This window comes from Chanodichthys erythropterus, chromosome 3, assembly GCF_024489055.1.
Source record: "Chanodichthys erythropterus isolate Z2021 chromosome 3, ASM2448905v1, whole genome shotgun sequence".
Lineage (NCBI taxonomy): Eukaryota > Metazoa > Chordata > Actinopteri > Cypriniformes > Xenocyprididae > Chanodichthys > Chanodichthys erythropterus.
Genome location: NC_090223.1, coordinates 17085621 through 17229799, shown reverse-complemented (window position 1 = coordinate 17229799; position 144179 = coordinate 17085621). Strand labels below are relative to the sequence as shown.

At 38.1% G+C, this 144179-nt stretch overlaps 6 protein-coding genes, 1 long non-coding RNA gene and 4 other non-coding genes across 17 annotated transcripts; 3 read left to right on the top strand and 8 right to left on the bottom strand.

Annotated features, from left to right (window-relative positions):
- Positions 1 to 4937: 4937 nt before the first annotated feature.
- On the bottom strand, positions 4938 to 8728 carry LOC137003796 (junctional adhesion molecule-like). Its single transcript, XM_067364079.1, has 5 exons — positions 8638 to 8728; positions 6963 to 7307; positions 6523 to 6879; positions 5467 to 5574; positions 4938 to 4975 (listed from the first exon to the last, which is right to left on the bottom strand). Exons 1-5 carry the CDS (start codon positions 8726 to 8728, stop codon positions 4938 to 4940), a joined length of 939 nt encoding a protein of 312 aa, XP_067220180.1.
- A 22058-nt stretch (positions 8729 to 30786) lies between these two features.
- Positions 30787 to 51936, top strand: LOC137017196 (fas-binding factor 1 homolog). 7 transcript variants are annotated; one of them, XM_067381195.1, is made up of 31 exons: positions 30787 to 31111; positions 31562 to 31589; positions 31664 to 31714; positions 31789 to 31864; positions 31970 to 32030; positions 34165 to 34215; positions 34305 to 34425; positions 34502 to 34567; positions 34667 to 34708; positions 34780 to 34899; positions 34977 to 35106; positions 36580 to 36725; positions 36989 to 37085; positions 37721 to 38110; positions 38191 to 38265; positions 38354 to 38415; positions 39702 to 39875; positions 42608 to 42699; positions 42796 to 42927; positions 43346 to 43446; positions 43522 to 43728; positions 45609 to 45716; positions 45794 to 45933; positions 47123 to 47241; positions 47595 to 47717; positions 47880 to 48065; positions 49372 to 49548; positions 49631 to 49768; positions 49899 to 49992; positions 50070 to 50173; positions 51834 to 51936. In XM_067381195.1, exons 1-31 carry the CDS (start codon positions 31109 to 31111, stop codon positions 51912 to 51914), a joined length of 3495 nt encoding a protein of 1164 aa, XP_067237296.1. In that variant the 5' UTR covers positions 30787 to 31108; the 3' UTR covers positions 51915 to 51936. The 7 variants fall into 7 exon arrangements, with proteins under 7 accessions (XP_067237296.1, XP_067237295.1, XP_067237294.1 ...); XM_067381194.1 differs by having other exon boundaries at positions 31768 to 31864; positions 34986 to 35106; XM_067381193.1 differs by having other exon boundaries at positions 31768 to 31864; positions 38357 to 38415.
- A 10-nt stretch (positions 51937 to 51946) lies between these two features.
- Positions 51947 to 56471, bottom strand: LOC137017198 (uncharacterized). Its single transcript, XR_010894574.1, has 9 exons — positions 56320 to 56471; positions 56175 to 56237; positions 55908 to 55940; positions 55593 to 55641; positions 53337 to 53369; positions 53048 to 53096; positions 52653 to 52685; positions 52348 to 52386; positions 51947 to 52032 (listed from the first exon to the last, which is right to left on the bottom strand). It is a non-coding gene; the product is annotated as an uncharacterized lncRNA (long non-coding RNA).
- Positions 52128 to 52196, bottom strand: LOC137018239 (small nucleolar RNA R38). The gene has a single exon (XR_010894867.1). It is a non-coding gene; the product is annotated as a small nucleolar RNA R38 (small nucleolar RNA).
- LOC137018238 (small nucleolar RNA R38) lies at positions 52855 to 52923 on the bottom strand. Its single transcript, XR_010894866.1, has one exon. It is a non-coding gene; the product is annotated as a small nucleolar RNA R38 (small nucleolar RNA).
- Positions 53444 to 53516, bottom strand: LOC137018241 (small nucleolar RNA SNORD49). The gene has a single exon (XR_010894869.1). It is a non-coding gene; the product is annotated as a small nucleolar RNA SNORD49 (small nucleolar RNA).
- Positions 56015 to 56087, bottom strand: LOC137018240 (small nucleolar RNA SNORD49). Its single transcript, XR_010894868.1, has one exon. It is a non-coding gene; the product is annotated as a small nucleolar RNA SNORD49 (small nucleolar RNA).
- Positions 56472 to 64344: 7873 nt separating the features above from the next.
- On the top strand, positions 64345 to 96111 carry LOC137017195 (sphingosine kinase 1). The gene is made up of 5 exons (XM_067381191.1): positions 64345 to 64877; positions 84149 to 84298; positions 88915 to 89009; positions 89092 to 89207; positions 95009 to 96111. Exons 1-5 carry the CDS (start codon positions 64418 to 64420, stop codon positions 95721 to 95723), a joined length of 1536 nt encoding a protein of 511 aa, XP_067237292.1. The 5' UTR covers positions 64345 to 64417; the 3' UTR covers positions 95724 to 96111.
- A 2208-nt stretch (positions 96112 to 98319) lies between these two features.
- On the bottom strand, positions 98320 to 118611 carry evplb (envoplakin b). The gene is made up of 22 exons (XM_067381190.1): positions 118494 to 118611; positions 114509 to 114608; positions 112017 to 112171; positions 111800 to 111923; positions 110364 to 110483; positions 110241 to 110282; positions 109981 to 110142; positions 107649 to 107756; positions 107427 to 107522; positions 107218 to 107328; positions 106982 to 107128; positions 105571 to 105725; positions 105390 to 105484; positions 104921 to 105093; positions 104602 to 104780; positions 104360 to 104498; positions 103078 to 103271; positions 102820 to 102970; positions 102607 to 102690; positions 102418 to 102522; positions 102227 to 102319; positions 98320 to 102050 (listed from the first exon to the last, which is right to left on the bottom strand). Exons 1-22 carry the CDS (start codon positions 118532 to 118534, stop codon positions 98580 to 98582), a joined length of 6045 nt encoding a protein of 2014 aa, XP_067237291.1. The 5' UTR covers positions 118535 to 118611; the 3' UTR covers positions 98320 to 98579.
- A 9013-nt stretch (positions 118612 to 127624) lies between these two features.
- LOC137009039 (galactosylceramide sulfotransferase) lies at positions 127625 to 131355 on the top strand. The gene is made up of 3 exons (XM_067370928.1): positions 127625 to 127731; positions 129370 to 129630; positions 130449 to 131355. The coding sequence occupies exons 1-3, from the start codon at positions 127625 to 127627 to the stop codon at positions 131353 to 131355; spliced, it is 1275 nt and encodes a 424-aa protein (XP_067227029.1).
- Positions 131356 to 133029: 1674 nt separating this feature from the next.
- Positions 133030 to 142706, bottom strand: LOC137009034 (cysteine protease atg4da-like). Its single transcript, XM_067370916.1, has 11 exons — positions 142587 to 142706; positions 141724 to 142013; positions 139918 to 140001; positions 139560 to 139733; positions 137822 to 138110; positions 136698 to 136759; positions 135333 to 135475; positions 135182 to 135260; positions 135032 to 135108; positions 134718 to 134837; positions 133030 to 133687 (listed from the first exon to the last, which is right to left on the bottom strand). Exons 2-11 carry the CDS (start codon positions 141914 to 141916, stop codon positions 133514 to 133516), a joined length of 1395 nt encoding a protein of 464 aa, XP_067227017.1. The 5' UTR covers positions 141917 to 142013; positions 142587 to 142706; the 3' UTR covers positions 133030 to 133513.
- Between the last annotated feature and the right edge of the window lie 1473 nt (positions 142707 to 144179).

Sequence of the window (144179 nt, the reverse complement as noted above, 5' to 3'; positions counted from 1 at the left end):
AGACGACGAACAAGACGACTCCATGTCTCTTGCGGCTTCCGAAGCGGAAGGATGGGCTGGCGAGCCGGAAGACCCCGCTCCACCGCCTCCCTTGGAACCCATCGAGCATGGCCAGGGCATGGATGCCGAGCTCTTCCGCATCCTGTCTAGAGCCGTTGAAGAGCTGGACCTCGAGTGGGCCCCTCCAGAGGAGCCGTCTCGCAGCCGCCTGGACGAATGGTTTCTGCCAGGCCGCCGCCAAGCACCTCGCCAGCGTTCAGCGCCCTTCTTTCCTGAGGTCCACGAAGAGCTGACGAAGTCGTGGCGCGCTCCTTACTCTGCCCGCCTCCACACTACGCACCGCTCCGCCCTCACCGCCGTCGACGGCGCCGAGGAGAAGGGATACGAGCGCTTGCCACCCCTAGATGAAGCGGTGGCTGCTCACCTCTGTCCTCCCGCGGCTGTGGGTTGGAAGACGAAGAGGGCCCTTCCTTCCAAGCCCTGTCGGACCACCTCTACTCTGGCTGGACGGGCTTACACCTCGGCGGGCCAAGCTGCCTCTGCGCTCCACACCATGGCCATATTTCAAGCATTCCAGGCCAAACTCCTCCGCTCTCTGGATGAGTCTGGAATCGTCGCGCCAGCCTTCAAAGATCTCCGCAGCGCCACGGATCTTGCCCTGCGAGCTACGAAGGCTACGGCCCAGGCCATCGGTCGTTCCATGGCCAGCCTGGTCGTGTTGGAGCGCCACCTGTGGCTCAACCTAACGGAGATCAAAGACCTAGACAAGACGGCCTTCTTAGACGCCCCGGTCTCGCCTTCTGGTCTCTTCGGGCCTGCAGTGGATGGCTTCACTGAGCGCTTTACTGCCGCGCAGAAATCGTCTCAGGCTATGAGGCATTTCTTGCCTAAGCGCTCCAGCTCCGCTTCTGCGTCTAGCCGCCCCAGGACTGCGCCGGCTCAGCAGAACAAACCAGCCCCACCTGCAACACAGGCAGCGCCGCCCCAGGAGCATCGCCAGCGCTCGCGCCCTGCGAAGCGCCCTCCCTTCCCGAGGCGCCAGGGACCCCGGCCCAGGATTGTGCTGGACCCGGTGCCTCCGAAGTCGTCCTGATTCGTCGGACAGGAAGAGGATGGGGGACCGTCCCGTTACGACCGGACCACCCCAAAAGCTCCCACGGGTAATTTCCCCTCCGCCTCGTTTATTTCCGGGCGTGGGAAACATACTCCAAGTGACAGCTGGGCCCACACCTGTTGCGCCCACTCCAAACGCCGTTTTCACGGCGGACAAATTTTTACCTCATCACAAAAAGAGCAAATTTCCTCTTCCACCCCTCGCGGTGTACGACCCTCTCAACGGCGGTCTGTCACCCAACATTATTCAACCCCTAGCCACTCGGGCCGAGGCCTGGCAGGCCATCCCCGATGTGTCAGAATGGGTCATGGGGATCGTAAACCAGGGCTACTCGCTCCAGTTTGCACGACGGCCCCCCGCTTCGCCGGGGTGCTTCAAACATCGGTCAATCCGGACGACGCTCATGTCCTCCGGGCCGAAGTCATGTCGTTGCTGGAAAAAGGAGCTGTGGAAATGGTTCCTCCGTCAGAGAGCGAGACAGGCTTTTACAGCCGCTACTTTCTGGTCCCCAAAAAGGATGGCGGTCTCAGACCCATCCTAGACCTCAGGCTTTTGAATCACTCCCTCATGAGACGGAAGTTCAAAATGCTGACGCTGAAGCAGATCCTCGCGCACATTTGCCCCGAGGACTGGTTCTGCTCGCTGGACCTGAAGGATGCGTATTTTCACATCCAGATAGCCCCCCGTCACAGACGATTCTTGAGATTCGCATACGAAGGGGTGGCATACCAATATACGGTCCTGCCCTTCGGGCTGTCTCTGGCTCCCCGCACTTTCACCAAGTGCATGGACGCGGCGCTTTCCCCTCTGAGACAGATGGGAATCCGGGTTCTGAATTACCTCGACGACTGGCTCATCTTAGCCCGTTCGCGAGACGAGCTGGAACGCCACAGATCCGTGCTCCTCAGCCATCTACAATGCCTGGGTCTCAGGGTCAACTTAGCCAAGAGCTCGCTATGCCCCACTCAACGAATTTCGTTTCTGGGAGCAGTTTTCGACTCGGTCCGTATGACGGCAGTAGTCTCGCCAGAGCGCGCCCTGGCAATTCAGCAGCTCACGGCATCTGTCACGAACAAAGCCTATCTCCCTCTGAAGTTTTTCCAGAGGCTGCTAGGGCTGATGGCTTCCGCCTCCCCGGTGCTGCAGCTAGGCCTTCTTCGGATGCGGCCTCTTCAGTACTGGTTGAAGTTCCGGGTTCCTCCCAGCGCATGGCGGCACGGCCGCCTATGTCTCAAGGTCAATCGGGCCTGTCTTCTAGCCCTGAAACCTTGGATGGATCCAGTATGGTTCCAACGCGGAGTCCCCTTACAGGCGGTCTCACGGAGGACGGTGCTCTCAACAGACGCCTCCAACTTGGGCTGGGGCGCTGTGTGCGAGGGCAGACCGGCCTTCGGCTCGTGGAGCCACGAGGAAAGCCATCTACACATCAACTGTCTAGAGATGCTAGCAGTGATGAAAGCCCTTCAGTTCTTTCAGGCTTACTTGACGGGACGTCATGTTCTAGTTCGGTCAGACAGTATGACGGTGGTGTCATACCTGAACCACCAAGGCGGTCTTTCGTCCAGCCGCTTATGCGCTCTGGCGAAACGACTGCTGGAATGGGCTCTTCCGAGGCTTCAGTCGCTCAGAGCGACTCATGTTCCTGGCAGGAACAATCTGGGTGCGGACATGTTGTCACGGAGCAACATCCCCTCCGACGAGTGGATGCTCCACCCCCAAGTGGTCCTCACGATCTGGGAGTTCTTCGGGAAGGCAGAGGTAGACCTCTTCGCCTCAGAAGACAACTCTCATTGCCCAACATTTTTCTCGAAGGAAGTAGATGCTCTGGCCCACACATGGCCCAGCACGCTCCTTTATGCTTTCCCTCCGATCGCACTGATCCCCCAGGTCATCAGGCGTATCAGAGAAGACCAGCACAGAGTCCTTCTGGTGGCCCCGCTCTGGAGGAACCAGGTTTGGTCCTCAGAGCTATTCAGGCTCTCTCTAAGAGCCCCGTGGCCGATTCCCCTGAGACGGGACCTCCTCTCTCAGGCAAACAGAACAATCTGGCACCCACAGCCGCAGCTCTGGGCTCTGCACCTCTGGTCCCTCGATGGGAGCCGACTAGCCTCCCCGAGGACGTCCTAAATACCATTTCTCAGGCTAGAGCCCCATCTACGAGGCGCCTCTACGACCAGAAGTGGTCAGTCTTTGTTGATTGGTGTTCAACACGCAACATAGACCCTGTGGAGAGTGACGTATCTTCCATACTGTCTTTCCTCCAAGAACGCTTGGAAATGGGGCGCTCCCCTTCCACGCTTAAGGTTTACGTAGCAGCCATTGCAGCGTTCCACGCTCCTATTGCTGGCCAATCGGTGGGACGAAACGGGCTCGTGATCCGTTTTTTGAGAGGTGCTAGGCGTTTGAATCCTCCTCGCCCTCTCACTATTCCCTCCTGGGACCTCTCGTTGGTCCTCAGGGCCTTGAAAGGAGCCCCATTTGAACCAATGGGTTCAGCCGACCTCAGGCCCCTAACACTAAAAACCGCTCTGCTACTAGCACTAGCATCGGTAAAGCGTGTTGGCGATTTGCAGGCCCTCTCTGTGAACCCTGCATGCCTCGAATTCGGGCCTGGTGACTCTAAGGTCGTTCTGAAACCTAGGCATGGCTACGTCCCTAAAGTGCTCTCAACTCCGTTTAGAGCTCAGGTCATCTCGCTCTCTGCTCTTCCTCCCTCGGCGGACGAACCAGAGCTGCAGCTACTCTGCCCAGTCAGGGCATTGAGGACCTACATAGACCGATCACAGTCTTTCAGACTGTCGGATCAGCTCTTTGTTTGTTTTGGCGGCCGCACCAAAGGGTCTCCGGTCTCGAAACAACGCATTTCCCGTTGGATAGTGGATGCTATTAACCTGTGCTACTCCTCACTGGGCACTAATTGCCCCATAGGAGTCAGGGCCCACTCCACTAGAGGAATGGCTTCCTCGTGGGCTTGGTCCAACGGAGTTTCCATCCAAGACATCTGTGAGGCGGCCGGCTGGTCTTCGCCGTCCACCTTTGTCAGGTTCTATCACCTCGATGTCCCGACCTTACAAGCTCGGGTCCTGTCGGTGTGATTAGCGGCTTCCAACAGGTCCCGCTTCACGCCACCATAGGAAGTATCTTCCTTCAGTGTAACCATGGGTTCGGTTAGGCTTTGCCTCCGCTTGTCCTTTTTGCCCCCCTCTGGGTGGCCAAATGCAAGCTATATCGTTCCCAGCCGTGGCACGGCGTGGTTGAATTCGTTCCCCATACGCAGTACGAGTGAAGTATCGAAAGGGAACGTACTCGGTTACTAACGTAACCTCGGTTCCCTGAGATACGGAACGAGTACTGCGTCACTTGCCGTGCCACGAGGCTGCGGCTCAGGGTCGTCGCTTCAGTCGATTGACACTGAAATCCTATGGCGAAACGCCTGCTTATATAGCCCTATACCCCGCCCATTTCGGCGGGAATATTCGCGCGCTTTGTCGCCATAGGCCGCGCAGCTATGCCGCGCCGCCATTGGTTCAACAACTTGTCTATGAGTGAACCAATGACGGTGCAGTTACACTGCGTTATTGAAAAAGGCTTCAGCAGCGGGGAAAAAGGGAGACCTTTCCCCATACGCAGTACTCGTTCCGTATCTCAGGGAACCGAGGTTACGTTAGTAACCGAGTACGTTTTATCTGTATCTTATGGTTTGTTTTATTCATTTTCTTTGTCAGTGTCGTTGCGGGTTTTGGTTCTTTTGCTGTTGTAAGCTGTAAGGACCTTTAGAAATAACTGAAATCATTGGGCAAAGTGATATTGAACTGTAATGTGGTCAAGACCTGCCTGGACCTACTTTAGCTCTGCGTTTCCCTGAAAATAACCGCACACCTTGAGAATGTTCGTCAACCAATCAGATTCAAGCATTTAACAGCAACATAGTATGAATAGTCTTAATTAATTTATCTTTATTTTATTTTTATTATCTTTATTTTGTCAGTGGTGTTTTTTCATGCTCTGGAAACAATTTCAGTGTAAGCATACTTGGCAATAAATTGAACTCTGATTCTATAAATCTAATTCTGATTCTGATTAAGTCAATAGATCAAACAAACTGAAATTAAAAAAAAAGAAAGAAAAGAAAAAGAAAAGAAATAAATACTCACCCTTAGAAATACCCCTGAGAATGAGAGCCACACACATCATAATGTTTGGAAGAAAGTTGAGACAAATGTAGATATATGGGGCTAGAGAGAAAAAAACAAAATGCATTACATTCAGATCTAAAGTATGATATAACTACAACTGCCATGTACTGATAAACCATAAACTCATTACAGCAAATAATATTCTCCAGTCATTACCTATCCAGTCATTTTTTAATCTGCAGTAAATGAGACACCACAGAAGCAGTGCAGATCCAGATGCAGTAATACAGAGAGCCAAGATCATTATGTGTAAACCAGAGAAACCTGTAAAACATGCATCAGTTATACTGAACACCAGACTGACTGTTACAGAAGCAATACTTGGTACTATGTATTATACCATGTAATATCTCAATGATCAACTTCATAACATTGTAATAATAAATAATTTTGTGCTTAAATGAACCCATATATATAAAATGGTAGTTAATGTTATCGCATTGGACAAAAATGTAAAGACTTGACTTTACTGATCCAATACATGATTCGACACGCCGATTCATAACGCTCCGAAGCTTCCTGAAGCACTGTTTTGAAATCGGCCATCACTAAATAAGTCATTATTATTATTATTATTATTATTATTATTTTGGTGCACTATTCTTGTCACTTTATAATATTAATATTGAACCACTGAACTCACATGAACTGATTTAAATATTTTTTTAGAACATTTATGGATCTTGAGAGAGGAAATGTCATTGCTGGCTATGCAGGCCTCACAGAGCCATCGGATTTCAACTAAAATATCTTAATTTGTGTTCTGAAGATGAACGAAGGTCTTACAGGTGTGGAACGACATGAGGGTGAGTAATAAATGACAGAATTTTCATTTTTGGGTGAACTAACCCTTTAACACTGAACTGACTTTAGCTGAACAACAGCTAGAATGCATTATTTTCCTGCTATCGCTGCTTTAAAAAAAAAATCTGTATTGTATTAAGCACTATATAAATAAAGGTGACTTGACTTGGAAATTGCACATATGGTAGGATATTATGTAAGGCTAAATAAATCTTTTGAAATATTGATGTTTTTGACAAATTCAACAAATTCAAGTTATTTTAATTATTTAAAATTGGCGACCGCCCATTGAGAATAATGCAGATGGAAATTCGATTAGGCTACACAAACTAATTGGAGTTGAGATGTGTTCACACAGACAGTGATATGGGTTAAAACATTTTTAAAGCTGTCCTCTTGTCGACCTACCGAGTAGCTCCAGTTGAGCAGTTGTATTTGCTGACAAATGTCCAGTCTTCACATGACACATGTAAACTCCTTTGTCCCCATGTCTGACTCTATTCAGTCTGAGAGAGAAGTTTCCTTTGGAGATTTCATCCGTGAAGAATTCAACTCTGTCTCTGTATCGCTTATCTGATGAATCTGGCTGAATTTTATTTCTCTGTAAGCGTAGAACCTGGATGTTTACATTTTCATCCATTTTCCTCCAGGAAACCTGTTGAATGTGTTCAGGTGGGATGTTAGATTCCAAAGAGCATTTCAGAGTGACGTCTTCACCCACAGATGCAGATATGGACTCGTCTGATCCTGATACCCTTAAATACTCTAAAAGAACAAACATCAACAATATCACAACAGAAAATAATTATAAAGTATATTTATAATACCTTCCAGTGAAAAATTCTTACCAACTTCTTTAATTTCAACAAATGTTTCACTAGCTTTCAGCTGACTGTAAACTTTACATCTGTAAACACCCTTATCTTCAGCTTTCACATTGTCCAGATGGAGGGAGAAGTTTCCATGTTTAATTTGATCAGTGAAGAAATGAGCTCTATCATGATAATCCTGCTGCTGGGCCTCTGGTCGACTGTTACCATACATAAACAGATGAACCAGAGTGTCTGAGTCTGTTCTTCTCCATTCCACCTCCAGATCCTCCTTTAGTAAGAGTTCATCAACATAACAGGGCAAAACCACTGAAGATCCTAGAGGAACAACCAGCGGACCAGAGGGACCTTTCACAATGAACCCTGAAACAATCATTCAAAAAAAGCAGAGGGAGATGACACAAAGTCTACATTTCTAAATCAGATATAGCCCAATTCAAATATATGTATAGCAGCAGTGGCGGATTAAAGGTCATTGCACACTGAGTCCGAAATTTTCATCAGTCAAAAAAATATTCGGATCACGTTCGATTTTCGGCGTTTTTCGCATCCGTGGCACGCATTTTGAGAGACGTTTTGACAATTCAGAGCCACCGTACGCGAACGCAAAAATCCAGAATGCCATCTGACAAGTTGATCCACGTCGTCTACAGCACAAAACAGCGGCACTGAATGACAGACAACTTGAGGAATACAAAGAGACAGAATATAAAGACAGATTGTGCCAGTAGTAAAGCATCAAACTGAGGCACTGACATCCTGAAGTAATCTTTGAAACGCTCGGATAATCCCGCAGCTCGTTGATGAGGTGAATTCTCCTTTCTCTCTATGCAATCTCGGGATTGAATGGACCCAATATTTCCTCTTTATTTTTCTCTTTTTAAGAAGAGAGGAGACAACTAATCGTGCTCACTGCTTGAAGACTTCATTTTGTATTGTTTTGCGATTTTTTCGCAATGCATTCATTATTACGCATCGGACTCAGTGTGCAAGGTCTCTGTGCGTGACGAATTTTTAGGATTGCGAATACGAAAAACGCATGCGAAAATTTCGGACTCAGTGTGCAAAGGCCTTTAGGCATGGGCGGCATGGGCAATGGTCTGGAGCGGCACAGTGCGCGCACGCATGAAAAAAAAAACAGAACTGGAAAACAAACTTTTAAAATTAAAATAACATGAATTTTTAAACTACACTTACTACATGGCTACAAGGGAATATTTAATTTTTTTTTCATTTAGGCCTAGATTTATATAGACATTATAAAATCATTATTATAACAATAAAATGACCTTGTGGCGAGGGGGGCGTGGTTCAGCGAGGTCTGCAACCGGAGAGAATAGCGGGAGACGCTTGGTAAGTGAGTGAGTTGGATACAAATCACGAACACCTGTTTCTCATTCCAGTGATTGGCGCGGAGACAGGTTAAAACGCCGTGAGAAGCAGGAGCGTGTGAGAGAGAGGGGAACTGTTGACTGAGTCGAGTCAAGGTTCGTGGAGTGAAGCCCTTGTGGATGGTGTAAACCAAACTTGGAGTGAAGCCCTTGTGGATAGCGTATGCCGAACCTGGAGTGAAGCCCTTTGTGGATTGTTTATTTTCGTTGTTGTGCGTTGCACAGTCCTTCTGTTGATATTCAATAAAGACTCAGTCAGCAGTTGTTCGTCGTCCCTGACCACTTCCTTCCCCACTACGAACTTAAGTCTACTACACTGGTGCCGAAACCCAGGAAGGAAGTCGGTGAGCACGTCGCCATGCAATCGTCGTCCTCCGCCACATTTGCAGACATCATCGCGTCCCTCGCGGTCCTGCACCGCGAACAACAACAGGCCCTGCTGGAGTTAAGAGGCGACCAGGAGCGGTGTTTCCAAGCCATTCTACAGACCCATCGTAAATAAGATGGGCCCACTGGATGATCCAGAGGTGTTCTTAGACCTCTTCGAGAGATCCACGGAGGCGTGTAAATGGCCGCGGGACCAGTGGTCGATGAGGCTGGTCCCGCTCCTCTCAGGAGAAGCACAGGTGGCAGCACAGCAGCTCCCCGTCCCGAACCTCCTGGTCTATGAAGACCTACGGCGGGCCATCGTCCAGCGGGTCGGTCGGACCCCGGAGCAGCACCGACAGTGCTTCCGCTCCCTCGACCTGGGTGAGTCCGGCCGGCCCTTCACGTTTGCCCAGCAGCTCCGGGACTCGTGCCGCAAATGGTTGCTGGCTGAGGGAAGCGACGTGGACTTGGTCGTCGATCGCGTGGTGCTGGAGCAATTCATCACTCGGCTCCCGAAGAAGACGGCCGAGTGGGTCCAGTGCCACCGCCCCACGTCGCTGGACTCAGCCATCCAACTGGCGGAGGATCATCTGGTGGCGTGCCAAGGGGGCGGCGAACCCCTTCCAGCTGCCTCTCTCTCTCCCTCTCTTTTGTCCCCCTCTCTCTCTAGACCTGTCCCTCTCCCTAGGTCTCGTCCGCCCGGCCCACCTCGTGTTCCGCCCCGAGGGGGGCGGGACTCCCTGCTGCCGGGACGGACCCCGCTCCTGCTTCTCCCCTCTCTCCGCGCCATGTATTCAGCCCACTCTCTGCCACTGGAGCGGCGGGCAGGTCTGAGCCGGCCTGTTGGCGGTGCGGGGATCCGGATCATTTTGTGGATAAATGTCCAGTTATGGAGGTCGGGACGGTGATCCGGGTCCCCGACGATCCTCAGGCCGCCCCTGGTCAGGCTGGCGGGTACCAAATACCTGTGAGTATCAAGGGGGGTACCTATCAGGCTTTGGTGAACTCGGGCTGTAACCAAACCTCTCTCCATCAAAGCCTGATTTCGTCTGGGGCATTGGATACAGGCCGCATGGTTGGGGTTCGGTGCGTGCACGGGGATGTGATAAGATATCCCGTAATGTCCGTCATAATTAAATTTAGGGGACAAAAGCATAGTGTTGAGGTGGCAGTTAACCCGCACCTCCGGCATCCGATAATTTTGGGGACGGATTGGCCCGCGTTTAAACAATTATTGGGATGTCTATGCTCGGATGCCTCTTGGGGGAAAAGAACGCGGGGTGAGCAAGCGCGAGTACAGGTGGGAGAGACTGATCAGAGACCGGAGAGTTCTGCTGCAGGGGATCTGAGTGAAGCCGGAAGACTAATTCTTCCGGAACGCGATGATTTTCCCCTGGAGCAGTCTCAGGATGAGACATTAAAAAATGCATTTGACAGGGTCTCGATGATTGATGGTCAGCCTCTCCAGCCTGGACGTCCGCTTGCTTACCCATATTTCGCGATTATAAAAGATAGGTTGTATCGAGTGACCCAAGACACTCAGACAAAAGAAGATACAACCCAGTTATTAGTGCCAAAGAGCCGCAGGGAAATGCTTTTCCACGCGGCTCATTCTAATCCAATGGCGGGGCATTTGGGACAGGCAGCGACACTAAATCGTCTCATGACCCGGTTTTTCTGGCCGGGCATTCACGAGAATGTACGCAGGTGGTGCGCGTCTTGTCGTGAATGCCAGTTGGTGAACCCACCGGCCACCCCAAAAGCGCCATTGCGCCCACTTCCTTTAATGCAGGTCCCCTTCGAGAGAATTGGTATGGACCTCATCGGGCCATTAGAACGATCAGCAAGGGGACATCGCTTTGCATTCGTCATTGTTGATTATGCAACACGATATCCTGAAGCAGTGGCTCTCCACAACATTTCTGCTAAAAGTGTTGCGGATGCACTGTTTCGCTTAATCTCCCGGGTGGGGATTCCAAAAGAAATCCTCACTGATCAAGGCACGGCGTTTATGTCACGCACGTTACGCAAACTGTACGAATTATTGGGCGTTAAATCGGTTCGTACCAGCGTCTTTCAACCACAAACGGACGGGCTGGTCGAACGTTTTAATCGCACGCTTAAATCCATGATTCGTAAGTTCGTGCAAGAGGACGCCAAAAATTGGGATAAGTGGTTAGAACCTCTGTTATTCGCAGTGCGAGAGGTCCCGCAAGCCTCCACGGGGTTTTCCCCCTTCGAGCTTCTCTTTGGGCGCCAGCCCCGTGGGGTGCTGGATGTCCTCAGGGAAACTTGGGAGGATGGACCATCTCAGGCCAAAAATGAAATTCAGTATGTGCTGGACTTGCGATCAAAACTCCACACTTTGGGGCGGCTATCAATGGAGAATTTGTTGCAGGCCCAGCACAGACAGAGCCAACTGTATAACAGACGGTCTAACCTACGTAAATTCGCACCGGGGGAAAAAGTCTTTGTATTGCTCCCTACTTCCAGTTCGAAATTACTTGCAAAGTGGCAAGGACCCTTTGAGGTCACACGGCAAGTCGGCGAGCTCGATTACGAGGTGGTACGGTCCGACAGGAGGGGGGCACGTCAAATCTATCACCTCAACCTGCTAAAAAAATTGAATGAGGCAGAATCAGTGATGCTGGCGACGGTGATTAGTGGGGAGGATGATCTCGGACCAGAGGCGAATGTAAAAACTCAATCTCTCGCTCTGGTCCCGGGGGGAGATCACCTCTCGCCCTCCCAGCTCACTGATTTGTCCAAATTGCAAAAGGAATTTGCAGACGTGTTCTCTCCCCTGCCGGGACGTACCAACCTCATTCAGCACCATGTCGAGACGGAGCCGGGCGTGGTTGTTCGCAGCCGGCCGTATAGGTTACCTGAACACAAAAAAAGGTATTTCAGGACGAATTAGAGGCAATGCTGAAAATGGGAGTAATAGAAGAGTCCAGCAGTAACTGGGCGAGCCCGATAGTTTTGGTTCCTAAGACCGACGGCTCGGTTCGTTTCTGCGTGGACTATCGCAGGGTGAATGCAGTGTCGAAATTCGACGCGTATCCAATGCCGCGGGAGGACGAATTGCTTGACCGGCTAGGTGCGGCTCGATTTTATTCGACACTGGACTTAACGAAAGGGTACTGGCAGATCCCCTTGTCGCCTTTATCCAAAGAAAAGACAGCTTTCACGATGCCGTTCGGATTACACCAATTTGTTACGCTTCCGTTCGGGCTGTTCGGGGCACCGGCCACCTTTCAGCGACTCATGGATAAAATTCTCCGGCCCCATGCTGCATATGCGGCTGCCTATCTAGATGATATTATTATCTATAGTAATGATTGGCAGTGGCATATGCAGCATGTGAGAGCCGTCCTGAGATCGCTGAGAGCGGCTGGGCTCACGGCCAACCCGAAGAAGTGTGCAATTGGGCGCATGGAAGTAAGGTATCTGGGCTTCCACTTGGGGCATGGGCAGGTGCGTCCCCAAATTGACAAGACAGCGATTGCGACCTGTCCGCGCCCCAAGACCAAAAAGGAGGTTAGACAGTTCCTCTGGCTGGCGGGATATTATAGAAGGTTTGTACCTAATTATTCGGCCCTCACCAGCTCGTTGACTGATCTAACTAAAAAGGATGCTCCAGATACGGTCCAGTGGACGGAGCTGTGCCAGCAGGCTTTCACCCAGGTAAAAGCTGCTCTATGTGGCGGGCCATTGCTTCACTCTCCTGACTTTTCTCTCCCTTTTCTGTTGCAGACTGACGCGTCGGACAGGGGGCTGGGTGCTGTCCTGTCCCAGGAGATAGAGGGTGAGGAGCGGCCGGTACTGTACATTAGCCGTAAGCTCTCGAAGAGAGAGGCTAAGTACAGTACCATAGAAAAAGAGTGTTTGGCAATCAGGTGGGCCGTCCTCACCCTCCGCTATTATCTCCTGGGACGGGAATTCACTCTCTGTTCGGACCACGCTCCCCTGCAGTGGCTCCACCGCATGAAGGATACCAATGCGCGGATCACTCGTTGGTATCTGGCTTTACAGCCTTTTAAGTTCAAGGTGGTCCACAGGCCGGGTGTTCGAATGGCTGTGGTCGATTTCCTCTCCTGAAATGGGGGGGGGGGGCCGCAGGCCGGACGGTACTAGGACTAAACTGAGCCTGAGGCTTAAATTAAAGGTGCCCTAGAATCAAAAATTTAATTTACCTTGGCATAGTTAAATAACAAGAGTTCAGTACATGGAAATGACATACAGTGAGTCTCAAACACCATTGTTTCCTCCTTCTTATATAAATCTCATTTGTTTAAAAGACCTCCGAAGAACGAATCTCAACATAACACCGACTGTTACATAACAGTCAGGATCATTAATATGCATGCCCCCAATATTTGCATATGCCAGCTCATGTTCAAGGCATCACACAAGAGCAGGCAGTATTAACGTCTGGATCTGTGCACAGCTGAATCATCAGACTAGGTAATCAAGCAAGTACAATAGCGAAAAAATGGCAGATGGAGCGATAACTGACATGATCCATGATATCATGATATTTTTAGTGATATTTGTAAATTGTCTTTATAAATGTTTCGTTAGCATGTTGCTAATGTACTGTTAAATGTGGTTAAAGTTACCATTGTTTCTTACTGTATTCACAGAGACAATAGAGCCGTCGCTATTTTCATTTTTAAACACTTGCAGTCTGTATAATTCATAAACACAACTTCATTCTTTATAAATCTCTCCAACAGTGTGTAATGTTAGCTTTAGCCACGGAGCACTATCAAACTCATTCAGAATCAAATGTAAACATCCAAATAAATACTATACTCACATGATCCTGTTACAGTACAGAATGCCCGGAGACAGGAATACACAAACAAGGATGTTTATTGATACCAACAGAGATGAGACAGCAGTGCAGGCGAATATAACGTGATGAATAGATGATGAATGGAATGCAGAGAGGTAATACTGTCCTTTGATGGTTACAGGAATGAAGCTCTTGGATGTCGCTGGAGAAACTGGACGAAGGAGACAGGTAACACTCACACACAGAAGGAATTCACACGAGGAGAACTGGAGACGCTGGAGACAGGTAGGTATATAGCTGGGAGTCCTTGGGATAAGCATTCAGTTAAGTGCAAACGAGACTGGATGAAGAGTGTGTGTGAGTGTGGGTCCTTTGTAGTGCTGGTGATTGCAGTGATGATGAGGTGCAGGTGGTGGTGATCAGTACTCGGGTGATTGAGTGCGCTGTGATTGGTGGATAGTGGAACCTGACGTGTCTGTGACAGTACCCCCCCTCCCACGGCCCGCTCCTGAGGGCCAAGGACCCTGGCATCGTGGTGGTCATCCTCTTCCACGTGGGGCAGGTCTGTCGGGATGGATGGCGTGGAATTCTTGAAGAAGATTGGGATCGAGGATGTCATTTCTGGGGACCCAAGAGCGCTCCTCGGGCCGTAGCCGTCCCAGTCCACCAGATATTCCAGTAGACCACCACGGCGCCGGGAGTCCAATATCTCACGAACCTCGTTGGCTGCACCATCGTTCAGGATGAGTGGAAGGGGGGGCTCGGCGGCTGCCACGTCAGGTTCTGTGGAAACAGATACAGAAGGGTGGTGAGGTTTTAAGAGTGACACATGGAATGTGGGGTAAATGGGATACTCAGGGGGTAGCTGAAGTTTGTAGGTGACCGGGTTGATCTGCTCCAGGATGGTGAATGGGCCAATGAACCTGGGACTCAGCTTCTTGCAGGGCAGACGCAGTCTGATGTCCCGGGTAGACAGCCAGACCTTCTGTCCCGGTTGGTAGGAGGGAGCATGGGAGCGACGAAGGTTGGCTGTCATCCTGCGTCTGCGCAGGGCTCTCTGCAGCTGGTGGTGTGCTGAGTCCCAGACCCTCTTGCTCTCTCAGAACCAGTAGTCAACCGCTGGAATGTTGGTTGGTTCCCTGTCCCAGGGGAACAGTGGGGGATGGTAACTGAGTACGCACTGGAATGGAGTGAGTCCACTGGAATGGAGATCGTTGATGTAGGGAGTTTTGTGCGGACTCGGCCCAACCCAGGTACTGGTTCCAAGAGTCCTGGTGGCCATGACAGATGGTATGGAGGAAGCGGCCGATCTCCTGGATCTTCCTCTCCGTCTGCCCGTTCGACTGAGGATGGTAGCCGGAGGAGAGACTGACGGTCACACCCATGAGGGATAGGAAGGCCTTCCATACTCGAGAGATGAATTGGGGTCCTCTGTCTGAGACAATGTCTTCGGGAATATCATAGCATCGGAATATGTGATTAAACATGAGTTCAGCAGTTTCCATGGTGGTAGGTAGACCTCTCAGGGGAATCAGACGGCATGATTTGGAGAAACGGTCTACGACTACCAGGATGCAGGTGTGACCATCGGAGGCAGGCAGGTCAGTGATGAAGTCCACTCCCAGGTGTGACCAGGGTCGATCAGGAACGGGCAGAGGATTGAGCTTGCCGACTGGAAGATGGTGCACTCCCTGCAGCCCTGCACGTACCTTCTGACATCCGTTGCCATGTTTGGCCACCAGAAGCACTCCTTCAGCAACAAGAGGGTCTCATTGACCCCCAGGTGGCCAGTGCCAAGTAACGTGTGGGCAGAGTGGATTAGTGGAGTGCGTCGTGTCCTGGTGATGTACTGCAAGCCTGCTGGACAACCCGGCGGAGCGTTGGTCGAGGCACTGGAGGAGATTCTCTTCTAAGGTCTCTTCTGACGAGGAGATAGGGCTCTCGAAGATAGATTCAGGGAGAATAGTTTCTGGTTCTTCATTACTTTCCTCTGGAGCATGGAGACGAGATAGGGAATCAGCCTTGTCATTTTTGGAGCCAGGACGGTAGGAGATAGAGAAGTCAAAGCTGGAGAAGAACATAGCCCAGCGTGCTTGTCGAGGATTCAGTCTTTTAGCAGCTCGTAGGTATTCCAAGTTCTTATGATTGGTAAGAACCAGGAATGGATGTTTGGCTCCCTCCAACCAATGTCTCCATTCTTCTAGGGCCAACTTTACTGCTAGAAGCTCACGGTCACCGATGTCGTAGTTGATCTTGCGGGAGAAGAAGGCGCATGGATGGAATCTACTTGGTGTCACCTGCTGCTGAGATAGGACCGCTCCCACTCCGGTGGTGGAGGCATCCACTTCCACGATGAAGGGAAAGTCCAGAACAGAGACTTGAGCTGGTTTCGGAGTAGGTTGGTGAGTGGGTGAACGATGGAGCTTTAATTCTTGATAAAACGGGGGTAGACGTTTGCGAAGCCTAGGAAGCGTTGGAGTTCTTTGATGGTAGATGGAGTGGGCCAGGACTTGATAGCTTCCACCTTCCCCTCGTCCATCCGGATGCCACTGTGATGGATGATGTAACCCAGGAAGTGTACATCCACCTCATGGATGTAATCCTGGAATACGGAGGGGGCAATGACCAGGCCATAAGGCATAACAAGATATTCATAATGGCCAGTAGTCCACTCACCCGTAGTCCATGAGATGGTGGGGTTGTGCTGCTCCAACCACGGGCGCCCTAGAACCACGTCAAAGGTGGACTCCTCCAGAACCAGCAGATGTATTTCCTCGAGATGTAATACACCAATCTGCAGTTGGAGGGGGCCCACACAGCGACTAACACTTCTTCGACTTAGGGGTTTGCCCGTGATGGAGTGGATCTGGTAGATGGCCGGAGAGGGCTAGGTTTTGAGCTTGAGTTGTCGACAGAGGGTGCCAAAGATGAAGTTTCCTGCTGACCCTGAATCGAGGAGCGCCACCCCTGGAATAGATACATCAGCAGCAGTAAGGTTTACAACAGTAGTGAGTGGTTTCATCTTTTTAATGGAGGGAATGATGGCACTCACCATTGGACGAGGAGGACGGATTGGGCATGCAGATATGACATGCCCAGGAGCACCACAATAGAGACACAGATTCAGGGTCAGCCTTCGTTGACGTTCAGTAGAACAAAGTCTTGAATGTTCTATTTGCATGGGTTCGCTGGCAGGTTCTGGAGGACTGACGGGTTCGGACCGACAGAGGAGGGTGTTCTTTGATACACGACTGCATACGAGAGCCGAAGCGGATGGATAGTTGAATGAAGCATTCGAGGCCCATGATATCCTCGTATGCAGCGAGATGCAACCGCACCCTAGGATCCAGACCTTGCCGGTAGGAGGTGATGAGCGCTTGTTCAGTCCATCCGCTAGACGCCAAGAGCGTTCTGAATTTCAAAGCATATTCATTGACAGACATGGAACCTTGCTTTAATTTATAAAGTTTCTCACCAATGGAGGAGTCTGTGAGAGGTTTGCCGAAAACTTCCCGGAAGTGGTAGACGAAGGAGTCGTAGGATTGAACTGCAGGTCCTTTCTGTGACCAAAGGGAGTCTGCCCACTGCAAAGCTTTGCTCTGGAGTTGAGAAATGATGAACGCTATTTTTGAGGTGTCGTTGGGATAGAGGTGCGGTTGCATCTCCAGGACCAGCGCACATTGCAGGAGGAAACCGCTGCAATCCTCCACCAATCCTGAGTAGGACGCTGGTCTGGCCATGGGACTGCCGTGAACGGCAGGTGAAGGATGGTGGATGGTGTTGACGGAAGCAACTGCTGGTGTTGGTGACGGTGGTTGAGGAGTGAGTGCTCGGCGCAAGGCATCCACAAGCTCTTGAAAGGGATCCGGTTGACTCATGTTGGTATCAGGCTGTTGGGGTCCGGTCTTCTGTTACAGTACAGAATGCCCGGAGACAGGAATACACAAACAAGGATGTTTATTGATACCAACAGAGATGAGACAGCAGTGCAGGTGAATATAATGTTATGAATAGATGATGAATGGAATGCAGAGAGTTATTACTGTTTTTTGAATGAAGCTCTTGGATGTCGCTGGAGAAACTGGACGAAGGAGACAGGGAACACTCACACACAGAAGGAATTCACACGAGGAGAACTGGAGACATGCAGCATGCAGCATGCATGACGAACATCTTGTAAAGATACATTTGAGGGTTATATTAGCTGTGTGAACTTTGTAAATGCACTGTATTAGAGTCGAGAGCTCGGGGGGCAGGGAGTGCGCGATTTAAAGGGGCCGCGTGCTGAGTCGGTGCATAGTTAATGATGCCCCAAAATAGGCAGTTAAACAAATTAATTTAAAAAAATCTATGGGGTATTTTGAGCTGAAACTTCACAGTCACAATCAGGGGACACCTTAGACTTATATTACATCTTGTAAAAACTGGTTCTAGGACACCTTTAAACCTACCAGTATATTATATGTATATTATATTCATTCATTACACACAGACTCATATATTTCAAAAGTTTATTTCTTTTAATTTTGATGATTATAACTGACAACTAAGGAAAATCCCAAATTCAGTATCTCAGAAAATTAGAATATTACTTAAGACCAATACAAAGAAAGGATTTTTAGAAATCTTGGCCAACTGAAAAAGAAAGAACATAAAAAGTATGAGCATGTACAGCACTCAATACTTAGTTGGGGCTCCTTTTGCCTGAATTACTGCAGCAATGCGGCGTGGCATGGAGTCGATCAGTCTGTGACACTGCTCAGGTGTTATGAGAGCCCAGGTTGCTCTGATAGTGGCCTTCAGCTCTTCTGTATTGTTGGGTCTGGCATATCGCATCTTCCTCTTCACAATACCCCATAGATTTTCTATGGAGTTAAGGTCAGGCGAGTTTGCTGGCCAATTAGGAACAGGGATACCATGGTCCGTAAACCAGGTACTGGTAGCTTTGGCACTGTGTGCAGGTGCCAAGTCCTGTTGGAAAATGAAATCTGCATCTCCATAAAGTTGGTTAGCAGCAGGAAGCATGAAGTGCTCTAAAACTTCCTGGTATACGGCTGCGTTGACCTTGGACCTCAGAAAATACACAGTGGACCAACACCATGGCACCCCAAACCATCACTGACTGTGGAAACTTTACACTGGACCTCAAGCAACGTGGATTGTGTGCTTCTCCTCTCTTCCTCCTGACTCTGGGACCCTGATTTCCAAAGGAAATGCAAAATTTACTTTCATCAGAGAACATAGAGACCACTCAGAGACCACTCAGCAGCAGTCCAGTCTTTTTTGTCTTTAGCCCAGGTGAGACGCTTCTGATGCAGTCTGTTGTTCAAGAGTGGCTTGACACAAGGACAGCTGAAACCCATGTCTTGCATATGTCTGTGCGTAGTGGTTCTTGAAGCACTGACTCCAGCTGCAGTCTACTCTTTGTGAATCTCCCCCACATTTTTGAATGGGTTTTGTTTCTCAATCCTCTCCAGGGTGCGGTTATCCCTATTGCTTGTACACTTTTTTCTACCACATCTTTTCCTTCCCTTTGCCTCCCTATTAATGTGCTTGGACACAGAGCTATGTGAACAGCCAGCCTCTTTGCAATGACCTTTTGTGTCTTGCCCTCCTTGTGCAAGGTGTCAGTGGTTGTCTTTTGGACAACTGTCAGCAGTCTTCCCCATTATTGTGTAGCCTACAGAACTAGACTAAGAGAACATTTAAAGGCCTTTGCAGGTGTTTTGAGTTAATTAAATTATTAGATTGTGGCACCAGGTGTCTTCAATATTGAACCTTTTCACAATATTCTAATTTTCTGAGATACTGAATTTGGGATTTTCCTTAGTTGTCAGATATAATCATCAAAATTTAAAGAAATAAACATTTGAAATATATCAGTCTGTGTGAAATGAATGAATATAATATACAAGTTTCACTTTTTGAATGGAATTAGTGAAATCAACTATGACCAGCCCCTGTATATATATGAAGAGTTCAGATGCAAAAGCCGCTAAACGCCATCTCTGTCAAAAATGAGATAATGACATTGAACGAATGCTTACGGCACGTAGTACACGTTCAACAAATCTCGCTCCTCGCTCCTCGTTACTGCCTGTTCCTGTTTCTCGACCCGTTGCTGCCTGTCCTGACCCTTGCCTGTTATACTGTTCTGTGAATGATATCCGCCTGTCCTGACCATTGCCTGTTTCCTGATTACGATTCTGCCTGTCCCTTACTGTTCTCGTCTGCTCCTGATTGACCCTGCCTGTACGACATTCTTTATAAAGCTTGCAAATGGATCTCTGGCTCAGTCCCGCTTCGTTACAGTCAGCCCATTCAGAAATATCGGTTTGTTGGCAAAAGCCTCTAGACGCCACTTCCCTTTGGCAGCAAAAGCCGCTATATTCCGAGAACCAATCAGAAGGCGCGAATCGAATCATATGATTCCGAGCGGTTTCAATATAGCGGCACGCTGAGATTTTTTTAGAGTCAGATTCAGATTGAGATTTTTAAAATAAAAGATGGAGTACGATGAAATAGATCAGCCTGTCCTACTAATATTGAATGGCAGAAGAAAACGTTATTTACCTCAAAACTCCGCCTGTCATAAGGCAAAATAGCCTACAGTGGAAATGGCTTGGTCGCAATTGTATCATGCACTCATAACAGTTCTTCATGCAGTGCCATTACATTGAAGGAATCGGATTTATTATACATCAAACAACAGCTCTATTTCTCCAAAGACAAAGTCAAACAAGATGCTATTCTTCTGTCTCATATGAAAGCTGTGCCATATAAAAGTGGAGAAAAGCCAAAAAGTGGAAGCTGAATAGAAGAGACGTGTTAGATCCCTGTGTAAAGAGGTTTGTCTACTGTTTAGTTTTTAAGTGATAAGTGCTCTCATCTTTTTCAGGGTTTTTAGTTGCATATTTAGTGATTTTTCAACTATTTACCATGTCTTGTCCCAAATAGGTGGATTTAGAGTTTTTTTCCATAAAAGCACAAGTGGATTTAGCTGGTTTTGACGCAAAAGAAAATCGAACTTGTTAAAAACCAATAAATTGTCTAGAGTGACATTTTTGAAAAAAGGTATTTTATTCACTAGCTAATAACCTTATCATTACCTTTAAAATGAAACTCCTGAACTTGATTGTAAAAGCCTGGTAAAAAATGCTCATTTTAAAGAAAAGAAGTCTGATGGATTTAGAGGGTTTTGCATCTGAACTCTTCATATATATATATATATATATATATATATATATATATATATATATATATATATATATATATATATATATATATCCTGCTAATTCAGATTAGAACAGTTGGTTTTAAAATAATCTATTTTATTTTAATTCAGGACTCCATAGACCAGGTTTTAGTAATCTGTACTTAATCTGTGTTTCAGAAAGCGATTTTTTTAAGACACGATTAACTATTCTAGATTAAGGCCTCTCCTGGCTTAATTTAAACCCTGTCCAGGAAACCGCCCCCTAGTGATTAGGCTTTATACAGTCTGTGGTTTAAACCAAACACAAAGCCACATCTTTGATGTAGGTAAAGAAATAAATCTCTTTTCCAGCACATTAGACTCAGTTGCTCCTTTGCGCTTAAAGAAGTTTAAGGTAATTAGTCCAACACCATGGTACAACGAGCACACTTCCCCTTAGGAAAGCAGCTAGATAAATGGAGTGCAGCTGGAAGAAGACAAACTAGAAGTTTTTTGTTTTTCGTGGAGAGAGAGAGAATGATTGTGTACAGAAAGGCCTTAAAAACTGCTAGATCTGCTTATTTCTCAAATTTTTTAGAAGAAAATAAACACAACCCTAGGTATTTATTTAATACAGTGGCTAAATTAACAAAAAATAAAGCTTCAACATCTGATGTTTCCAAACAGCACAGCAGTAATGACTTTATGAACTTCTTTGCTTGCAAGATTGATAATATCAAAAAGAAAATTATATCCATGCAACCGTCTACTACAGTATCACGTCAGACAGTGCACTGTAGTGTCCCTGAGGAAAAATTCAATTTATTCGCTGCTTTAGGAGAGGAAGAATTACTGACAAGCCACGCAATATCGCAGATGAATCGCCTTCGATAATGAGCGTGATATTGCGTGGCTTGTCAGTGATCTACGGCTCTGTCTATTAAATGCCGCTCCATTTGAAAGCAGGTGATGGCGATTTAGCGGTAATCAGGGAACCGGCTTTACTGACGAAATGCGCGTGACAATCTCATGCAATATATCGCCCAGCCCTACTCATTACATCAGAAGAAGAATGGCATCTACGCTAATATTAGTCTCTCTGTTTATCCCGAGGTTTACCGTAGTCAGTCGGATCCAGGCCATATCCAGATCAGATGGAGAACCTGTGCCTAGACACGATGACAACACAGCCCTGAAGTGTCAGCAGAGATTGAGTCAACTAGGTCATCCCCAGTGAAGGCACCAACACAACAGCCAGTGGCACAGATCCCAACAAACCGTCCCATACTGACGTGATGAATACAGTCTTCAACTAGATGGAACTGGACCAAATATTTTTGACTGTTGCAATCCCTATCGGACTTATGACCTGTAATGTTGCCTGAATCATAATCATGCACTTTTAGCTATTGGCCAGAGGAGAACCGACTCCCCAACTGAGCCTGGTTTCTCCCAAGGTTTTTTTTTTTTTCTAAATTCTTATCACTGTTTGTCATTTGATCTCATCTGATGGAGTTTGGGTTCCTTGCCATTGTCGCCTTTGGCTTGCTTAGTTGGGGACACTTGATATTCAACAATGTTTTTGATCTGCCTGCATTGACAACATTGTATACGAACAGAACTGAGCTGGACGATGACATCACTGTTTTCTCCCGTGCTGATATATAGATAAATTAACTAATTACTGATTTTTACCGAATTAATCAATACTGACTTGACTAACAAGATAATGAATTAACAGGTGAGGGGAATACAGACACACAGGGAAACATGAACTGAACAGGGGAAACTAATCTAGAGACACAGGGTGCTTCTTAATGTCCCTCCTCGTTTCCTCGCTCCTCCGTCCGCCATCCTATGACCCGGAAACCGATTGAGCTCAGCCATCTTGTAGAATATCTCAATTCTCAAATTGCACCATGAGGAAGTGAGGAACGAGGAGTGAGGAAGCTTCCTGAGGCCCTATGAGCAAGGATACACAGGTGTATCCTTTGCGGAAGTCCTTCTTGCCGAGAAACCTGATGCACGTATACATTCTCTTCCTTAGTCACATCTGTCAACAATAATTTAAATGTATTCTTTACTTTTGCAGTTTAAATAAACTTAGCATCTCACATATTTCAACAGGACAAATTGCATTATTAATATTTATTATGATTCTTTTTTTTAAATAACCAAACTTCAGCAACATGAGGGCAGATCCCTCAAGCGCAGCAGATGATGGTTTGAAGTGATGCTAGAGTGATCAAGAACATTCCAATATACAAATAAATTTCTGTTGATTCCTCCATCCTTGTTTTCTTTCCTTGCATCCTCCCCTCACATCCTACGGGGGTGGAGCTGAGACATGAGGAAAGGAAGCAAGGCAAGGAAACAAGGATGCACAAATAAGAAATGAGAAGCACCCATAGACAGAACTCAAACTGTTACAGTACCCCGCCCTCCCGCTATAAAACATCCAAGGGGTGGGTTGGGTAGGTGCCCTGGAGGCTGACAAGAGGTGGCTTAGGGCAAACAGGAGGTCACCAGGGCGGCGCGGGCAGTTCAGGGGACCATGGCGGTGCCGGCAGTTCAGCTGCCCAGGGAGGATCAGCCTCCGTGGCCTTGACCCGGGGGCTTTGCTTGGCCATTATGGCCACAGACGTATAGCAAACTTTTCTTGGGAGGAGCTGGACTGGAATGGGCTCTTGGACTGGAGGAGAATCTGGAATGAGCCTTTGGGTTGGAGACCTCTCTGGATTCTGGTCAGGAGCTGTAGTCCTTTCTGGACTCTGGTCAGGAGCTGGAGTCCCCTCTGGACTCTGGACGGGGACTGGAGCCATTACTGGACTCTGGTCAAGGGCTGGAGCTGTCGTGTGTGCAGCCCACATACACAAGATGAAAATAGCCATAATGGTTAGTGCTGCATTCTCTGGTGCTGACTCAAGAGCTGGGACAGGATCTTGGATCTCTCTTATGGGAATGGGCTCAGAAACTTCTCTCACAGGAAAAGGCCCAGGAAATTCTCTATCACAGGAACAGGCTCAGGTGTGGTGGCCAATTGGTTGAGGGCTTAGGCGTGGCGGCCATGACAACTGGAGTATCTGGCTTGGCGGTCATGATGGCTGGGCCACAGTCTCTCTAGTAGTAGAGTGTTGTTACCATGCCATAATTTTACACCAGACTGCTTCACAAAAGATTAACATGACGGCACATGCTAGTCGATGAATTGAATCAACTCCACAGCAACTACATAAATTTATCCACTAACCGTTCAGAAACGTCCAGATTCATTCTAAAAGGTTGTAACTTCTTCCTGAGTCTCTCCATCAGTGTCGACTCCGGTTTGAACAACGTAAGGCTGTACACCGTTACTGACAATCCTCATTTTGGCTGCGTGAGATTCTCCAGCTTTGTTGTTGAGCAACCAACGCAAGACCTGTTAAAGCCTCTTCTGGAAATGCTTGTTTTCATTTTGGGACACACACAAAAACTCAGTGTTTTTGCTCACACCTAAATAAGGGCAAATTTTACAAGCTATAATAAATTATCTATGGGCTATTTTGAGCTGAAACTTCACAGACACATTCTGGGGACACCAGAGATATTACAGATCTTGTGAAAGGGGCAGGTTCCCTTTAAATTGTACAGCTGAATGGTCTGCATCTCTCCCGGTCAACTTGCACTGAGCAAAAGCAGGCAGTCCCTTTTCAGTTATTTCCATTGCAAACATGACATTTACATGTACTGTAACTGGGTCATTCTACAGAAACGTCCACTTTTGGTATGACAAAATGTCTTTGAATGATTAGCGTCGCACACCTGTAGGTGATAGATAGGTGCATAGGAAAGAAGACTAATAAAGTCATAATGTGAAAAAACAAAAAAAAAGTGTCTTTCTTATTGTTTTGCAAGTTGATAGTGTGCGGGATTCATTTTTTTGTTTTTTCATGACAAAATGTCTTAAAATGTATTTATTTTTCTAACATTTACACTTAGACCACATTATTATATTACACTTTGACTTTATGAATACACATAAATGAAAGCTTAATGATTTTTAATTTTTTTTGTACATTTATTTAAAGACTGCGTGTCCCCTTTTTTGTCACTGGTGTTACCTTACTTCTCTGGCATTTTTAAACATTTTTATGAAATATTTTTTGCAGTTTTTTCAGCACATGCAGTCAGAGTTACAAAATAATAATGATAATGCAAAAATAAGGATTTTATGTGTTTTTTAATTTTACTCAGGTTAGTTAAAAGTGTGATTGAATGATGTTAATTCAATTGCACAACCATGTATTTGCTATAACAATGAAAATATTTGAAAAACAGCTATAAACAAGTAATGATGCAATCCTTTAAATCTTAATTCTTGAGTGTAGCAGAATTCAATGGATGTAAAATTATTATCATGTCACAAATGACACATTTTATTTAATGTGACAGACAAAAAACAGTAACACCAGTGACAAAATGAATCTCCAGTGATGTATACACAAGACCGAAGATCCTTATTCTTCGTTATTCTAACTAAAATTAAGACTATGGGACTATTTTTACATTTGGAGTACAATACAAGACTTATCACTGACACTTAGTGAAAGCAGTCAGTAAAAGATCATAAACAACATTTTAAAACTGTCTGTAAAATACGCTGTCTGTAAAGTCGCTGCACTGAATTTAGCCATATACCCTTAATTTAGCCATATCTGCCCAAAGGAGGATTAACAATGAGAAAGAAAAGTTATAATCACATAATGTTACTGATATTTTATGCAAAATAACTTAATGAATATCTTTAAATAAAGTTTATCTATAAACAGGTAACACCAGTGACAGTAACACCAGTGACAATTTCATAAAAAGGTAACACCAGTGACGGTAACACCAGTGACATTTTTCATGAAAAATGCATTTTACAAAATGGCTGCTGCAAGGTATCAATCCACATGTTGTCAATCATGATATATTCACTAAATTAAGTAATTTAATCCATTTGTATTATAGTTTTTCAAACTTCCCTAGCAATAAAGTAGGTCACACCAGTGACTTCAACTAAAAGCGTCATATTAAAATTACGATTTTCTACTTAAAATTTCTGAAAATTGAAAAGAGATAGTGGACTTTTCATTGGCCTTTCTTCATTGATCTTCAGGAAATAGAAAGAAGGAAGTCAAGTGATGTCATCGGTGTGATTATTTCAAAATAAGAGATTTTTGTTAAAGGTAACACCAGTGACACAACACTAGGGGACAACTACATTCATTATATATTTTATAATATTTATTTGGCATTTGTTTTTTGTTTTATGTCATTTACATTATACATTTGATAGTTATGCATACATTATTGTAGTTGAAATGGTAGAAAAACCTGTTTCTGACCTCAAAATAAAGCACTTTCCTTCTGTACATGACTGTGGGGACGAGCACTTCTGTGGCGCTTGGAATTTTTATAATTAATTAAAAAACAAATATTGCCACATTGATGGCTCAAGAAGGTTTAATTGTTCAAAATATCATATTGTTTCATATTAAAATATAAAAAAAAAAATTGTAATCCTAAAGTGTATTTCAAGTGTAATATTTCTGTAAAGTCTAGGGACAGAAAAGTGGACGTTTCTGTAGAATGACCCAAAAGTAGTTGCAGATCTTCTTTCACTTGCGTTTTAATGTGTAAACGTCGCACGGTAAAGAAGAGGAATTCAAAACAACAACTAGTCGAGTAGGCATACTGTGTTAAACTGTGTTAATTTTATTCTGTAACGTTAACTTGAAACTATAAACTCGGTCTGAAACTATGCAAAAATGGAGATTAAAAAAGGTGATTGCAAAGATCTAAGGGATAGAACTCTCCGAAAAGTTCAGCAGGCAGTAGCTAAATATATGAGATAATACAGCCAAAACAGAAATAACGTCAATGTGTGTGGGGGGGGGGGGGGGCAAGCTGAGACTAAAATTCCCATCTTCCCATAAAATGTTAAAAGCCGCTCTAGTAAATTTGCCATAAAACCAATATGTTTTACACTATCCCTTACACGGAAAAAAGAATAATATTGGTTACATAGCCTACCGTCAGACACCATCCGAGTGACCGCCACGAACATTAACGCAAGTAATCTCATTTTTTAATAAAACTGGTGCATCATGCTCCAATATCTGGTAGATTCGTCTCGGGTGCACGATCACAGTCGTCAGCGATAAATACAGGTAGACGGGTCCAAAGAGTTTTTCATCCAACCAATCATTGAAACAACATGCAGGTAGCCAAAACATGTAAGATCATATCGCATTTGAAGACGCAATAACGATCCGCCTTCATTGTTCGAAAGAGGAATTTGAAAATGCATTTGACTGGTCGACCTTTTTTTTTTTATGCAGTAGGCAAACATAAGAACATTGTCAAGGAATTGCATACAAATACGTTTAAAAAAAATTAAAAAAAAAAAAAAAAAAAAAAAGATTATACAATAAACAATGAAAAACAAAAGATGAGAAGACAAAGACACAAGAATGCATAGCCTGCACTATCAATAACACAGAGACATTGATATATATAGGGAAAGCTTTTAAATAGGCTACATGTATTTTCTTTAAACATTTCTTAATAATATATATTACAAATCTTAAGGATATTTTTGTTATTTATATAACAAAGATTTGAGAAGTGATATTAATTCAGTTTTTAAAAGGGGATAAAATGGAATATTATTTGCAAACTTTTGTTTATGAATAAAGAATTTGCCATATAAAATAAAGAAATTAACACTGTACTGCAGCGGTCTATTTTTATCATCAATATAATAAAAAAGCACATGAGCTGTCAATGTCCAAATATTTAGAAATATTAGAGTTGACAGGATATAGCTATTTTATGTAAAATTTTGAAATGTATTTCTTTAGCTGTATTTATTGGATATGCAGTATTTTCCTGGTAAAAGCTATGCCTTTTTCCAATCTATATCTTCTACCAAAGATCTCCAATAGAACTTTCCTCTTGGAATTTTTTTTTCTTGAATTGACCAATCTGGCGTACATGTCTGTTGGTAGGCTAAATTTCTTGTCCAAAAGATCAATGACTGGTCGAAACCTGAGAAGCTACTATAGCCGACACGTTACGTCACCGATGCTCAAGATTGAACTGTGTTTGAAATATCAATTATTGTTTCAACAAGAAAACGTCTTGATAACATTTATTTGATTTGCGAAATCAAAACTAAACTTAGTGATTCAACTTTGATCATGACATTGACTCATTCATGAAAATGTTGAAAAACCAGTTGTTAAGGCTACATGTGCACAAGACTTCATGGAACTAAGTAGGCCTTTGATATCAACATGCAGGCAAAAGGCAGCCTACGTATTTTGTTTGCACATGTTTTGAATGCCACAAAACCTGAATAAAGGCAAACCTATTTTTAGAAATCTTTTGGGTCATCAAAGTGTAGCGTATAGCACGCCTTTACTCATGAACATAGCCTATAGGCTACAATTCCTTTTTTTTTTTTATTCGCTTTGGTACTATTTTCACAAGTAAGGTGTACATTTTCAAAACTCTTAGTACTAATATCACAACAGATCATCAAAAGTGCACTTTTTTCAAACATTTCAGCATATTTTCAATTGTGTTAGTATAATGCACAAAATCAGAAAGTATCGTTTTCACTTCTCAAAATAACTGTTTCATCTATACAAATGTTTCATTCACAGTAACTGCCTTTCATAATGCTATTACTATCAAACTTTTGATTTGCATCTCTTCTCATTCAGTTTAATACATTTATATATTATTTAATCCAACTGGACTTAATGGTTAATCAATGAAACATTTGGTACACCTATAGATTTCTATAGACATTGATTCTGTATGCATATAGTTGCTATAGAACTTGTTTGCATTTTCCGATTTGGATAACTAAATGTAATGAATTCTTTTTACATTATATGCAATTTATATTAGACGATGACCACAATTGTCAGAGTGAGTGTGTGGGGTCATGGTAAACCCTGCGTTGTGAACCAAATGTCCCCACTGGTTCTAAATTTACTGGTATTACCATGCTTTTGGTTAGAACATTTGGTTCACAATGCAGGGTGTACCATGACTTTTTTTTTTTTTTTGGTCCCCATGAGGAAAATGGCTTATAAATCATACAAAATTATATTTTTATAAAATGTAAAAATGCAGAATGTTTTCTGTGATGGTAGGTTTAGAGTTAGGGGATATAATATATAGGCCTAGTTATGAGGGGGGGGGTGCGTGTTGAAATTTGTGAACAGAGCAGGATAGAGTGACTGTATAACTGACTGTAAGGACTGACTGTATAACTTCAGACTTATTAGAGGTATTACCATGGTATAGAGAGACTGCCTCATTACTGTAATTCACCCTTCATCTTATATGAATAGCTTATAAATCAAATGAAATTATATTTTATAAAATGTAAAAATGCAGAAAGTTTTCTGTGACGGGTACGTTTAGGGGTGGTTAGTGTAGGGGAGAGAATACAGTTTGTACAGTATAAAAACCATTACGCCTATGGAAAGTCCCCGTAAACCACATATACCAATGTAATGTCTATAAGATCAGTTATAGATTCAGTCATATGATACAGTGAGAACACTTACTGTATTGGCAGCAAACACTGCTCTACACAAAACCTCATTACTGTCATACTTTACACCTTTTGATGACACACTGAATAGATACTATTACAAACATTAAGGATTTTCTGTCAGTTATGTAATTTAAGTAATTTAAGTGTATTTTCTAATTGTGGCATCTGTAACCTGTGTAAATATTTCAGCAACAAGGGCGATTTGAAACATGTATCTTGCATTGTTTGCTATTGAATTAACTGATTGTTAAAAGTACTAAACTGAAAGAAGATCATACTGTTTCTGTGATTAAACCAAATGTTCTCATTATATTGCAATGATCTTGTGTTTGAAACAGTGATTATGTAAAATGAAACTTGTACAGCTAGAATGAAATCATGAGATCAAGTTTTGAAAGAATGACTAGCTGTGTTACAAGTGTTCAGGTATAACTGTAGAAGATCTATATTATTTTGTCTGTTTGTAGTTTAATTTTGTTTTCATGCATTGAGTTGTAGGCCTATAGCTTCTGACAGCTTATCTGCCCTTTCTAGTATTCAATCTGTGGAAACTTCATGCAGAAAAGATATCATATATCAGATATATCACTTGCTATTAATACTGTATGATAGAGGGCTGGATGTCTTTTTCCTTTGGGTTCCTGCTCATGTAGGGGTGGAAGGAAATGAGATTGTAGATACTCTGACAAAAGGATCAATAAAACATGAAATAGTTGATGTACAAGTACCATTATGTAGAGCAGAAATTAAAACCATTATTAAGGGACATGTAAACAAAATATGGCAAGAATATTGGGACATAGCTGATACTGGACGACATCTGTATAGTATACAAAAACAAGTAGGTATAGGCAGAGCAGGAATCCAAAAGAAGAAACGATAATTACACATCTTAGAATAGGTCATGCTGGTCTAAATTTTACATTACATAGAATAGGAAAACACCCCACTGGTCTTTGCAATCACTGCAACTCACAAGAGACAGTAAAACACATTTTAATGGATTGTAAAAGATATGAAGAAGAAAGAAGGGAATTAGAAATACAAGTTGGAAAACAAAACATGACATTAGAAAATCTTCTAGGGAAAACAATGCCTGGGAAAATATTCAGTCCTTTAATGGGGGGGGGGGGGTTCTCTCTCTCTTTTTTCTTTTCTTTCTTTTTTCATTAGTTTTAAGTGCTTCCTTTTTTGTCAAGCTGCTGCCCACACTCCAGTCCAGTAGGTGGCGGTAAATGCACCTTAAGTTGGTTTGCCATCCGCCAATAAAAATAAAAAGAAGAAGAAGAGTTGTAGGCCTACCCATTTTCTGGTTCGCACAGACTAGACTACACTACCCACAATGACCTATTGTAAACAGGAAGTGCGTCACGGAATTTCAAACCCGTAGAACTAATACTGAATGATCAGTGTTTCAGAATTACATAAATAATACTGTTTTGTTCATAAATCTTTCTCTAGAATTAAAGCGCTACTTTATGTGTCGTTTCTGGTAGCAGATATTCTCGATCTTTGACTCAGAGGAACTGATTCAACAACATAAAGCTCTTCCCGTCCGGAACACAGACAGGATTTTATTTTACACCTAAATCTCCTCAGATCTGGGTCCTAATAATCATCCAAACAGAACCAGAACCAGCAGCAAAAGCGGTTCTCCAGCGGGTCCAGAGCAGGATTTGAACGATGATCAGCTGATCTGCGTCTCAGCGCTCATGCTTTTGTTGAGGCTGTCCCGGTTTCCATTGGTAACGGGCACGCGCACAGATTTCACCATAAACACTCCGTTTCTCCTGCTGGGAAGCAGATATGGTAAACATCAGCTTTCTTACTTATATAAAACACAGTATACACAAAAGTAATAAATGCAATATAATACTACTACAGCAAAACGAAACAAACACGTGACGACGGTGGCGTAGTGGTTACAAATCTGGGCTCGTGACAGAGATTGAAGGTTCAAGCCTGGCGTTCATCTAATTACTGAACCAGTAATAAATTTAAAAAAAAAAAAAAGTGTGTAAATTAATAGTACTTAATATAATTATTTTGGGCAGCTTGTAAATAAACATTTAATGCTATGGTATTTAAAAAAAAATAATAATATGCAAAATATGTGTATAATAAATTGTATTGCAAATCAGTGTTGTAAAACAATTTATACAAGCCTGGACCATGTGATACTATTCTGTGGTTTAATACAGTATAATAATAAAATGATAGTAGTAGTTTAATAATATCCCTCATCTTCATCTTTTTCAGACCTCAAAGCAGAAGAAGGGTCTCAGAGGTGAGTTCAGTTTGTGTTTCTCTCTTGTGTTTGATTATTGTATGAGCTGTAATGAATTTTCATCTTTCTCTCAGGCTCTATAGATGACGTGTTAGGAGATCTGCTGGGCGATGATGATGATGAAGGTATCATTCACTGATCTAGTCACAGTATTTTCATGGTTTTACCTGTTTTAAAGGCGAGTGTGTTCGGTCCACAGGTCCGGTGAAGGTGCGCTCGCCTGCAGTCGTGTCCAGCAGACCCGCGGCCGTCCTCACGTCACGCAGCGGGAAGAGGTCTGTCTGATAATGGTTGAAAAACAGTCTGACTGATGAACTGAGACACAGATAGAGTACGTCAGCTGTCTAAATGTCTCATAAAGCGTCTCTCTTTGTGTTCAGATCACTGCTGGACGATGATTTCTTCAGTAAACTGGCAGAAGAGGCTGAGAGAGATGAGGAGGTGAGGCACGAGCTGCTGATCAAACACCTTTAATTATATATTCAACTCAATAAAGCACTTTAAAAACTACAGAGTAAACTAAAATGCGGTACAATTAAAAGAAACTGAGATAAAACAGGCTTAAAAATTAGGTAACGCTTTATTTTAGTGTCCTTGTTACACGTCACATGTAGTAATAACTATAAGTTATGCATAATTACATGAAAATAACCCTAAACCATACCCTATTCATAACCCTATAGTAAGTGTGTGTAGTTAATTATTATTACTCTGTACTTAAATGTATTATTACATTAACACAGACAACTTAAAATACAGTGTAACCAAATTTATTTAGTGCAGAATTCATTATTCAACGTGTTAATACATGCAATATAAAGAAATAATACAGGCAGCTCATTTCTAGATAAATCATTAAGATGAAAGTCCAGATTACCTGCAATAAACATCTGCTCAGTGTTTTATTTTTAAAGTGTTTATTACAATGTTGAATTAGTTTTTGTTTGTGTATTTTCCATTTTCGTGTTTTTGTTTTTTGGTCATTTCTAGAGTCGGGGAAAGTTACTTTTAAAAGTAATGTGCTGTAATATTGTGTTATTTCCTAAAACAGTAACTTATTATGTTAGTTTCTGAAACACGCCTTTGATTACACGAGATATTATACATTTCAGGAAGTTGTACTGTGTCATTCAACATACCTTTGAATGTTCATTCATGTTTATTCTGTAACTAGTATTCACGAGGAAGAGATGACCAAAATGGTTTGGTACGAATATGTGTACTGCTACACCCATAGTTACGATATTGTGCTATTCTTAGTTACTTTTAATAGAAATGAATGCGTAAACAATATTGTTTAATTTTTATTTCGGTTTGGGTTATTTTAGTACTTCAAGTTTAACTAAACGAAAATTAGAAATTTTGCCTTGGAAACAAGAATAAAATAAGTTTGTTAAAAATATTTAAGATTAAGGGTAACAAACATTTTTTTTTTTTGGTTTTAGTATTAAATCTAAACTTTTAGTTTCAATTTTTAGTGATTCTGTTGTGTGTTTTTGTCATTTTTATCAGATTTTTTTTATATGTTAATAAATGTTTTTATATAGTTTCAATATTAAAGTTAAAGTATTAAATGTTAAAGTATTTTCCATTTTAAAGTTTTAGTGATTTTGTTGTTGTTTTTTTTGGCATTTTTATTAGATTTGGTTTTTAATATGTCTAGTGTCGGGTAAAAGTTACATTTATAAAGTAATGCGTTTCTTACAATATCCCGTTGCTCCCTAAAAAGAGTAACTAATTACGTTACTTAGTTTCTTTTTATGGAAAGTAATGCATAACTATTTCTATTAATTTTTATTTTAGTACTTCAAATTAAACTAAACGAAAATGAGAAATTTTGCCTCGGAAACTAAAATAAAATAAATTTGTTACAAATATTTAATTAATATTTATTAATATTTAGGTAATGTATGAACAATTTTTTTAATGTTTTTTTATGGTTTATATCAAAGTACTTTCCATTTTCAATTTAAAGTTTTAGTGATTTTGTTGTGTTTTTGTCATTGCATTAGATTATGTTTTTATATGTCTATATTGTTAGTTTTATTTTTTTTTATTTTAGTTTTAGTTATATGAGTACTACAAGTTTAACTAATAGTTTAATAAGAAATATTGCTCTGGAAACTAAAATAAAATAATAAAAAAAAGAAATACTAAATAAAAAATACAGTTTATTTTATTTCAAGCAATGAACGTTTTTTATGGTTTTAATATTAAAGTCAACATTGTAATTAAAAATTTAAATATTTTCCATTTTCATTTTAAAGATTTAGTGATTTTGTTGTGTGTTATTGTCAGAATCTAATAAAATGTTTTTTTATATGTCTATCATTTTATTTATTTTGATTTGTTTTAGTTATTTTTGTACTTTTAAGTTAAACTAAACAATAATGAGAAATGTTGCTTTGGAAACTAAAAAAAAATAAGTTTGTTAAATTATTTCAGTTGAAGTGATTTTTTTAAGGTTTTAGCATTAGTTAATAACCCTGCGTCAGAGCACCTAAACTCTACCGTCTCATCTATAAAGACTCTTGATTACTTCTACTTGACGTTTATGTGTAAATTTGTGTCTCAGGGCTCTGATGTTTCTGAGGCCGATCCTGCCGCTCTGCTGGACAGCATGAAGGTAAACCAAGCTGCTGCTTCCTGATTGGCTGAAATATGAGCTGTGACGTCATCAAACGTATGGCATCATTCCGGTTTTGTTCATTCCAGGACATAGATGACATGGATGCGGATCTGTTCGGCTCGAAGAGGAAGCCGAGTTCAGCTCCAGTTCAGAGGAAAGAAGCTAAAGGAGGAGCGTCTAAAGCAGGAGATCAGAGCAAAACCACAGGTGCATTTCTCTACTGTGAGATTTTAACTTTGACTCTTAAAGCACCATTTATAAAGTGTTTAATGTGTTTTCACAGAAGAGAAAAAGCCCAGTTCTGCTCCGGCCTCCACAGCGAGAGCTTACAAGAAGTTCAGCTTTCTGGGTAAGAGCAAAACCATGATTTCTGTCTGACAGCGTCAAAAGGTTTCATGAGGGTTTGATTTTCTCCATTTGCTCCACTTTCATGCTGCTTGTGGTTCAGATGATGAAGGTGGGGGTGTTGATCCTCCTCCTCCTGATGAAGGTATCACAACAACGCTTTTACACACACCTCTGTGAGATAAACCACTGAAACCTGTTCTTCATGTTTCACAGATAACGTGGACGATTCGCTGGATGATCTGTTGGGCGATCTGGAACACAAACCAAAGACGACGAAGAAAACCGAGCGGCCGCGCTCTTCCTCACCTGCCGTTCCTCAGAAAACTGAGACAGGTGAGAGCGGTGACGTCTCGCACATCGGAGCGTCACATGACTGACTGTGACCGCTGACATCTCTTTCTGTTCCTCAGCGTCTCCAGCAGCTGCCGTGAGGAAGAGGGACGATCTGACGTTTGATGATGAAGATGATCTGATGGACGCTCTGGGCTTCGGAGAAACAAGCAAAACACAAGGAAACGGACTGACACTGAAAAAAGAGAGGTGAATCCTGCGAGTTAATAAAGACACTGGGGACAATCTTAAAACATCAACCCTGTTAGATTTAGCAAATAATAATAAAACATTCATTCATTAATCAATATTAAATAATTTTCTGTTGTATATAATAGGGTCATTTAATAATAAGTGCTGCTTTTTCCATTCCTTCAATAAATTCCTAAATGTTTAGATTATATATAAAGGAAATGTATTTAATACTAATAATAATACAACTACTACTACCACTACTACCAATAATAATAATATTGTTAATATTAATCACTATTAATTATGTTTCTGTTATATATATAATCCAAAGAATCAGAAAATTAAACATTATTATTATGATCATCATTATATTATTAATTATTATTTACTTAATTTTTTTTTTTGTATTTTTACAAATCTGTTAGATTTTATATAAGACAAAGATTGTCATGAATATTTGTGTATATATTCAGTTTGAAGGCAAAATCATTATATATTAATTTATCTTGAGATGGCATAATTCAATTCATTAACATTTAAAGACAACGTTTGTCTTATATAATGTTTACAATCTTACAAAAATGTACTTAAGAAATACAAAAAAGGCAGTGATTATTGAATGAACCTGAAATGGTTTCTGATTGTTTAGATTATATATAATATAAAAGTATATACTGCTACTACTTCTAATGATAAGACATTATTTACTTACTCTATGGTATTATTCATAGAAAAATCTGATATGTATGTCGTATTTTACTTTTTATGACATAATTTCAACATTTTATATCATAATTATAACTTTTTAATCTCATAATTTTGACTTATTGTTTGACTTTTATTTGATTTTTATCACATAATTATCAATTTCGACTGTCATAACTTCAAAGTAGTGTCATAATTTTGACTTACGTCAGTTTCCACTATCTCATAAGTAAGACTTTAATAATTTAATTTCAATTTAATGTCAATTTGACTCGTAATTGACCTTTCATGTCATAATTTTGATGTTTTATCTCATAATTATAACTTTTTAATCTCATAATTTTGATTTAGTATGTCAACTTTAAATTTCGAATTGGTATGTCATAATTATGACCATTAAAGACATAATTTTGACTTATTATCTCATAATTATGACTACTTATGTCATAATTTTATGCCATTATGATTCAATGGAGCATTTTTTTTTCTTTTGTGGCAAAAATAGGCTTCCATAGATATGCGATGGGAAAAGGGAAAAGAATCGGTCGCGTCAAAAGCTGTTATCAGACGGGTTTCTTTTGTAATTTTGTCTGGTTCAATCAGACATTGGTGGGCAGAGTTACTGTAAATAGCCTCTGCCAACAAGTATATACTGCTACTACTTCTAATGATAATACAATATTTACTAACTCTATGGTATTGTTCATAGAGAACTGTAATATTTGTGGGCTGGATGAATTGAGAAGGAAGTGGTTGTGATTTCTGTGTCTCTGTCCTCATCAGTGATCCTCCTCTGAGAGCTCGCACCAAACTGGATGAGATCTTGGGCAGAGGGACGTCTCCTCGTCTGCTGGAGAGACCCGTCACGGGAGAGAAGAAAGAGACACCACAGATGGAGAAACCGCCGGAGAAGAGCTCAGCGGGAAGAGGTGAACACTGACATGATCTCAACTAATGCTAACTTACCAGAGCAGATTACTGTAAACAGCACAGATCACTCACTTAAGTGCCAGTCGAGAGACAATGATTTAATGATGCACAATAATTGCATATAGATGATATCACAGCTAATGTATACATGAATGCAATACAAGTCACTTTCCATAAAAGCATCTGCCAAATGAAGAAATGAGTATCCAAAACACACTGAAATCAATAAACGAGCACTAACCGTTGATCTTGCTGTCTGTAGCCTCTCTGATGGACGAGGAGGACTTCACGTTCGGCTCTTATCAGCCCACGATGGCTTCGACTCCAGAGGGCCGTCAGTCCCGGAGACAATCTGTCAGGTGAGTCAATTCACAAATGTTACAACATGACTACTGACTAGCAGGTCATCAATGTTACAGACTACAGAAAGTGAGGTTACTCAGTATTTTTGTCTTGTTTTACAATTACAATTATCTAAACATTCTTAAATCAAGAGATGCAAAAGATAAGAAGTCTTATTTTCTGAGAAACTGATCAAAAGGAAGGGTGATTATGCTTAACAAGAAGTTAAAAATCAAAAAAGTGTCTTTCTGAACCCAATGACAAGGGATTTTTCTTGTAAATGCATCATGATTTGTTTAGATATTAGAAAAAAAAGACAAAAATACTTGGACTTTAACAAAACTATGGAAGCTTGTTTCCACCACTAAATAAAGAGAACACAATTTCTCAGAATTGTGTGATTTAAACTCGCAATTTCATGTTGTAAACTCACAATTGCGATTTTATATCCCACAATTTTGAGGAAAAAAAGTCAGAATTGCAAGGTAAATAGTCGCAATTATACCTTTTTTATTTTTATTCAGTGGCAGAAACAAGCTTCCATATGAATCACAAAAATATTCAAATACAAAAAACAAATATTATCAATAATGTTGCCGGTATGTTCATTTTTTTGTATAAATCAGTTTCATTGCTCTGTGTTTTGTGTCAGATTCTCGACTGAAGACGTGAGCGTTCACTCTCCTGAACACAAGCCCAAACCCTCCACACGCGCCGTCCGGCCCAGATCAGACTGGCTCGGCCTGAAGCAGGAGGAGGAGGAAAAGATGAAGGAGGAACCCAAACAACCTGCTCCAGAGATCTTGAAGCCTCCAGCGTCTCCCTCCTTAACGGCCCGGAAAGAGACGCCCGCAGATCCGCCGGCCGCACCCTCGTCTCCTAAAACCATCTCCAGACCGGTGAAGAGAGACGAGGAGGACGAGGACTGGCTCGTTGGAGCGCTCAGTCGCAGGAAAACACAGTTAGTGAGCCAATCAGAGGAGAGAGAGAGGAAACAGGAAGTTTCATCAGGTCCACTAGAAGAAGTGGACGTGTTTCTCAGGTGAAGGTTTGAGATTGAATGTTGGTTGGACTGGATCTGGATACAGATATTTGCTCTAATGTGTGATGTGTGATTTGCAGCTCTAAATCAAATGTCTCTTCAGCCCCACGACTTAAACGACCGGACGAGCCTCCTGTCCCAAACACAGAGTCCAGGTACAGTCAATACAAATAGTGCTGTAATGCTGTGGTCATGTGATTTATGTTGCTCTAAATGTAGTCTGTGTATGTGTGTGTTTTCCAGCAGAGAGTCCACTGGCATCTCCATCCAACACAACACAAGCACAGAAACACCGCATAAACCTGGTACAGTCCAACACTGCACTCTATCAAACATTGTTAAAGGGGACTATTATGCAAAATTCACTGAAGTGTTTGAACACAGACGGGATGTTTTGAGCTGAAACTGCACAGACACATTCTGGAGACACCAGAGACTTATATTACATCTTGTGAAAAGAGGCATAATACATAATATAGACAGGTAAAGGAATTTTTAGAGTGAATATTGAGTGAATTTTGCTCAACTCATTAGCTAGAAATTGTTCGTTTTACTTTAAAATTTAACATGATTATCCAACAAAATCTATTAAAGAAACTATAAAATACAATTCCTTATCCAGTTATCACAAACATTAGGTAAAGAAATTGGTGCAAATATGCAGATTCAACAAATGTAGTGGTATTTTCTTACCTGATTATTTGAATGTTTTAATTGATTTCAGCTGACTCTGATTTCTAAGGTTAGTTGTGTTCCTTTAACTAAAGTCCATTCAGTAAACACTGTTCTAGTCTGTTACCCTTCAAACGTCCTAAAACAACCCTAGAAAACACAACTCACGCCTAAACAATCATTTTAAATCATGAATATAAATCTCAACCAGGAGCAAAAAGATGACTTAAATGATTTAAAATAAGAAAATTAGCTAACACTACTCAAAAAAATTAAGATATTTCTTATTTTAATTACATTTTTGTCTTTGAAGAAGCTGGATGCCTTAAAAAAATTTAAATTTATGAGGAAAACTCATTGATTACTAGAACCGATGAAAGTCTTGGAAATGTATCAAATAATATAACCTAGTAGTCATTTTTCTACTTATGTCAAACTCTAAAATATTTTATTGGGTGGAAATTGAGTAAAAAAAATCCTTATCAATAAAATCAGAAATGACTGCAAAAGTCATGGCGCCTTTTGGAGTCAAAAAGGTTGAGAAGCTCTGATCTAGAGGAACCGTCACTAATGTTCACAAAATTTCTGTGAATGTGCCAGTTTTTCTTACAAAAAAATGTGAAAAAGTCATGGAAAATCATTGGTTTAAAGACATGAGAAGCCCGATTCTAAATTTCAACAGGTTAAATTTAGGCAATAATTCAATTCAACATAATAAAAAGTTAGTTCCCTCTGATTACACACTATTTTAGCATCTGTTACCCATCAAACACCCTAAAACAACCCCATACACAATTCACTTTCAACATGTTCTCACTGTAGTGACCCAGTCATCTGCTTAGAAAGTTAGTGTACGTCAGGCCCTGTTTCACCCCTGATTCCCCTCCAGCCCCTCTTCACTGCTTCTGTCCCGTTTCAGGACTCGATCAGACCCTCTCATCACGGCCCTCAAACACAACCAGCAGCGCACAACACACCGCACACGCTCAGGACCCCAGAACGGCCTCAGGACGGGACGGCCCGACAGAGACACCCCCCTCCAACCCCGTCCACGGGTGGCCCGTGCCCACTATAGCGCCCCCTGCAGCGTGGTGTAGGTGCTGCTAGTGTAGAGCAGTTTATCATGACCACTATTACATAAACCTCACGAAAACACAATTAATACAAAAATATGATTTAAATAAAATAGGGAATTTTATTCTGCATGAAGGAAAAAAGCATAATGCCATTGTGATATTTTCACATTTATTGTGAATTTTTTTTTTTCATAAATTAAACCCAACAAATTAATATTCAATATTAATTAAATAGTTTTATAATAAATCAGGGTTCCTACGCGGTTTGGAAAAGTATGGAAAAGTATGGAATTTGATTTGAGTTTTTTCCAGGTCTGGAAAAGTATGGAAAAAAGAAATTTGTGTTTCCAGACTATTGCCTCTATTCAGTTTTCTAATTTATTATACCTGCAAACTAGTCACTTTGTGGCGAAATTAGCAGTTTTGAATCAAAATACATAATTTATGTGAATCGTTTACATCCGAAGAGTTATTTTTTCGGGGTGAGTGACTGTGTGACACAAGATTCTCATAAGAATTGCAAATGGGGTTACTATTTTTCCATAGACTGGAGTTAGTCACGATCTGTGTCTGTGCTCTGTGGCGTGACAGATCGCTGTAGCGCTCGTGAACCAGCCATCTCTTTGACTTTACTAGTTGCAACACAAAATGATTGAACATCTGAAGGTATGTTGAAAGATACAGTACAACTTACCAAAATCTGTCATGTCACATGCAATCGATTAATCAGCGTTTCAACCGCAGAAAGGCGTCAATAAAACAGCTTGTAAAAATGTCACATTTAGCCTACCTCAGAAAAGCCTTACAATGTCCAATAACTCATCATTTAGCTACAAAAATGAACTTTGAGAGGAGCATTTTGCTAAATATATGCTCTATAGGCTATTACATATTCATTGTATTTGTACTTAACATGTGCTTCTATATTGAATACATAAATCTGTTTTATGACAGTCACCATTTAAATGTTTAGGCCTACATAAAAAGAGTAGAAAAATAATTGTCACTTTTATTATAACGTTATAATAAAAACTTCCTTATGTGTAAGTTAGCCTATATGTAAGTAACTTACGATCAATTTAACCTAATATTATAATGACGTACCAGCTGTGGTTCCCTGTATTGTTTACAGCATTAGTTGAGAGATTTTTTTCTTTGAGGAAATTTGCCATGTACTGTACCTGATAGGCCCAAATTAATCAATACTGAATCAAAGGTAATCAAATCAAAATCAAATCGCAAGCTTCTGAATCAAAATCGCATTCGATTGTGAAATTTGTCAATGCTCAGCCCCGGTGCCAAAATGTTTTATTTTTTATTTTTTACTTGAAGCAAATGTTGTTTTTTCCATTTATTTTCTTTTCAGAGTGCACCAGAATGCTTCCTTTACATGTTAAAATCACAAAAATCTTCTCCTGGGGGAGGATGGCCCCAAACCCCCTACTACTATCAACTATCTATCTAACATGTCACCTTTTTCACCTCTCTTCACTTTGCAAATATGTTTATAGAGTTACGAATTTCTAAAATATTACGGAAACTGCTTGTGCTACTCATACTCGTAGGCTACTCTATAAAAATACTTTGATACATATAATATATGAAACCTATAATGTTTCATATATTATATGTATATATGATACATATAATGTCGAGAACAGAGCAGATGTATAAATCACAGAAGGATCTCTATAAAGGAAATGTATCGAATTAATAGACAAATTAAATATTCACGCCTATGTAGCGAGTGGTATGGCCGGAAAGGGAAACAAACTAAGTCATGCCAACTTGTTAAACGGAATATATTAGTACTTGTAGATTTTATCCCCAACAAAAGTTACACAGGTACGTGGTTTTTAAGAAGAGAAGGGCCTAGACATGAATACTAAATACAAAACTTTATTTCAACAATCAAACACTAATTTAAAAATCACTAAAAGACTGTAGGACCCGGACTACAAACATGAAGCAGTGACATTTCCTCTCTCAAGATCCATTAATCAGTTCATGTGAGTACAGTGGTTCAATATTAATATTATAAAGCGCTGAGAATATTTTTGGTGCGCCAAAAAACATAGAAAGGGAGACCGAGGCTCACCAATGGCAGAAATCGTTTGGAAGGAGGTCTGGAAATTTGAGTATGGAAAAGTATGGAATTTTTAAATGGAAAATGTGTAGGAACCCTGATAAATGTATTAATAATATTTATTAAATCAATAAACTTTATTAATAAAAATATAAATAATATTCTGTATTACATAATGAATTACAAAAGTGAATAATTTAATTAATTAAAATGTTTTATATTAATTAATTAAAATTTAATTAAAAATAAAAATATAAAAATTATTAATAAATATTCCCATTGTCATAGTCTTCTGTATTACTGTAAAAATGAAACAAATTTACAAAATAAAATACAAAAGTGAATGATTTTTTTAAATGATAATCAACAAATAATATTTAAATTCATGCATTAAAATGTAAATAATTTATTATTAAATATTACTATGACCTATGTGTGTGTTATTAAAACAAATGCAGTGAAATAACAGCAATAATAATGTATTATTAAAATATTATCATGATGTAAATATTGTGTTATATGATGTATTAACATATTAGAAATATTAAACATATTTTCACATTACATAAATAAGAATCAAGGGATCTGCTCTTAATTTTCATGAAAATGCATGTTAATGTAAAACATTGATGTGTTTGTGTTTTTAAACCGCTGTTGTTTCAGTGTTCCCACCAGCGGAGGGCGCTGTACCTGTGACACAAACACACACACCTCTGCCTGCAGACAGTCTACAGCAGCTGCTCATACAGCAACAGGTCACACACACACACACACACACACACACATGTTTACAACATGCTCTGATGTGGATTCATCTTCAGTAAACTAATGAAGAGATTGTGTTTGTGCAGTTGGCTCAGTCTCATCTGTGGGGTTTGAGCAGCTCTCTGGACGTGAACGCACACAGACACAGAACAGACACGGACCATCAGCACACAGACGTCACGTCACTGCAGAAACGCATCATTCAGCTGGAGGCACAGGTACAAACACCACCAGCAGACGCTTTACTCTGCATTAACAGAGCCTGAAGCAGCCTTAACTGTGGTAAACATCATCGTCAGCCGTTTCCAAACTTGAGTTTATGTGGGAAATGCAGGGGGTTGGGAATGAATGAAAAGTTACCAACTACTTAAATCATTAAAAACAATTAAAATTAAATTAATTGACTTCAGAAAACATGTGAATGTGTTGTTAAATTATTAAAAATATTAACTTCAAATCTCAAGTAAATATTTTAGCTCGATGGGGTTCATCTGAGTTAAATATTTGTGAAATATCCCTGATATAACTGAAGCTAAAACTAATGCATCAATACAGAATTGAACTGAACTGAACACATCTCATCCAATCAGAACGCAACAAAGAATGACCTCAGTCTTCATGTGTGTGTGTGTTCAGGTGAGGAGTCTACAGCTGGAGAGAGATCAGAATCACATGCTGTTAGAGAGCGTTCAGCAGAGACACAAACAGGACACTGAGCTCATGGAGAACATGCACAGGTAACACACTCACACACACACACACACAGAGTTAAAACAGTGTGGTTTGGTCTCACACATGTCATCTCGACTCAGAGCTCGTGTGAAGCTGCTGGAGGAATCGGCCGCCCAGCGAGAGCTGCGCTCGCGGCAGGAGAACGAGGACCTGGCGGAGAGACTGGCTGCCGTCACACGTATGGCGGAGCAGGAGCGGGCAGAGATTCAGGCGCAGCACCAGCGCAGACTCGCACAGAGTCAACAGGACCGAGACAGAGAGGTGGAGAGACTCAGAGACCTGCAGAGGTGACACACACACACACACAGGTTTCCATGTTTAATGGGGACTTCACATAGACATTTTATACTGTACAAAATGTAATTTCTGTCCCTCTAAAACTCTAAACCTACCCATCACAGAAAACTTTTTGCATTTTTACATCTTCAAAACACTTTTAGTATATTTTATAAGCCATTTCCTCACAGGGACCAAAAAATGTCCCCATAAGATCAAAAATAACTGTCATTACTATCCTTGTGGGGACATTTGGTCCCTATAATGTAGGGAATACCAGGTACACACACACTGATGAAGAGTTGATTCAGTCCTACATTAAATCCTGATCTTCAAATACTTCAGATCAAAGTTTGTCATGTGATTGGTCTGGGATCTGACTGCTTTTGCTCATGGATTATTGAAGAATGTTTTGAAATCCCTTAGGAGAAAATGAATGGGAAAATACTTCCGGAAACTAGGCCACTGGAAAAGTGGGAATCATTATAGCAGTGTTGTTATTGATTACTAAAACTTTTAATAATGTTTTTTATATATAAATGTATAAATATAAGTACATATATAAAACTTTTTTTTATTACATGAAAAAAAAATCTTTCAAAATATATTTTAACTAATGGAAATAAAATAAGCTGAAGTAGCCAAATTACAAAAATGAATACATTTTTTTTTTTATTAAAGTAAAAAATGAATATACAAAATCAACAAATTATTATTCAAATTTAAATAATTGTTTATTATTAATTTAATTGTTATTAAAATTTAAATGACATTAATAATAATGATGTGTTCATACATAATAATTTCCTCAAATAAAATTATAAATGACCATGATGTCGAAATATTGTTCAATCACATTTCAGTAATCAAAACATTAAAAATTTAAAAATTAGAAAATTTTGTAAACTAAATAAAATAAAAACTGAAATTTTAAACTGAAATAAAAATAATGCCAAGTAAAATAATTTTTTAAAAACACCCTAATAAAAATAATAAAACCAAGTAGCAAAAAAACCCTGTAAAATTTAAAAATAAGAGTGAATTCAAAATATTGATAAATATTATGATATTAAATAAATAATACTAATGATAAGATGATTATTGACCAAATTATTATTCTGAGAAGCAGGGATTGTCAACACGTTTTTGTCAGCCGAACCCCTCTGAGCTTAAATATTATAGAATATCAAATATAAAAGTCCCACTGAGATTTTAAGTTAATATTTTAGTAATTTAACAACATATTCATTATGTTGGTTCTCTGATGTTGGTTAACGGGCACGTTACATGCAGATAAACAAATAAAATTTCATCTTTTTTCAGTAAGTGTTTTATTTATTTATTTATTTATTAAATTACTGTATTAATTTTGATTGTAATATTAGCTTTTCATCAAAAAAAAAAATGAAAAGAAAAAGATGATAACTTTAGCTCTAATGTTTAAGTCCTTCTTCAAAAGTTGATTATGGTTACAGAAATTTGGGGGGGGGGGGGGGTATCATAGAATATAATATAAAATATAAATATAGTATAAAATATAAAAATATAAAAAAAAATAATAAAATAAAAATATATAAAAAATATAAAATATAAGAATATAAAATATAGTCCCACTGAGATTTTCATTTATTATTTCAGTAATTTAGCATGCTGTCGGTTCTCTGATGTTGGTTAATGGTCATGTGACATGCAGATAAACAAAAAAACCTATATCTTTTTTTAAGTGTTTTATTCTGACTGTTTTTAATTACTCATTTTTATTTATTTATCAGCATTTCATCAAAAAAAAACTGTGGCTCAAAAGTCCTTTAAAGTTTGATGATGTTTCAGAAATAATCGAATAATCCCACCTGAGTGTAAAACAAGCTCATTTGTTCAACGTGTGTGACAGGAAGTCCATCCTGGAGATGAAGAGAGATCATGAAGAGCAGATCCAGCACCTGAAGAAGCTGAAGGACGAGGAGATCGACGCCGTGACCAGCGCCACGTCACAGACCAGGTGCTGCCCTTCACCGATCACACACAGAGAGCAGACTCTCGTCCGTCAGACGCGTCTCATGAGGTGTGTGTGTGCAGGTCTCTGACGACCGTCATCGAGCAGATGGAGCTGTTCTCCCGCAGGCTGGGCGACCTGTCGTCTCGAGTGGAGAGCTCACATGAGCACACGGCGCAGGGACTGGAGATCGGAGCCAGACAGAGAGACCAGCAGCTCAGAGGTGCCGCAGCAAACATCAGGGCTTGACATGTGCCTTCGTCCCCTAGGACCACATGTGCTCCTAGTTTGGACAGTTTAGAAGCTCAGAAAGAACTGTAGGAGCGCAATGAAAATGCCAGAAACAGTTTATGTTGTATCCGAAATACCAATAATGACCAGAAAACATTTTCTTAAAGGATTAGTTCACTTGTGAATTAATATTTCCTGATAATTTATTCACCCCCATGTCATCCAAGATGTTCATGTCTTTCTTTCGTCAGTCAAAAAGAAATTAAGGTTTTTGAGGAAAACATTCCAGGATTATTCTCCATATAGTGGACTTCAATGGAGCCCAAACGGTTGAAGGTCAAAATTACAGTTTCAGTGCAGCTTCAAAGAGCTCTACATGATCCCAGACGAGAAATAAGGGTCTTATCTAGAGAAACCATTGGCCATTTTATTAAAAAAATACAAATTTATATACTTTTTAACCACAAATGCTCATCTTGTACTACTCTGCGATGCTCCACGCATTGTGTAATCATGTTGGAAAGGTCACACGTGACATGAAAAATTTTAATTCTAAAGTGAACTAATACTTTAACGCTAGACTTTTAATTATAAACCAGCCCAAAACACACCCGGACTCTTATTTTGAAATGTCTATGCTGTACTACTCCCAGCTGCCCATTTAAACATATAAGGGAGATTAAATATGTACTCTTAAAACCATCTACAACATATTACAACATAAACACCATAAAGTAAACATTGTGATAATTCAATCAATAATCAATCTATTGGCATAAATCTGCAGTATTCAGTGATTGTGAACCACACAACAGAGCCATGTTTTCACTTTGAATGCGCAGTGATCATAATTATTTAATGAATTTAAATAATAATCATACTAGGCCATATCTCAATTCCTGTTTTACAGCCTCAAATTTAAGACCACTTCAAATGAAAATTAAAACTTGTGTTATACCATTTAAAACATTTTACTTTCTATGACCTTAAATTTGAAAAAAAGTGAATTTAAGTTGTTTTACAAGACCTGCGAGGACCTCGTTTATATTGGCACATGTGCTGCTGAACACATTTTGCAGTTCGCACACATCTATTTTTAGTCATAAATGCGAGTGAAGCGCTCGTCCGCTCCATCCCTGGCAAAACAACTGAGCTGATGTGAATGTGTTTTTGTGTCTCAGTGCTGCAGGAGCGTTTGAGTCAGCAGCAGCGCGAGATGAGCGACGAGAGGTCACGTCTCAAAGAGGTCATCGCCAAGATGGACACACAGCTGGCCGAGCAGCAGAGACAGCTGGAGAAGGTCGAGAAAACCCTCTGAATGCACTCCACACACTCGCTCTGAACATGAATAAAACACTCATATACATTATCAGTCAGAACACTTTCCTGGATAGTTTGAAGGATAATAAGGAACGGTTCCAGTTATATTGGACAACTGCGCTGGTAGAAGCGTGTAGTGACGCCGCCACTCAGGATTGGTCACATGTCTGTGTTTCTATGTAGCTGTCCAAGTGCACTAATTGAACGACGTAAACACAAGTTAATAATAAAAATAAAAGAAAAATCTGATCCTCCTCCATAACGCAGTCACTGTTTACATCTAGTACCGTCAGTGAAAACGGCTCATGAAGTTACGCTGGTGTGTGTGTTTAGGAGCACTGGCGTGTGACATCAGAACAGGCCAAAGCTGAATCATCTCTACGAGGACTAGAGGAGGAGAGACGGACCATGATGCAACACTTCAGCATGGAGAGAGAGGAGCTGGAAAAAGCAAAGGTCAGACCAAAATCACTCATTAAACATGATTTAAATTATAGATTACACATCAATTACAGATCTACTGTACATCTATCTCTCCCTCTTTCTCATATATATATATATATATATATATATTGTGTGTGTGTGTATATGCACATATATACTCTCTCTCTCTCTCAGAGCGCTTTGCTGGAGGAGCAGCAGTCCGTCATGCAGCACTGTGCTGAAGAGCGGCGGAAGCTGGCGGCCGAGTGGAGCAGGTTTCACACGCAGGAGAAGCTGCGTCAGGAGCGGGCCGAGAGAGAGGCCAGCCGCGCCATGGAGAGAGACGCCAACAGAGAGGGGTCCATCCTCAGCATGGCACAGGTGTGACTGATGATATAAACCTCACGCAGTGCAGTTCAGACACTATCTGTACCGTATCAGCTGATCACAGTACAGGACAAAAACTGCATGTGTTTGCATGCATTTATTCATGCTTTACAGCTAATATTAGAAGCGGAAGCCGATGCATTTTTTAAAAAAAATTATTAATTTTATGTAATGAGTTGAGTTAGATCCCAGACACAAACAGCATCATTTTATGTCATAGTTGTATTTCTCTTTACTAATATTATTCTATTATAACATTTAAATCTTAACAATCTGATTTTTGAGTTAAAAACGTGCAATTAAAAGAAACAGTTGTTAGAATTGGAATATATAATAATAGAATGTCAGAATTCCCTGAAAAGAGTCTAAATTGTGAAAATGTAAAGTCGCAATTAACATATTTGTTAATCTGTGGCAAAAACAGTAATAAGTCTTTTCATTCTCAAAGCAGACCATTCTACGCTTTTATGCTTGTTATACTTACAGAAAAAAGTTTTATTTGGAGTTATAATACTTAACTTATAATAAAAACCATAAAAAAAACAGAGTAAAACAGAATAAAATGACAAAATTACTAAAAATTTAAAATTAAAATGTTATTATATATAATAATCTGTCTCAAAAACAACTAATGTACACATAAAAATGATAAATTAAAAATGTAATATATAAAGTAAAATAATCAAATAATTACATTTTTATTTTTTATTTTTTTATTACATATTACATTTTTAAAATTAAATTTTAATTATATATATATATATATATATATATATGAATTTATAAATATATAAATTCAAATATAAATTATAAAAATATATAAAAAACAAACTAAAATAAAATTAGACTAAAACTAAATATAAAATTACAAAAATGTAATCAAATTAAAATGAAAATTGAAAATATGAAAAAAGTAATCCAAAATATTGAATTAAATATATAAGTTACATTTATATTATATATAGATTATACATATATTTATATGTATTTTAATTTAATATTTTTTTATATACATTTATATATTTAATTCAATATTTTGGATTACTTTTTTTCATATTTTCAATTTTCATTTTAATTTGATTAAATTTTTGTAATTTTATATTTAGTTTTAGTCTAATTTTATTTCAGTTTGTTTTTTATTTATTTTTAATAATTTAGATTTGTTCATATTTTAATTTGTGTATATATATATATATATATATATATATATATATATATATATATATATATATATACATATATATATATACAAATTAAAATATGAACAAATCTAAATCCTTGTTTCCTTGGTGATATTCAGGAGCAGGCCGAACTGAAGCTGCGCTCCGGAGAGCTGAAACAGAAGGAGGAATCGCTGCAGAAAGAGAGAGACGGCCTGGAGAAAGAGAGACAGGAGCTGGAGAGAGAGAAAGAGAAGCTGAGCTCCACGGCGCTGCGACTCAAAACACGCGCACAGGAAGTGGAGGCGTTCAGTAAGGTAAAAGACTAAGTAAAGCACTATGGTCAGCGCTGCGTTTGACACCCGATCATGTGACACTGAACCGTCTCCTCACGTGCAGCTGGCGTCCGAGCGCTTCGAGGAGGGAGAGCGAGCGCTGCGGGAGGCCAGACAGGTGGAGGCTGAACATCAGACCAGACTACGAAACATACACACACAGATAGAGCGACTGAGACAACAGGAGCACAACTTACAACAGGTCACTGCTAACCACCGTCTGACACTAACACACAATGTCCTATTTATAAACCTAATTATTTTTTGATGTCACAGTAATGTAGTTATCTAGTTACCCGACGCTGCGTAACTCTGATCATGTGACCTCTCAGGAGCGCTTGAGGATGACGGATCATCACAGAGACTTGGAGCGACTGAGACACACTCTTCCTGTCAATCCAGTGGCGTCAGCGCCTCTCATCGCAGGTAATGTGTCCGTTCACAGACCCACTGCAGGCGTTCAGCGTCTCAGACAGTGAGTCACATGTGTGTGTGTTTGTTAGATTTCTCTCCAGCGTTGGCCAGCACACACCTGAGCGCTGCTGTCAACCCGGTGCCCGCCGAACTACACGCCCGACTCGCCCTCATCAAACACACCGCTGAGAAGGTACGACGACACCGATTCACTTCACAGCTGATAACATCACAATAGGGTCATTCAATACCCAGTTTGCCCAAGTAATGATACGCTCTGATACTAGAGAGGACCAGAACCTTTCAACTGTCCACCATTAAAGAGGCTTCACATGGTATATGGATTACACTTATATACATTGTATATATACACAATGATGAATTGAATAATTCAAACATAATTCAAAACAGAAAAAAAAACCTCATTTAAATGCAAAAGTAAAGCCAACAGCACCTGAACGACTCAAGTGAATAACTGAAATAAAGCAACACTTTGGTTCAGCAAAAATAGCCAAAAAAATAAAAAGAAAATGTGCAGAAATAAAAGAACACATGCAAGAATAATTCAATAAAAAAGGGAAAATCTTCCATGGATATTGAAGCCATTAATCTAATGGTGTAAATAAAATAAAGTGAAAAAGAGTTTATATATAATCCAGTAAATTTTTCAAAAAACACAGTATATACATTAAACACAAAATAAGTTCAAGGGCATATTATATACATAAATGAAATGATTAAGTGAATAATTCAACCATATTAACAAACCAGAAAAATATCCTCATAGATGCCAAAGCAAACAGTTTAAGCTACTCCAGGGAAAAATCAACAATTCAGTTCAGCAAGCATAGCCAAAATTAAATAAATTAAAATATGCTAAGATAAATTTCACCATATTTGAAGCCAATAATCCAATGGCGGAAAAAAAAAAAAAAAAAAATCAGATCAGACAAGGATGTAGTTAATCCTAATTACATGCCATTTACAATCCACTTCAACGTGAAATGAAGTCAATCGGAGCAGGTGTAACAAAGGCTGAATCCCAAATGGCACCCTAAATCCTCACGGTCTTCCTCTGAGTCTGCACTTTTGTAACGTAACGCAATGATGGACATCCAAGTGAGTGAGGGGCGGGCATAAACACAGGCCAGCATTTCAGGATGGATGTTTAAACATTTCTATGGCCATGAGTGATTATAAGTGACCCTTACCCAGAATTCTTGGAGACGGTGTTCAGAGTATCAAACTACCACACAATTCCTACTAGTTCCACAGCATGGAGGATGTGTATGCATGGCATATTTGAAACAATTTGCTAATGTACAAATGCATATTATATACTGATCTAGTATTCCATTACCACATGAATTCAAAAGTATGGAAGCTTGTTTGTCACGGAACAATTAAAAAGGTAATTATAAAGTCCAATTCTGAGGGGGGGGACCTTTAAAGACAATTGAAAGTTTATACCACACAATTCTAAGAATTTGCAAGGTGTAAAGTTGCAATTTCTTTTTATTCAAGGGTTGAAATGTGCCTCTAGAATATTACTTTTAATCTGCCATTGCAATGAATGGGCATTGTGGGTTAAATTCTTGCCTTCACAGGGAACTCGTTTTATCACATTTAAGAGCTTAATTGACAATTATTAGATTATGAAATACTTAAATGTAGCATTCTCTCAATGTTTCATTAAATCCACAGTAATTGCAGACAAGTTCACAAATCACTAAACCAGTACAATCATTGGAATATTCTATTTCAATGTAAACACTGCATAAATAGTTGACATTATTGCCCTAAATGGACAACATCCCACCCACGCTGAAGTTTTCTGCCCATTTCTCTAACAGGACAGAGACTTCCTGCAAGAGGAGCAGTTCTTCCTGGACACCCTGAAGAAAACATCGTACAACTCAGTCTTCAACACATGACCATAGACACTGGAGACATTTTGATACACTTTATTATGAAATAAACATTGTGTTTATAAAAAAAAAAAAAAAAAAATTTGTTATTCTCATGTTCTGATGTCACTCGCCAACACAGCTTCTGCAAAAAATGGGGGAGGTGGAAAAAAAAAAAAAAAAAAAAGTCATTTACAATTCATTTATAAAAAAATTTTTTTTATTTTTTTTTATAGTATGTGAAGCCTCAGATTACCATAACTCAACACAAGTTTCAGACAGGGATAACTTCTCTCATCACAGGCTTGAATGTCTAAACACTGATCTTGGGTCAGATTGTTCCTTCATAATCCCAGGAGCATGTTAATAAACCATCAGAACTATTCTGACCCAAGAACAGCATTACTACAAAAAAAAAAAAAAAAAAAACTACTATAAATGTACTTTGATTTATACGTACAGCTGTGAAGCAGGAGACCTTGTGGTGTTTCTGCTCCATCTGTGAAGAGAAAACCAGAGTCAGACAGGTTTCACACCAGATTACAGGTGCAGACCCTCATTGGCTTTGGCTTCCTCAGAATAACTGGAGCCATCATTAATGGGCATCAGAGGGCATTTCCAGCAGAGTCGAGGCTCGGGCATCCCGGGGGGGGTGGGTGTGGGTATGGGTCCCCGAAATGCCACAAACCACGACCCTGCTTTCAATGCAGCATTTATCATCAGAGGAAGAGCCAGACAAACATGTGAACAGAAAGAGATCTTTACCTGATCAGCACCGAATCAGATTCAGACGTTCACCTGGAGAGAGAAAGAGCATGTGATCAGATTCAGTGTTTCCAGAGGTTTCAGTTATTCTCATGTTATGCTGTCACTCTCCAACACTCAGTTTCTGCAAAAAGTGTGTGTGAGGGGGTGGGACGTCACTTCAATTCATTTAATTTTTTTTTTTTTTTTAATAATAATAATGTGAAGCCTCAGATTACCATAACTCAACACAAGTTTCAGACAGGGATAACTTCTCTCATCACAGGCTTGAATGTCTAAACGCTGATCTTGGGTCAGATTGTTCCTTCATAACTATACTGACCCAAGAACAGCATTACAAAAAAAAAAAAAAAAAAAAAAAAAACCACTATAAATGTACTTCGATTTATACATACAGCTGTGAATCCAGGTGAAGCAGGAGACCTCATGGTGTTTCTGCTCCATCTGTGAAGAGAAAACCAGAGTCAGACGGGTTTCACACCAGATTACAGGGGCAGATTCTCATTGGTTTCCTCAGAATTTTACTGGACCATCATTAGTTTCTCACAGGGCATTTCCAGCATGGCCGGGGCTCGGACACCCGGAGGTCGTGGGACCCCCAAAATGCCACAAGCCACGGCCCTGGTGGAACTGCAGCATTTATCACAGGAAGATTGACAAACATGTGAACAGAAAGATCTTTACCTGATCAGCTCTGAATCAGATTCAGACGTTCACCTGGAGAGAAAAAGAGCACGTGATTAGATTCAGTGTTTCCAGCACAGTGATGAACTTCAGATCTGCACATTGTGTCTCAGATTCTGCTTCGCCATCGTCAGTTATCGCATCAGACGGCTTTTCCTATACAGCATCTTCATCACAGAACACAGTCAACCTGATATAAAACACTTATGTAGATGAAGTGGGAAACAAAGCTTTAGGAAACCAAAGCAATTGGTTCAATTGATTCAAAATCATATTAAATTGCAGTGCTTGTTTTGTTTATGGCAATCACGATTCCTCCAATAAATTATATTGTAATTATATTAAAAGTCCTCGATTGGAATTTACCATGTCGATTAACTGACAAAATACAGAAGTGGCACATTTAACGGACGAGAATCCATGAACCGCATCATTAGACCGTTTTCTAAGGCTGTACGTCATTAAATCAAAATATAGCATATAGCACTCCATTACACAGTGCTCCGTATGATGTTAGGATGACTTTTAAAAACGTTCAAGACATGGTTACGGCCTTGACATATGCCGAGAGTTTGGGTTGCTCATAAGGTTCATCTGGAAACACAACATGCTCCATTTCACCAGATCTGTAACGTAAAGTCACTAATAAACCTACGGCAACAGGAGAAGGCATCAATGTCAACCAGACGAGGAATTATATGCTTTATAAACAAACGATTCTACTTTACAAACCCTTCCCTATTCTACTTGCGGAAAAAACTGAACTGGTGCAGCGTTTGTTCCGCAAGTAGAATGGGGAAGGCGTAGGACATAAAGCGCAAGCTTTTTGAAGAACACGGAAAGCGGAAGAACATTCAAGGCGATTGTGTTTATAAAGCATATACAGTTGTATTCATTTTAAAAAAAACGATGGTTTCACTAGATAAAACCCTTATTTCTCGTCTGGTATCGTTTAAAGCCCTTTGAAGCTGCACTGAAACCAATTTTGACTTTCAACCATTTGGAGGCCATTGAAGTCCACTATAAGGAGAATAATCCTGGAATGTTTATCAAAAACCTTCATTTCTTTTCAAAGAAAGACATGAACATCTTGGATGACATGAATGCAAGTAAATAAACAGAAATTTTACTTAAAGGGGAACTAATCCTTTAAATCACGCCAGAGCGCGTACACACCTCACACACCAGATGCCATGCGCAAGGCAGTCGGACGGTGGGGTTTTAGAGGTTAAAAAAATTATATAAATACTATTTGGTTTCTCACACAAACTGATTGTTTCGTGTCTTAGGACATCAATGTGTCGTCACGAGCCGCAGGGTTTAATTTGGATTTGTCTGTGCATGTTTTTTTTTTACTCTCATAGATTGTGTTCCCATTGACACATTATATGAATGACAGACTGCAACAGTTGGAGTTAAAAATCATAATTTGTGTTCTACTGAAGAAACAAATCACCTACATCTTGGATGCGCTGGGGGTAAGCAGATAAACAAATGTTTGGGTGAACTATCCCTTTAAGTTTATACTATGCATTTTAACAGTGTTCAATAAAACCATATGATTAATTGCTTTGATACAATTATTTGAACCAATTACTACCTCACCGTTATGCATTTAATAATAATAATTATTATCTTAAATCATTTTAAAGGTTGTTCACTTGGGTCTTTTAGTGCCCAGTTGTTCAAACATAATGTGATCTTAGCTATGGGATTGGATCAAATCTTGAAAAAGGGTTGTTCAAAAGAAAGGATTCTGAAGTTAGTTCAGATCACAATCCAATCTTGGTTTTGATTTGGATAAAATCAGTTTGTTCAAAACTTTAGTAAGATTGGGGTACCTTTAATCCTTAAAAAAAAAAAAAAAAAAAGGATTATACTGATCCTGTCAGATTTTAGAAATAAATAATTTTTAAACTGAAAAAACAAAAAAGAAAACATCAGGTAATATACATAGCTCTTGATTAGTTTAACTGTTAAATTAGAAGTAGACATTTGGCTACATGTATAGCCTTTCAGCTGCCGAGTTTAAAGTAAAAAAAGATTGGTGCAATAAAATTATGCCCAAACAGCTGTAAATAAGCAATACATTTAATACAAAGTGTTTCAAGTCAAGGTCTGAATGGTGCTAGAAAGCTACAGGCAGTTGAGTTTAAATCAGGGTTGGAGCTAAACAGGACCAGAGTTCGCCACCCCTGTCCTAGAGGTTCAATCCTGTAATGAAAAAAACAGATCTATATGGTGATTTATACGTACAGCTGTGAATCCAGGTGAAGCAGGAGACCTCGTGGTGTTTCTGCTCCATCTGTGAAGAGAAAACCAGAGTCAGACGGGTTTCACACCAGATTACAGGTGCAGATTCTCATTGGCTTCGGCTTCCTCAGAATAATTGGAGCCATCATTAATGGGCATCAGAGGGCATTTCCAGCAGAGTCGAGGCTCGGGCATCCCGGGGGGGGTGGGTGTGGGTATGGGTCCCCGAAATGCCACAAACCACGACCCTGCTTTCAATGCAGCATTTATCATCAGAGGAAGAGCCAGACAAACATGTGAACAGAAAGAGATCTTTACCTGATCAGCACCGAATCAGATTCAGACGTTCACCTGGAGAGAGAAAGAGCATGTGATCAGATTCAGTGTTTCCAGCACAGTGATGAACTTCAGATCTGCACATTGGGTCTCAGATTCTGCTTCGCCATCGTCAGTTATCGCATCAGACGGCTTTTCCTATACAGCATCTTCATCACAGAACACGGTCAACCTGACACCTCTAGTGACCAAAGTCACTTTTAAAAAGGTAATGCATTTAAAAAGGAGGAAAAACGATGCAACACCCACCTTTTAAGTGAACTGTGCACACAGTAAACCAGACAATCCTCATCTCGATGCATTAAATTCAGCCTGCAGAAAGACGAATGAAAAGTTAAACACTGACCACCATCACGAGTGTGGTTAATAAAATCACTCTAATCGACAAACTCACATTTATCAAGGTGGTCTGAAGGCGCTGTGTTCGTATCTCCGCGTGTAATTCATTATAAACGCGTTTTAGTCGCGCTAAAATCTTCTTTGTGTCTGATGAGATCTCGTCCACGTGTTGCGCGGCGAAAGAGAACGAGGAACAAGGAGCGTCCGCTTTTATAGCGCTGAAACGTCACGACCCACGTGACGGGGGGTGTTCCATTCAGCAGTGAACATCCCTGCGCCCTGCTCCCTTCGAAGATTTCACCTTGAGTTCTGGAAGGTCAAAAGGTGTAGGGCTCTAATTCTGAAATAACACAAAGTGAGTTCCGAATGATTACGAAATGTGTGCTGAGAGTTCTGTATGGAACAATCCTGTTTTCCTTTCCAAGTACCCTGCGAAGGGATCATGTTTGCGTTTGGGACGCAGGAAATGTGGAGCCCACAATGCGCGCGCTGGGAAAGTGACGCGTTTTACAAAATAAAAGTCACTAGAAATAATATAATTATACAAAATTACATTACTGCAAATACATTTTAATTATATTATTTAAATGTATAATTCTAAAAATGCGTTTTAATCCACTGCACAGTATGACATGTTTTGCATTTAGGGCTACATTTTATTATTATAACTGCAGCTACATGTAACCTAACTGATAAAAACCAAGGATTGTTTTTAAAGGGAAAATTATTTTATTTACTCACCCTCAAGTTGTTCCAAATCTGTATGAATTGTCTTTCTTCTGCTGCACACAAAAGAAGATGTTTTGGAGAACATGGGTAACCGAACAGTTGATGGACTATTGACTATAGTATTTTTTCCCCCTACATTAAGTCAACTGTTCATGTTCTTCAAAATATCTTGTGTTTAATCTCAATCACACCCATACCCACACTCACTCACACCCACACCCACACACTCACACATACATACATATATAGATACACACTACTTTCAGATAGTACAGAAGCCCTAAACGGCCATGGATTACTTTTTTTTTTTTTTCTATCTTGTTTTCTCGTGATCACGACTTATTTTCTCGTGATCTCGAGATAACAAAAGTTGTTTTCTCGTGATCACGACTTAATATTTTCTCGTGATCTGGAGATAACAAAAGTTGTTTTCTCGTGATCACGACTTAATCTCTGCTCTACATTACACAAATGTGCCAACAGGTGGCAGTGTATTACCAAATATAACTGGTGATGCGCTGTAAATATCCACTTTACTGTATTAGTTCATATTGGCTCAGATTGTACGAGTTTCGGACAGAGAGAGTTTTCCTGATCGCTTTATTTTGTGCAGTATTGTGTGCCTTCAGCGATTAACTACTGTGAAATGACTGATTATAATTAGTGTATCTGTTATCGTTCTGACTAGTTGCATGACAGTTTCACGACTGCAATAGTTCGTGTGATACTAAACTTATTGTTTATTAAAACTAATTTTGATGTCACTGTATAGTATTCTGTTTGAACTTCATTGTGTATCTTTAAGACGCTATTTTAATCATCGCAGTTTCAGTGTTCGTTTACCTAAATATGTCACAATTTAATTCAGTGATAGTGTGTAACCTATTGTATTTTCTACATTTCTTTGTAGAAAACATACACAAAAACACGCTTCTCAAACAGGAAATCTGGAGTATTGCACCCCTTTTTAATGGAAGATAGGAGGAAGACAGTTTAAAGCACATATCGTCACAGCCTACATGACGAATAAAAATAACATACACGTTATGTAATATATATATTACATAATGTGTATGTTATTTTTATTCGTCGTGTGTGTGTGTATATATATATATATATATATATATATATATATATATATATATATATATATATTAGGGCTGGGCGATATATCGAATGCTTTTGTCACGCGCATTTCTTCAGTAAAGCCGGTTCCCTGATTGCCGCTAAATCGCCATCACCTGCTTTCAAATGGAGCGGCATTTAATAGACAGAGCCGTTACGCAATATCGCGTTCATTATCGAAGGCGATACATCTGCGATATGAACGCGATATTGCGTGGCTTATCAGTGATCTACGGCTCTGTCTATTAAATGCCGCTTCATTTGAAAGCAGGTGCCCAGCTAACCAAAATACGTGACTGTTACGTAACTGCAACGTAATTTGGTGACCAAACTTTCGTCGTGGTGGCAACCGGAAAAGTGAAAGGTGCCTATACGTCGCCACAACGTAACTTTGTGACGTTGCCAGTTAGTAACTGCGACGTCGTGGCAACGTTGTGTATCTATAGTTGTGTGTTGGTCATCAGTTGGTAATTCTTATATTTATTTATTTTTCTATGGGTGGACATGCAGTAGTTTAACCTAATTTATGTCCTCATTTGCCCAAACTAATGTAAAGGCTATTCCAACAGCTGTGAACGATGAATGCAGACTCGAAATGAATTCAGTTCATTTATTTTGAAAAACACACAGAACATAAACAAAACTCCAAATAAAAATAATACAATACACTCAAACTATAAATAAAAACATATAGCCTACAGCGAAACATAAAATAAAAGCATTCAAGACGTTTTGCGCTCAGTATCATTAAAAACATATGCTAACGTAACATTTTGCTAACATATATTTCAGACGATCAAGGAAATCACAGAGGTAAAAATATTAACAAAAGTACTTAAAGTAGACTGTGGGTAATGTTACTTAACCAATCTGACGCAGTTGTTGAACTTTATTGCTATAAAACTGACGAGAAACACGGAGAAACGTCGACGCTGTCCTCTCCAGCCGCTTGAATGTTTTCCCGGTTGCCATGGCAACTCTAACGGCCACCTGCACTAACGTAAACATAACAATAAAAAAAGGTTTTGCGTCTTTCCAAAGTTAACTTTATACATTTTTATAAAAGCCATTTATTCGTTGTCACCTCGGAAAAATAAATTCTTCTCTCAGAAAAATTAACTTTACACTCTTATCAACATACTGTGGGCACTACATTTGTGGAGGCGCGCGCTGTATGTCACGTCACTATATATAAAAAGCAGTCATCCATACTCTGATTTGGTGAAAAGAAACATTTTTTTTCTTAAGGGGACATTTCAGTCTTGTGTCTGACATTTAATTACACGTTTTATATTGCAAATTCTGGTAATAATAAGAATGTGTAAATGATGGTAATGAAATTACGAGCACATGACGTTGCTGTTACGTTGCCAGTAAGTCATGGAATGACCATTATATTACGTATAGAGGACGTATCTGGAACGTCCTTGGTAATCTTGTAACGTTAGGAGAACGTACTGACGACGTTGTGATATGGTAATGTGATGGTAATATTATTACGGGCATACAACGTTGTAGTTACGTTACTAGTAAGTCATGGAATTACCAATATATTACGAATAGAGGACGTATCTGGAACGTTCTTGGTAATCTTATAACGTTAGGAGAACGTACTGACGACGTTGTGAGATGGTAATCTGAAGGTAATGAAATTACTGGCATGCGACGTCGTAGTTACGTTGTCAGTTAGTAAGTCATGACATTACCAAAAAGTACGAATACATTACGTAACTGTTACGTCGTGTGTTAGCTGGGTGATGGCGATTTAGCGGCAATCAGGGAACCGGCTTTACTGAAGAAATGCGCGTGACAATCGCATGCGATATATCGCCCAGCCCTAATATATATATATATATATATATATATATATATATATATATATATATATATATATATATATATAAAAAGTATATAGAAAATATTCATTTAATATATATATATATTTAATCTAAAAGGTTTTAGAATTATAGAATAATCTGGCATCTTTCTGAAGGCACTCTGCGCTTGAGATGCTCTGTTGAATATTAGCTATGTTAATTACACAAACAAAATGTTAAGCGTACATTTATTGAACAGTGATTGATTAGCCTATATGTATTTATTTATTGTAAACTTTATTATTAAGTGAAGTAAACATTTAGCTGAAATATCCACAAGAAGAGCGCATGATTTATCCGTCGATCAGATGCGCGTCAAAGTTGTGTTCGTTACTATAGCAACAGTAGAATCTGGGTACAGTGTGTTTCATAATCAATCACTGTAAAAAGAACTTTTAATAAGTCGTGATCACGAGAAAACAACTTTTGTTATCTCGAGATCACGAGAAAAATAAGTCGTGATCACGAGAAAACAACTTTTGTTATCTCGAGATCACGACAAAATTAAGTCGTGATCACGAGAAAACAACTTTTGTTATCTCGAGATCACGAGAAAAATAAGTCGTGATCACGAGAAAACAACTTTTGTTATCTCGAGATCACGACAAAATTAAGTCGTGATCACGAGAAAACAACTTTTGTTATCTCGAGATCACGAGAAAAATAAGTCGTGATCACGAGAAAACAACTTTTGTTATCTCGAGATCACGACAAAATTAAGTCGTGACCACGAGAAAACAACTTTTGTTATCTCGAGATCACGAGAAAATAAGTCGTGATCACGAGAAAACAAGATAGAAAAAAAATTGTAATCCATGGCCGTTTAGGGCTTCCGTAAGATAGTGTATTTGACTTTCAGGTGAAATTTATGGAAACTGTAAAAAGTTCATGCTACGGTAATATTATATCATGTAACTGCCCTAATAATATGTAGTACTTCGTATCCTTTTTTTCTCTCTGTTTTCTTTTTTTTTTTTTTTTGTATACATTTTCTTTTTGTATTTTAGTTATTGTTGGTGCTCTTTGTTTTATATGCTCTGATATGTATTACAATGTCTTATATTTGTCTTGTAAAATAAAATAAAAAAGGGAAAAAAAACGGTAATATTATATCATGAAAGTAGGGCATTTAAAGGGATAGTTCACCCAAAAACAAAAATTCTGTCATCATTTACTCACCCTCAAGTTGTTCAAAATCTGTATAAATTTCTTTGTTCTGTTGAACACAAAGGAAAATATTTTAAAGAATGTGGGAAACTGAAAAGTGGGGCACCATTGACTTCCATAGTAGACTTTTTCCTACCTCTCACCTCCCTTAAAGGATTAGTTCACTTTCAAATTAAAATTTCCTGATAATTTACTCACCCCCATGTCATCCAAGATGTTCATGTCTTTCTTTCTTCAGTCGAAAAGAAATTAAGGTTTTTGAGGAAAACATTCCAGGATTATTCTTCTTATAGTGGACTTCAATGGAGCACAGACGGTTGAAGGTCAAAATTACAGTTTTAGTGCAGCTTCAAAGGGCTTTAAACGATACCAGATGAGAAATAAGGGTCTTATCTAGAGAAATCATCAGTCATTTTCAAAAAAAAAAAAATTAAAAATGATATACTTTTTAACCATAAATGCTCATCTTGAACTAGCTTTCTTCTTCTTCTCTATTAGAATTAAATTCACATATACAATATGCTAGTGCAAGTATATAACAATTAGTTCAAACTTTGACCTGTGGAGGGCAGTAATACACTTAACAGTGTCTACACTGCTGGAATTCAAATAGAGAAGAAGAAGAACAGAGCTAGTTCAAGATGAGCATTTCTGGTTAAAACGTATATCATTTTTAATTTTTTTTTTAGAAAATGAGCGATGGTTTCTCTAGATAAGACTCTTATTCCTCGTCTGGTATCGTTTAAAGCCCTTTGAAGCTGCATTGAAACTGTTTGGGCTCCATTGAAGTCCACTATATGGAGAAAAATCCTGGAATGTTTTCCTCAAAAACCTTAATTTCTTTTCGACTGAAGAAAGAAAGACATGAACATCTTGGATAACATGGGGGTGAGTAAATTATCAGGAAATTTTATTTGAAAGTGAACTAATCCTTTAAACATGCCTGTAGTTGAGTGGCATTCATCCTCTGGTTCTGCAGGGCACTGTTCACAATGAAGCGGTCATCAGCATGGGATGCGGCCAAAGCACATTCACTTCTATGCCTTTTTGTGACTCTCTGTGTCTGTTGCAACCTGCTGTGACACTAAGCTCAGTGGCAACTTCCCTCTGAGAACATCCCGTTTTGGCCCAGGAACTGTTGTTAGGTGTCGTCTTGGTCTCAAAATGTGAACAGCATGATGAAGAGGACTGTTTAAATAAAAATTTTCATTGAACCAGAACATTTATTGGTTGATTCATGGATCAGACACTTGTGGTTTTTTTTTTGCGTTTAATCACCTTGTAAGAGAACAACATGTTATGCAAGAAGTACTGAGACATTGAACAGTTGGACATGTGCATTCAAAAGTTTAGGGAAGGTCAAATTAATTTCACCTTTAAAAGTTATAGTGCATTTTAGACGCATTCTGAAATTTCACCCGAAAATGAAATATCCCTAACTTTTTGTGAGTAGTGTATATTTATATATATATATACTACTGACAGGTGAAGTGAATAACACTGATTATCTCTTCATCACGGCACCTGTTAGTGGGATATATTAGGCAGCAAGTGAACATTTTGTCCTCAAAGTTGATGTTAGAAGCAGGAAAAATGGGAAGCGTAAGGATTTGAGTGAGTTTGACAAGGGCCAAATTGTGATGAATAGACGACTGGATCAGAGCATCTCCAAAACTGCAGCTCTTGTGGGGTGTTTCCTGGTCTGCAGTGGTCAGTATCTGTCAAAAGTGGTCCAAGGAAGGAACAGTGGTGAACCGGCGACAGGGTCATGGGCGGCCGAGGCTCACTGATGCACGTGGGGAGCGAAGGCTGGCCCGTGTGGTCCGATGCAACAGATGAGCTCCTGTAGCTCAAATTGCTCAAGAAGTTAATGCTGGTTCTGATAGAAAGGTGTCAGAATACACAGTGTATCAGTTTGTTGTGTATGGAGCTGCAGACCAGTCAGGGTGCCCATGCTGACCCCTGTCCACCACTGAAAGAGACAACAGTGAAGCATCAGAACTGGACCACGGAGCAATGGAAGAAGGTGGCCTGATCCGATGAATCACGTTTTCTTTTACATCACGTGGATGGCCGGGTGCGTCACTTACCTGGGGAACACATGACACCAGGATGCACTATGGGAAGAAGGCAAGCCGACGGAGGCAGTGTGATGCTTTGGGTAATTTTGTGCTGGGAAACCTTGAGTCCAGCCATCCATGTGGATGTTACTTTGACACGTACCACCTACCTAAGCATTGCTGCAGATCATGCACACCCTTTCATGGAAACGGTATTCCCTGGTGGCTGTGGTCTCTTTCAGCAGGATAATGCTCCTGCCACAAAGCAAAATTGGTTCAGGAATGGTTTGAGGAGAACAGCAATGAGTTTGAGGTGTTGACTTGGCCTCCAAATTCCCCAGATCTCAATCCAATCGAGCATCTGTGGGATGTGCTGAACAAACAAGTCTGATCCATGGAGGCTCCACCTCACAACTTACAGGACTTAAAGGATCTGCTGCTAGTGCTAACATCTTGGTGTCAGATCCCACAGCACACCTTCAGCGGTCTAGTGGAGTCCATGCCTCCATGGGTCAGGACTGTTTTGACGGCAAAAGTTACACAATATTAGGAAGGTGGTCATAATGTTATGCCTGACTAAAGGTTCCACCTTATTTTGATGCACAGATTTCTTTCCAATGATAATCAATGTGATGCTGACAAATGTTACCTGCCTGAAGCATAATGGAGTGATCATACAAAACATGTAGTAAATGGCCGATCTGAGACAATCAGGAGAAGTTGTCTTCTATTATTTAGAGGTTTGAGTCAGATGTCCATTTACACTAATGATTGTCTTCTCCAGCAGTGGTTTAAATTACAAAAACCTTCCCATTACATTCTATGAAGTTAAGCGGAGAGTTTCTTGAAAATATATTTTATTTGCTTGTACTAATGTGTTTTCTTTTGATATGGTATAGTACTGTGCTTGTAGTTAAAAGTGTGAAATGTTTCTTATGGCCACGGTATTCTCTGAATAATCACAACACTTTTTAATGATGTAAATCGCATCTCAGGAGTGTCCGGTCCTCAGATTGTCACGGTCACGCCCTTTTGCCTCAGTTATTTTAATGTCATGCCGCTTTTCTGTCACTAGGGAGAGATATGTGAACTCTCTCTCTCTCGCGCACACACACACACACACACACGCACACGTGTTTAAACAGCGTCCCGCGGCACTGCACGCGCACTCACTGCAGCACCGTCCCGTCGCGGGATGGATGAACCGGACGCGTCGCGTCAACAACAGCAGCAGCAGCAGCGGAACGGGCCCGCCGCGGATGCGCGCATGCACGGGGTGTTTACAGACGCGGAAACCGGGCGGCTCACGTACGCGCTGAGTCTGTCGGACAGCTGCCTCACGGTCCAGAGGATCAACTCCCCTTCATCACCACCAGCATCATCGGAGCACCTGGACCTGCGCGACTGCCTGGGAAGCCGCGCGCACCGGGGCGAGCGCGAGGACCAGAGCGCGTATCTGTGCGCGTATTTCTACCCGTACCGGCGCCGGTGGATGGCTTCGGGTCCGGTTCGCCAGAGGGACGAGCGTCGCTTTCGGCTCGAGCTCAGTAGTGATGATAATAATGATGATGAGGAGGACGCGAACCTGCGCGAGGCGGAAAGGTGGGCGCGCGCCATCAGAAACAACACCGCGCGCCGCCCGGGAAACACTCACGGTAAGAAACTAACTTATTAAAGACCGAAACGACAAAGTTTAAACTCATTTTCACTCAAAAAAAGAGGGCGTTTGATAAAACTTTGTAACAATAACATCAACAAACTTTATCTACACAACTCTAATACAATGTTGTTGTTTTTTTGCACATAACTGGATAATACCAAATATGGTGGTCGTTCAGTATGTTGTACATTGTGTTACAGTCACTGTATGGTACTGTCACAGTACTTTTTGTAAACATATAGTACAAATAAAACCAAAATAACATAGGGTTATTGTAGTTATTCCATGGTAACCACAAATTAACCATGGTTTTGCTTCAAAAACCATGTTTTTACTATTATAAAACAATGGTAAATTTTCATACTAGTTATTAGAACTTGCTTTAGCCGTGACTAATAAAAAGTACAATAGAAATACAGTGTTTTGTGCATATACCATGCAAATAGTGCATGAACATTAAATATTTGACAGTGTCATGCCTTTCCTTACATTCACAGCTGGTTTCACATGTTTAACGTGTGGTGACGAGGTGTGACAGTTTGCCAGGAGGAAAAATGTGAAAAGCTAGATGATCACATACTGAACTAGTTTGACTTGCAAGGTGACGGTTATTACTGTAGAACTACAACTTGATGTAGTTTTTCTGGTTATTAGATCAGTGCCTACATCTAGATCAGGAATGGTTAAGCCAAAATATAGCTAGATATGGTGTTGTTGTGGTAAGATTCACTTCGCTTGCTCAGGATGGACAGGAATAAGTGTGTGTGAAGAGATGCTGAGAGGACACGAGGTGTCTCATCTGGGACATGTCCATCTCCATCTGTCCAACACTGAGGGGGCTGATGGGTGTTTAACCCTGTAAAGCCTGACATATCAAATAACAGTTTGAAAAATCGAATATCATGTATTACACATCGGGATCTTAAGGCTCTTAAAGTATTAGAATATATAAGGAGCTCATATTTGAGGAAAAAATAAAGCTTTTTTTTGCAGTAATGCAGATGCTGATATTTATATGGACAAAAAGTAAATCAGTGAGATCTTGATAACAATATAACAATATAGCATGTCATAATGCGTCTTAGTTAGATGATATTGCTTAGTTTTATAATCAAACTGCTATGTATTTTTAAAACATTTAATGCAGTGCAATACAATGATGATTGAGAGATGAACTAATAAACTTCCCTCAGAAGCCTGATGATACATTAACATGGTTTTTCTAAAAAAATTATTTATGATAATCAAGTAAACCAAAGTAGCTTCAGTGCAGTAAGTGTTCATCTTGAAATATTACTAACAATACAAAAGTTATTTTTATGTTTACTTTATAAAAATCATTTAAAAACACATGAATCACAAGCTGAAGGTGGATGCTTTTACGATTGCACTAAAAAAGGCCTTTTACTTGCCAAAGAACTGTCAGTCAGATAACAGGAGGCTTGTGGAAGATCGTGTGCCACAGGTTTTTCTGCAAAGTTTTGATATGTTTATCATTTACCTTAGAAACTTGCATATCAAATTTGACACAAAGTTGGCTTTATAGGGTTCATCAAAATTTGACCTCTTATTAATAGTGTTTGCAAAGTTTGCTTCACTATTATTGCTCATATTGCTCATACTAAGTAGGGATGCATAATATATCGGCCACCATATCAGTATCGGCCGATATGTTATTTTAAAGGGTTAGTTCACCCAAAAATGAAAATAATGTCATTTATTACTTACCCTCATGTCGTTCTACACCCGTAAGACCTTCGTTCATCTTTGGAACACAAATTAAGATATTTTTGTTGAAATCCGATGGCTCCGCATAGGGAGCAATGACATTTCCTCTCTCAAGGATGTACTATGTACTAAAAACATATTTAAATCAGTTCATTTGAGCACAGTGGTTCAATATTAATATTATAAAGCGACGAGAATATTTTTGGTGTGCCAAAACAAAAACAAAAAACAAAATAATGACTTATTTAGTGATGGCCGATTTCAAAACACTGCTTCAGGAAGCATCGGAGCGTAAATGAATCAGCGTGTCGAATCATGATTCGGATCGCTTGTCAAACCGCCAAACTGCTGAAATCATGTGACTTTGGCGCTCCGAACCGCTGATTCAACATCGTTATTTAGTTTTTTTGGTGCACAAAAAATATTCTCGTGGCTTTATAATATTAATATTGAACCACTGTGCTCACATGAACTGATTTAAATATGTTTTTAGTACATTAATGGATCTTGAGAGAGGAAATGTCATTGCTCCCTATGGAGGCCTTACTGAGCTATCAGATTTCAACAAAAACATTTTTAAAGGGGACCTATTATGCAAAATTCACTTTTGCCTGGTGTTTGGACATAAATGCGTGTTGGCAGTGTGTGTACACAACCACCCTATAGTGATAAAAAATCCACCCACTCCTTTTTTTTAATCCCCATAAATCATAAGCAGTGTCTCAGATCAAACCGTTTCCAGATCCCTGGCAGTGTGACGTCACAAAAGCCACAGGCCCCGCCCACGAATGTTGACAGACACTGACGTTTGTGGGGTATTTTGAGCTAAAACTTCACATACACACTCTGGGAACATCAGAGATTAGTTTTACATCTTGTTAAATAGGGCATAATAGATCCCCTTTAATTTGTGCTCTGAAGATTAACAAAGGTCTTACGGGTGTGGAACGGCATGACGGTAAGTAATAAATGACAGAATTTTCATTTTGGGTGAACTAAACCTTTAATGTTATCGTTATCAGCCTGATAAGAAAATTTGTCCGATATATTAAAGCTGACTAATAACGGATTATTTCTTTCAGCTGAGACACTTGAGATGCGCACTGTTCGCAATGATGATTTTGAAGTGCAACGTGCAGAAGTCTGTCAAATAGACTACATAAAATTATAATGAGAACATTATAATTGTGTGCTTGGGACATGGCTTTTAATGGTGAAACTTTTGTTTTTGTAATCAGGCAATTATATATATATATATATATATATATATATATATATATATATATATATATATATATATATATATATATATATATATATATGGATTCAGATTTATTGGCGAATATATCAGTTATCGGCTTTCAAAAATAAACAATTATCAGTTATTGGTATCAATATATCGGCTGTCTGCGTTGATCAAATATGATGAGGATTATCGACGCACAAGCCTGTTTTGTTTTACGGAGACATGGCTGTCCCAGGAAACAACAGATTTTAATTTAAATGGTTTTACTCTTACTAAAACTCAGAAAACTATTGGTGGGGGTCTTTGTATGGCTGGGGATAGCAGATTGGCAACGAACTTTACGTTGAGGGAAACCGATTGTTCAAAGCATTATGAAATTATGGTGCGAATTTACCCAAATAACAGTGATATTCATATAATGATATACGTTCTAGGTCCTGGTTTTACATTGGCTGCTGAAAGTATTGAAGACACTTTCAATAATATTGTAAACAGATTTGGAGATCAGCCGGTCTTTCTGCTCAGTGATTTTAATCGTTGTGATGTTACTACACTTCTGTCGAATTTGGAGCGGTATGTCACGTCTGTCACCAGGTTGGATAAAACATTGGACTTGTGCTTTGGAAACATACCAGGCGCCTACATCTCCAAGGCACGTCCACCTCTCGGTCGATCTGACCACAATGCTGTTCTGCTTTTACCTCATTATAGACAAAAATTAAAAACTGAAAAAGTGCAAACTAGGACTATCCAGGTATGGGACTTTGATTCTACTGAAACACTAAAAGGTTGTTTTGAAGCTACAAATTGGGATGTATTTTTTAAGGACTGTGAAAATGATTTAGATATACTCAATGCCTTAATATCTGGGTATGTTGATTTTTGTGTAGACACTGTAATTCCTGTGAAATGTGTGAGGTGTTACCCTAACAATAAGCCCTGGGCTACAAAAGATCTTAAACATTGTTTAAATCTTAAAAAAATAGCTTTTTTAAATGGTGATGAATTTGGTTTGATGAATGGTAGAAAGTCTGAAAATATGGTTTTAAAAACTGGTCTCCCACAGGGATGTGTTTTATCCCCAATTCTCTTCTCTATTTATACAAATGAGATAACCTGTAACGATGAAAATTTGATGCTTATAAAATATGCAGATGACATGGCACTGGGGGGACGTGTGAAGGGTACCCAATCACTGGACAGTTATTTTACCTTTGTTAATGTTTTCACAACCTGGACAGAGGAGAGTTCCTTGCAGCTTAATATTAACAAAACTAAAGAAATGTGTTGTGGGGATAGTAATGAATGCCCACTTTTTAAACCCTTGATACTTAATGGTGAGGTAGTTGGTGGGATCTTTGAGAGAATATTTGGGTACAGAGATTGACTCCCAGTTTACTTTTGGAAAGCACTCAGATAGTCTTTTTAAGGCTTATCAAGGTCTAGGTCTACTGAGGAAATTGAGAAGTTTTAACATTGAAAAAGACATTTTGATAGTTGTGTATAAATCTCTCATCGAGTCCGTGCTCACTTTTAATATGGTTTCCTGGTTTAATTGTCTTTCTGTTAAATGTAAGAACAAACCTTTTAGGATTATAAACATGGCTGGTAAAATTATTGGAGAGAAACAAGCATTTCTGTCTTTAAACTGTTGCAGTGAAAAGAAAGACTTCCTCTATTTTGGTTACTCCTCATCCTCTTTATAGTTCATTTCCAGTACTTCCATCAGGTAGACGGTACAACGGTACCTTGATTAAAAAGGTTAAGTATAGGAAGTCCTTTGTTCTGACAGCCATTGTTATTTTAAATAGGATTGTAAGATGAGTTGTTGTTGTTGTTGTGAAGTTTTTAATTAATGTTTGTATGTTCTGTCCTTGTTGAGCCTTGTCTGAAGACAGTTTTCTACCCCTGTGGGGCTAGACAATAAAGCTTTTGAATTTGAATTTGAGTTTGAAATAGGTGAAAACATTTTTTAGAGCATCATGCTATTAAGTTTTGCATACGTGCAAATATCACTTATATTTTCTGTAGACAATATCTAGCTGTTTTATGCATGTATGTCATGCATGAGCAATTCAGATGTTTAAATCTTTGAACACATAAAATATAGGACAGACTCTTCCTGCGAGTTTTGTCAGATCCTGTTCGTGACAGCTTCTCAGTTTCTGCTATAAAAGGCTGAAATACATACGCGAGAGTCAGTCGCTGATATCTGATCAGGACGAGACACATCTGGGCTTCTAGAACTGGAATCTGGAAGTTTTGAATGATGAGGTCGTTCCAATAAAGATTCTAGGTTACCACGGTAACTCAGAATTCTAGTGAACACATTGGTAAAAGGATTGTTTGTCCTCATTGTGCACTTAGGAATGAAAAGAATGAGCCAAATCACATAACTCCTCGCGGCAAAACATCCCTCCATTAACATCAAAGAATTCGAAACAATGCATATTCATGGATGTATGTGCATATTTATGATGGTTGTTATCTCTAGATTTCTGTGTAACTTTTTGTGTATTTCTGCAGCCCAAGTCAGTGGTTTATACAAATTAAAGCAAAAAATATATCTGCAAGCAGCAATTATGGGGCAAGCACAACAGAAGTAAACAAAGAAGCTAGCAGCAGAACAACAATGTCATAATGGACTATGATAGCAACTGAGACCAAGACACTGCATGACAGTTTTGAATTCAATCAGACCAATGGTACTGTAGTTAGAGCCGATTACTTGTTTTATTATTATAGCACCACCAAGTGGCGCAGTACCACCTCTTTTTTGTGTGTGTCCTCATAGTGTCCCCATATATGTGTGTGTCAAATTTAGTGAAAATATCTTATTTGGTTTAGGAGTTATAGACATTTATATGTATGAACATATAAAAAAATACCCACATCTGACTTTGAATGCTTTTTTTTTGCCACTTACTATCAAAAGTTTGACATTTGGCCATTAACGCTTAGTCAACAACCTAGGTTTCTAATTTTCCTACTATGGTTGTCTCGATCGGACTAACGGTTTTGAAGATATTTACAAATGTTGTTTAAATGATAAATCACAACATTGCACTATCCCATGAAAATAAGTCAACCACATCCAAAGTTATAAGCATGTAAGCCATTTTTTTCACATTCGTTTTTCACTACTAGGTGGTGCTGGTCCGAAACTTCTCAGACATACTCAGGGTATTATGCTGATGACCCATACCAAGTTTCGTAATTACATGTTTGTGCATTCATAAAACACAGCATTTTACTACAAATTGAAAATGGAAGATATGGGAAAATATCATTCGACTCTGCATAATGCTCCGAATCTAACGAGACCACTTTTATGATTTTTAGACAAACTGCTCAGAAGTTATAGGCAAAAATATCCATTTTCCCCATCTCCGGATGAGTAGGGGGTGCTGCACCGAAATGCAGCATTGCAGTAAATGCAGTTACCTCAGATCAGTCTTGTGACGACATGGACCAAGTTTGGACTGAATATGAGGAAACTTTGTGGAGATAAAGTAGCCTTACGTCTATTTTCGTAAGCTCTATGTAAAATTTGTTCACAAGTTATTCAAAAATGGTTCAACAAATTGACTTGAATCCCACAACTTTTTGTCGACATGGTCTGAAGGTGATCTGGTTCCATTTTTATGAAAATCAGAGCAACGGCCTTGGAGGAGTTCAAAAAAAGTATTGGAAAATTACTTTTATTATCACTTGCTTGTGCAAAACTCTTACTTTTCAGGATGATAGATTTGCCAGTGTTTGTGAGGTTTAAATGTATACACTCACAGCTTTGATCACAGGAATAAAAAACATTTTAACATACTTATTTTACTGTATTTTATTAATGCAGCCTTGGTGATATATCTATGCTTCCTAGGCGGCTGCTGTCAGCATTATAGAGACTGAAAATTAAGCTGACACATTAGAGACTATCTGAATATCCAGAGTTAAGGACACTCATCAGTTTGAAGCTCTCAGGTAGTGGCAGGTTCAGTGTATGTCTGCTGCGGGCACAGCATAGCATTACTACTCACTGGCTCAGTCACTCTGCATTCATATGTTTAATTGATGAGCTTGTTTCACCATGTGTGATCCTGAGCAGATGATAATACACTATTTATCAGAATACATGTATTTTAAATGAGCATATCTCATGTGTGGCACAGAACTGTCACATGTGAAGATGTCTAATTCTGTATTATGAACCAGAAAATAACAGTGAAACGTGATTCATTCTTCTTTATGAAAGCTGAGATGCCCCAAGACACTCTCATGAGAATCTTTCTTGATGCTTAAAGCAAAAAAGATGACGACAGTGTAAACAGTATTTAGATCTATTTTCATAGAGGGAGGGTTTGGGTTGTGCTGTTTTCTGTATTGGTATACTAGAAGTTTACAGTATTCAGTGGATGGGAGTATTGGATCATTTCAAAGAGGTCATATTGGACATTATTTAATAATTTTAGGTCCACTTATGTTTTTGCACCAAAAACAATCAATATTTAGTTCTTTGTGATCCATTTTCCATCCTCCACCCACAGTATGTTCACTAACTGTCTGATCCATATTGCACACTAAACTGGAAATATGATCTGCTGATCTCTAATCTGAATGGATGATTTTATGCAACTTCCTGGATTTTTTTTTTTTTTATCCATCTGTGTGGAAACAGTTGTATTTATGAGGTACTGGATTGATACAGCGAACACCTTTGAGGATGTTTGTATTCCCACAGTATGAAGGTAAATTCTTATGGATTTATGAATGAACCGCTCGTTTTAAAATTTTCCTTGACATCAGCTTCAAACGTTACAATGCTCATGATAACTTTGGCTGCATGCTTGTTTCTCTGGCACATAAGGTCTATAGAGCCACGAGAACAGACAAAGAATGACTGGAGGGAGGGTTGCAAAAACTCCGGGGGTGGGAAAGAGGGTTATACAAAAATATAGGTCCATGGGGGTGCTGGAGGAAGAATCCATGGGGGAGTAGGTGGAGAAAGAGACCATGGGACGACCCTGATCAAGGCTAGGAGGAGGATGACTCACGGCGGAACCGTTGGAGGGAGAAGCCAGGGTGGAGTCATGAACTGACCAACAAAGGTGAAGCTGGGAGAGGTGGAGACCCAGGCAGAGTCCAAAGGAAGGAAAGACAGAGCAACATCGGAGGACAAGGAGGCCAAGGCAGAGCCACGGTGATGAGCGGCCAAGGTGGAGCCAGGGTGCCAGAGGACTGAGGCGGAGCCAGTGGAAATGAGGCCTGAGAAGAAGTTAAAGAGGTGGGGGACGAGGTACAACCAGAGGTCCGGAAGTCTGGGGTGGAGGCAGAGCAATGACTAACCAAGGCAGAGCCGGAAGAACGAGGGAGCCTGGTAGAGCCAGAAGGATGACAGTCCCAGATGGAGCAGAGGAAGTGAAGAGCTGACTGGTCGATGGGCCATGGTGGAGTAATGGGCTTTGAGGCCTGAGGCGGAGCCAGGGGATCCTTACACCAATTGGAGTTGACGACCTGGAAGCCAAAGGTGGATCTGAGCAGCTGGGCGGAGCCACTAAATGAAGAGCCGAGGGGCTGAAGGAAGCCAGTAAAGATAGGGCCAAGGAACTGGATGGAGTTGATAGAGGAGGAGGGAGTGGGAGGCTGGAAGGTCCATCAGTAATAAAAGTTATTTGGTGTTGGGTGACGAAGGAGACGGACGATGAAGGACACGTTGGCTGCATCCGAAAACCTAGGCAGCTGACTTGTTGCCTCGCTGCCTAATCAGGTAATGACTTGTCTGACAGACGTCCGAGGCACCATAACAGTTTAATGATCTACAGCAAAATAGTGTGAGCTTTGGTGAGAACTAAACAAATATGTAAGTACTACAGTAGTAATTTCTTGCTAGAAATTACATCAAAAGTGGAAAACTGTGGTCAAAAACGTACATTTACACACAAACTGAGCAGCAAATGCAACTTCCGGACACCATCTTTATTTTTCTAGCTCAACTGTCATAGAAGGGAATGCACAGGATTGTGGGATATCAAAGGCAGCGAAGGATACATCTATGCTGCCTTCAAAAATCGATCAGATGTGCCTTGATGCCTTCCTACCTTGAAATTTGTCCCCTGAAGGCAGCATTTTTCAGTTTTCAGATGCAGCCTTGTAGCCAGGCAAAACCAGCGATGATGAGGAGATTTGGATGCTGGACGGAACCTACAGAGACGAGGAGACTTGGAAGCTGGGTGGGATGGCGGACATGAGGAGAACTGAAAGCTGAGCGGGACCAGTGGAGACAAGGAGATTTGGAAGCTGGGTGGGACCAATGGAGGCCAAGACAACTGGAGGCCGAACAGAACCAGCGGAGGAGGAAGGGCTTGGGAACAGGAGGAACTCTGAGTTCATTAATCCAGGGTTGGGAATACAGATTTCCAAGGCTGGAGGATGGGTAGGAGACCACTCTTCATCATCCAGCTCTACTAAAAATCCCACTGGGAAGGACACTGGAACTGGCTCATACACCTGGTCAGACTTAGCAGTGTGCATTGACTCAAGGACGGACATGTCTTCAGGCTGTGGCTCAGTGTCTGCGGTGGGCTCAGGCTCTTGATCCATGGTGGGTTCAGCAAAGGGCTGGGTGGACTGCAAATGCTGGTGGATTTAGATCCTCCATCCTCTCATCGTTGGTGAAGGGGGATCTACATTGAAATATGTCCCTTGAGGACCATCTCTTTTGTCTGTGTAATAAAACCTGCCCAGAAAAACATATGCAGAAGCTGTTGTCGGGGTAATGGACCAAATGAGCAAGATCTAAAAAACTCTGTGTCTGCTCCTCGAGGGATCGATCCCCCTGGAAGAGGAGGAGGATCTGAATTGCCATATCGTTAAGGTCCGTTCCTCTGTCAAAATCATTAGCGTTTTCATTAGCGCTGAACATACACTGAATTAGATGCAGTTTCTGTAGCAAGAAAGAGAGAGACATACTGAATACTGAAGCCTGACTCTCATGGTATTCCCTTGGCACACATGCACTTTGTGTGTGTGTGGATCTATATCTTCTGTGAAAGCCTGAAGTGTCCTCTAGTGTTTCATCTCTGTGCCCCTTGACCCCTTGACTTTTTGGCTGTTTGGCATGATGCTGTCAGTCCGCTTCTGATCAGATACCCATGAGCCCCTTGGCCAGAACACATTCCACCACTCTACAGCTGTAATGCAGGGGGAATATTTTTATATGTGATATACAGTAGTGAGTGTTTAAAACCTGTTAAAATGTGGTAAAATCACTCTAACAGAAGAAATATATATATATTAGGGCTGTCAACGTTAACGCGTTAACACATGCGATTAATTCAAAATCCTTAACGCGTTAAAATAATTTAACACATATTTTATGCAAAAAAATTATGGAAGCATGTGAAATTGCGTCATAATGTAATTTATGTCACGCAGTTAGATGATCTTAAAGTCCATGCCGATTATATCAGAGATGACAGAGTCATCAGAGTTATTTATTCCAGTGTCTGTTTCGCTTTAAAACACTAACTCTCTGTCATATTCTGTCATTGTATCAGAAGATCACAAGCCCTCCCGCCATGTGCTGTTCCTGTCTGAACGGAACGTCGAAACATCCCACCGCTGTATGGCCAGATGATATGAAAACTATGTTTCTCGGCTGGATAAAGCTAACGAGCTTCTTGCTATGAAAGTTTTGATGGATGAGGATTGCAATCAAAGTAAAGACGAATGTGGTGACATTATAATGAGGCAAACAAATAATGTATGAGCGCGCTCTAGACGCACTAATCGCACATTGTATTTATGCACAGACACATTTCAGTACAGTCACATTGTTTTCACACACATTCAGGATAAAGTTGCTTTTAGGGATAGAACCGTTCGGTTCTCCACTCACAGTTCGGCGCGCGCTTGCATCCCAAATCTGACGACGCATCTATAATATGGTTTGTTGAAAACAACGTGCAAAACAGACAGATGGATTCGGCTAATGTATGTTTCAGTCGATGGATGTGCATTCTGGTTTCCCATACGTTACAACAGCAATGATCAAAAGAACATGGACAAAACAGTCACTCGTTGTAAACAAATGTTCAATGATGTGCCGAAAACTCTATGAACAGTCATTTACACCATCATCACCCGGGTGTTGATAGCGCATGAGAGCAGGTGAGACCTGAACATCTCACGTTGCTATCTGTGTTGAAACTAAACTCATTTAAACCTTGACCATTTAAACATTCATCCGTAAGATGCGAAAGGGAACTCGTGCGGTCTGTGAGGAGATTTTTGTGTGCACTCATCCGAAGAGCGTTCATGGAGAGAAGCGTCACAGCGCAAATATTCTCGCGCAAAGTCTTGCACCTAAATGGACGAATTCACACAAAAATTATGTCAACATGCCCATCTTAGCGAGTATCTTAACAAATATAGTAGGTTATGTCTTAAGAGAAAAACGAGACAGCGCATGTGTGTCAGTATCAGTGTACTGGATCTTTGAATTATGTCTTAAAGGGACAGCAGTATTCCTGCTCTCTGTTTTTAATCAAAAGATAAACGACGAAGAAATCACTCTTGACTGAACATATATATATATACATATACACACACACACACACACCCCGATCAGGCATTCAGCACAGTAAGGTGAAGTGAATAACACTGATGATCTCTTTATCACGGCACCTGTTTGTGGGTGGATATATTAGGCAGCAAGTGAACATTTTGTCCTTAAAGTTGATGTGTTAGAAACAGGAAAAATGGGCAAGCATAAGGATTTGAGCAAGTTTGACAAGGGCCAAATTGTGATGGCTAGACGACGGTCAGAGCATCTCCAAAACTGCAGCTCTTGTGGGGTGTTTCCAGTCTGCAGTGGTCAGTATCTATCAAAAGTGCTCCAAGGAAGGAACAGTGGTGAACCGGCGACAGGGTCATGGGAGACCAAGGCTGGTGGCTGTGGTCTCTTTCAGCAGGATAATGCTCCTGCCACAAAGCAAAAATGGTTCAGGAATGGTTTGAGGAGCACAACAATGAGTTTGAGGTGTTGACTTGGCCTCCAAATTCCCCAGATCTCAATCCATTTGAGCATCTGCGGGATGTGCTGAACAAACAAGTTCGATCCATGGAGGCTCCACCTCACAACTTACAGGCCTTAAAGGATCTGCTGTGTGTGTGTATTGTCACTGTCAGTGAATCATTATTATTTTTTTGTTTATTTTTTAAAAGTGTTTATTAAATTATTTATATTTTCTATTTAAAATTATTTTATTTTATTTACATTGTTTAATTAATTAATTTTTATTTTATTTTAGAGTACAATGAGTCATAAGGCCTATTTTTTAGTGTTTTTATGGTGCTTATTTTTGCTGACACATTGATTTGATGCAGCATAATAAAGCAATAAGGCCCGTGAAGCCATGGTGTACAGTGAATTTATAACGGCTAAGGGGCGTTTGTTAGGCTCAATGTGGAGCGGAGTGCCTAAACCCCCCATAGCTGTTATAAATTCACTTAAACCACAGCTTCACAGGGCTTATTGCTTTTATAAAACAGTTACCACACAATACAAATATTAAAGCCAAAACATATGTATCAATGCAACATTCATGAAGTAAACTTTCACTAAAAGCCTTCCTTCCGCCAGAAAAAAATAGTCCCTGACCATGAACAGCAACAGAAGTTACATTATTACGCCATTAGATGGCGGCAAAGATTGTCTTTATGAGCGAGTCACTCAGTCGCAAAGACTTTTATATTGAAACTTGTTGTGAACACGGAACAAGACGCAAATGCTTTGACTAGCGCTGTCAGTGTCAGCAGGGCACGGGAAAACCCATTAACTGTTAAAAGGACAAGATCGCAGCGGACATTCAAACAGACTTTTTTGAAGGAAAATGCTAAATCTGAATGCAGCTAATACATTCTGTCACTCGACAGACTAAGACAGACGTAGCAACATACACATTTAGTGGCGCAGTGATAATGCGGTCAGCTGTATGTTTTCAGGAATTTTACAACGGCTTCGAACACGGCTCAACCAATCAGAATTAAGGGCCGGAAATATCCGTTTTCTAATGATGTATTAAACAAACACACATAAACTTACATAAACATCACATGCATCTATTCCACAAGATTGCTTAATTATATCCCACATAATTAATATTTAAATATTGATTTGATTAATGAGCTCAGGTCTCCATGTCTCTGGTCCTGAGGCTTTAATTATCAGTGTCAGTCAAGCATCACAGTGATAATGATGTGCTGAAATTTCTAACACTCAGCAGCGTTTAAGCTCTCCTGCATTTTGCAGTTCTCAGAAGGCAGTATTTCATGATGAATGTGTTTTCAGGAGTTTTCAGATGTAGCTGGATGATGGATATTTTACCAACTCCAACTCCTACAACAAGGTCAGCAAGACTTGAACACAAAGAATGGCTTTCTTGCTTAATTTTTCTATAACTATGGTGCTCGTTCTCTCTAAAGAAAGTAATTTAAGCCATTGAATGATGAATGAATGATCAGCATGCAGTGGTCAAACAGACACACAAAGAGATTCATCACACAAGGACACGTAAGAACATGTTACATGGAGCTGCGTTCACAGTATGACTAAAAACAGATTATATATGGGCCATTCTACAGAATTGCTTCAAAAATTTTACAAATTTTGTTTGTATGCAAATTGTATAATATCCAAGGTAGTAATTGTGCAGTTAATCCTTGTATTTTCTGAAAGTTTTGGAATATTTTTTCTCTCCCCAAATATGTCACTATCGAAACACAATGATAAATAATTTAATAAGAAAGATTACAATGACCTATGAAGATTTAGTTTGCATCTACCTTACCTATATATATATATATATATATATATATATATATATATATATATATATATATTTTTTTTTTTTTTTTTTTCTGTTTTTAAAAAAAAGTTTTCACAGGTAAATCAGTAATTACAATTTTAACAATATTTCAAGTGTAATTTCTGAGATTTGTTGTATTTTGAATCTAATCTTTCTTTGTAAAAGGTATAAAGTTTATCATACTGATTTCAAAGTGACGGATTCATTAGTTTGAATAAACATTGAACCAAACACTATCATAACATCTTAGTTGATAATTCAATATACTTTATTTTCGACAAAACATCCCATGTTTCGGTCATGACTGCACATTTTCGGTAGTGACAGTAATGTGTTGATAGCGAACATCACAATACAGAATTGTAATTAACTAAAACAAAACATATTAAAACACTAAGAATATGCATAACTGTACCAAAATTGAGTTTATTTCCCCCAAATAAATGATTGTTCCCTTTTGTCACTACCAAAACAATGATGGCATGTTTCGGTAGTGACAATTTTAAAGACATTTAAGCCTAACTCAAAGATGATAATCAACACATGGTTAGCTAGCACAGTTCAGAACAGTTGTACACACACAAAACTACATTTTATGAATAACACCCAAAAAAGTTTGCTCAATTGCAGAAAAAGGTGTTTGGTAGTGACATTCCTTAAAGTTACAGACAGATTTTAGAGAGACTTTTGAACATATTTAACTCAAAATGAAGATACCTATATCTACTCTGAAAGAGAGGCTATGAGAGGGAGGGACAGGAATATGGCCAATTGGTCCCAGCCAATGGACTAAAACATACACTGTTTCGGTAGTGACATGAAAATAAAATATATTTTATAACTTCACTTTAAAAAAAAAATCTAAAATATATATTTTAAAAACAACAATGGAAAAAGTTGCAAAAATTATTTCAAAATCATTTTCACAAGTTGAAATTTAAGGGTTAGGGTTCGGGACAGCCACCGCCCATTTGACCCTTCTCAAAGACCCGCCCCCCTTAGTTACTGTTGCTTTGTCCGACAAGCCGTGGTGCTGTCACGCCACACAGAGTGAAAAATACAGACAAGACAAAGCAGGTTACTTATGATATTAAACAAAGTCCCAGCTTTCAAACTGTATTTTTTTTAAGAAATTCTAACAATAAAAGCCGTTTTGTGGCTCTTTAATGTGTCGTGACAGATCACTGTAGCGCCTCAGCTCGTGAACCGATCATCTCTTACTACGAGTCCATTTATAGCATCAAATAAACATGAATGAACATCAGAAGAAATGTTGTTTCAAATGCTGAAAGATGTCAATATACAGCATTTTTCAAGTTCAAGTCCACCGAGGTTAATCCTCTAACTCCTGACTGCTTTGTCGGACAAAATGGCGGATTCGGCGTTATGATTGGTTAGATCGCTTGTCAATCAAACTCCAGGCGAAGGGTCAATTAAAAGTACCCAATAAATTATGATTTTATATACATTAAATTTACTAAGATTTTAAATGTTATTGTGGGATTAAATAGATAATAGAAGGATCTTTTTACTCATGCTTTTTATGTATGCTTTTTAAATGTGTTTTCTGGTTGTGGGACAGCAGTTTGCACCAATTCTGAAGAATGGCCCATATAGGGGTTGTGGTGAAATATGACCTGGACACATTCCTGACAGGTTTAGCGAGAATCCATAGAGAAGTTTTTGAATGCTTGTGGTCTTGTGTTTGGATAGTTTGAGGTGTTTCTACTGACACACTTTACACATCACAACAACAGAGGTGTGTAAACACACACACACACACACACACACACACACACACACACTTCCGTATCTCACCATATGTTCACAGTTCAGCAGCTGTGATTTTGAGAGCTTTACCAGCATGAGAAATGAAACACACACACACACACACACACACACACACATCTCTCTCTCTCTCTCTCTTTCTCTAGCAGTAAAAATAGAAGCCTATTTGTAGAATCGGAGACATGTTCTTTTTTTGTTCTTTGGTTTTGGACGGAAAAACCATTACTTCAGTTTAAACTTTAAAACTTTACTCAAGACTCCAGACAGTTCATATCTGTAGCAAAGCCCACTGATAAATCACATTTAACCTCCAAAATAGTGATGGTTATATGTTAATGAGCTCATGCTTGTGATGTCTCATTATTAATGTTTATGGATGAGAATGTGACTATGTAGGCATCTCGCTAGCGTTCGGAACGGAGCCGTTATCGTCATGTTTCTTGTATAAAGGTGAATGTCTCTCCAGGTTATTTAATTTCAGGCCTTGAGGTTTCAGTCAGAGACTCGAGTGCTAATTAAGTGTGTGAAGGTGCTGAGTGAATTTTAATCACGGACCGATATGAACGAGCGCAGCGGGTGTTCGTGGCTCTCTGAATGGATGGGCGTCAGCATATGTGTTTTCTGCGTCTCCTGTGACAGAGCGCTGTTGTTCGTCAGGTTTCTTCCCGCTGGCACGAAGCTGAAAGGTGGCATTGATCCGTGTGTGTGCTTTGACCCGCAGGAGCTCATTACAGCCCTTTGCCCCGGAGGATTCTGGGTTACGTATGAATTACAGTTCGGATGCAAGAACCTCCTGCTGCTGCAAGATTTCAGTCCAGAGGAAGTGGCTGAGATTGTTTACTAATGCAAGAAGTCAGGCGTTATAGTGATTTTACCACAGTTATATGAAGCAGAGTGTTTATGTGGTAAAATCACTCTAAAATCAGATTTTTAGTATTTTAATGGATTAATAAATGTATTATTGTCAATCCCATTGTACAATATAATAAATATTTTATTTTAAGTTTTTATATTTATTTATTTTTTGTTTTATTTTTTTTTATCATTTTATACTAATGCCATTAATGTGTTAAAACAGCCTTGAATGTGGTCAAATCACTCTTATTGTCTTTTTAAAACTTTTATACTGCTTTTTATAGATGATTAAATGTATTATTATTGCCAATGACATCTTAGAATAATATTTATTTTAGTATTTACAGGATGTGTTTTTTTTTTTAGAATACTTTGAGGATCTTATTTTTATATATAATTAAAGGTATTATTATTGCAACTGACAACTTACAATAATATTTATTTTATTTTTATAGGATTTTTTTAAATTATTTTTTAAGAAGACTTTGAGGACCTTATTTTTATAGACGATTAAATGTATTATTATTGCCAATGACAACTTACAATAATATTTATTTTATTTTTATAGTTGTTTTTTTTTTGCATTGTCTTTATAAAACAGTCTTTATTGTTTTTTTAGATGATTAAATGTAGTATTATTTTTAGGGATGCACAATATATCGGCCACCATATCGGTATCGGCCGATATATGTTGGTTTTAATGTTATCATTATCGGCCCAATAAGAAAATTTGTCTGATATATTAAAGCCGATAAATAACGGATTATTTCCTTCATCTGAGACGCTTCAGATGTGCACTGTTCACCATGATGGTTTTGAACTGCTTAAAAAATGACTGAAATCACTTAAAAAAGGAAAATACAGTTAATTACAGCGAAAGTCTGTCATATAATCTACATAAAATTATAATGAGAACATATAATTGTGTGCTTGGGAGACTGCTTTTAATGGTGAGACTTTTGTTTTTGTAATCAGGCTCTCAAAAATGATATAAAAATTTGGATTCAGATTTATCGGCCAATATATCGATTATCGGTAAATGTAAAGAATTATCGATTATCGGTATCAGCCAAAATTTTCACATCAGTGCATTCTTTTTGGCAATAACAATATGCATTATATAATATTATTAAATGTTTGTATTTATTTTATTATTTAATTAATGAATTTATTTTGTTTTTAAATGATTTTTTACAAATGCGATGTCTTTTTTCATAGTTGACAAGAAAAACATTAGAATCAAAGCTGTTTCCATTAACAAATGAGTTTAATTCTATTAATGTAGGTTTTAAATTAAATGAAATTGCTTTATTGTCACTGACTGGATGAATTACAGAGGCAGCGCTAGTATGAATAAATCAACTCAAAATTATATAAATGCCTCACATATTCCTTTAATCCGGTAGATGAGCGGCAACCAAACCTGATCATGAATAATTTGTGCTCTGGTAAAACTAAAGAGCCACAACCTGTTTGAGACACTGAACCCTTTTGTGGCAGTTAATGTCTTTCTTTCTGAGGGTTGGTCGTCTCTCTGTGTTTCTTCCTCCTAAAATAGCTCCATCAAACCTGCTGCTGTCGAACCGTTGCTCCTGAGCGTCTGTGTGTCTGTATTCACTGAAGGTCTCACCTGTCACCCGTCAGCCTGTCCCGCGTGTAAACCGCTCCCCGGGAAACAAGTCCGTCTAGCTGAACCGGATGGTGTGTGCGGCGGTCTCAGGAGAAACCCAGAGCGAATGCTCCTGTAACGTGAACAAAAGCTGTTAGAGTAATGCCTCACACTGAATACAAACCTGCATCTGTTTGTGTGTCTTTTGTGAGTTTTTAGCTGGCACTGCCGTCTAATAGCGGTGCGATCCTGCCGGAGGCCACAGCGCTTTTTTCTTTATGATGTTTGTCAAACATGAAACTTAATTAAAAGAGAATTAAAATAACATTTTTCAACACTGAATTAAAACTTCCTGCCACATTGATCTCGAACCAGACCGAGAGGAAGATTAGCAGAGAAAACTGAATACTTGGCTTATTGCATTAGTATAAAATAGTAATATAAATAAATAAATAAATGCATTTTAAAAATGTAATTAAATCAAATAATTCAATTTACCATAAAATGGCTGTATTTTTTTTCCTCTACAGTTCAAACTGATGATGACAATATGAGGGATATTCATCTCAGACTCAAATATAAAGAACAAAACCGTTTAAGTGCAGTTAAATATGTCTTTTAAATGTTTATTTTGTGCACACACAGTTCAGTCATTTCCTGGAGCCATTAATATCCGTCTGTTCACCAATATTTCGTAATGTTTCCATTAAAATAGCGAACACTAAACAGGTTAAACTTTTGGCACCACATTTGTTATTTACAGCCATGAGAAGGTGAAATGCTATGGTTTTATTATATTGTGTTGAATTTTATTGTTGTATTTTATATTTGCTATGATTACATTTTTTTTCTTATTTATTATTACATAGGTTGCTTTGATTTCATTGTGTTGTATTTTTATTTTATTAATATTTGCTATGGTTAAAATTATTTTTTATTTATTTTATAATTTATATTATTTTATTTTATTTTATAATTGTTTTTTATTTAATATTTGATGTTTTAATTTAGTTTTTATTTACTTTATTTTTTTTTTTATTTTACACTGATTCAGGAGTGATTCTTGAATTCAAGAACGATCAGTGATTTTTTTCTATTTTTTATTCTGCATGTAAATGTGTTTGTCAGACCCTTCACATCTCTCTCTCTCTCTCTCTTTCTCTCTCTCTCTCTCTCAGGTGTGTTGTTCTCTGAAGTCCGCCGCCCGTGTGGCGTGATGGTATTGGTCAATCCTCAGAGTGGGCGGGGCCAAGCGATGGCTCTCTATAACGGCCACGTTCAGCGGATGCTCACTGAGGCTGATATACCACACAAACTCGTCATCACAGGTGTGTCTCACATACACACACACACACAAGCACATGAGTGTGAGAGGATTTCTCAGAAGCTCTGAAGAGATTGAGGATTCATTAGATGATCTGCTACTGCGGCAGCAAACGGGGTGTTTCAGCTCATCCTCATGTTTTTCAAACAGTCTGACTTGACCTAAAACTGGGTGTCCATATAATGAAAGTCAATGGGGTCCAATGTTGTTTGGTTCCCAAAATTCTTCAAAATATCATCTTTTTTACTATCCAAAAAAAAAAAAAAAGTCAATGATTTGAGTAAATGATTAGGGAATGATCATTTTTGGGTGAACCGTCTCTAAATTCTGGTTCTGTCGGTGTCGGTATCAAACCTCAAACAGGATTAGTTCACTTTCAAATAAAAATTCCCTGATAATTTACTCACCCCCATGTCATCCAAGATTTTCATGTCCTGCTTTCTTCAGTCAAAAAGAAATGAAGGTTTTTGATGAAAACATTCCAGGATTTTTCTCCTTATAGTGGACTTCAATGGCCTCCAAACGGTTGAAGGTCAAAATTACAGTTTCAGTGCAGCTTCAAAGAGCTTTAAACGATACCAGATACCACACTAAGTGTATTACTGCCCTCCACAGGTCAAAGTTTGAACTAAATTGTCATATACTATATGCTAAATAACAATTAGTTCAAACTTTGACCTGTGGAGGGCAGTAATACACTTAGCAGTGTCTACACTGCTGGAAATCAAATAGAGAAGAAGTTCAAGATGAGCATTTATGGTTAAAATGTATGATTTTTAATATTTTTTTAGAAAATGAGCGATGGTTTCTCTAGATAAGACCCTTATTTCTCGTCTGGGATTGTTTAAAGCTCTTTGAAGCTGCACTGAAACTGTCATTTTGACCTTCAACTGTTTGGAGGCCACTGAAGTCCTCTATAAGGAGAATAATCCTGGAATGTTTTCATCAAAAACCTTCATTTCTTTTTGACTGAAGAAAGCAAGACATGAAAATCTTGGATGGCATGGAGGCGAGTAAATTATCAGGAAAATTTAATTTGAAAGTGAACTAATCCTTTAAAGCAGATTTCAGCATATTTGTCCTGAAACTGTGGCTCCACCATAACAGTATTGATCTGTTTTGGGGGCTGAAGTTGTTTTCTTCATCATTGTGTCACTATATAGAGTTTGGAGCTTCATACATAAAACATGCTATTAGTCACATATGAGTGAAAAACACTCGACAGCAGCAGGACTGACGAGAGATTCACTGTCACACGGTGAACTCAGAATAACCTCCGACAGACAGAGAGAGAGAGAGAAAGACAGCTGTCTGAGTGATGCTGCCACTGATTGTGTGTGTGTGTGTGTCTTGATGCTGATGGATCTATTTATACATCCATCAGTCAGTCAAATTTTCAGTGTGTGTGTTGTGCATGATTCACTCTCACTGTGCAGTTTGTGTTCCAACTTATATAGTGATAATAAATGCCATGAAAATAATACCGAACTTTTTAATTCTCTCTCTTTGATTTTATGGTGAAATCACAGCAGGTTGTTTCTTCATGAGATTCATCCATCTGTCAGTGTCTATATTCATCACCATCACTGGTGCTTTAGACTGTAAACACATTTCAGAAACAAGTCACTGATAAACCCATGCTGTGTAACACTAATCAGCTCTGGAAGAGGATAAATTCATTCAGCAGAGACCTGCTAAAATGTTCAGATACAAGTGAAATCTTTTTCTTAAAAATAAAGGTTCTTTATTGATATCAATGGTTCCATGAAGAACCTTTAACCTCCATAGAATCTTTCCATTCCACAAGATTCTAAACTGAAAAAAGATACTTTAGATTAAGTTCTTCACACCAAGAAAAATGGTTCTTAAAGGATTAGTCCACTTTTAAATAAAATTTCCTGATAATTTACTCACCCCCATGTCATCCAAGATGTTCATGTCTTTCTTTCGTCCGTCATAAAGAAATTAAGGTTTTTGATGAAAACATCCCAGGATTTTTCTCCTTATAGTGGACTTCAATGGAGCCCAAACGGTTGAAGGTCAAAATTACAGTTTCAGTGCAGCTTCAAAGGGCTTTAAATGATACCAGACGAGGAATAAGAGTCTTATCTAGAGAAACCATCTGTCTTTTTCATAAATAAATGCAACTGTATATGCTTTATAAACACAAATGATGGCCTTCCAAGTGCTTCCGCCAAAACCGCACTTTCGTATTCTTCAAAAAGCTTATGCTGTATGTCCTACGCCTTCCCTATTCTACTTACGGAAAAAAACTAAACTGGTGCTGTGTTCGATCCATAAGTAGAATAGTGAAGGCATAGGACATACAGCGTAAGCTTTTTGAAGAATGCGGAAAGCGGAAGAACGTGCAAGGTGAACATCTGTTTATATAAAGCATATACAGTTGTATTTTTTTTTTTTTTTTGAAAATGACTGATGGTTTCACTAGATAAGACCCTTATTCCTCGTCTGGTATCGTTTAAAGCTCTTTGAAGCTGCACTGAAACTGTAATTTTGACCTTCAACCGTTTGGGCTCCATTGAAGTCCACTATATGGAGAAAAATCCTGTTTTTTTTTTTCATCAAAAACCTTCATTTCTTTTCGACTGAAGAAAGAAAGACATGAACATGGGGGTGAGTAAATTATCAGGAAATTTTCATTTGAAAGTGAACTAATCCTTTAAGAACTGCTGACTGAAAGGTTCTCTGAGGAACCAAAAATGGTCCTTATATGACTTCATTGTGAAAACCCCCTTCTGGAACCTTTATTTTTAAGAGGGAATGAAGCATATATTTGCTGTTTGAACATGAATGTGTGTGATCAGTAATGTGGGTCACTATGATGTGAAGTGTCTCCCTCAATTAACACATCACACCACATCCACACTGAGCCAATGAGTGTGTGTGTGTGTGTGTGTGTGTGTGAAGTGCAGTCTCAGCTTTAGGCATTTCTGCTGAATCAGTCACTATGAATCTTCACTTCTGCCTGACACACACAAACACACACTCCATCAATGCTGTTACTCGCTCTCTCTCTCACACACACACACACACACACACAGGATTAAAACTTCAGACTTACTTGCGCTGTGATACTTTTATAGGAGTTTCATGCAATTTTCTTAAGCTCATAAATCAATTGCTGTATCTGACTGTATAATTTACATTTTTTCATTTAGTAGATGCTTTAATCCAAAACAACTGACAAATGAGGAACATCACAAGCAATTTGTCATAAGAGCTAATGATATTCATAACAAATAAAAATATATATATATTTATTGAAATATTATTAAATATTTCACTGTTTTCAGTGTTTAATTTTCTCATACTATAGTTGGCACAAGCACAGAATTTGTTTTCTTTTTTTTAACTAATTGCGCTTTATTACTTGGGAATAATTGATTTTATATTTTATTTTGATCATTTTTAACTTTTACTATTTTTTATTTGGATCCATTTTCTTTATACCTTGTCACAATTTAAAAATTGTATCTAAACTGTATTTTTAAAATATATCATAATATTTTGTAATAATTGAAAATACATAAAGTGAGGGGGAAAATAACTGTTTTCTGTGTGATTATATGTTAAAATATATTTTATTCCTGTGATCAAAGCTGAATTTTCAGCATCATTACTCCAGTCTTTAGTGTCAGAAATCAATCTAATATGCAGATATGATGCTCAAGAAACATTTCGGATTATTATTGAAGACAGTTGAGCTGATTCTTATATACATATAGCGCTGAATAATAATAATAATAGTGCTTACATGAAAGAATACCATAGTATTACCATTAAGACCAACCCAAACTCACGGCAATTCATACATACACTGTAAAAAACTTTATCATAACATTTTTTCTTTTGTCAATTCAACTTGGATAATTAATTTAGTTCAGATAACATACTATTTTGAGTTTCTGTTGATTAAAACTAATCACCAGGTAACTTACTTTTTTAAGTTAAACCAACACTTCTTTTTTACAGTGTATTTTACGAGGTGGCTAATTTGTATGTCCTCACTTATAAGTTTTTTACTAAATAATTCGTATTTTATGAGTTGCCCAATTCGTATGACTTCGTACGAATGACTGAGCCCTAACCCCGCCCCTAAACCTACCCGTCACTGGGGTTTAGACAAATCATATGAATTCATGCAAATTCCTACGAAGTAGCCACCTCGTAAAATACGTACGAATTGGTCGTGACATAGCGTTGTTGAGAAAGGGTTATTATAGTCAACTAAAACCATTTAAAAAATATATCTTCATTACTTAAAATAGGCCTAAATGTTAACTGAAACTGAATTTATGAAAGCTATATAGACAAAAAAAAAAACTAATAAAAATGGCTAAAACACACAACATAATTACTAAAACTTTAACTTAAATTAAAATGAAAACAGAAAATATGAATAAAAACCAACAGTTTCTCAATTGTAGTAGAATAAGACTGCATTGGGAAGAATGGTATTGGATGTCCGGGTGTATCAGGACTTCTTGGTCAGATCTAATAGACATGTTTAATGTACCAGAGAGAATCTGCTCATGAAGTGCATTAACTGACTCTTGGGATTGAAATGTGATCGCATCCTGTGATCTGTGATCCATACAGAGCATCCAAATCATGCTCGAGATCTGGTGAGGAATGCCGACCTGACGCAGTGGGACGCTTTGGTGATTCTGTCTGGAGACGGGCTGCTGTTTGAGGTGCGTGGAGAACGCTTGTGTGTCCGTCTCTGCGTGTGTGTGTTGGCCATCCAGCTCATGTATGTAAGTGTGTTTGTTTTAGGTTGTGAACGGTCTAATGGATAGGCAGGATTGGGAAAAGGCCATCCAGACTCCGCTGGGAATCTTGCCCGGAGGTTCGGGAAACGCACTGGCTGCTTCCGTCCATCACTACACACGGTGAGCAGCATTCAGAGCCACTGTGACCATTCATTCAGTCACATGATGCTGGCCAAAACCCGCCCTCGAGACCCTCTGATTGACATATGAAGGGTCCAACCACATTTATCTTTTGTGTTCAATCTCAAATCTAATATTAAATGCAGATAAGTTAAGGCTAATGGTAAAATTCCATACTTATTTGTATAAATAAAACAAAAACCCAGCTATTATAAATGCTGCATTATAATGTACAATATGAAAAATGCATATTTATTTTGAGATTTGCTAAAGATTTCATGTAACAGTGTTATTAAATTATTAGTGTTTTATAGATTAGGTTATTTCTGAATGTTCAGAAAGTCCTGTTATTTAAATGGAAGTACATTCACTCTGTACATTCTGAAACAAAAAGTAGCATATGACAGCATATGAAGTAGTAACATTAAAAAATGTTAGACAACTAAACGTCCAACTAAAACGTTTTGAACTAAAAAGGGTTCAAAAATAAAGATTTTTTGCAAACGTTTCGATAACATTATTAAAGACCAGATAACTTCATGAACTGCATTGTTTTATTGTTTCATAATGTTTCCTGGGGTGCACTTATAATGTTAGTATGATTTTTACATAAAAAATTGTCATAATTTAGAAATAAAAGGCATTTCTGCTATCCTGATTTTAGCCCTCTGATTTGAACGCTGTTTTAAGGGGCGTGTCTGCTGTGAGACTTCAGTGTAAACGCCCACTGCTGTGATTGGCTAACATCTTTCCATTTGAAATTAGTCAAGTATTACTCTCTCTTTTAGTGCGTTTTTACTATTACAGCTCTCAAGGTTAACTAATCGTGAAAAGTGTTGCATTACATTTAGATCTATGGTATTATATTTATATAGTGGCATGAAAGGTTGCAGAGATGAACACTGTAGTGGATCACAGACATGAAAGTCATTGCAATTCAATTTCTGTACACTAACAAATGCTTTCATCATAACTAACAGTGCAAATGCGATATAACTGAGAGATTCGTTGAATAAAACGGGAGTTTTGGCACGTGTCCACTGATAAACTTGTGCTGTTTATCAGCTCCAGCACGCGCTGTTTGATTGACAGCTTCAACAATTACAAAGGGAGCATTCTTTGACCGCTTTCTTTATACGATTTAATCACTGATTTGATTTACTAAAACAGACACATAGACAAAGAACATCTGACTGTACATGAATCATTATATCAGATCAGGCATTACAATGAACACAGTTACTCACATGTTGTTGCATTACTGTTGAGTCCATATCGCAAAAGTCAGTTTTCAAAGCCTGCACTGAAATGCGATTGATTTACCAAAGAATCCACAGTGAAATGAGACATTCACATTGTTGAAAATAAATAACCATATTCCAAGCATTAGGATCCTTTGAAAGGCAGAAGAAATCAATGCCTTCTTCATCAATGCAACATTAGCCCCGCCCACTGGCGTGTTAGTGAGATGATGAGGAGAGAAGAGCGATACAACATTACCTTTAAAAAGGATCCTAATGCTCAGAATATGGTTATTTATTTTCAACAATGTGAATGTCAATCGCATTTCAGCGCAGACTTTGAAAAAACAGACTTTTGTGATATGGACTCGACAGTAATGCAACAACATGTGTGTAACTGTGTTCATTCTAATGCCTGATATGATGCTGTATGTAATGATTAATGTACAGTCAGACGTTCTTTGTCTATGTGTCAGTAAATCAAACCCTTGACTAAACAAGCAATTATATGATGATTATCAGAGACTGAGTTCTGGACACATGCCAAAACTCCTGTTTTATTTAACGAATCTCTTAGTTACATCGCGTTTGCACTGTTAGTTATGATGAAAGCTTTTGTTACTGTGCAGAAATTGAGTTTCAACGAGATCACTGCTTTCGTGCGCTCAACAACATGTCTGTGATCGGCTGTTCATCACTGCAAACTTTCATGCCATGATCTAAAAATAATGCCATAGATCTAAATGTAATGCAACACTTTTCACGATTAGTTAACCTTGAGAGCTGTAATAGTAAAAACGCACTAAAAGAGAGAGTAATACTTGATAGTGATGTGTCGTTCTTGAACGATTCGTTCATTTTGAACGAATCTTTAATGTGACTCAGGAAGAACGAGTCGTCTCGGGGGGTGATTCGTTCAGTCGCGCATGTGCAATATTCTACAGGTTCTGTACTGCTAGAAGTAGTACACCTGATGATTCAATTGATTAGTTCATTTCATGAGTCTTTCGGGTTTTGAGTCGTTCCTTAATCGCGTGACAGACCCATTCGCTACCAATGCATTCTGAGCCGGAAAGAGAATTGATTAGTTCTTTTTATGAGTCTTTCGGGTTTTTGAGTCGTTCCTTAATCACGTGATATACCCATACACTATGCTGTGTGACCCAAGCACATTATATTTATTAGTAAATAACGTTAACTCTTCAGTTTTGTTTGAGTTTGTGTTACAACTGTTAAAGTTGAAGTTATCATAACCTTGATGTCTTAAACTAACATTAATAATTCAAAATTTATGTCAAATTTATGTCATTATGTCCTTTTTGAGCAATCTTCTTATACATATATTAGACTAATATGTCAAGTCTGACTAGGAAAAGCAATTATTATAACAGCAAACTCAAAACTGGAGAAAAAATGAACAAACTAGGCTATAAATACTTTGTATTGTAGGTTTGGATTATCATATTATTATATAGCCTAGTGTTTATTTACAGATAGAAAGTCAAAAAGATAAATTAATCAATACCTTATTTATAACCGGGCTTTATTTATTTATAATAACACACCACAGATCCTCAAGAAACAGTAACAAAAACAGTGACAGAAATGTCAGAAATAGCGCATGGGTCTGTCAAGTGATTAAGGAACGACTCAAAAACCCGAAAGACTGATGAGATGAACTAATCAATTCTCCTACCGGCTCAGACTGCATTGGTTTAGCATGGGACTGCCTGTCACGTCATTAAGGAATGACTTAAACCCGAAGACTTGTCAGACAAGAGGTGAGGGGAGCTTAATCAGCTTGTCATAAACTGAAGACCCAGGTAATGAATTAATCATTTCTGAATCTTATAGCATTGTAGTTTTGTATTGTTTGTAGTGGGATCAACGTTTGCATAAGTAGTAGATGTGCTGGGGAAGTAACACATAACATTTTCATTACATTTTGCTAAAATGAACGAAATGACTCGAAAAAAGATTCGTTAATTTTGTTGAACGAGACTCAAAAGTCCGAGTCAGTAAAATGATCCGAACTTCCCATCACTAATACTTGACTAATTTCAAATGGAAAGATGTTAGCCAATCACAGCAGTGGGCGTTTACACTGAAGTTTCACAGCAGACACGCCCCTTAAAACAGAGCGTTCAAATCAGAGGGCTAAAATCAGGATAGCAGAAATGCCTTTTATTTCTAAATTATGACAATTTTTTATGTAAAAATCATACTAACATTACAAGTGCACCCCAGGAAACATTATAAAACAATTCAGCTTATCCCCTTTAATGTTACTGGAATAACGTTAGCCCAGATAGACTGTGATCTAGGGTCAGTGTTCATGCAGAACTTCATTTAGTTCAGTAATCGCCATTAAATTCTTCATGAACCGTGCTCGTTCAGATGGAGAATGTTCTGCTGCTCAATTTAAAGTTTGCAATGCAAGCAGTCATTATCGAGAGTCATTATTCCAGCCATTAGCCATAGTCGTGTTTCTTTGTGAGAGCTGAATCTCTGCGGGTTTAAACTCAGCGTTTCTTTCAACAAAAGAATAAAAGTTCGGTTCTGCTGAGAGAGAACAAACAAATGAAAGCATTAATGGTTCGCTAATGACTTGCATCCAAGAGCTGATGTTTGCTGAATTCAGGTGAATAAAGCAGGTGAAGAGAGGTTAAATACACTTTCTGGAAACAAGCCTTACTATAATGGAGTCATTTCTATTCGTGAAGATAAAGCAGACCGCAGACTTTCATCAGCACACGATTCACACGCGAAATGATTGAGCACCGCTGCAGATTTACCTCAGAATAATCTGTGTCCATTCGCGCGCTTTAGAGTTTGGCCGTTGGACTTTTATTATTGAAGCACAAGCGCCACCTATTGGTGATTAGACTGTACTTAAAATTAAACGGATCACTTTTATTAGTAAGCTACCTCAGAACTTCAGATATGTCAATAATAACTTTGTTAATCCAATTTCCGGTTTATTCATCTCAACATAAGTTATTTATAAGCAGAGAAAAATAGAAACTCGTACATTAATGAAATGCGCGCGAGAAATCATAACGCTCAATATGACGAATCGGATGTCGTCCCGCCAAACGCATGTTTGTTTATTATTGAATGCGCTTTGCATTATGGTTTAAGTTTTGGCCCGATTTACGTAAAGAAGCTAAAACATTTTTATGAATTCGAGTTTTTCCCCATTCAGGTAAACAGGGTTTTCAGGACAACTGTCAGGTGAACCTTTACAACTCAGGACTTTGGATTGTGTTCAGAATGAAATACTAGCCATGTTGTTATTGTTAATTAAAACTATTAGGCTAATATTTTGAATTCATTATATATATATATATATATAGATATATATATATATATATATATATATATATATATATATATATATATATATATATATATATATATACTATAGTGTTTTTGAACCATTCTATGGTAAAGTACTTGAATTAATTTGTTGTAGTAATTCTATGGTTGCTGTGGTAATATAATATAAACAAATTACTTTACCCAATACTGTACTCATTTTTCTACAACTATATGGCATATTATACTACAATACACTACAGTTTACTGTAGTAAAAACTAAAGAATACTACAGTATTTATTACAGTTTATCCATTCACTATAGTTAATACTACAGTAGGCTGTAGCATTCATTAACAAAGTGTTGTAAATACTATAATTATACATTTAGTATGGTTCAAAAACACTAGGCCTATTTACTATAACTTTCTATAGTATTTTTAATGTGGGTAAATACTACAATAGTAGCAATAGTATGGAATAAAACTATTTAAAAGATAATTGTGAGTTTTTATTTTATTTTTATTCAGTGTTGGAAACAAGCCATAATTGTTTTGACATTCAACTAATGTTATAAGGTTCACTTTACTGTTTGTGCTTTTTTATATCAAGATCTTTTCAATTCATAGTCATTGATTTTAGTGTTGCAAGTTTTGCTTGACAGTTGTTATAGTTTACTAAAACTAAAAATTAAAATCTGAAAAATATAAATAGCCTACTGGATGAAAATCTTAAAGAAAAATTACTTAAAATTACTAAAATAAAAACAAATTAAAGCTAAAAAGAAAAAAAACAAACACAATTAGCCTACTAATTGTAGCAAAATAGGATAGCAAAATTCTCTGTTTTTACTGTTATTTCTATTCCTTATGTTCTATGTTTTATTATTCTTTTTTATGTAAAGCACTTTGAATTACCATTGTGTATGAAATGTGCTATACAAATAAAAGTGCCTTGCCTACTAAAACTGAAACTAAAATGCAAATTGAAAATATAAAAAAAGTTATTTTAGAATATTAATACACACTATAACAGTAGGCTATATATAGATAATACAAAAAATAACATTTATAGAGGATGTTTTTATTGTAATCGGTTCATTTTGCTGTTTGTAAATGTACATGTTTGATTTTCCAGTCCTGGAGCATCGTTTCTATCCGGTAAACAACACTGGCCTCTGATTATAGTGTTTTGCTATGATTGAACATTAATGTTGTGACTGGATCTGTGTGTCGCCTGTAGTGAGTCTCCGGTGTGGGGTGAGGATCTGTTGACTAGCTGTGGCTTTCTGCTGTGTAAGGGTCTGATCTCAGGGCTCGACCTGATCTCCATCTGTCTGTCGTCTGGCGCTCGTCTCTTCTCCTTCCTCTCTCTGGCCTGGGGCTTCGTGGCCGACGTGGACATCGAGAGCGAACAGTTCCGTCAGATCGGAGAGCTTCGCTTCCTCCTGGGAACGCTGGTGCGTCTGGCGTCCTTACGGATCTATCAGGGCAAACTGGCCTTCCTGCCTGCCGGAGACCAGCCGGAAACAGACTCCTCTTCTACCGCCGACAACCAGCTGCTTGACCACCTGCTTGTCCCGCTCGACCAGCCGGTCCCGCAAGACTGGACGGTCGTGGAGGAGCAGGATTTCGTCCTGGTGCTCGCCATGTTCCAATCGCACCTAAACGAGGAACTGATGGCGGCTCCGGACGCCCGAGCTGACGACGGGCTGATCCACCTGTTCTACGTGACGGCGGGAATCTCTCGGGCCACCCTGCTGCGACTCTTCCGGGCCATGCAGAGCGGGACGCACCTGGACTGCGGCTGCCCGCACCTGGTGTACCGGCGAGTGCGAGCGCTGAGGCTGGAGCCGCTGAGCGAGGCTGGCGTGATGACGGTGGACGGGGAGCGTGTGGAGTACGGGCCCGTTCAAGCACAAGTGCACAGAGGGGCGGCCCGTCTCATCTCCACATGACGCTGTTTTTAAAGCACAATCCGGACTGGCTGCCATTAAACTTGAACTTAATGTGTTCCTTTGTTTTATTAAAGAATTGTAACTTTGAGTGAATCTCACAAAAACACGTCCAGGTCACATTTCACCCCAAAAACAAAAGAAATTACATTCCGCATTTAGAAAATGGACTTTTTAACATTTTAAAAATTGTTATTGCATTTTTTTTCTAATCTAATCTAAATAGATAAATAAATTTATTTGGGTGAAATGTGAGCTGAACAGATTTCATGAGATTTGTTTCTGATGCTTGTGTATCTGAAAACTTATCCAGGTCAAATTTCACCCCAAAAATCAAAAGAAAGACATAAGATATTATATTTTGCATGAAAATGAAGACAACCATTACTATTTTTTACATTGTGACATTATTTTCTGACCAATTAACATTTATTTATTAATTAAACAAATCATTTCTGCAAATATAATAGGCCTATTTAATTTCTTCTGATTTTTGGCATGAGGTTTGTGAGATTCATGGTGTCTGATGCGCGAGCATCTGTATTATGCTGGAGTTTATGCTGCTGCGATGCACCATTCTTGATTTTCTGAAGTGCCAACGTTGAACATATGATATAGCTGTTCATCTTTATTTTTCTATGATAGAGCAAATGTTTTATGTTTGGTATTATTTAAGAGAGCATTGTAATGTGCTGCCTTCTGACCCTCCTAGGAAATTACAGCTCACTTACAATCTAAATCATAATGACATTTGTGGCTTTCTTCTGATTTTAAATGATAATGAATGCTTTGGGGATTTTTTTTTCTTTTTCACTGATTGACAAATACAGGAAGGTTTTTAGTGATTTAATGCAATAAAATGAAGCACAAATAATGTGTGTAACTGGTGCTTGATCTGTGTGTTTTATTGCTCATGTGCTACAGCAGAGAATAATGGGAAATATTGTTTGATCATGCAAACCTGTCCCACTTTATCATTGCATTGTTCATCAACGGCATACTAACTTTATTGTATAGTTGATATGGTAAAATGTCCTGTCAGTGGTGAAACCTGACACCAATAACAATGTTTGGTTTGCTTCTATAAGTTACTACTTTACAATTTTGAATTATGTACAAACCAACAAGAAAATCAGCAGGATGTTCATAACAAGCTAAAGTTAGCCATTGATCATTCATTTTTCAGTTTAACCATCTTTTGAAATGTTAATAATATGAACTGATTTATGTAATGTTAGCAAACAACTATCCAACGAATACCATCACAGTATACGTACATTAAATTCAATCATAATACTTACCAATGCCTGTGCTGCTGTTTCTCCTATAAGATGATGTCACTTCCTGGGTGATGTCATTAGTTAAAGGTTAAAAAAAAAAAGGTTAAATAAACATCCACTCATAACCAAAGCTTGCGCTTAAAATCCCCCCTGTGTTCACTTCATTGTGAACTAATATGATTTCTGTGTTTTCAAATTGAGAGTTGGTAGTGATGTTCTGGGATTTAAAACAACAAATAAGGCATTCAGAAGTGCAGGTATTTGCATAAATTAGATTGAATAGTAGTGCAAAGGATCCATATGAAGAGATCGACTTTACTGTATATGAAACTTGAACATTTTGTTACAACCTTGTATGGACCATCCAGATGCAGACTAATGGACAGAATCCATATAGTTGGGCAACATGTGTTAGTGTCAGATTTGCTAACATGTTAAACATGGGTAGTCGATTTGTGTATGGATGATAATATTTCTTTGTTTTGAGACATTTGGTTTTTGCACAATATGTAACCAGAAGGGATTCTGTAGAGAGCTAAAACATGCAGAATAAAAGTGCTTTGATTTGTTTGCGAATCATGTGCATATGACTGCAACTGTACTGTGATATTTAAACCCCATTCTCTGTATACTTGATATATACAAATATAAGTTATATATTTTTCCAAGTCATACAATTTGTATGAAAAAAATAAAATAAAGATATACAATATTAAAAAAGTTTCAGGTGGTAAACATATTTATGTGTATGTATATGTGTTGTCCTTATGTCTAAGTTCATAAATTTATATTATTATTATTATTAGAGTGGAATGGAAATTAATGCCTCTCGATATTTTCTTGGTTGAAAATATTTAATGTTTAGGCCTTCATTATGAAGGTAATTTTTTATTATGAAGCAAAATTGTGTTCAGCTCTACAATTCCCAAACTGTTTTGTCAGCCGAAATCCTCTGACCTAAATATTTACTTGAAGGTAATATTTTAATAATTTAACAACATTTGGATGTTCACAGTTTTCTGATGTATGATGTTTAGGTACACAATTAAACTACATCAACTTTTTTGCAAGTGTTGTGTTCTGATTTTATTTTTTTTATTATTATTTTATATTTATTTAATTGATAATTAGCTAAAACTCACAAACTCACTGCAGTTCCCTCGCAAACCCCCAGGGGTTCACGAACTGCACTGTAGAGTGTCGACTACTAGATTTATCTCTATCATTCAGAGAACGAATTTTCTGTGTAGATATTCATATTTCCAAGTCACAAATAGTTTAAACAATACATAGACATTCCAGACAAAGTCAATTTGGGTATATATGAAATAGTATCTTTAATTATATATGAAGATCAAGAAGAAGTTCAGCCCATTCATCAAGATGAACCAGAAAATAAAAAGTAACTGAAAAAGCATGTTAAGAACAAAGACAGGAAAAAATAAACACCTTAGCATGACATAAAAGGCTCCAGAGAACTTTTATCTTATATATGGGTATGGAAAAAAACCCTAGAACCAAATGTCCCTTGCTGTGCAGCACCTAAATCTGTTATCATTGTTGTGTGTTGTCTTTATTATTATTTGGAGAACTTGTAGCTGGAATAGGATGGAGTATCTACGACGTCGGACGATGCAGCTGGGAGCAGGAGCAGCCCTGTGCTATGGTCCCTCTTGCATCGAGCCATTGCCTCCTTATATGTGATCTTGTCCCTCTTGATGGGGTCGGTCACATTCTTCACAAAGTTCGATTCATCCTGAAGTTGCTTGGCCGTGGATGCATCGATCAGTTTTGCATCAACAGCATTCTGCACCCCAATCCGACCTGCCCGGTTCGGGTCTACCAATCCGCCGGTCAGCAGCTGCGCCTCCATAAACCACATGGCACTATCATTGGGGATAAATCCCCTGCGGCCAGCTTCTCCAACTGACATCCGCTCTTTGGACACAGGATCTTCAAAACCAGTAAAGGCCTTCTGGGCACTGAGGAGTTTCTGAAGCTGGTTTGAATCGATCAATCCTTGCTGTGCCGCCTTGTGAATGGACAGCTTGTCCTTCTTGTTCAGATCCACAATACCTCCAGTGGCAGCCTGAGCTTCCAGAAGCCTCATCGCTGTGTCCTGATCAATCAGTTTGCGTGTTAGGGCACTTCGTACGGACATGCGGCTCTCTGTGGTGATGTCTAGAATGCCAGAAATTGGGAAGAGTTCATCTCCACTGGTGATCAGCTGAGAGTGTGAGTTCAAGTTGCTGGTGCTGGAGGACAAGCGGCGGGTCAGAGTGGATGAGTTGTAGCTGGAGCTTGCTGGTGCGAGTGTCTGAACAGTTGTTGTTTGTGTTGCACTTAAAGGAGGGAAGGATGTTGATTTCTTCTCCCCTGCAACCAAAAGAGCAAACTCTGAAATGCTCATTTTGTTCTCTCTGTAGCGCTGAAGGTCGTACTGGGTCAGTCTTCCATTTTGCATAGCCGTCTTGACGGAGTACTGCTTTCCACTCTTACGATCCTGCAGAAGCATCGTCTCACCTTCAGGACCGCTGGTTGTGATTTCCTCCCAACTACACTCGAGCTCTTGGAGGTGGATGTACTGATTGCGATCAATCAGACCCTCAACGTAGGCGTCGTAGGGTGACATGTCTTTGCCAGTCTCTGGGTCCAGAATGGTGATTTTGGTGGAGACATTGGTCTCTCTGGTGTTTGTCTCTGAATGTTGTGTCGCCTTTGATTCTTTCTGCAGCTCTATGATAGTAATTTCCCGTTGGTTAATTAGCTCTTTCACTTCCACGATTTCTCTCTCCAGGCGCTGGACCTCAGACTCCAGCTTGATGCTTTTTTGCCTGCTAACTTGGTTCCTCTCACTCAAGATTTTGGATTGATGCTGGAAAGTTATAGTGATCTCCTGCTTCTGAGACTCCAGTCTTTTCAACTCCTGGATAAGTTCATTTTGCTCTTTCTTGATTTTATCCCTGTAAGCAATCAAGGTGGTTTCTTCTTGAGAGAAATTTGTTCTGGTTGTCTGAATTCGAGTTATTTTGTTCTTGAGCCGCAGAAGTTCTTCGTCTCTGAGGGTCCTGGCATTCTTTACCTGGGCGACTTGGGATCTAAGACTTTCTCTCTCTGCCTCCACCGTTTGATCCTTCTCAACCCTGATTACCTCTTTGTGGATGATCCTCTCAACAGATTTCTCTTTGGTCAGGGACTCTATCCTGATTTTGAGGTTCCGAATATCTCTCTCCAGGTGGGAAATGCTGGCACCCTCGTTGTCCATGTGAGTGCGAAGATCAATGATTCGTTTGTCAATTATTGGGTCTCTCTCAACTTTCAAAACCTCTTCAATAACAATTTTTTCCTCAACAGGCGTTGGACAAGTCTCAAGTTCATAGATTCTAGCCTTGATTTGTCTCAGCTCTGTCTCTACCAGGATCTTCTTCTGCCGGTCCACAAGCTCCAGTTTTTTCTCCAGTTCCAGGACTAGAGATCTCATCTGCTGCATCTCCAGTTCCAGCTGTCGACGAGTCTTGATGGTCTCTTCCAAAGTCTTGACTAACCTTTCATGAGTCAGAATTTGACTAGGATCTGTCTGGAGACGCACAATTTCTTGGACCACGACCCTTTCCTCTGGTTTCTGTCTCTCCAGCACAATGTACTTGTTTTGAAGGTCAAACACATTCTCCTCCACTGTTCGGCGGCGCTGAACTTCATCACGTACTTCCCTCCTGAGACGTTCGGCTTCCTTCTCAATAAGAGGGTCATTTTCATACTTTATCAATTCTTTGGTCACCACTTTGGTCTCCACCTTTGATCTTTCAGTCTTCCACTCATCCCTGTCCTTACGCAGACGAATCACCCGATTCACAGTCGAGTCAAAGTTGGTCCGCAAAATGGTAAGTTGCTCATTCAACCTCTTAAGTTCTTTGACGACCTCAGGGCTCCTCTCTTCTTTGACCACCTCTCGAGTTACCTCCTTCAGTTCGATCTTGGGCTTTTCGGCGCGCAGAGTCTTCAGATCCACCATGATCACGTTTATCTGATTCTCAATGCTAGTACGACGTTTGCTTATTTCGAGAAGTTCATTTCTCAGTCGTCTCAGTTCCACCTCTGTCTCAGGGTCGATTCTGTAGATCTCATGGATGATCTCATTAAATTCTATCTTTGGTTTGATGGTCTCCACTTGGCTGTATCGGAGCTGAAGGCTGGAGAACTCTTTTATCAAAATACTGTTTTCTCTGATCAGTTCTTGCAGGCTTACACGAAGTGTCTTGGACTCTTGTAGGAGTTCGGGATCCTGCTCCACCCTCTTCAACTCTTTGATGACAGTTTTTGGTTGTATGGTTGGAATAATCCTCTCCAGGTTATTGATCTGGCTCCTAATTTGGAATATTTGATCATTCAGGTTCTTGCATCTGATTTCCTCATCCGAGATCACGCTCTTGAAGTTAATCACAGCCTTCAGCATTTCTGGGTCCTTTTCCAGCTTCACAACCTCCTTCAGGATCACTTTCTCTTTTATCACAGGCTTCTTGCTCTCCAGGACAGTAACTTCTGTTCTCATGTGAACTGTTTCACTCTCGTGCACTCGAATTTCCTCCCTTAGTTTGAGTATGAGCTCCCTGATCCTCGCCATTTCCACATCCAGTTTGGGATCACGCTCAATTTCTGTAAGCACCTTTGTCACCAGCCTGGGCTTCACTTCAATAATCTCATGTTCACGAGTGACAATTTTTTTGTTAACAATCTCAATTTCTGTTCGCATTTCGGATCGTTTATTTATCTCTTCGGTTATCCTCCTCTTCAGTGTTTCCAAGTCGGCTTCCAGCTTCGGATCACGGTAGTAATGCACAGTTTCCTTTTCTTCCACTCGCTCCACACCTCTCCGACTCTTCAGGGACATCATCCGTTTCCTGTAGGTCGCTAGATCAGTCTCAGCATGAGCGCGGCGAGATATTTCCTCAGAAAGCTCTCGCTTCAGGCCGTCAACTTCATCCATGTCTCTCTGCTGACTTTGCATCTGCATTTGCTGTTTTACCACCACATGGGTAACAATTTCATCATTCTGTACATGGGATACAAAATAAAGATTAATTCAGATTAAGTAAAGAAGTTCACAGTAGCTTTACACCCAAGAAATTTAAGTTACCATTCAGTTTGCAAATATTACTCTTACAACATTTAAGAAGCATTAACTCATTATCTATTCAAATGATTGTTGAAGCTTTAGATATTCTGTACCTTGTTGATGAGGTCCTTGGCCAAGATGACTTGATTCAGCAGTTGATTATTTTGTGCTGATACTTCAGAGTAAAGGTTCACAACATCCCTTTCCTAAAAAGTAATCAATTATAAAGATATTTGGAAATGTATGTAAAATATAATATACAATAAGTATATCCTGGTCATTAAAGCAAAGCAGCCTACAGTACCTTGTTCTCCACAGCTTCAGCCAGGGTAATGCATTCAAGATTTTTTGAATTTATTTCTGGTTTTCCCAATGCACTGCGGTATTTGTAAGAATTCATCTCATACTCCTGGAGACAACAGACTATTTGCATTAATGTTACTGACATTTGAAATGTGCAGTCGTATGATCATGTTCAAGATGGCCAACTCACATTAAGAATACTCTGCAGCTCAGAAGAAAGTTTGACGATTCGGTTTACATCATCCTGCTTTCTCTTGATGTCTTCAACTGCTCTCTGCAATCAAAATCAGATTTACTGGGTAGGTATTACACTAAATTCCCAAAATCCACTGTATCTGAGATATTTAAAGGTGATGCAAAATCAACCATTTTAAACCTTGTGGCAGTAAAATTTAATACTGACCATCTGAGAGTTTTGCTTGGCATAGACTTGCGACACACTTTCACCAGGCTGAACCTTGTTGTTGGGCATATTGATGAGGAAAGCAGTGAGCGATTGGACGGCGCTGTGAAATTCCTGGTTCTTATTGACGGCCTTTTGCAACAGAGTTGCCCTTTGGAGTAAAAAGTTTGTGGATACAGTTCACAATCTGAAGCACTGTACTTGCCCCAAGTAAACAATAAACAAACAGTATACAATAGTGAAGAAGGCCTCTCTGACCTCTGTTGCAGCTGGCTGTTGATGTTGGAGTAGCGATTCCTCAAGCGCTTGACCTCGGTCTCTTGGTGGCGTATATCAGGGCAGAACTCCTGAAAGCTCTTCTGCAGGGAGCTGCACGCCTGCAATGTGACTTCCAACTCACGGTTCAGCTGCTGAATGTCATCTTTCTTGGAGGCAACGTCTTTACTCGTGCTCTAAGGAGAAAACAATTAAGAACATCATTCCAATGTTTTGAGTGAATGATGGTTTAATTGAAAGTTGTACCATATCCAAACCATTTGCATTTCATTTTGACATTAAATCTAAATAGGAAGATGTTGAGCTAATAATGACTGAAAGGGTTCCTTGATTATGATTTCACTTTTTTAATTTTAGTTAGTGTGTAATGTTGCTGTTTGAGCATAAACAACATCTGCAAAGTTCAACGCAAAGGGAGATGTTTTCTTTTACAGAAATCCCTTACAACAAACGGCTGGTAGGGACTACAAGAAGCTTCTTCCTGGGTTGGTGACATCACAAACCCTAAAATTTACATAAATCCTTCCCTCGGGAACATGCAACAAAGGGGGTGAGGCCATGTTGGGCTGCTTTAGAGAAGAGGAAGAGTTGTTGTAGTCGAGTGTTGTTCCCGTCATTTTACGCCAGACAGCTTTACAAAAGAGGGCCAATTCAATGTGGATTTGCCCAAAAGAATAACAGAAATCACATAAATTTACCCACTTAATATTCAGAAGCATCCAGTTTCATTCTAAAAGTTGTAACTTCTTCCTGAGTCTCTCCATCAGTGTCGACTCCAGTTTGAACAATGTAAGGCTGAACACTGTTACTGATTATCGTCAATTTGTCTGCGTGAGATTCTCCAGCTTTGTTGTTGTTGAGCAACTTAAGCGTGAGCTGTTCAAGCTCCGCCCTCTTCTAGAAAGTGTGCTGGGAGCAGCTGCTCATTTGCATTTAAAGGGACACACACAAAAACTACAAAAACTGTGTGCTTTTGCTCACACCCAAATGGGGCAAATTTGACAAGCTATAATAAATGATCTGTGGGGAATTTTGAGCTGAAACTTCACAGACACATTCTGGAGACACCAGAGACTTGCATTACATCTTGTGGAAAGGGCTATTATAGGTGTCCTTTAAATTTCCAATTAGGTCAGTTCATCACACAAATCTATTGCAATCAGAATACTTTAAGTATAACCATAATACACTACCATTCAAATGTTTGGATAAGAGTATTTCATGTTTTTCAATGAAGTTCATGTGTTTGTGTAAGAGCGTTTACCTGCAGCTGTCTGGAGTGGCTGCGGATGGCACTGGGTTCGTTCAACAGGCCAGTGTCTGCAGCCAAATCATCCTCGAATGCTGTCAGAAAGTTGTCTACCTTCTTGATCTGTTTCTCCAGGTACATGGAAGATGTGGCCCTGAGGAAATGATCCCATGTTTATCCCAAGTTTTTTTTTTCTTTTCAAAAAGCAAATGCTGTGCCAATCTCTATGATTTACTGCAAAAGGCATTGTTTCTTACTTCTTGTTGTAGAGATCAGAGAGGGCGGTTATATCATCGATCTTGTTGTTGACTTTGCTCAGTTTCAGAGGCAGTGAGGATGTGGTGGGCCCCAGGGGTTTCTGGGATATCAGGGGCTGCATGTCCCTCTGAGCTGATGATTTCTCAGCCTCCAGATTCTTCAGAGTCACGACAAAACTCTAGAGCGATCAAACCAAACAACTGTCAGTGCTTTATACTAACTATATTAACCACAGACAGAAATTTAGATTTGTTTCACACGTTTTGACCAACTAAGTAACCACATTTAGACTCTTGTGGTTTTATTTGCCATTCTCACCTCGTGGTCTCTGATTCTGGCAGACAGATCTCCGATGGGAGCGGTGCGATCTAAAGGAGATCTCATTCGGTTCTGCATGTCTTTCTCTAACTTCAGCAGATCTGAAGAGATCTGGTCCAGACGGCCGTCAATAATGCCAGCCTTCGCGCTGTCAGGAACGGTGGCCACGGCGACTGTTGGGAGACAAAAAACAACATTTACTACTAAAATTTAATATGATTAATGTTTTTTGCACTAAAATCTTATAATCGATCACTATAGCTGATAAAGCTGCTTCACATTATTGTAATAAATTGAACAAAAACTCAGATTTTTTTATTGGGTAGTATTAAAGTATTAATAAACAGCTAATATCCTAGTAATATTATAAGTGTTACTGACCAATATTATAAACAGCATCATGCTTTTCTGTAAAGCTGCTTTGAAACAATGTGTGTATTGTGAAAAGCGCTATATAAATAAATTTGACCTTGTTTGACGAACTGCACAACTTCAATGGGCGTCTTTGCCTGGGTCAGTAGAGCCGACCTCGTCCTCTTCAGATCGGAGAAATCCCTGCTCAGACTGAATACAAGACAGAAAAACAAAGATATGTTAAGAAGAGAAAGAAGCAGCTGGGAGAACTGGGAGTGTCTCAGGTGCTTTCTTACCCATCCACCTTGTCGATGGCGGCTGAATCGGGCGGAGGGATCAGGAAACAGACACCTGGGATGAGCTTGGTCTCTCCCGTGCTGGATTTCACCTCCCAGAGCTCCTCTTTTGGACTGGAGAGCAGCGTCACCTTGTCTCCTCTTTTCACAGAGTCCTGCAAGGGACAAAGCAGAGAAATGGTTATCACACATGTGAATTTCCCTGATTTTTCCAGGACCGTAGGTGTCAAGTTCCCAGTCATTCCCGGATTACATTTCCCACAATCCTCCCTGGCAATCACCTGCACTCACTCCAATCACTATTCACCACACCCAGCTGCAGCTCATTATCTGGACTATTTAAGCCACTCACACCCTCACACTCTTAGCCAGGTCTTGTTAACTCTTGTTACATTTCTGAGCGTTATTTATCTTGTCTGTCTGCCTGCCCGTTACTGATCCTGTCTGTTCCTCGTTTACTGCTGCCTGCCCTTGGACTGTGTATTGTTTATTGGACTTACGACTGTTTATTGTAGTCCTGACCCATTGCCTGTACCTCGACTAAGATTCTGCCCACTCTCTGCCATACCGGTTTGTTGTTGTTCTACCACTGCCTGTTTGACAACGAACTCTGTTTTAATAAAAGCTTGCAAATGGATCCTACCCTGAGTCCCACTGCGTTACAGATTATGTCCATTATTTGTAATTTAACTTTTGTGTTTAGAATTGTTGGTTTAACTTAAAAGTGAGTTGGTTGCCTTAAAATTTTGAGTTCATTGAACTTGAGCTAATACAATGAAGGTGATTGGTTTAATCAACAGAAACTCAAAATATTATGTTATCTGAACCACATTAATTAACTAATTTGATTTGACAAAAGAAAAAATGTGATAACAAATCATAAAAATAATTTTTACAGTGCACTGAACTGCCATTTGAAAACACACTTCAAGTGTTTCTCATGTAATATGCAGAGTTATTTAATATCTGAACATTTTGTGAACATTTTTATGAAAGAAGTCTCTTCTGCTCACCAAGGCTGCATTTATTTGATCAAAAATACAGTTAAAACAGTGAAATATTATTACAATTTAAAATAATTGTTTTCTACGTGAATATATGTTAAAATTTAATTTATTCCTGTGATTCCTGTTATTCCAGTCTTCAGTGTCACATGATCCTTCAGAAACCATTCTGATATGATGATTTGATGCTCAAGAAACATTTCTGATTATAATCAAGGTTGAAAACAGTTGTGCTGCTTCATATTTTTGTGGAAACCACTTTTTCAGGATTCTTTGATGAATATAAAGTTCAAAAGAAAAGCATTTATTTGAAATAGAAAACTTTTGGTACATAATAAATGTCATTTTTGATCAATTTAACGCATCTTTGCTGAATAAAAGTGTTAATTTCTTTTTTAAATGAATACCTTCTCAGTGCTCCAGTCACACAGGGCGATGGCACTGACGGGTTTGTTGGCGGTGCTCCGGCGCAGGTGTAGAGGACTGATGCTGGTGCACAGCTCTCTCAGATCGGCCAGACGCTGCTCGTTCCTCAAGATCGACCTCTCCTCACCCTGCACACACACACACACACACATTTATTACACTAGACTGTTAACTTATTTCAGTGTGTGTGTGTGAGAGAGAGAGTGTGTGTTTTCACCTCCAGCTGCAGCAGGATCTCAGGGTTGCTCATGTTTTTCAGCACAGATGGTTCAGTGTTGGATTTGATTCTCTTCAGTGACTCAGTGAACGTCTCCACATCCAGCTGATACTGAGATTAAAATACACACACAAAGATTTCAATAACCGCTCATCTGAACCTCCTGCTCCTGGTGACAGTGTCTCATTAAGATGTTTTTGTTTGCTCACTTTCTTGTATTCCTCCACGTTATCCAGGTGTGTGTCCTGACACAGACAGAGATTCAGGAACCGCTGCCACTCTCTCGACACGTCTGCGCTGTACGACTGAAACACACATGTGAAATCCTCTTCAGTCAGCATATAAACCACAGCAAGAGCCATAGTGACTGACTGAATGAATGAATAAACATGCAGATGAATGAATGAATGCTTGACTGAAGGACTGCAGACCTTGACGGCGGATGATCCGGGGTGTTTGTCCTGAACGAGTGCGCCGGCCTCCTCCTGCAGTTTGCTCACCTCCCTCTCGTGTGTCAGCAGCCCGTTGTTCTTAAACCTCTGAGACACATTCATCAACAGGATGTGGTTGAAAACACTGAATAAATGATGATAATTTAAAAGCGCAGAGCGTCTCTGGCTCAGTGCGTGTGAATTTAGCACTGAACGTTCAGATCACAATGGTGCAAGTGTCAAAGGGTTCAAATCAGTCCCGTTTTGGGGGTGGAGGGAGATTCATTAAAACTGAGGGGCCAATGGGGCCTGCACTGAAGTCAAGATCAACCAGAATCACTGTTTAGTTCAATTCAGCCTTATTCTGAGACGCCACATAATGACAATGTACAAAAACCAGAACCAACTCAACTGAATATATTAGAAGTCATGCTGCTAACCAGGGATATACAGTTAAGTAAAACTAAAACCATCAAAAATGCTTTTGTTACTTGAAATAAAATAGACTTTAACTAAAATAAAATAAAATCTAAAATACATAAACTGAAATTTTATTTCAGCTAGAAAAGCAGATTCATTAAATAAATAATATTAACAAATACAACATTTGTAAAGTGTCAGTCAGTCATCTGACTGTAGATGTTTTAAAGACACCATGAAATCAAAACTAACCCCTTTTTTTTAACCCTTGTGCGGTCTTCGTTTGGGAAGTCACACTCAGGGTCTTTGTGGTCTCCAGGGACCCCAGGCAACAAGCTGTAATTTTGTAACAAAATATTTTTTGTTTTGTTTTTGTTTTTTTAAAACAAATGTAATTTTACTCTGTTTATTAATGTTTTTACTCCACATTTGTGTAGTTTTTGGAGGATTTATCATATCTTTTAAATTTATACATATAAATTAAAAAAGATTTTTTTTAAAAGGTTTTTATACAAGAACAGTTTATGTAAAATTCACTTTGTAAAAGACCCACATTTTTTAACTTTCATTCATGGGGATAACATGGATAATTTGATAAGGTTTAGTGTAAGATTTTTGCCCATCTTTTGGAAAATTCACTTTTAAAAGTAAAAAAAAATATCACTTTATCCAATAGATGGCTGCAGAGCTCCACTATTTGCTATGTGTTATTTGAATGACTGAAAGACATCTTTTCACAAGTTTTTTCAGTTGGATTCATATATTAGGAAATCACAATAAAAGCTACTTTTTGTCAAAAAGTTTCATTTTTTTGTACTGAAAAAAACCCCGCTTAGAACATGGACAGAATTCATCCTCAGAATCAAAATTTTTGAATTTTTTTTTTTTTTTTTCAGTACAAAAAATGAAACTTTTTGACAAAAAGTAGCTTTTATTGTTATAATTGTGATTTCATAATATTTAGATCTGAATCCAACAGAAAAATACTTGTGAAAAGATGTCTTTCAGTCAGTCACAAATAACACATAGCAAATAGTGGAGCTCTGCAGCCATCTACTGGTAAAAGTGATATATTTTTTTTTTTACTTTTAAAACTGCATTTTCCAACTGCAAGATGGGCAAAAATCTTACACTAAACCATGTCAAATTATGCATGTTATCCCCATGAATGAAAGTTAGAAATGTGGGTCTTTTATAAAGTGAATTTTTTGTATAAAAATATTTACTTATTTATTTATTTAAATTTAAAAGATATGATAAATCCTCCAAAAACTACACATATATGAAGTAAAAACATTAATAAACAGAGTAAAATTACATTTATTTTATTAAAAATCAATTATATTGTTACAAAATTACATTTTGTTGCCTGAGGTCTCTGGAGACCCCAAAAACCCTGAGTGTGACTTTTTTTCCACACTAACATAAAAACAAGATATCACTCCATTTTTTTATTTGTAGATCTAGAAAGTGTTAACAACTGTACAAGGTTTCATGTCATTTGGAAAAAAAATTTTTTTTTTTTTTTTTTTTTTTTTTTTTTTTAGCAAACGTCGTTTGGGGTCCCTAAAGACCCTATAAGGGTTAAAGGAACATTGCAGAATTTATTATAACTGATTTATCTGATGAAATTCATGTGCCACCCAATATTTAATCAAAATAACTTCTCCTTCATGCAGCTCTTCTCTTCTCTGATGATGAGGGCGGGGCAATCTGTCAATCACATGAGATCCACCAATAGCAAACCACATCCATCCAATCAATCCCCATGGACAAAATCAAGCCCCGCCCTACATTTGTTCTTGTTTGTGAAGCTGTTTCACTCAGATATACGAGAAGAAATGACTAGCACAACTTCAGTTTCATGCTAACTTTAAATGTTCAGGGTGTGGTGTGTATTTCAGCGCCTCACCTCGAACTCCATGCGCACCCCGGCGCTGTCGATCATGCGGTCGCTCCAGTCTCTGCTGCTGATCTTGTGCTGCTGTTCGGTCAGATAGAGCAGCTCTTTACTGCAGCCCTGCATGAAGTCATAGAGCGACGACAGATGCTGCCTGCGCTTCTCTGAAGCCTCCTACACACACACACACACACACACCGACAGACTCAGTTAAACTGTGAAGAGCTTCACTTTTTAGAGTTAAGTATGAGAATATAAAGAGAAGGTCTTACCAGTAGATTTGCATACTGCTTCTGAAGGGCAGACGAGTTATCCTGTTCAGAAAAGAAAACGTATTATTATTTATTTAAACTTATTTTGTGTGTTCATATGTGAGTGTGTGTGCGGACACTTACGCTGCTGCTCTCCAGGGCCGAGCGATACGCCTCGATCTGTTTATGCAGGATATTATGGGCTGCGATCTGTTTCTCCACATCAGACAGAGTCGGACCGTAAGCGGCATCCTGAATCGACGCCTGAAACACACACACGCGTCACACATCGTCAAAGACACACACTCCATAACAAACACTTCACTACTAGTCAAATCAAGGCTCTATGTGTTTCTTTACAGATTAATAAATTAATGTATAGCTATAGTACTGTATTTATTTTTTTGATATAATGTTTATTTATAATTTATTCTTTTATATTATTTATACATTTTCATTGATTTAAATAAAATTTTTATTTATTGATTTATTTATTGTAATATTTAGGTATTTATTTAAATTAATCTCTTTTTAATTATTTATTTTCTCATTTATTTCAAATCTAATTTTTATTCATCAAAATATTTATTTTAATTAATATTTTTCTTTAACTTCTTGTGTATTTGTTTTTGTGTTTTAATGTAGTTTATTTATTTATTTATTTTAATCTATGTAATTTAAATGTAAATTAATTTTAATGTAGCTTATTTTAATATTTTTGTTTTAATTGTTTAATTGTAGTATTTAATATTTACATGTTTTGATAATTAAGCATTTATTTATTTATTTAGTACTGTATTGTTATAATGTATTTATTGTTTTAATATAATGTTTATTTATTATTTATTTTCATTTATTTATTTATTTATTTTCTAATTATTTTAAATAACATTTTTATTTATTTAGCTTTTTATATATTTACTGTTTTATTTTTATTCATTTGTTTCTTTGTGTCTTAATGTAATGTTTATTTTAATGTTTATTTATTTACTAATTCCTTTATTAATCCATTTATTTATTTTTATTTAATTTCTCGTGTATTTGTTTATTTTATGCAGTTTATTTATTTATCTATTTTTGCTTTATTTTTTAATTATATTATTTACTTAATTTAATAATAATACTTATCTAATTGTTTTTGTTTTAATCTAATTTTTATTTATTTATTTGCTTGTTTTGAATATAATGTGTACTTATTTATTTTAATCTAATTTCTATTTATTTGTTTTTAGTCTATTTTTTAATATTAATATATAACATTTAAGTATTTATTTATTCATTTATTTAAATAAATACCTAAATAAGTCAATATTTATATATTTTCTCATTCTCATCATTCAATTTTTGCTTTAATGTAATTTTATTCATTTTAAATTAACATGTTTACTTAATTTTATTTATTTATTATTTATTAATATTTTTTCACACTTTTCCTCTGAACCCCAGCTTTAAAGCAGCAGATCACAGATGTTTTTCTGAAGAAGGTCAACAGAAGATGTTCTTTGAGGAACGTCAGGAGCTTCTCCAGTGACTTCAGACTGTTAAACACTTGTAAGAGTCTTTTTCATTTCATCTGTCACCTGTTTGTCAGACAGCAGTCCGCCCCAGTCGACGCCGGGCGGCAGGTAGATCTCGTGAAGCTGTCCATACAGATCCCTGTAGGTGGCGCAGTGTTTGGACCAGCGCTCGTGCAGGTTACTCACACTACAGACACAACACACAAGCACAACGTTACTGCTCAGCGATCGCTCTCTTGAGTATCACTGGTGTGTGTGTGCAGGATGTGATGTCACTCACTCCTGCTCGATCACATTGGCCTGCGGGTGCTGGAGCTTCTTGGCTTTGCTGACGTCCATGAAGAGATCCTTCAGTAAGATCTCGGCCTGAGACAGATTCTCTGCGGCCGGACCCTGCTGTTTCAGAGCAGAGCCTTTCCGCTCATTCTCTAGGTCCTGATCAGAGAAACAAAACACAGATAAACATACACTCAGACACAAGCAATTCCAAATTACAGTAAAACTATTAAACTATTATGTAACAAAACAAAAAAATTGCCAAGAGGATAAAAACATTTTAAAACAATATTATCTCCTTTCATTTACCAAAAAAAAAAAAAAAAGATTAAAAAGTATCCATTTTTTAGAATTCATTTTTTCTTCATTTTCAGAGGAACTTTTTCGTACCCTAATTGAAATCTCTAATGTCTTTTGAAATGCCATACAATTAAGCTAGCATGAAAATGAGAGATTTTTAACTCATGTAAGAAATAAAACTTAACAGACAGCAAAATCATTCATATAATATTTAGTTTGACTTCCAAAGGTGTGTGGAGGTGATCAGTGGCACTGTAAAATGTAATAGTATTGTTTACTCAGAAAACTTGAGGAAAACGATTGCCTTTAATTTAACAAGTAAATTAGCTCATCATTTTGAGTTGATAAAACTTAATACCACTTAGTAAAGAGACCTTGTTACTTGTAAAACTTGAGTATTGGTATTTTACAAGTTGAAAACGAAGTTCAGACAACTTAAAGATTTAAGTAAATTGAACTCAAACAAAAGAGTTTTCCTGTTAATATAAAGACATAGAAGAAGTGTTGGAAGTGTTGGACCGTGAATTTCTTTACTGCAGATACTGTTCAAATATCTTATATATATTTGAAATTTAGCCGAATAATAATAAAAAACATGTACTAAAGGTACTAAAAAATAATTCCAGGTATTTTTCTTGGCTATTTTTCGCCATAACAACTTAGTTACAGCAACCAGAGAAACACTAACATTTACAAGTCAAACAAACACTAATCATCATAATGGTGACTACAAACTTTATTATTTTCAAGAAATCATCCATGCATGTATATCTGTTAAAGGTGCAATATGTAATATTTTTGCAGTAAAGTATCCAAAAACCACTAGGCCAGTGTTATATATTTTGTTCACTTGAGTACTTAAAATATCCCAAATGTTGCAACTATTTGTAAATTGTGAGAAAATTGCAATTTTAATCAAGGCTCCAGGACGTGTGAGGAGTCGCCTGTCATTGGCGTCATACCCGCGTTACACTCGGTTTCCGGTTTTATTTTGTAGAAACCATGGAAACACCAAAGACTCTTTAATATTTACATGTCTTAATAGACAAGGGAACAACTGTTTTGATATATTTATAGACAGAAAACAAATTGTTGTGATATAGCTCAACACGTGTCTTATTGTTTAAATCAGATTTTCTTGATTTTTTGTGAGTACCACGCTTTACCATGCCTCAGAGAAAAACACTATTTTGTGAAGTAGCTAACATAGCATAATCAGATGCAACTTTATTTTTAGTAACAGTAATACAGCATTTTCTCCATCATACAATATGTTTTAAAATTAATTTCATGCCATTTATCAACACAAGCCGTCCAGCATTTAATATGATAATCTAAAATTGATCTATCTTACTGCAGTGTGTAACAGTGTCTCACAGCAGCCGCCGAGCGAACGCACAGAGTAACGTTATAACATCATTTTCAACACTCTCAAATGTATCTAATATGATAAACAGAGCTGTGTTACCTCATACTCATGACTGGAAAAGCGTAAGCGGTGCTGGCGACTGTGTCATAATAAAAGTCCTGCTGCTGATGAGGCGTGTGTTGCTCAATTGCTCCAGCGGCCTCGTTCAGCTCCCACATGTCATGATCACAAGTTGGAGTGCCCTAGTTAGCCACTAGAGGGCACTCCAACCCAGACTATTGCTTCACCACTTTTGGACTTCATTTCCCATAAACCACTTCCCGGACTCATTATCCCGTCATTACATTCAGCTGTTTTGTGTTTGATCATTAGAGTCTGTCTATTTATACCCTGTTTGTTTCTGCTTTTGTTATTGAGGTTTCATTTACGGTCACCGGCTTCTCTGTTTGTGTTTCCCTTGTTTTTGTATGGACTGTTTTGTGGATTGTGACCCTTGCATGTTGGATTACGTTTCTGGATTACCCCATTAAAGCTGCACATGGATCTTACCTTCTTGTCTCTGTGCCATACGTGACACCACAACACTCGGTCCTGCTCTGCTTCATACTACAGTAATGTTAATAATTGCCTATCCCTATTCCTGAGTCCTATCCCTATACTTTTGCACCATCCGTTGATGTGAAGACCACATGTCCCAAGATTCTGCGCTCAAACTTGGCGTCATCAAGCTACGCCTTTGTTTTGAATAGACCTCTAGCGGACAAAATTATTATATATTGTACCTTTAATTCTACATACGTGTGTGTGTGTGTGTGTGTGTGTCTCACCTCCTCCAGCAGTTTCTCGGTCAGAAGTACGTTCTTCTCCACCTGATCGGCGTTCTGCTGTAGGCGTGTGACCAGAGCCAGCATGTCATTCATCTGCGACCTGAGTGGAGGAAACACCAGAAACGTTCACTTTACAAACAAACATCACACGCATCATCAGTGTGTCATCACGCGTGACGACACTCCCGCTCCGTGACACCTCACCTGCTTTTGCAGCAATAAAGCTGATTTATAAAGCTCGAGTGTGTGTTTGTTTATATGTTAACATGTTTCTTCCTGTTTAGAGTCAGCTGTTGAAGTCAACTTCTGCTAAATTAATTAAATTCAGTTGGTTCAGTTTCTACTTCCTGCTCCACCTGCGTGAATTCTACATCTGTCAATCACTCACTTCACAATCTCAATCTCATCTGTCCTTTTACTGCTCTGACATTCCTGCAGTCATTATGCAACCGCGTCACACCCTCCTGAGAGAGAGACAGGTGACTGGGAGTGTCTGAGGAATGCTGAGGCGGAACTCTCGGAATTCTGTCTCCTTTCTCGAGGAATTTCCACAGATTCCTGCTCTTTAATGTCACACCCTGACACGTGGGCGGATCATTGTCTTCATAATCCAGCGTGTGGCGCTGCTTAAATGCCAAAAGGACAATTCATGACTAATTTCTCAAAACGGATCTGGGTGGTTTATACATTGAGAGACGGCATGTAATAAATAAATAAATGGAATAAATATAAATCAATAAAATAAAAGTGTTAAAAAGTTTACTTTTTATATATTACATGTCATAAATATTAATTGAAAGACTGCATGAAATATTTGTACTTTTAAAAACTCATTTGTCAAAATTCATGCAACTGTCATATTTACTTAATAAATAAAATAAAACTAAATAAATGTTAAAAGGTAATTAAATATGGTGGGAAAACCACCATATATTTTAAATTATTTATAATACATTATTATTATTATTATTATTATTATATCACAGCACAAACATGGGACGCAACAAATTGATATTATGAAGCAATTAAATAAAATAATACAAATATAAAAGTATAAAACATCAAATCTACAATAAAATGTAAAATATACATTTAATGAATTAAAATAAAATAAAAAAAATCATAAAATATAAAAATATAATATAATAAAACATTTAAATAAAATATTATAATAATATTAAGTATTACAAAAATATACAATATATTATAAAATACAAAATAAAATTTAAAATATAAGATATAAAATATATTAAAAATTAAATTAAATTAAAATAACATTTTATAATAATAATATTAATATTATTAAATATTATTAAATTTAGAGACTATGAAATATTTGTACTTTTAAAAATTAATTGGTCAAAATTAATGCAATGGCCATATTCAATCAATCAATCAATCAATCAATAAACAAACAAACAAATAAATGTTATAAGGTAATTAAATATGGTGAAAAACTATTAGATATTAGAAATTATTTATAATACATAATTATTATTATATATGTCGTAATCACCATTTAAATATATACAAAAGAGAAAAAGGGTTAAAAGGTAATTAAACCTGGTGAAAACAGAGTCCCAGTGTTTGAAACTGATGAACAAAATATTTGAGCATTCAAGAAAACGACACACATGATCTCCTTTTACAGGCGCTGGTCAAACAGAGGGAGATCTCCCTCATTCAGATGCAACAATTACCAATCAATCAATTACAACAATCACTGACGCGTCGGCTCCAGGAAATGACTGGCACACAATTAGATTATAGGTTAAACACACACCTACTAATACACACACATAGAGAAGAAGTGATCTTTTCACTGGCCTCATCCTGAACACAACAGCACAGACTCATGTGTGTTCTGCTCACCAGGACACAAACACACCGAGACGCTGACTGCAAGAGTACGAGAAGTGTGTGTGTGTGTGTGTGTGTGTGTGTGAGGGGTCACAGCCCTCGGATTCACACTGATGCGTGTGTAGCTGGATACGAGGAAACACACATAAAACAAACACAAATATGCTTTGTGACTTGATTAGCTGGATCGACATCAGTCTGAAATAATAGACGTGACTCACTTAATTAACATAATCACCAGACTCACAGAGAACAAAGGCTTTATACTGTTTGACTTCTGCTCTAGATCCACAGCTGAAATATGGGACACAACCAATGGATATTATGAAGCAAAAATAAAATAAAATAAAATAAAATAAAATAAAATAAAATAAAATAAAATAAAATAAAATAAAATAAAATAAAATAAAATAAAATAAAATAAAATAAAATAAAAATAACATAAAATAATACATTTTAAAATCATGCGAATTAAACACTATAAAATAAACATTTTAAAAATATAAATATATATGAGAAATTAAAATAAAATTTTATTGTAATACATATAATAGTTTATAATATATTAATATAATATATAGTAAACAAAATAAAAATATCCATTTTAAAATAAAATAAAATATTACATTTTAAAATAAAATAAAATTAATAACAAACTTTGACTTATCCATACATTTTTCTATCCAACATCAGAGAAATGTCTTAAGATATCAAGCGCTGCATCAAATGAACTTATTTTATTCAGAGGTTAAATATATCTGAATGCATGAATTTTTAATCACTAATTAGAAATTATTTCATGCATAATTAATAATGTCATAAAAACTTCATGCATGTATCTTTCTTCTTTCGCTTGTCTTTTGCTGTTTGATGGTCTGATTAATGTGAGTGATGGCGGTCTGATGGACAGTTCGACTGTTGTTGTGATTTATTGCTATTTTATGTTTTTTATGTAGAGCAGCACTTTGGTCAATTTTCATAGCTTTGAAAGTGCTTCATAAATAAACTTTGAGTGAGTTGAATGTTGTAAATGAAGCATCTATTGTCTCATTGTGCTTCTGTCAGTTTGTATATGATACATAAACTCATTTAAGGTGTAGTTTAGACGACCCACCCCACACGGCACACACGACACGCCGTAAACCGCCACAACCATTGACTCACGCTCTTGCTAGCTGTCAGCAGCGTGATGTCACACACAATCCTGGACTCTGATTGGTCAAATATTCATGTGCAATGACTATAAACCTGTATAACAAACCGTTGTAGCAGGTTTTACAGAAACACTTTACAATAAGGTCCCATTGCATAACATTATTTATTGCATTCACTAACAATGAGCAATACGTTTCTTACAATATTCATTCATCTTTAATAAAGAAAACTCAACTGTTATTTGTTAGTTCATGTCAGCTCAGAACTTTTGATAATGATCTAAGATTAATAAATGCTTCAGAAGTATTAGTCATTGCTAGTTCATGGTAATTAACCTAATTAACTAATGTTGACAACTGGAGCCTCACTGTAAAGTGTTACCGGTTTTTCTTCACGCAAAATAAAATAATTCAATTTCCGCTCCATTTCTTCATTTACTTGCTAATTAGTTGAGTAATGAGCAAGATAATCATATCGGAAAAGACATTGATCACCCTGTCATGAGTTATCTTGCAATAATGCCAGTTTTGCAGTGCATTATCAATAATAAAACGTCCAGCTTACTCAATGACCCGTGTGTGAGATACAGCCCTGCCCTGTCATAAAGATAAATCACAACACACACTGAGCATTATCTCTCACACACACACTGTAACCACAGGTTTAATGCATGAACACAGCCCGTTTCTACTATAAAATGGCTTTAGATAGAGCTGTCATTCATTCAGGTGTGTTTCTCTGCTCTAATAATCTCCTTCTGCACTCTTAGAAGAACAGCTTCTATAGGGCTTCTATATTTAGAACCTTTTAGCGGTTCCATAATGAGATCATTGTATGGATTTAGTGTTATACATTTTGTTTTCATTTCAAATTGTGTCAGGAATCCTATAGTTCTATTTAGAACCCCACTGAACCTTTCATTCTAAGAGTGTACAGATAAAAACACACATAAAAGCACATGGTAACTCACTGTCCGGCCTTCACAGGACTGTATTCCTTCTTCTTAAACATCCTGCGTCCGCGTGCGATCCGTGTCTCTGTCTGTGTGTGTCGAGGTCTCTCTTCTGTCCTCTGTTATGGTGTTGTCACTCGCTTCGACTCCGCCCACTGAAACAGGTGTGTCACATTCAGTCGGTACAGACTGGACATACCTGTTCCTGCCTTCTGAATTCCTCTGTCAAACTCTTCCTCTTCTGCACTTCACCATCCTCTTTTAATGTTTGACGCCGTCGTAGAGCAGCTAATAATCATAAAGAGTGACTGGTTAATGTGAGCTGAAAAGAACACTGAGATCTCTGTATATGAATATTCAGCTGCACTTACACCTGTATGGCAGGTGTGTAATGTGTGGTGGAGGAGGAATGCAGCCCATCCAGTCAGATGAACATTATAACTCTCACTCTTGCTACTCATTTATCATTACAACTCAAAACACAAACATTTATCCACCCACTCACTACATATCTACAGTCTGTAACTAAGCCATTTGAGTGCCAGGAGAATAAACCCAGCACACAACGACCTCTGACCTCTGACAGAGGAAATTTCATGTCATAGACAGACAAAACCCCTCAGAGTCACATGAAAGCTCAAGAGCAGACCTGCCCGACACATGCAGAGAGCGTTCTCAGCATTAGCGCTCATCTCTTCAGTGTGTTTATGCCGCAGGGCGTCTCAAATGAGAGAAGTAATCATCAGAACTAAAGTGTGAGTGTTTAGAGCAAAACTAACAAGATTTTTATGCATATTCATGTTTTATAATATATATATATAAAATAACGCAAACATTACTTTACTTTACTTTAAATTGTCTTTTTACAATTTACTTTTTATCTTGTTTTCCAGTATAAAGATCTATTCTAAAGCATTAAGATTAGGATTTGTTTACTTTAATTTTTATGAAAAAACGAATAAAAAATTAAGCAGTTTTATGCTTAAACCACGAAGAAATGTCTGCCAGAGGAGCTGCAGAGTCTCTCCGTCAGTGTCGACTCCGGTTTGAACAATGTAAGGCTGAACACCGTTACTGACAATCCTCATTTTGGCTGCGTGAGATTCGCCGGCTTTGTTGTTGTTGAGCAACCGAAGCGTGAGCTGTTAAAGCTCCGCCCTCTTCTGGAAAGTGAGCGGGGAGCAGAAGCTCATTTGAATTTAAAGGGACACACACAAAAACGGCACGTTTTGACAAGCTATAATAAATAAATAAATGAAATGGTATTTTGAGCTGAAACTTCACAGACACATTTTGGGGACACCAGAGACTTATATTGCATCTTGTAAGAGGGACATTATAGGTCACCTTTAAAAATGTAATAGAAAAAAAAACAATAGGTCCTCATTAACTTTGAGAGCGCCTGTAGAGAATCACTGTCTGAAGCTCTTGAGAGGCTCAATGATTATGAAAAATATCACAATATTAATAATCAGAATAAACAATTCAATGTAAAAGTTCAGATTGTTTACAGTTGTCAAGCGACGTAGCAACTCGCTGCATCACTTTAAAAAGTACTGAACATTCCAAACACAACTCATCCAATCAGAATTAAGAATTTGAAACTATTTATTTGACTTTGCTGTAAATTATGTATTAATTATGACTTAATCAGAAAATAAGTTTGCCATTCTCTTTTCTTTAAATGATGACTTACCTGTCGCTTACTGTAAGTACAGTATAACAACATGCACGTCTTAAGTTTTGAATATGGAAGAAGAGGATTATCCTAGACAGCGTTTCTAAATATTTATTTTGCATATTCAATGTGTTTTAGATTATATTTGTTTTTAATGTTGGACAACATTGAATCTGGATTCAATCCAGTTATACATCCACCCTACAAGCAAACACTGATGGATAATACACACACTCTCTCACAGAGAGAGAGAGAGAGAGAGAGACTATGTAGTTAGTCAGTGATTATGACCTTAAATAATAATCACATTCTTAGCATTATTACATAATAACATCCTTTTACAAAGCAAAAATGTGACCTGATCTACATTTACCCCCAATTCACTTCAGTCACACTTAATGTGCTTCATTCTCAAAACTAGATCTATTTTATCATTTTAAGTCAAATAAACTTTTTTTGTGAATCTTTTTACTTTCTTTACATTTAACGATGCTTCTAATTTATCATCTACTTCAATGACATTTAGACATTATTAGTGCATATAAGTATACTCCATATTGCCAAGAAAAACACAGTAATAAAGGCTTGAAACACCTCATGAAAACGTCATGCATTTCAGCCTTAGATTAAATCAGCCTGTCACTTTCATGTCACGCTGATTAGATTATCTATATTTAAGGCAAAAATATATATAAATAATCAGCAACAATACCATACCTAACAAGAGATGATTGATATTTTCTGTTGCGTGTAAACCTAATAATTCCTTAGAAGGAAAAAAAAAGCCTTCAAAATTACTTAAATATTTGAAATATGGAGGCAAAAATGTTCTTACAGTTATTTTATCTGTTATATTTTACAGAATATTTTAGAATATTCTATTAGCCATATCTATAATTCAGGCTGAAAATCAACATGTATTTAAATAGGTAAATAAAATAACCTGAAAATCAATTCTAGGTTGCAAATGTGAGTCATATAATCGCTCTAGTTCAGCGTGATTGTATGTAACTGGTATCATCGTGTGTAGAATGTTTGACCTGTCCAACATGTGTGAGGTCACATGTGTTCATTTGCATATTAGTATCTGTGATCAGTGGTGTTTCTGGACTGAAAACATACCATTTGTCATGATGAACATTGAGTGGAAATGTGGTTTATTGTGTTACTGTTGAAATAGGTGTGTCCCCTTCACACCCTACACAGGCACTTACACACACACACACACACACACACACACACACACACACACACACACACACACCTACATACCTGTGCACGGACAACACACTCACACACACACACACACAGTAATCCTGACCAAACACGGTTCACAGTGACCGAACCCGCATTGCTCGCTTCCCGCCAACACAAACTCATGGCGATTCGGAAATATTTTACATTTTGGTGAATTTGTGGCTAATTTGAATAAATCTGTTGATCTGCATATGCCCCGTTGAGTTATGTTTAGGGGTGGAGTTACTAACCTTTTTTTCTAAAAACCGTATATTTGAGTATAATTCACATCGTGCAATCAATCTTAAAATAGTTACGTTTTCCTGTTTCATCCTGATATTGCAGTCTTTCCTGCGTAAAGTAAATGTTTTATAACTTTTAACAGTACAAAAACTAGATAGTTTCAGATTCTAAATTCTCATAGGATGAGCCGAGTTTGAAGCTGATAAACACCATAATGAACTGTTCAGGTTATAATTCTGGACCAATCAGAATACAGGACCAGCTCTGGATCACAATATGATATAATAATAAAACAACACGGAAACATTATTAAGATCATAAAATGATGGTCGCACCTGTTCAGGTTTTTCTCCAAATATTCTCGATGCCCTGCAGGTTCTGCTCACAAACACAAAAGAACAATTTTTACTGTCATTCAAGACTAAATACACAGCATTGCATTTGCATATGTAATGATGTGAGGTCTAACACACACTCAGATCTACAGAGAGAGACTCGTCCCAGATACATCACTCCAAAACATCAGCTCAACTCCACCAACTAATTAATTACAGATGATTATAAAAATGGATGATTAATTATATAGAGAATTAGATATTTATTTATATCTTCTGAATAAAAGACAGGGGCTGTTTGACTGTGCAAAACTCACCAGCATGACAATAGAGTATTGTTAGTGGTCTTCTGTCATTTTTGAATAATTTTACTTTTTTTATTTTATTTTTATTTATTTATTTTTTAGATTTTTTTTACCTTATCAGAATGGTTAAGGTTTGGGCACTTGCTATGTGAACGCACAAAATAAAAAAATAAATTAAAAAAAATCATGGACATGATTTGAAAAAGCATAAATGGTCCTGAGAAAAATAGTCACACTTGTGCTCCTTGTGATCAAAAATGAGCGTACTGAAACAAATGAGAGATGAATTTCATCTAGTGAAAACTTTTGGTACTGCAGCCAAACAAAATCTTACTGAAAGCTCATTTGTTGAGATATCAATCTCAAATTTGGAACACAACTTGTTTAGATTTATGGCTTTGATTTTCATGCAGTTTTAGAGTAAAATGTGTTTTTGAAAATATATATTTCATATAAAATTTAAAAATAGTATTTTTGTGCATTTTTCTTAACAATAAACATACAATTTTGTCATTTTTTTAAGATTAACTATTTAAAAATGTTCATTTCAGCAATAATTTGCCAAGTGTCGTCTTTGAAAAGAGGTCAAAATTAAGTCTGTTCCCTAAAGCATTCAAAATTCATGACAGTTTAAATTTGGAAATTTCATTTTTAGGCCTATGCTCAAAAAGTGAATAAATGTATTATAACTGAAGTGTAAATATAATTTAGTACCATAAAATCCCCAATAAATACAAAAATATTAAATAAAAAACATTATCGAAATAAAAAAAATAATACATTTATTTCATAATGAAATAAAAAAAAAGGTCATTTTTGACCATCACGCGAAGAGCATCAGAGGGTTAAACTCCTTGAGTTTTTTTCTCAACTTCAGCAACACTTTCACACACCAAACTTTACAACTTTATTCATATCTATATTATAAAGGTTTTTACTGAGGGGTTTATTCATATATCATTCTCACTTATTTATAGAACATTTTATTCCGAAAAACATGGTGAAAATTTGTTTTTCTGGCTGTTGCCAGCATTTTCAGATTTACAGATTGATGAAAAGTGATATCAAAAATCCCTTCTGTAAAAACCTTTAACTCTAATATATCAACAAAATCAAACAAGAATTTTGAATATGACTTTATCTAATGTTCAGATTTATCTTCTGGAAATACAGGCAAATTAGCACATAATTAGATAATGCCTCATTTGCATGCTTAATCATACCATTTCAGATATTACAAAACAATTGTCTTAATGTACAGCAATTAATCAAATGGGGGAAGTATGAGATCTATTAGTTAAAAATGTTTGCCTTTTTCACCTGTAGTGTCTAGTGATTTACTTTAAAATACCGAAAGAAAGACCATCATTTTCGACATAAAAACTTCACTTGCTGCCTTAAAGTATAAATCAACTTGTCTGTACAAGTCATTTCAACTTAATAAACTGATTTTAAAAATTCAAGTTGAATCTTGTACAACTTATTTAAAAAAAGTAGAAATTGCTTAAAGTATTTTGATGAGTTAAAGTAATGTAAAAATATAAGTTGCCATGACTTACTGATCATATTTTGGCATCTATTGTAACATTCGTTTTTTTAACCATTAAAAATAATTTTAGAGAATTGCATATTTTTGTTTGTTAAGTGGACGCTGATGATTATTAAAGCATTTAAACTGTAGTGCCTACTGTACAGCCTTTCAGCGTCTATCATCTCAGCAGCCTCCCATAACAATGACATTTATTAGCAGCAAATACCAGATTTTGAAGAATGCAGAGCCTGATGTGTGTTAGAGGTGAAAGTGTAACACCAATAACAACAAGTTATCAGATGACGATGTGTGTGTGTGTGTGTAGATGTGTGATGTGCATTGTGAAAGTGTGCATTTATCAGCAGAGAGTGGGCTGAGTGATGTTTTATGATGGAGGGTGGAGGTCCCATCCTTTAAACCGCAGAGGCTTATCAGCCGCCAACATCTTGTCAGCTCACTTCACTTTTAGTGTAAGCAAAGTCTGAAACACACCTACACCTGCTGATCAGACAGGACCGATCACTCATTTCACGGCCTTTGTTCATGCGGCTTGAGCTGCGTGTCGTTCCACACATATTTCAGGCAGCTTTTACTCTAGAATTACAGTGGAAATATGCCAGCCTCACCCTTCACCTCTGCAGAAGGTCAAACACACATCACTCTCAGAAAAAGAAAAAAGGTACAGTGGGGACTAATATGTACAATTTAAGTACTAATATGTACCTTTTAGGTACTAATATGCACACTTTAGGGGTTAATAAAGTGAATGTTTTGAAAGGGTGTCACCCCAATGACAGCTTTTGTTCCTTTTTTTTCTGAGAGTGAGATATGAGGGAGAATCTCTCAAAACCTATGAAGAACGTACTCTTCTTTAACATTAAACCAACAGAACAAACAGGAGATTGTTTGGCATAAAGAAAACGAAGACCATTTAGGTTTTCTGCATGCTGGCATCATATTCACAATAGTCAAGGACATTCAAACCACAGATTGTCATTAGAATTATACCTTTTTTTGCTTTAAAATAAAGTTAAGAAATATTGTAGAAAGTCCTGGTAGTATTTGTTGTACTGTCCTTAAATTTTGCTGATAAAAAAAAAAAAAAATGTTTGCCCTTAATTATTAAAAAAAAAATAATAATAATTCATGCATTAATCATAAGTAAGAATAATGGGAAAGTCATATAATGGATGCATTACAAAAAATATGTTTCATTAAAGTAATGAGAATTTTGCAAGAAAATGTGCTTCTCATAAAAATGTCACCAATGCAAAAAAAGTCTCATTTGTGAGCTATATTGCTTAACACGAACTGACAATGTACAATACATTTACAGCGTTTATTAATCTTAGTTAATGCTAGTTAATACTAACAGTTTATCAAAATCCAACATAAACATTAGTTAATTCACTGTGACCTAACATTCACAAACAATGAACAATTGTATTTTTATTAACCAACATTAACAAAGATCAGGAACTGCTCTAAAAATATGCTCATTGTTTGCTAAAGAGAACTTTTTTCATCTTTTCGTATTTCTGTCTTTTGGTCTTTGGGTGAAATTCACCAGCGAGGTGTGGAGTCTGCACTGATGAGTGACACATTCATGCATGAAAGACTTTTAAAAGTGAGCATTTAAAATCTTTTCAGTCGTGCATGAAGGGAATTCTGACCTTTAAAGTTGGCATGAACTGCCACAAGTGAATAAGTAAATCAACTCTTGTAGTAAATTACAAAAGTAGTACAGGATGCATGCGTGGGTGAGTCTCAAAAGCTGGTCAAGAACATCTTCAGGTCATACTGTATTTCACCTCAAATTCAAATGAAAGAAAAATAAATTATATTTAGTTTAAAGAAGAGTCATAGGCCTACTGTAATGCTATTTGTCATCTTTTTTGATGAAACTAATGAAATGAATGTATGCTAATTTGTTAAATAAATTACTTTACTGTAAAAAAATGTTAAATAACATTAATATATTATAAACTAACAAACAAAAAGGCAGTATAACAAATATTAACATGATGTATGACACATTACAATTTTAATAATTGTTCATTATAGTCATGAGAATTTGATAGTAAAATGTGCTTAAAATGTCATGAAAATAATGTCACAATAATAATAATAAAACAAACTTTTAATGGTCCTAAAATGGGCTTAATTTTCTTTATGCAAAATATACTTTGTGTGTTCTTTACAGGTAATAATTACCCAAGTAGTAAACAAGATTCTATCTTCAAATTTAATGACTGAATGAAGCTGGAATTTGGTTTCATATGGAATTTGGTTTCATATCTAAGTAATTGCAGTTTTATAAAAGAATTTTCATTTGCATACATGCACTTGTCGCAGCTGTTTCTCATAAAAACATGCAAATTAGCTTCCATAATAACAGAGAGGCATTATAGGCATGAAACGTGTCATTCCTGCTTTACATTAACACACAAACATGATACATGAATAATTATGAAGAAGGAGAAAGTAATGCTGAGATAACTTACCCACCACTAGAGGACGCCATTGTGAAATATTCATAGTATCTCTCACTGAACACAATGCTGCATCGGAGATGCTTTATCACTGCTATGAAACTCGACACAGGTCTTGTTTCCTGTCGGCATATACAAGAATCAGCAGTCACACTGCAAATACAGTTAAAAGAAACAAAGAAAAAGTAATGTTGACAGGTCAAGAGTAAAAAGTGGCAACTAAAGCAAACACTGATCCCCATAATGGTGACTACAAACATTATTTTCAATAAAACATCAACATCTAAACCACTGTTAATTCCCAATAAGAACTTTTGTATGAAATAACTTAAGTCAAACTGGTTTGTAATAAATCAAGATGCTGAGATCTTGAGAGATCTGATAGTGTTTAATGTTCTGTTTTTTTGTGGGTCACCATTGTGCTGAAGAGTAGAGCCTGTGCTTCAGGCCAGGATGGGCAGAATTGGTGTTATGCTGCATGTTGCAGTAACTTTGTAGTTGCTAATGCAGTGACATATAGTTACATTAATTCATGCATGCAGTTAACTGCAAAAGATTTACATTTTACAGTGAATGTGTTTGTTGGTAATAATTCAGGCAATACCTGTAAAATACCAGTGTTTTTCTGTAAAAAGCTTAAATGAAATTTCTGTAAAAGTTTTTGAACTTTATTTAAATTAAGATATTTTACTTTAATTAAAGTACACTAAGTAAAATATCCTAAAACTATATTAAGGGTTTTGTTTGGCAGTCATTGCTCATAGTCACAGGCTGTTTTTTAACTATTTCTTTTTTATAGTGTATGTAAATATTGTAAATTCGTAATCATGACACAAATGTAGGAATATTTAATGACATGATGTAATAAATGTGGGTTCATTTGCATACAAGTCACATAATACAGTTAAATAAAGTGTAAAACTAGTTGAATAGTAAAAATCTAAAGGATTGTGGGAAATATCAGTCCTAAAAGCATATGCAGAGATACACACTTTGAGAAACCAATAAAAAAATGTGAATCTGCTGTGACTTATATCATAAACATGTGACATTAAATGTTAAAAGGGGGAAAATGAGAAGGAAAAAAGACAATAAATAAATAAATAAATAGTGAAAATGTGACAACAAACATAAAATAGCACAGATCACTGTAAGACTTAAACAGCAGTGTATGGAGAAAAGAGAGAAGCCGTAAGGAGTGTGGTGTGGGGGTGTTTTTCCTGATCCGGCCTACAGGATTAATCAGGTGAGAGGAGGCCGACAGATAGAGACGCGGCCCGTCCTGCCCTCAAATCCTCACATCACAGAGTTGACGAGCTGTTTGTGGACATGGGCCTGCGCTGGCTGTGGAGGCACCGGGTGAGCGCTTTACTGGCAGTGCTGGTGATCTTCCTGCTGCTCACACTCCTGGCCACACGCTCTCTGCAGAACAACAGGTAACAGACTTAACTACTACAATACTGACAACTAAACCCAACTAGATTTGGCAGATACTTTTATCACAAACGACTTCAGGGTATTATATATAATGCATTCATTAGGAATCAAAGCCATGACTCTTGCGTTTCTAGAGCATCATGAGAACCAAAGTTTTAGTTAACTATAATACCCCTGTAGAGATCAGTAGCTCTAATGGTAACTTTTAAATAACATTGTTTCTCTGGATGAAGGTTCAAATGAACCTGCTAGTATCTTTAGAGCAATTTCAAACTAGATCTTCTGGTGTGTACCACCACATTCAGTTTAACTAATATTGGGTTAGTCTGGTTGATGTGTAAGTGGTTTTCTACACATCAGTGAACCACACCAGAGTCTGCATGAAAAAAATGCTCACAGGGTTTGGGTTCTTTGGTGGAATCAAAAGCTGTTTTCTGAATTGGGGTTGTTCACCAGGAAACCACACTAGAAAGTTAGCTAGAAAACAGGCCATTTGGACTCAAACATGGTTTGCAATCCGGCCTGGTTTATGAGTAAGTGCTTGCGTTGCGCATAATATAATGAAATACTTTCATGAATTCTTTCCAAAGTATTTTATTAGCGTACATGGCTACTTTTGAAAGATTGTCAATGTAGAAAGAACAATTTGACAGCAAAATTAGTTTCAGCATTGGGCTAATTAGACTGATCAATCTAGGATGCCCCCCCAAAAAAAGTTTTAAAAAGAGGCCATTTGGACTCAAACATGGTTTGCAATCTGGCCTGGTTTTGTGGTATGGGTTTATGATGACATTTAATTAGCCTATTTTATTATGGGTTACTTACTCACTGAAGTCAGTTTTTGCTGCAATTCACACCCCTAGCATCTACTGCACATTTATGCACGTTAACAATAGGGATGTGATGGTGACGAAATTTTCCCACTGGTTAATAATACCAGTATTGAACGTCCATGCGGCTGTGCGCATTTTACTTTCGCTTTCAAATTAGCGCCAATTCAGGGGGGCAGCAATTGACCCTTCGTCGGGAGTTTGATTGACAAGCGATCTAACCAATCATAACGCCGAATCTGCCATTTTGACCAGCAAAGCAGTCAGGAGTTAGAAGATTAACCTCAGTGGACTTGAACTTGAAAAATGTGTATTGACGCCTTTCCACATTCGAAACAAAATTCCTTCCGATGTTCATTCATGTTTATTTGATGCTAGTAGGAAGAGACGATCGGTTCACGAGCCGCTTGAGCTGAGGCGCTACAGTGATCTGTCACAACATGTTTTTATCTTTCGAATTTCTTAAAAAATGACACAATTTTAAAGCTGGGACTTTAATATCATAACTAACCTGCTTTGTCTTGTCTGTCGACATGTTGTCAGTGTCCCTTGTCGGACAAAGCAACAGTAACTAAGGGGGGCGGGTCTTCGCGAAGGGTCAATTGCTTTAATGAGTGGTTCATTATTATTCTTAATGAAAAACACAACAACTAGAAAAACACAACTAATCCTTTGCAGGTTTCCTATTAACACTGGGTTTAAAGGGTTAGTTCACCCAGAAATATCTGTCAGTGTCTGTTTCCTAACTAAACTAAATTATTTTATTATTATAAAATCTCACATCTAACCTGAAGGTTCCCCCTACAGAACGCATGGACTGAGACCTACAGCAGACAGAAGGAACCAGAGAAAAGCTGCCGAGAAACACACACCAATCCCACATCAACCAGCCAAACACACACCGACCGCCAGAGCCGAGCGGCAGAGAGCACACCCACCCGTGGTCTTCCTTAAAACACACCGGACGGGAGGAAGCACCGTGCAGAACATCCTGTTTCGACTCGGGGAAAGAGAGAGCTCCACTTTTGCCTTTCCGTACCGCACCTACCAGTTTAACTATCCAGACAGGTATGAGCACAATGCATGATGCACATTACTTTCCCAACTAAGTTTCAGTACTCGGTATAATTTAACCACACACAGTCAAGAGTACCTGTTCCCATTGATCACAGTGCAGGATCTTCTGGAAGTACATGACCTGCTGATGCAGTCTTTGGTCTCAGGAAGCAGCAAACTCTTCACTAGTGTCTATAAAGAGTCAAAGAGCAGATTGAGAAAAATATTAGTCCATTTCACACTTTTAAGAGTTACTACTATAATATAATGAAATATGTACAAATTATTTGCATATTTTGTTTTGAATGGGTCAGTGGAGAAAGATATTTCCATGCCATGCTAATCAATCTAAGGTGCCAAAAGACAATAAAAATAAATCCATAAAAGCCTTAAACATCTACTTTATTATAATCAATATGAAAATGGAATACATTTTATTTTTTGCTATCAAATTGGTTTGTTAGCATACAGTACATGGCTACTTTTGTGCCAATTGACAATTGTAATAAAAATATAAGTCCATAAGAGCCTCCAAAAAACATTTACTATAATGTAATGGCATACGATTTACTCTAGGTGTTGCCTTTGTTAACATACCTTTGAATTGCTGTCAATGCAGAAAGATGAATGTGATAGCAAATTAGTTACAGGATGGGGCTTGTTGTATAACTTGCATAATGTATATAAATATCTCACTAGGGTGGATGGACTAAGCAAGTCAGTCATTCACAACGTATTCTTGACCTCCCCCTTCAGACCATTAAGCGCCGTTCAAAGGTTAATGAGCTATAAACCAAACAAGTGCTTCATTCTCGCTCTCTCTCTTTCAGATTTAGAGTGGCGTTTGTAGACGAGCTGCCCGAGGGTTCGTCTCAGTTTGACTTGCTGTGCAGTCACATGCGTTTGGACCTGACCCAGGTGAGGAAGGTGATGCCCCAGAACGCGGTCTTCATCACGCTGTTACGAGACCCAATCAAGACCTTCGAGTCGGTCTTCAGATACCACACCTCCACCGTGCCAGCATTCTTCAGCGCACACCGAGCCGCTGCCAGTGAAGGCAAACCTGCGCTGAAGGTGTTCCTGGACTCTCCGGAGACTTACTGGGACCCAAAGGAACCTGGGAACGGACTAGCTAAGAACCCCATGAGCTTCGACATGGGGCTCAACAACCAAAAGTGGAACGGCTCCTGGCCGGAGGACCTGGCCCAGCTGGAGGAGGCCTTTCACCTGGTGATGATTGCCGAGCACTTTGACGAGTCCCTGGTTCTCCTGGGAGCTCTTCTTGGACTGGAGTATGAGGATTTGGCTTACCTTCGGCTCAACGCTCGTGCAGGAAACAGCGTGACAGAGCTGGATGAGAACATACGGGCCAAAGTGCGAACATGGAACGTCCTGGACACGCTTCTCTACGACTTCTTCGTGCAGGTGTTCTGGGAGAAGGCGGCTCAGTATGGGTTGGAGAGGCTGAAAGCGGAGGCAGCGCAGCTCAGGGACTCTACGGAGAACATTCGGCGGAAATGCGTTTCCAGGGCTGCAGTTCCACCAGCGGAGCTGGAGGATCTGTTGCGCCCGCGGCAAACAGAGTCAGTCACCATCGTGGGATATGAGGTGCGGGGGAACCTCTCACTCCAGGATCAGGGGTTCTGCATTCGGATGATGCTGCCTGAGCTTCAGTATCACTCACACTTATATTTTAAGCAGTACGGGAGAGATATGAGAGCTGCTCCAGCCGACTGAACCCTGAAATGGTCCCAGGCCCGGTTTTGGCCAGCGGCGCTCCAGAAGCTCTTCGCAGACCAAGTCTGGTGGAGTCGAACCAAGATGAAATGACTTCACCATCTGAACTCCAGTCTTGGATAAAACATCTATATCAAGGATTTGCACGTGTTTAACTGGGATAAGACACTCTTGGTACTTCCACTCATACAGTACAGCCTTGCCGTAAACCAGAGGTTTATCCTCCTGCTCCTGGAGGGTCACTTTATGCTGCCTTCACATGCGATCGGAAACTTCATATTTCCCACTTCTAAAGTCATAATTACAAGTTTGTAGCATTCAACTACTTTGTTGTCAGAAAGAATAGGAATCACGGTGGACGGCAGGTTCATTCACGCCTATTTCTTGGGGAAATTTTATTAAAGACAAAAAGTTTTGAAGATATTTAGCATCCAGTGGATTTTGAATAAAATGTAGTGTCCCATTCATTGACAACCATATATGGGCTACATTCACAGCACTAGTCAGCTTGATGATGATTCTGGAATTTCGGTCAAATAAATGCTGCTTTTGCTATGCAAAATTCATACAATATGCATCGAATGGACATTATAATCCGCTTTCCCAATCATAAACACGACTTGAGAGGCCGTTCATGTCGATTTTCTGACTAGGAAACTTTATTTATTATTTACAATAATTCTGATAGCATGTGAAGGTAGCAGTAGTCCTAACACACCTGCCTGAAAGTTTCTAGTGATCCTGAAGACCTTGGCTGTGTTCTAAATCGCCCCTATACCAGTCTTCATTCAGTCCTCAATAAGTGAATTTGGACATTGATTGCACCGGAAGGGCTGCCGCTTTTGCATAGTTTGTGCTTGCTGTTTACTGATTATCTGCAATGTAGCCAACTGGCAGCTCCAGTAGTAATGAAAAGATTTATCTTGAACACTGTCATGAAAACTAGTATGTATAAACCTTAATTAAACAATCACTTAAAAGTGAATTTATGACTGTATGACTTTAGGCAGTACCCACAGTGGACCAGCAGTTTGGAAAATGGATGGATGATTCAGATGCGGGCGCCATCTTCTGGTCAGATGTGGGAATTCATTTGCGACTGTCGCAGTTCATTATGGGTATTCTCTGGCCGTTGAGCGTACATCAATTGTACACTCATTATTGTGGGATCGAATGAGTGCACTAGATAACGTCCACTACAGTTTCGGACACCACTACAAATGACTGTTCCCTCAAATAATGCACTCTTTAAGGGTATGGGGGTGATTTCAGACACAGCTCTTGATTAGCTGGTTCAGGTGTGTTTAATTGGGGCTGGAGCTAAACTCCGCCCTCCTGGATCAGGATTGGACACCACTGCCATACACTGAATGGCATTTGTTTGTCTTCTGCAAACAGGACCTGATGTCGAAATGCTGCAATATCAGTTCAGAACATTTGCTGAAATGTTCTGTTTTGGGTAAAAATCTTTAACATGAACGATTCAAACGTACAAGGTTTGGCCAGTCTCTATTGGACAAGTAACTGGAGGGGAGGAGTTAAAAAATACAAGGGATTTGTGACTTCAGATGAAAAGTGGCAAGGCACACTTTTTATATTTTGTTGAAAAATGATAAAAACCTTTTTTCTTTTAAGATTAGAATAAAACTGGGTTTCCCAAACTTGGGTTCGCAAACCAATGTTCAATATTTTATTTTTTAAATAAAAAGTTTGTTCAGAAAACATGACCAGAAAACATGTATCAATGCAAATTCTGTGAAGGTTGAATTCATGTTGTCAGCAGTAGTTTGGTGCTTTACCAGAGAAGTTTTTTTTTACTAAATCACAGTGTTTAAATCCCATCAAAGAGTAACGTCTGCACCTCTCGTCTATCCGAGAGCCTCTCTGTCTGCTGTCATTAGTATCATCCGTGTTAATCTTCTTAGCCACCTGCTCACCAACGCATGCAGACCTCGTCACATCCTCCTGTATGATGCGTTCACACACGGCAGCTACAGAAAAACAAGCAGCAGTTCGGAAAAACCCTGTTAACCCTGCTAATGACTCAATGTCTGTTTTGGACACTCTCCTTGACATGCCAGAGAGTGTGGCAGCCCCTGTCACATGACGCACACTTGAGGAAGTACTGGAGTAACAAACAGGAAGTAGAGTCTGTGTATTACAGGAGCACAAAATCGTCCATGCTGCTCTTCTTTCTGATTCGGCCTGGTCCGCCTTTATTTGTCTTTATGTGAGCGACAGAGGAACAGTCAGAGGAACAGCCGCTGTCCTCCTCGTTATGACCCTCCACAAATGTGAAGATGGGGTACTTTTCCTCGGATGAGGTCAGAGCCTGTCCGTGAACGAAAAAAGGAAGAGAAAGTTTCATATTACAATGATGCAAACTTATCAGGAGTGAAAAATGTGACTGTGTGAATGTGATGGTAATAATATTAATAAATATTTTTTTAAATATATTTTTTATTTTTGTTAATAAACTTAATATTTTTTATTATTAAAATATTTTATACATTAATAAAGATATGTCTATAATAATAATGCAATTATACTTTAAAAAAAATCAGTATTTAAAAATAATAATAATAATTATATCTTACAGAACAGAAAATATTTATAAAATATTTATTAATTTCTCTGCTTTCAAACATAAACCATAGAACAAGAGCCTGTTTAATTAATTATAGAATTAAATCAATAAAGAAATATTGTTTTAGTAATAATACTATTGTACTGTTAAAAATATGTACTTAACAAAAATCTAATTAATTTTATTTTACAGAACAGCAAAATTACTAATGTCTGTCTTAATTTGTCTGCTTTCAAATGTTAAACCATAGATTAAGACACTAGTTTTTGTAAAGAGTAAATAATAAATATTATTATTATTAATATTATGAAATAATATAAAAATAAATTATAATTGTTATTTTATTTTATTTATTAAATAGACTATTTAAATCAAGAAATATTACTACAGTAATACTATTGTACTATAAAATAATAATACATCAGTATTTAATAATAATAATAATAATAATAATAATAATACCGCATCATAATAATAATTTTATTTTACAGAACAGCAAAAAATACAATTCTAATTTGTCAGTCTTAATTTCTCTACTTTCAAATGTTAAACCATAGACCAGACTCTAGTTTTTGTAAAGAGTAAATAATAATAATAATAAAAAAATAAAATATAAGCTATCATTTTATTTTTAATTTATTAAATTATAAAAATTAAATCAATAAAGAAATATTACTATAGTAATACTATTGTACAGTATGATTTTTTTTTTAAAATCAGTATTTAATTGGGCGATATGTTTCAGTTTTGCAGCGAGTGCTTGTCTTTCTCTCACCTTAGAGACGACTGAGCACAGAGTCTGGAAATCCGCCCTGCTTCCGGCATAGAAGCCCACCGTGCAGCTGGGGTCCATGCGGTTAAACGGCATCTTCCTGACGCTTTTACAATGAAACGACTAACAAACACGAGACGAAAAACAGAGGCATTAATATATTCAACTGGATTCAATTCGAGTTTGTTTGTACAGCGTTTTCACAATCACATTTTAAAATTGGATATTTTTATGTATATTATTAGGGATATTTTGAGGACATTCTGAGGGCGACTACATTAAATTTCAGGCAAACTTTCCTTCAAATATCCGCTCACCTCTAAAGGGAAGTTGACTTGTTTGACATCTACAGCAGTCTGACAGTAATGAGGATCCAAATATATCAGCTGATCATCTGCATGCACAAACACACAGATGATGAGCGATTGGCAAAGACACACACATCACATGCTAGTCACATGACTCACCCTGGAATCCCACGAAAAACAGCGAGTGTTTGGGCTTCCCTCCGATAATTCCCATGCAGCAGCGCAGCTCAAGCAACCTCTACAGACACAGATGGAGAAAACATGAGCTCAGAGCATCACAAAATCATTTCATGTGTGTGTTGTAACGAACCTTGACACATCGGGTGTAAGCGGGATTCAACGTGTCCGACCCTAGACGCACAGGCACCAGCAGAACGAGCGACTTCCACCCAGACCTTGCTGAGAGATCTGTATGGGACGTCCCGCACAGGTTTAACACGTCTCCAATGTACACTACAGAGAAACAGAGAGATTTAGTGTTGAGTTGAACAGAAATGTGCCAAAATATCAGATACCACAGTTATTGTTACCATTGAAGTTGGATCTCATTAAAAGCCTGTCATTGCCTAAAAGCAAGTTACCAGTTTTACCATAATAACAATAACTTGTGGCAGAAATCACAGTTAATATGGTATGCAAAGAATGTTTATGTATATATGTTTTCCAAACTGGGGTTTGCAAATTGATGAAAATTTAACAATTAAATCACAAAAATGTAAAATTTAAAAAATATTTGAAAATAAAAACAAATCAAATAAAACACTTACTAAAAAGATGAAATATTTTATTTGTTTATTTGCATGTCATGTCACTGATAGAACTGTGAACATGCGGATGTGTTGTTAAATTATTAAAATATTACATCTCTTCAATTAAATATTATCAGTAAAAGGGGTTCGAGTGACAAAAAAAGTTTGAGAATATAGTGGATTAAGTACTTGTTTTATGTGTTTATCGATGTTTTTGTGCTGGTGGAGGTTTCTTAAGATGGCCGCTAAAATTACGTTCAATTAAATCTGTTGGGATGTTATGAAACTGGATGAAACAGTAGTAGTAGTGAATATCTTCTCCTAAAAGAATATTCAGTTATTTTTTTCAACTGAATGTCCATGGACAAAAAAATATTATTATAAACAAATCATTACTGGTGAATGTTTAAAAAGAAAACACTATTTCAGACGCTCTCATTATTTCACTTTAAACTCATTGTTTTACTTTTATCTAATTATTTGTGAATTTACTAGCAATTCCATAATCAAAGCAAGTTATGTTACACCAATTTTTTTTCTCTGTGAACCAGAGGGCTTTAGCATGACTTAAAATAAGAGAAACCAAGCATTAAAATGAGCTAAAACAACTAAAATTAAAAGATATTTTTATTCACCCCCTCAAGTTTTCCAAATGATTTCCAAATGTGGAAAAGTCATGAAAAGTATAATGAATTTGATAATTAATATACATTTTCCTAGTTATGTCAAGCTTGAAAATATTTTAATCGGTTAGAATTTGTGAGTAAAATATTATTATAAAAATGTATCTGTAATTCATATCCAGTAAATTATGAGCAAGTGAATATTGTTGTGGAAAATCAAACACATTTAATGAGACTGTAAAAATAAAGTCTGTGTTGTGTCCAGATGAGCACAGATTCATAACAGCTTCCTGTCAGACTGACCTGTGCAGTCCTGCGCCACGTACACCGCCAGATTCGACAGCTCCGACGCCGACACGGCCTTCCTGAAACACAGCAACAAACACTTTTACATGCAGTTTAATATGAATATTAATACATTTGTTTCTTGTCTCATATATTTGTATAAAAACACTATTGAGAGAGATAAATGATGTGAGGCCGTGTGTTACAGTGATTTTACTCTTAATAGGGTGTTGTCAGGCACAACACAAAGCAGATTTACCATGATAAAATAAATGTAACTTAAATAAAATAGAATGGCAGCAATATGATAATAGTATGGAAGCCCATTTCTGCCACATACAAAAGAAAAATCTTGCTTTTGCAAGTCATAATTATGATATAAAGTTGAAATTATTACATTCTAAGTCAAAATTATGACAGAAAGACATTAATTACATAGAAAGTCATAATTTCGGCTTTTATTTAATAATTTTGATTTTTTAATCTCATAATTATGATTTAGTATGTCATGACTTTTTCATAATTTCAACTTTTTATCTCATAATTGACTCATAATGTCACAATTTCAGTTTAGTAGTTTAGTATGTCATAATTTTGACTTTTTGATCTCGTAATTATTATTATGATTTGTCATAATTTTGACTTTAATTTAAGTCATAATTTAAATTTTTCATCTCATAAATATGACTTAGCATGCCAATTTTTGAATTTCTATGTCATAATTACAATTATTGGCTTCCATATAATAGACTCCAATATCAAATTAATAATGATGTAATATTTAGTATAAACAATGGTTAGAACTAAAACTATAACCTTAAAAAACATTTTTTTTTTTACCCAAATAACCAAATAAAAACATTTAATTTCATCAAGTTACCAAGGCAACATCTCTTGTTTTTATTTAGTTTAACTAAAACTGAAAAAAAAAAAAAAATAGACATATTAAAAAATAATAATAATAAAAATAAAAAACAGCTAAATTAATACAACTTTAACTAAAATAAAAATGAAAACAGAATATATGAAAATAAAAACAAATTCAAAATATTAATTAAAGCTATAAAAGTATATATTGATTATTTTTATGCATATCAATGATATTAAAATAAGCGCTGTCAGTTCAAGCCTCATTCACTTACTGCAGTATGTGAGCCGCGATGGCCGGTCCATACCAGTCGCCCGCCCGTTTCCCAGAGGCCCTGCCCAACTCCACCAGCCGGTGCAGGCCAAACGGGGCAGACGGTGAATCACCGAACCAGGACACCAGCCTCCGGTGAGTCCTCTCCTCCTGAGTCTCACAGTCCAGAGTGGTGCCCAAACTGCGCCTGCGAGGTTTGCCCGAGTCTCTGAGGGAATCATCCAGCAAGTGAGCGTCAACCACCTCCAGGTCATCTTTGGTCTGATGGTGCGTCGCAGGCCATGTCCAGCCTGAAGAGAGACGATACAGACCAGTGGAATGATATTTCTATACATAATATACATTTTGTCAGTAAAGCCGTCTCCCTGATTACCGCTAAATCGCCATCACCTGCTTTCAAATGGAACGGCATTTAATAGACAGAGCCGTAGTTCACTGATAAGCCACGCAATATCACGTTCATATCGCAGATGAATTGCCTTCAATAATGAACGTTCCATTTGAAAGCAGGTGATGCCGATTTAGCGGTAACCACGGAACCGGCTTTACTGACGAAATGCGCGTGACAATCTCATGCGATATATTGTGCAGCCCTAATATACATACTGTGCAGAAGACACTAATGTACTAATATTTGAAATGATTTACATTTAACATACTTTAATAAAAAAAATGTGTTATTAGTAGTAGTGTTGTCAAAAGTACTGACTTCGATACTGAAATTTTAGACACCTCTGATTGGCCATTGTGTTCACACGCTCAACATTTACGTCTGTGATTGGCTACAATGATCAACGCTTCAAAAACATGTTGTAAATAGGCATCTTTGACGCTCTACACAGAGCGCTTACACAGATACACACGGGAGCATTTGAAAGCAGACGTCTATTAATGGATCCATCTATCACAGACGTATCTGTTGAGCGCGTGAACACAATGGCCAATCAGAGGCGTTTAAGAATCCGCTTCACAGCGCTCAAGATGCTAGAGGAAAATGCTGGTATCTTCACATTTTTTAAATTTCAGTACCGACTTGTTAGCGAAGTACTTTTGACAACACTAATTAGTAAGGAAGCATAATATAGGTTTAGTGACTGATATTTATCTGCATCAGCCACCTTTTTAATAACGCACAAAAAAAAAAAAAAAACACAGCCTATTTTCACATTCTGGAGACCGTAAAAACTGTCATAACTCATATTTTTCAACAAAAAACATGTTTTACCTGTTACCATGTTTTACCATGTTATTTACTACACTTACCACTTTTTATTAATTAAAACGAATGAGAAATTTAATACTACAGAAAAACTGTGTATGTGAATTAATATTCACATTTTACATTTACTTTTTTACTTGATAGTTCATTTGCTATGTCACTTATATTTGTTCTGTTTACAGTTTGTATGTTTATGCAACAAAATTCAGTCCTAAAAGATATGGGAAAAGCGAAAAAAGCCCCTCAAAATTGGCATAATATCATATGTAAATCCACAGTTGATATCCAGGTCAAAGTTGACCTGAATGCAAAACGAGTTATATATCTTTTAAATGTTTATATCTCTTAAAAAACAAACAAAAAAAGTTTTAAAAATTCTAACAAAAAAAAAAAATAAATAAATAGTGTATTTTGATCATCTTAACACATCTGTAAAGTTTCCCATACTAAAAACTATGCATTTTTCTTCTAGTTTAAAAGTGACCAAATGCGTCATAATGGTTAATGTTTTTGTGTGTACCCGCAGGCATCATGTGCAGCAGCAGTCCCTGAGCTAACAGCATCTGTGCGCTGCGGAGCATGCAGCCCCATCCCGCGTCAGAGCTGAGGGCCGTGCCGTCCAGAGGCGGGAAACCTCTCCTGTAGGTCATCCACAGCAGGGAGGAGAACGCCCGCCGGAAACTCTCTCGCTCTCCTGACAGAAAACACACATGCACACAATGAAAACCTGGCTTTTGAGGGAGCCCGAGAGTATGTGAAGGTGGCTGCGGATTGTCGTAAAGTGCAGCATGATTTGCATGTTCGGGATACACCACTGGGAGAGGGTCATCTCCGCAATTATGTGACTGTATGCAGACACAACTGTCCTCTCTGCTTACCAGTGTAGCTCAGCTGATAGGACAGTCCCAGCAGACACACGGGACTTCTCTTACTGAGACGCGGCCTGCTCTTCAGAGACCAGCCTGCACAGAAACAGAGGAAAAAAATGTGCGGTAGAGCTCAACTTTAAAATCTGGGTTTAGCCAAATGGGTCATTTAGTGAGAGAGGCAGATAAAGGTCAAACCAGGAGGATGTAGAACCATCAAACTACTAGAAACCTACCAGCTATCTTTTGATATAAAAACATAAACTATCGTTCAAAAGTTTGGGGTCAGAAAGACGTCTATAAGATAATTACTTAAAGTAGAGTACCTCAGGGTCTGCTTCTTTATAACTTACACTATCAGTCAAAAGTTTGGAAACAGTAAAATTTTTTTTTTTTTTTTAAAAAAGAAGTTTCGTCTGCTCTCCAAGGCTGCATTTATTTAATTAAAAATATAATAAAAACAGTATTATTGTGAAATATTATTACAATTTAAAATAACTGTTTTCTATTTTTATATATTTTAAAATGTAATTTATTCCTGTGTTGGCAAAGCTGAATTTCCAGTCTTCAGTGTCACATGATCCTTCAGAAATCATTCTAATATGATAATTAGTTCCTCAGGAAACATTTATTATTATTATCAATGTTAAAAAAAGAGTTGTGTACTTTTTTTCAGGATTCCTTGATGAATAGAAAGTTCAAAAGAACAGCATTTATCTGAAATACAAAGTTTTTGTAACATTATATTAGAGTCAGTAAGAATTTTTATTTTTATGAAAATAAATTAAAGAAATTAATACTTTTATTCAGCAAGGTTGCATTAAATCGATCAAAATTGACAGTAAAGACATAATGTCAGAAAAGATTTCAAATAAACGCCATTCTTTTGAACTTTCTATTCATCAAAGAATCCTGCAAAAAATGTATCATGGTTTCCACAAAAATATGAATCAGCTCAACTGTTTTCCACATTGATAATAATCAGAAATGCTTCTTGAGCAGCAGATCAGCATATTAGAATGATTTCTGAAGGATCATGTGACTCTGAAGACTGGAGTAATGATGCTAAAAATTCAGCTTTGCATCACAGAAATAAATTACAGTTTAACATATGTTCACATAGAAAACAGTTATTTTGAATTGTAATAATATTTTACTATTTTTACTGTATTTTTCTTCAAATAAATCCAGCTTTGGTGAGCAAAGAGACTCAGTTTAAAAAAAAAAAAACTTACCGATCCCAAACTAACTGACTAGAAGTATCATTTTACTTCAGTATTATTATACTTTTTCATTATCATTATACTTTTAATGTGCTAAAAGTATCATTAATTATATTTACTCATTATGAAAAAATAAACATTAATCTACAGCATTTTGAAATTAGAGCACTCAAAGTAAAAATACAATTGTCTTAATCTTTTGTAATATTACTATTATGTTCTCCTCCTGAATATATGGAAGTATTATCTTAGGTGGCAGAACTAATAATTAATTAAAATTAAATATCTTTCCAGATATTATAAGATGTGAAACTAGTGATATCCTTTTTACTAAAACAAACCGCTCATCTGAGAAGTCGAGAATAATCTTCAGCTATTCAGCATGCAATTATTGTTTAATCAGCGGCATAATCATACAAATTTTGTAGTTACCAGCAATAATGTTTGTGTCAATCATTTGTGTTAATTATTTAACCAACAACTTACAGAATACAATAAAAATGTTAGACAAACACTGGCCATCAAAAAACATATCTTTATAAAAATAGTTACACTCAAAAATGGCTACACAACATCGACACTTCTCCACACACACCTCCATATCTGACGTTATTCCAGGCAGAAACGAGTTTGGTTTTGAGTTTGGTCTTCTCCTTGGACTGCCGGCCGTGTCCGGCTACGTCTGCGCTGAGATCCAGCAGGCCCGGGTTCGACAGGTTGACCACCTCAAAGGACGCGAGATCATCTGCGGGCTCCATCCCGCTGTCAAACTCATCACTCACATCCATGACCCTGTTGCCATGACATCCAGGGAATCTGAATCCCAGCCGTCCAATCAGAGGAGGGATGGATGTTAGGGGTTTGAGCGATGCTGCAGTTGTGCCGCTGTGGGACAGAGAGCAGAAGTTAATAGGGGTTATTACAGAGCTCTGTTCTCAGGGAAATACTAAGACATGTGACACACATGTGACTGAAGGAATCTTACAAATGTGTCAAAGCAAAAGTTAAGCCATATTAATATCACTAAACTCAACAAAACATTTAAAGATCTTTGACTATAACAAGAAATAATAAAATAATAAGAGTTTATATAATTATTAGGTGTTGATTATGAATGATTCCAGTTTATCTGACCTGTAATGACTGTATTGAGGGATATTATGCTACTCTGTTTACCATGCTGAATGTACATATTCATATAGTATTTAGTATATAATAATAGTAGTTAATCATACTGTAATACTACAACAGTACCTATATGTTAAAAAAATAAGGCACAATGTCCAAATGTTTCATTATTATTATTTGTGAGGATTATACTGAATTTCAGATGTAAGAGTGACGTTGATGAGGGTTTGTTGATGCGGAAACCATGTTTATATGCCCAGATTCGCCTCTCGACGAGCCACTTTCTTACACGAAAGGGATAATCTTTTAATTATGTGATAAAATACCTACCTTAAAGGCTGTTCTGATTGTCATGTCATTGTAAATATCGCAGGATTTCTGCTGGAAACTTTCCGAGTTGCAAACATGCCGCGAAGCCACTCAAGTTCACTGCCTGACTGAATCTCCGCCTCTTCCCTCCTTCAGTTAGCAACGAAACTCGCATCTGTCCTCTGATTGGCTGTCTGGTGCTTCAGTGCTCTCTGATTGGTCACTTGAGTGTCTATGTAGAACTGGAATTGTCCTGAATAAGTATATTATGGCTATACTGGGTTTAATCCTATTACACGTCTGTTCTGACTAAGATAACAGAAAACGGTAAGAGTTTGTACCTGTATGGATTTATTTGTGTTAAATCACATGCGAACTACTGCTAAATAATCAATATTTCAAACTCAGCTATTACATTAGGATAGTTCACGACATGTACTGTAAAAGATTATGTTATAACAGACTACACAAAAGTATGAAGTTATGACTTAATTTAAAACATTTTTATAATATTTTACAGTTATGGTATCGTATTTTATGAACTTATGGTAACTGGGCAAACATATTAAATAATTGTGACGCCACATGACCTGGTTAGGGCCTGTACAAAAATTATTTGTCCCAGTCTGTGAATTTTAACGGCAATTCTGCTTATACATAGGCTATATAGGGAAGAGTGGGGTAAGATGAGCCAGTGGGTAAGTTGACCCACCCCCTGTATCTTGGCAATCGTACCATTTTATTGTCATGTGACCATATATTTTAGAAGCACCCATCATTTCTGCCAGACTGTGAAAAGAAGCACATGGGAGGAGTGAAAGTCACTGATTTACTTTAAAATACTGCAACTTACTTGTCAAAGTAACATTTTAACACTACAGATATAATGGCTGTTTCATCAAAGCAAATTTGTCCAGGTCTAAAAATGTTTGTGACACATATACAATTTATTTAGCTAAATATTATTCTGAATTGGTAAGTTAGCTAGCTTTTCCTAAAATGGCAGCTATGGGGCAAAGTAAGCCAAATGCTGTGGGGTAAACTGAGCCAGTGTTTAACTTACCCCCCCATAAGGCACTGAATATGAGTTAAATCTGAGGTATAAACTGGTGTCATTTCAATGTAATATTACACAACTGGTGTAGTTACTCTTTATTTTTGAGTTTATTTGATAGGAACAGTGTACAAGTACACCAAATCCTTCTCTGATACAAACCAGAGGATGTTTAATCATATATATCTTTACACCAGTAGTCTCTAATGGCCTAACATGGTCGACATTGCAGAAAAACTACCATGTCAAGAACCTTTTGACTAAAATGTTTATTAGTTTCAGTGACATTCATTCTTATTAGTTTTTATTTAATTTTACTCAACAAACTCTGTTTAGTCTGTTTATGGGAAGGTTACAACTTTGATGTTCAACATACTGTATTGTTTCAGAAATGCAAACAATTAAACATACTGAAATTTCGACTTCATTTGGTTCGTTTTATGTTGTTTAATTTAGCTTTAAAAAATTAAATGAAACATCCTGAAATTACTTTCATTGTACTTCTGCCTCATTTTCCCTTATCTTGAGGACCACATAAGTAAAAAAAATGGCTCATCTTA

Bases quoted from the DNA above. Each gene is read 5' to 3' on its own strand.
- LOC137017195 (XM_067381191.1), top strand. From the start codon at position 64,418: ATGGATGAACCGGACGCGTCGCGTCAACAACAGCAGCAGCAGCAGCGG. The intron at 84,299-88,914 runs GTGTGTCTCACA...TGATCCATACAG, and splicing joins ACACAAACTCGTCATCACAG to AGCATCCAAATCATGCTCGA. The intron at 89,208-95,008 runs GTGAGCAGCATT...TGTCGCCTGTAG, and splicing joins TCCGTCCATCACTACACACG to TGAGTCTCCGGTGTGGGGTG.
- LOC137009039 (XM_067370928.1), top strand. From the start codon at position 127,625: ATGGGCCTGCGCTGGCTGTGGAGGCACCGGGTGAGCGCTTTACTGGCA. The intron at 127,732-129,369 runs GTAACAGACTTA...TTCCCCCTACAG, and splicing joins CGCTCTCTGCAGAACAACAG to AACGCATGGACTGAGACCTA. The intron at 129,631-130,448 runs GTATGAGCACAA...TCTCTCTTTCAG, and splicing joins CAGTTTAACTATCCAGACAG to ATTTAGAGTGGCGTTTGTAG.
- LOC137003796 (XM_067364079.1), bottom strand. From the start codon at position 8,728: ATGTCTGCAAATGTGGCGGAGGACGACGATTGCATGGCGACGTGCTCA. The intron at 7,308-8,637 runs GTTCGTAGTGGG...TGATTGTTTCAG, and splicing joins CACCAGTGTAGTAGACTTAA to GGTTCATTGTGAAAGGTCCC. The intron at 6,880-6,962 runs GTAAGAATTTTT...TTGTTCTTTTAG, and splicing joins TGTTGAAATTAAAGAAGTTG to AGTATTTAAGGGTATCAGGA.
- LOC137017196 (XM_067381192.1), top strand. The intron at 43,447-43,521 runs GTAACACACTCA...ATCTCGACTCAG, and splicing joins CTCATGGAGAACATGCACAG to AGCTCGTGTGAAGCTGCTGG. The intron at 48,066-49,371 runs GTGTGACTGATG...GGTGATATTCAG, and splicing joins CCATCCTCAGCATGGCACAG to GAGCAGGCCGAACTGAAGCT.
- LOC137009034 (XM_067370916.1), bottom strand. From the start codon at position 141,916: ATGGATGTGAGTGATGAGTTTGACAGCGGGATGGAGCCCGCAGATGAT. The intron at 135,476-136,697 runs GTCAGTCTGACA...GTTTCTCTGTAG, and splicing joins CGTGGCGCAGGACTGCACAG to TGTACATTGGAGACGTGTTA. The intron at 135,109-135,181 runs GTGAGTCATGTG...TTGTGCATGCAG, and splicing joins GTTTTTCGTGGGATTCCAGG to ATGATCAGCTGATATATTTG.
- evplb (XM_067381190.1), bottom strand. From the start codon at position 118,534: ATGTTTAAGAAGAAGGAATACAGTCCTGTGAAGGCCGGACA. The intron at 104,499-104,601 runs GTAAGAAACAAT...TCATTTCCTCAG, and splicing joins TCTGATCTCTACAACAAGAA to GGCCACATCTTCCATGTACC. The intron at 102,691-102,819 runs GTCAGTATTAAA...TTTTGATTGCAG, and splicing joins CCAAGCAAAACTCTCAGATG to AGAGCAGTTGAAGACATCAA.